The sequence below is a fragment of the Solanum lycopersicum genome, chromosome 5, assembly GCF_036512215.1.
Source record: "Solanum lycopersicum chromosome 5, SLM_r2.1".
NCBI lineage: Eukaryota > Viridiplantae > Streptophyta > Magnoliopsida > Solanales > Solanaceae > Solanum > Solanum lycopersicum.
In genome coordinates this window covers 65,356,381-65,479,427 of record NC_090804.1, presented here as the reverse complement: position 1 = coordinate 65,479,427, position 123,047 = coordinate 65,356,381, and the positions used below count along the sequence as shown (strand labels likewise).

Sequence of the window (123,047 nt, the reverse complement as noted above, 5' to 3'; positions counted from 1 at the left end):
GTGTATGATTATATTGTATTATGTTTTGTATACTATGTATATGAATTATGTATTATGTTTTGTATACTATGTGTATGAATATGTGTATGATTAATGTATTTAATTTTTACAATTTTTTTAGGAGAAGAAGACACAAACATATCTGTCTTCATGTATTAACATGAATGTGTTTGCGGATTTGTTGACATTTTTAGGTCAAGATAAGTTTCAACAATTCCTAGATGAAACACCTTTTGAATTTTTTTATAATTTGCATCACATTAAAATCCAATGTCAATTGTTGAGACACTTATTTATGATGGGAGGATCTGTTCATTCAAGAAAAGTCAAAGAAGCCGTTGATAAGCTTGCAACCATGATTCCTTTATTTCTGACGAGCACAGGGTTTTATGGCAAAAGGCTTGATTTGTATGCGAATAATCTCCCTGATTATCAACAGAAGTCTCACTCTGAACCTCTAAGCATCAAGAATGTTACACATGTTCCTCAACAAGAAGAAAGTTCAAAGTATGTATATTTCTTACATTATTTTTTATTCATTTTAAATTGAAATTGCTATATATTCATTATTAATTTTTTTTTCAATTTGATTACAGTGATTGTGGTTTATACACATCTCTATTTGCCGAATACATGAGCAATGGTGTTTTTGATATGTCACATATTGATATTGATTCAACATATTATCGTCAAAGATATGCGACATTACTTTGGCATTATGGAAAATCAAAGAATGATGAAGGTGCAATCAGTGAAAGTGAAGTTACAGGAACAGTTGCTAGTAATAAGGGTGGACCTCGAACTCATAAAGAACAAGTTATGGACACCCACCAATTATCCTACTCCAAAATTTCGTATCAGGAAGTAGAAATCTTCATGGCACATAGTACTTTTTTTTTAACTTATGAACAATTTATGTATTTTCCCAGTTTTTTTATTATGAATACTCTGATGGTTTTATATAAATTATTACAGATTATTACTAAATGTGTCTCAATTTAACATATATGAATATGAAAATCATATAAATTATGAATGTCATATGAAAATTTGATATATAGTACATAGTAATGTTGAAATTTGTTTTGCTTGAATACTATACACTTTCAAAATACAAACAGAAACATATATTAATTATATTACTGGTATGAATACTGTATGAAAAATGTATGAATTATATCATACAATTATACATTAATAAATGTGTATCACCATCTTGCATACATCATTCATACCAGTATATACATACAATTTGTTTCTGTTTGTATTTTTATTATGACTACTGATGGTTTTATATAAATTATTACTGATTATTACTAAATGTGTATCAATTTAACATATATGAAACTGTATGAATCATGTATGAAAATCATATGAATTATGAATGTCATATTAAAATTTGATATATAGTACATAGTAATGTTAAATTATTCCATAAATTTGTTTTGCATGAATACTATATACTTTCAAATACAAACAGAAACAGATATTAATTATATTACAGGTATGAATACTGTATGAAAAAATATATGAATTATGACAAATTATAAAATATATTTTTCAAAATATAAACAGAAACAAATTTATGTATATTACTGGTATGAATAATGTATGAAAACTGTATGAATACTGTATGACATTTGTATGAATAGTAATATTATTCAATAAAAAACATTTTATAACAATGTAATGCCTCAAAAACACAGATTTAACATTACGACATCATTGTTTTTGTACAGGATAATTTGAACAAGTCTTCCTATTGTGTCCAATCTGATGGCATCTACTGCATGTGCTTTTTGTCTTCCTATTGTGTCCAACCTGATGGCATCACATCGACGTATTTCCCTGTTTCACAACATTAAAATTACATTCAGTGCATCCCATAATAAAATTAAAAATATATTCGTACATAATTAACACACATTTCATACACAATTTATATACAAGTCACTATTTACCACCCAATTCATACACTTCTCACAAAAATAATACACACTTCATACAAAATTAATACACAAATCATACACTTTTTACCACACATTTCATACAGTTTGTACAAAAAATAATACACACTTTATACATATTTTAATACACAATTACCACACTGTTTATACACTATTTTAATTAATACACAATTAATACATTGTTTACTACAAAAATCAATACACAAATCACACAAAATTATATACAAGTCACTTATATATACAATAACAGAATTTTAAATTAATACAAAATTAAAACAATTTTTATACATACTGCATACTACACAACTAAATACTACATACAATCTAAAATAAAATTTCATACTCAATTTATCCAATTTAATATAAAAAATAATATACAGTTAATTCATTTTTTATATAGAATTTATATATATATATATTACAAATCAATAATAGCTACGTACAACTATAAACATTGATTTTCGTATATATTGTTCATACACTATTTATATACATTAGAATACAAAATGTATACATTATTAATACAAAATGTCAGATATTTGTTCTAATGTTTCAAAAACAAAAAATTTGCTAAATTTATCAAAAACTTTAAAATTTTAACTAGTAATCACATTTACCATCATTCTTCGTTTTAATTACACATGAAAATACATTTAATATTACGAAATTTTTATTAGTAGAAACACTGAATTAATGTTTCAAAAAAAATTATATCAATTTAACATATGCAATATAACAAGGGGAAAAAAACATTACGAAAATATTAAAAAAAACTAACCTGATGAATTCCATTTGCCACCATGTTTAATTAAAATTGACACAATTTTCTCCATCAAATCAAATATAAACCTTTTCAACCTTCAATTTTAATTGTTTTTTCAAAAAAAAAATGATACAATATGACAGAATTCGAATATATGAATATAGTCCAATTTCTGGGGAAAAAAAATGAAACACGTTTATGGAAAGATAGATAACAGAATAGAATTTTTTTAGGATAAAAAATCAATAAAAATTACCATTAAAAACTGATTGAGATAATTAAGGAGCATATCTATAATTAATATATTTTAAATTCCCTTAAAAGGTGCACATTTGGTTATCACTTAAAAACAGTAACTACATTCACGGATTATCCAATTTTAATTACTCACTTTTAAATTCTTTTTTTCTTCCTAATTTAACTGAATAAATATTTACAATATTTTTAATTAAAAGAAATGCTATAAGTTGATATATTATATGTTATATAATGAAAATCAAAATCTTGTGCCATAACTTGAGAATATGACTACATAATATGCTATATACCTAATTTACACTAAATTATATGAACCTTAGCACAAGGTAGTTTTATTGATTAAGAAAAATCAAATGGATGGAGTAGTTTTATTGATTAAGAAAAGAGAAAGGACATAAAGTAACATCTGAAGTTGTCCCTAATTTTTAAAAGGGAAAATTGTATATAATAGCAAACTAATAATCTAAAATAAATGGAGTAGTTAGTGTTTGATTTAATTGTGCTCCATAGCAAACATTAGCCAAAGTTTGTCAGGCGTCTCTCTCCCAAAAATCTTGCTCGCCACTCTCACATTCTCGCTCGCCACTCTCCCTCTGCTTGCCTCTCTCGCTTTATACACAGAAGTGTATAAATTCTGTTTCTGTTTTGTATAAAGCGAGAGAAAATTGTATATACACATGCAAAAACATATATCTTCGTGTTATACACTTAATTATACAATTTACAAACATTTTACTTCAATTCAATTGTAGACAAATGCAAATTTTATACAAATATTGCAGAGAAAAAGGCCAACGAATTATACAATTACAGTGAAATACAATTTTCTCTAGCTTTATACAACAGAAGTGTATATATTGTGTTTCTGTTTTTGTATAAAGCGAGAGAAAAACATATATCTTCTTGCTATACACTTATAATTATGCAATATACATACATTTTAATTCGATTCAATTGTATGCAAAGCAAATTTAATAAAAATATTGCAGCGAAATAGGCAGCGAATTATACAATTGCAGTGAAATAGGATAGTGAATTATACAATTGCAGCGAAATAGGCCAGCGAATTATACAATTGTATATGTATAGCGAATTATATAGTTTTATGTTTGCTATGGAGCGCAATTATACAAACTTTACTATAGCATACAAATATGAATTTTTTGTTTGCTATATGTGAAAGTTACCCTTTTTAGAATCTCCAAAATTCAGATATATAAAGTGCAGCCGAGAGAAAAAAAATTAGATAATTTCTTCTAATTAACTCATGATATGTCGGACAAATATCTGTGGTAAAATAATTGAGGTGCGTTCGACTGTGATAGCCGATAGGTTGATACCATCATTATCCAATATAATGGATGAGTAGTGTTCAACATTCACATACGAAATTATTGGGATAAAATCATATATATGAGCCTCAATAAATCATTAATTGTTTTTTCTCATATCACAAATCTTAATTAGAAGATTTCAATAGCCATAGTTTCTACATAATTATGAGGGAAAATTATGCGGTTAAACAAATTTAAACTACTTAATTACTCATCATAGCTATAGTTTGGTATTACCACTTACGACTAACATTTTACATTAATTATGTGGGCTGACTTCGAGTTTGTATAATTAGTCATATTTGTATATGTATAATTCGCCAGAATATACAAATACATATGTATAATACCCACTCTCTGCTCTCTCTCGATCGCCTCTCTCCTCCTTGTCCCAACCTTGATCGCATCTCTCCTCTCTCTCCCAATCTCGCTTGTCATATATACAAATATATATGTATAATATATGTTGGAATTCTGACCCCCAAATTCGCCTTAGGAACAGGTTTATTCTATATGTTCCTTTGAGAAATTACAACAATTACATTTTGTGAAGTAAATAAAATAATGACACAATATTTTATCGCGGAAAACCCCAACTCACAAAGCTAAAAACCACGACCTGCACCTCTGTAGGATTTAACTCCACTTTATTAAATTTCACGTCTCAACAAAAGTTTACAAAGCGATGTAACCTAAGGAATTATAAACTCTGATTCCTAGCTAAGAAATTATAAACTCTAATTTCTAGCTACCCAAAGACACAAAACCCCCGGTTTTATATCTTCCAATGTTCTTCAAGTTCTACAACTTGTCGAACAACTCCTACTCACAAAACTCAGATTGTAAACAAGACTCTTGAATACAATTTTACAATTCTTTCTCACAAATTGCTACACTCTCAATAAATCTCAAAACTCTTTCAAACTTCTTGATCGTGTTTTGATCTTCTCTCTATGTAAGTGCACAATTTTTTTGATGCAAATAGCTCCCTATTTATAGATCAAAACTTCAATAAATCCTTGTATAATTCAACTTGTATTTGCCTTCTACAAATCCTTGTTGACTTCTACTTGGACTCCTTTTCTACAGAATTTCCTTAATAAATAAGAAAACACAATTTCCTTAAATAGGAATTAGTTTTCCTTCTTTCACTTGGTTTTGAACTCCTTTATAAAAGGAAACTTTTTGTACTTGTTGCTTGTCGAAAAAATAATAATTCCACAGCTTTATAACTTCTAATTCACGTGGTTGACGTTCTCCTTATTCAAGTCGAATTCGTTCTGTAAGGAACACCTCTGTACAACCTGTTTCTTTCATCTTTTTCTGTATTTGTCAATTATCAAAATCTTTATCATTCTAACAAATTCCCCCTTTTTGATGATGACAATTATACATTTCGAACTCACCAAATAAGACACACATCTTCCTTCTTTTGCCATGTTACTACTACAACTCCTTAACTTTGCCATACTTCAAAACAACAATACTTTAACAAATTTCCCCTTTTTGACTATGGCAAATTTTATCTGCTTGCATTGAATAGGTACACATAACTCATATGCAGCTGCTTCCCCCTTTTGACATTAGGCAAATTCGATACTCATGGCCACTGGGCTATCACTTACACAAATACTTAAAAATCAAGAACCCAATGAGCTAAAACAAAGCATTAGCATAAACATAGGAGATAGAAAGTAACCTGAAACTCAAACCCAACATTAGCATTAATCAAAAAGCATATACACCACAAATGTAATCAAAATTAAACATAGAATCAAGCACTTGTGATGAAAAAAAATTTGGAAGTCAAAGGCTAGAGTGGTTAGGTAATATCAAAAGATGAGTGGATAAATAAAAGTCATTTTCAGCAGCAAAAATATCTTTTGGATTAACAAAATTAGCAGCCTTCTCAATTTCAAAGTTAACCTTGGTCTATGCACGCTCAATCCTTTTTTTTCACTTTTAAGGAACTTGTTCAATCACTCATGTTCTTTCTGCGGAAACAATAGTTCACTCATCTTTAATTTCAATAGAGTCAGTAAGAGGAACAAATTTTCTTGAATATCACTTGTAAAGGAACACGTTCTCTCAATCTGTTCCTTGGACGTGTACTATCAACTGCAACACCAACTATAAATTTTATTTATATCAATTCGAAATCCCAGTTTATATGGTTCCCAATAGAAGAACTAGGTTCGACAGATGTATCTCTCATCGATTCCCTTTTACTAGATGCACCAAAGTTGATCCTAACAAGTGAACTTTGTTTAGGTATAGAGTCTCCAAAATATTCACCCTCACAATGTAAATCCTCCAAGACTTTACTCAATACAAAATATTCCCCCTAAGAACCAGCACACTCTACTTTCTTAATCTGTATTTATAAGGCCCCAAGTAGGGGTGTCCTCCATCAAATTCATCTCAACCACAGACCATCACATTGGGATAAGGCTTTTTAAGAAGATATTTGTTTTGGTAGTATTTAGGGCATGAATATCTTTTGGGACAAGTGGAAGAAATAGGTTCAAGTGCATTGACTTTATATTTAATCATGAATAATTGTAGTGCACATACCTTAGATCTCTGGATAATGCTGGATTTTGCTTCAATTTCACCAAGTCTCTCTCCTATGCTAGATGCAAATACAATGTTATAGGGCATGAGTAGCATGACTTTAAAAGTGGTATAGAGACTTACAACTTAATGTACAAAACTAAGCATAGAATTCAATATTAGAGGGCAATATGCGCAATGCTCATTAGTCATTTTTGGATACTTATGCAACCTTAATCATCCCAAGTTTCAAATTGTTCCTTTTGAAAGTGTTTTCCTTGGCTGATCATATTTTTGATTGATTGATCATCTTAATGCGCATAATTGTTAGATACTGCATAGGTTGAACCTGTTTCGTTCAACATGCTTCTTCAGTCTTTCTCCATTTTTTTCAACCAATTTTTTTCAATTTTTTTCCGTTAATGTTATTCATCCATTCTTCTTCCCTTTTTTTTTCAAGTGAGAGAATTTTTTTTAAAGTTACAATCATGCATCTGAAACAACATGTTCAATTGGTGAATGTTGTCTGCTTCCTCTCACTTTTCCTGCTAATTCAAATGTTAGATTTAGGAATTCAGACTAGCTTGGGTCCTTTGTATTGACAAAAAGGATGAATAAGATCTCTATAAGCCCACTTGGGCAGATTATTTTTCCTTTGAGTATACATGTTCCTTTGAACAGTTTTATAAGTTCCTCTTGCATTATTTTCTGCACTAGCTTTGTATTTAGGACAATATTATTTAGAGTGACCTGAGATACCACAAATAATACAAAACATAGGATTCCCATTTATGGATTGTTCATACCCTATTCCAGTTTTAATGTTTCTATTATTGCTACCTAGATGGGTTACTATCATGGAGGATTTTGTCCACTTATTTGCCCTTTCCAGATCACTTCTCATCCTAGTTAATTCAAGATTTATTCTTCTAGAGTTTTCCTTTTCTAGTTTTAAAATATTTTTGAGTTTGTCGACCTCAAGTGTTTGGTCAGGCAGTTCACTCCCTTTTTCTTTACCAAGAACTTTTAATTGTAGATTCTCAGTTCTTAGTTCCAGATTGTGAGATTCAAGTTTCTTGATTTTCCCTTGAAGGTCATGTTTGTTCTTATTAAGATCAATGTGCACAAACTTTAAGCTAGATAAGGAAGCAAGTAGTTGGCTCTTGGTGTTAACAAGTTCTTGAATTGTGTCTATGGAAGCAAGTAATAAGAATGAAAGTTTTTTCTTAGAGAACTTTACTAGTTTATCTTTTAAGTTAAGAAGATTTACCTCAGTTTCTTCAGAGTCTGATTCAGGTTCAACATCTGATTCTTCTATCGTCATCAAAGCAATGTCCTCATCATCTTCTTCATACATGTCTGAAGAACCTGTTCCCCAAGCTGCATACATTGCTTGTTCTTTTTCTTTGTTTTTTCTTTTTATTAAAGAGTTCCTTCCTTTCTTTTTCAGCTTTTTCCTTTTTCCATTCTAATTCCCACATTGGGCAATCCTTGATCTGATGATCTGTCTCACCACACTTGAAGCAGCCTCCGCTCTGTAGTCTCTTAAAATTTCTTTCTTTTTGGGGTGGTGATTTCTTGCTAGCGTTTAATCCCCCTTTTAAGAGTTTCTTGAAGTTCTTACTTATCAGATCAAGATCATCATCATCTATGTCAGATTCATCACTTTCAGTTGCTTTAAACCCAAGATTTTTCTCTTTTTTTCTTTCACCTCTTTTGTCAACATTCATCTCATAAGTTTTGAGATTTCCTACTAATTCATCCAAAGTCATATTCGTTAGATCTTTGGCTTCTCTGATTGCAGTAACTTTTATTTCCCATGATCTAGGCAGAGTCCTTAGTACTTTGTCTACCTGTTCTTCAGTGGTGTATACTTTGCCCAAGGATATTAACTCATTTACAACAGTGGTAAATCTGGTGATCATATCTTGAAGTGATTCTCCGGGTTTCATCTTGAAAGCTTCATATTCAGAACAAAGTTTGGCAATTCTGAATTTACGAACTTGAGTTGTACCTTCGTGAGCATTTTTTAAAGTGTCCCATATTTGTTTTGCAGAGGTACAACTAGAGATGCGGTTAAACTCATCAGGTCCTAATCCACATACCAGAATGCATTTAGCTTTTACATTCTTTCCTAACATCTTGTAATCGGCTTCTCCTTACTTTTCTATAGGTTTAGGTACCTTATTCCCTTCACTATCAGTAATAGTAGGAATTAATGGTCCATTAGTAATTCTAACCCATAGTTCGTAATCTTCAGCTTGAATGAAATCTTCCATTCTTGTCTTCCACCAAGAGTAGTATTCTCCATTAAATAATGGTGGTCTGTTGATGTGTTGCCCTTGACCATGCCCAAGAGGAGGTGCAGAATTCATTATGATCTTATCTTGAGTTGTTAGACTCTTTAAAGATAACCCGCTCTGATACCAATTGTTGGAATTCTGACCCCCAAATTCGCCTTAGGAACAGGTTTATTCTATATGTTCCTTTGAGAAATTACAACAATTACGTTTTGTGAAGTAAATAAAATAATGACACAATATTTTATCGCGGAAAACCCCAACTCACAAAGCTAAAAACCACGACCTGCACCTCTGTAGGATTTAACTCCACTTTATTAAATTTCACGTCTCAACAAAAGTTTACAAAGCGATGTAACCTAAGGAATTATAAACTCTGATTCCTAGCTAAGAAATTATAAACTCTAATTTCTAGCTACCCAAAGACACAAAACCCCCGGTTTTATATCTTCCAATGTTCTTCAAGTTCTACAACTTGTCGAACAACTCCTACTCACAAAACTCAGATTGTAAACAAGACTCTTGAATACAATTTTACAATTCTTTCTCACAAATTGCTACACTCTCAATAAATCTCAAAACTCTTTCAAACTTCTTGATCGTGTTTTGATCTTCTCTCTATGTAAGTGCACAATTTTTTTGATGCAAATAGCTCCCTATTTATAGATCAAAACTTCAATAAATCCTTGTATAATTCAACTTGTATTTGCCTTCTACAAATCCTTGTTGACTTCTACTTGGACTCCTTTTCTACAGAATTTCCTTAATAAATAAGAAAACACAATTTCCTTAAATAGATTTCCTTAAATAGGAATTAGTTTTCCTTCTTTCACTTGGTTTTGAACTCCTTTATAAAAGGAAACTTTTTGTACTTGTTGCTTGTCGAAAAAATAATAATTCCACAGCTTTATAACTTCTAATTCACGTGGTTGACGTTCTCCTTATCCAAGTCGAATTCGTTCTGTAAGGAACACCTCTGTACAACCTGTTTCTTTCATCTTTTTCTGTATTTGTCAATTATCAAAATCTTTATCACTCTAACAATATAGAATTATCTAATCAATATACATATACAATTCACCTCTCTCCCACTTTTTGCTCTCTCTCGCCTTTCTACTCTCTCACATAGCCCACTCGTCTCTCTCCTCCTTATAACATGTAGCTAGAAATTGTAATTATTAAACTATAGTTATGGAAAGTAATTAAGCTAATTTTTAGTGACTATATGTGGAAGTTTCCCTTATTATAACTCTCGACATTAAATTTACTCTCTTGTTGAATTAATTATCAAGTCACAAAATAGATTGTTTTTTTTTGTACAAAATAGATGAGATACATGATACATGATTTGAAATTTCTCTTTGCTCTTAGATATTCCAAACTACAATTGTATTATTTGTAATGGAAAAAGGGTTAAAATGTCTTTAACTTATTACAAATGTTTCAAAATGTTTTCTTTCTATTAATTAGATAAAAAATATCCTTAAGGTATTAGAAATGACTCAAAAATGATCCCCTTCCACTTGAATATCGTAATAATGATGAGAGATTTTAGAAAAAAATTGGTTTAAAAAAATGATGATAGAAAAAGATCAAGATGCATCTAGCTCACAAACTTGTCAAATTTAGAGTAGGTGTGCGAATTAGAGAAGTCATTCCAAGAAAGGTTGCACCTTTGGAGATGAGAGTTGAAATTGATTGACATTGTAATGTAATCGATCACAATCATTCCTACAAATTGGTTATAACTGAGATCAAGTTAAATAACATGTGTAGTTATTTCATCAATCACATTGTACTCCATCCGATAGCAGTAATCTCTGCTCATATTCCACAACGAGATGCATGGATGGTTCATGAACTACAACGAGAGAGGACTTGTAGCGTCCCCCCACCCCCACCCCCCACTCCCACCCACCCGCACCCGCCCACCGTCCCTCCTTCCAACTCCCTTTCGTGCCTTATTTGTTTTTGAGATACGATTTTTTTAATGAAAAAATAGAAACATGATAAAAAAAGAATTAAGTAGTTCATCATAAATAGAAAACCAATTAAATTATGTCCACACATGCTAATTAATTTTTATGAAAACCAAATTAGAACACTTATATCATAAACAAACTAATAATTATTCTCTTAAGAGTTTGATTTGCTATTGCCAACTACTAAGACTAAGACAATGCTTATGTTTCTCTCTCTCAAAAATAGGGATAACTTGCACAAACTTTTTAAAAGAATTGTTAGGTAAAAAAATATATAGGAAAAACAAGATTATGTGCACATGAGGCCATTATTAGAGAAGTAAGTATAATAATACCAATTTGTGGCTACAATTAATTAATACCTCTAAGAAAGAGATTAGTATTTGCTTAATTCTTTCGGCGGATCGATAACTTTTTATTTTTATCAAAGCCCCCTTGTGGTGTGGACGGTTTGGTATCGAAGGAATTATATATTAAATTTAAATTACAGAATGAACACGATTCAAAAGTTGAGGTTATGATGACACACATCTAATATGGTGGGTAAATCGAAAGAAATAACACATATAATACTTTCACATGGAAGTCAGATCACAACCGATAAAAATCACAAAGAAGTTTCTTAAACCTGATAGCATAAATATAAAAAGCATCTAATACATTTTTAGATTCTGAATATCTCAAATTTTCGAAAGAAAATTAAAGACTATAAATGATAAATAAAGATCAATGACAATCCGAAAAGCATAATCTCACTTCTACATCTGTTATCTTTTGATGCATGTCCTAGTTAACTCCTTCTCAATCATTGTCTTTTGTTTGTTAAATAAAGAGAGAATTATTACAAACTATTTTCACCTTGCCAACATGCACACTATAACAAAAATGATTATTAGCGGCAATTAATTGCCTTAAAGATGTATTTTTAGCGATAATTGTCACTCTTTGTATATGTTTTAAAGTCTTTAGCGACATTGGTTCTAGTGACACTTAACTAATGTCGGTAAAGACTTTAGCCCTCTTTATTAATGTCAATATTTAATATCGCTAAAAATTATTTTTGTTGCGGTGATAGATTGTGGTGGTGGGAATGTTTCACCCTTAATCAGAGGTCTCGTGTTCGAGCCTTGGGTATGGAGAAAATCTCGTTGGGAATGTCAACTCGCGAATGGACCCTTCAGAGCGCAATTCAAATTTAGTTGGAGCTCCAATGTGAATTCTAAACACCAAGCGAAAAATCAAAAAAAATAAATAAACGTACTTTCCATTCTTCCTTTGCCAATTCTTGTAAAGTTTCTAAGAAGATTATTGTGAAAATTTCTTCTTTTAAAGGCATTGGATATATAACTCAGTGACAAGGTACGATTCATAGATTGTGATTTTTCGTAGTTTATATGTCAGCACGAGCCCAATACATATTACTCTTTCGGTCTTCATTTTTTTGACAAAAAAGTTATAATTTTTAATATATTATTATGTGGTTTGCTTTTCCTATGTGGCCAGTTTCAGCTCTTTAAATACGTGTGTTGAATTAATGATTCGTTAAAAATTAATGGAAAACAAATACTTGATTGGTGAATGTAATTTTCTTAATAAATTAATTTAATCTTTCTTTAGTTTCCATAAAATACAACATAAAGCTTACTCAAACTTTTTAACATTAATATTAATAATAATACTAAATAGAGTGCAGTTATCACTAAGTAGATTTATCATTTAAACAGAAACATGCAAGTTGGTAATAGCTAGAGATATTATTAATTAATTTCTCGAACATTTTAGGAAATAGAGATGCTTTAGGTTGACCTTCAAGATTAAATATTCATTAATTTAATTATTTACGACCCACAAGACAATTAGACAAGCATAAACTATATTTATAACTTAATCTTGTTGTATAAAGGTACAATTTACCATAGTGGAGATATATTAATTATATACTTAATTTGGATTATTTTTTTTTTTAAAAAATAAGGTGTAGTTTTCATTGGTTTGAGAACTATTTGGTCATGTACTAATTAATTTATGGCTCTATTCTTGGAGCCAATAATAAATGTGTGTTTAAACTCATACAAATTATTTACATGTTTGAAAACTAGGTAAGAATTATAACATAATACTTTAAACTAAATAATTATTTGAATTATGCATCATTTCATTATGTATATATTGTGTGTTAATTAATTAAGTTGTTTAACTTCTAATTAGAGAAGGTTGACAGCTAAGTACTCCACTAACATATAACTTTGCTAATAGTGGTTAATTAAACCGCCTAATTAATAAAACATAACAACTTTATCCTCCCTTAAGTGTAACTTCCACTTCCATAAATGTCTTTAATTTGTTCTAAACCGTCCTAATTGAATAATTTTATAACCTAAGAGTCACCACTAGCTAATTAATCCATACACACACAAAAAAATAAAAATTAATAATTATTGCTTGGTTACAAATGCAACGAGTTTCCTCTATAAATTCTCTTGTATTCTATGGCAAGTACACATATCAAATACTACGCAATATTAATTTTTTTCTCCTACGATAAACACTTCAAGTTATTTATGGCATCTATGGGAGTAAACTACGCATTTCTCCAGGAACAACAAAAACGCCTTAAAGAGAAATCAAAGAAAATGACGAAGGAGGAAAATGTCCGAAGTAGTAATAATGAGGGTGGTGCGGTGAAAAAATTAACTATGAATGGTAAACATAGTAAGGGTAAGAAAATTTACCCCGGTGGATTTGGTTCTAATGAGAACTTAGGTGAAAATAAAGTGTAGTAATTTTGGACTATGTACAATGTATAGAAAGGGGGTATGTTAATAATGTACAAGTATAATTTCTAATGTTCCTTTTTTTTTTTATTTCGCATCGATGTCCGGAACTCACAAGCTTTGATTGAATTTGGATCGCGCATTGCAGGATCAAATCCATTTGAAAATGACGCTCACAAATGAATTTTCTCCATTCTAGTGTTCTTTCGCCCTCTTCTAATTTCTCTTCTTTTTTTTAAAGCTTGTTGTAAAGTTTGTTGTTGAAGCATTCACCTAAATTGTGGATGTTTATGCATGGTATTTTTACACTATATGAATCTTTTATCGATTTTTTTTATAAAAGTTAAATCACTTTCATATTATATGGCCATATTATAAAATAGTCTCGCGTTAAAATTACGTTTCAAGCTCGAAATAATATTTGTGCAATTTATATACAAGTGTCTATGTAAATTTTCGTTGAAAATCTAATAATATTATTAGGTGATTTCTTCCGATCATTCTAAATTTTGTTGGACAAGTATGTCCGATAATATTATCAAAATGCATTCATAGAACACATCATTATCCAAATATAAACAAAAATATAGAGTGTAGCCAATATTGAATTTCGAATTGATTTACTTTTAAAACAATATAGTTAAATTTGTAAACGTGGTTAAAAGACTAAAATTGAGATGGTCAAAAAATGTGATTTGTATACCATGACATTGCTTATTTAATGTGGACAAGATTAAAAAAACAATGACTATGAAATTTGAATCAAAAGAGTAAAGTAAAAGAATAGGGATGAGGAATGCAAAGTTAAACAATTGAGATTCATTTAGTTTTGTTTTTAAGAGTGTAATAATTAGAGTTACAAAAAAAAAAGTAAAAATATAGGGATGAGGCACAAATATATCCTCTATTATGATCGTAACTTCAAAAACACACCTTAATTAAAGACACATCTTAATTAAATTAAGATTGTATTACTGATGAATTTATTTTTTTTATAATTTGTATATCTTTTTGACTTACGTAACATCCAAACATCTCTCACACGCCTTAACTACGTAGAGTAATCCCAAAAGTATAATATAAAAAGCTAAATAAAGTGAAAGATATTTTTTAAAAATATTATTAATATAACAAATTAAACAATCAATAAAAAATAATCTCGCATTAACTAATTTCAAAAAATTAATCACAAAATAATCAACCGCAACATGATTAATCTCTTATCATAACTTATCTTCGAACGAAATCAAACTTTAACTATTCTAACAACTTTTACTAGAGACTTCCCAATCTAAGAAATTAACTATCAAGTTAGGCCAATAACTACTAGTAATAGTTACACACACATTAAGAACGAATTAATTAACTACAAGCTTTGGATATCATGAAGACCAAACTACAGCACTTACATGAAATAGAAAATAATTTTCTTCTCTATTGAGATAGAATAAATTGTGTAAATCAATAATAATTAATAAAAGTAAGCACACTCCACAATTAATTAATAGTATAATAATAACCTGTGGCTAAATAATTATGGTCAGTTGCTCCACTTAACTAAATTGCTAGAGTTAGTGGCTTACTAACACAAAATTAGTTAAACAATCAAGTTGACAGTTTATTAACAAGATATAATATGTTATTTGAGGCAAGAGTTTGTTCTTTCACTATTCTATCCAAAAGAAAACCTAATGAATTTTATCAGTGTCTGCTAGGGAAATTTCGTAGCTCTATTGGTCAGTTACCTCAAATTTTTATTTTATTGATGAGAGTATAATTTCTGGTACTATTAACTAATAATAAAAGGCATAAGGCATAAGTACTTTTCTGATTATGACCGTCATTTCAGAAACACACTATAACTAAACTAAGGAATTATTAGCCTCGAATTCATTTTATTTTTATATTTTTATACACCTTTTGAGACGCGTAAAAGATGTTTGGATGTCACGTAGGCCAAAAATGTGTATAAATTTTTTTAACAAAATAGGTTGGGGTTAATAGGACTTAAGTAATTTAGTTAAGATCAGTGTTTTCAAAAACGTTTTTGGGACGAGTTTCACGGTGAGTTTCGGGCGGGACGTATCAAAAACGCTTTGGGGCATAAATTAAAGACGTAGATATATAAGGCTTGAATCCTAAAGTTTGAGGCGTAAGCCCGTTAGTCCTAGATGTCAAAACGTACGCCCGAGCGTTTTTAATTATTTTTTAAAATCTTCTTTGCTTTACATCATATTTTTATTATTGGTGTAATGTTATTTCTCAAATAGTAATTATAATACTTTTTTTCCATTATTGATTATTAATACTTATCTCAAATAAAAATCATAAATCATTAAATGGTTTACTTTTGCTTATTTTATTAGTAATAAAACTATAAAACTAAATATACATGAGTACGCCCCGTAAATCTATGAAGTTACGTGTCTCAGAGCTTACATCTCCCCTTGTACCGTATAAAACGCTTTGCCTCACGCTCCCATCTTTTAAAATACTGATTAAAATGTGTCTCTAAAATTGCGATCATAGTCTTGAAGTGGTTGTGTTTAATCCATGATAAAATTTATTAATATTTATGTATATAGACACTCGTGTGTGTATCATCTTACTATAAAAGTGTAAATTAACTAATTAATGACCACAATATCCATTACCAAAAATATATTCAGAAAATGTAATGCAATTTGCTTTTCCTATGTGGCCAGCTTAAGCTCTTGATAAGTGTTAATGATTCGTTAACAACTAACGGTATAAATACTTAGAAGAAGAAAAAAATAGTTTAGTAAGTGGAAGACTTTTTGCTTTCATTAATTAAGTCTTTTTTTTATTGATAGCAAATTAATCACAATGGATTCATCACTAGTTATAACATTTGCTTTACATAATTTTTTAAAATGTTATTTGAAGTGAGCATTTATCAAAAGTATTTTTTTTTCTTCTCAAGATAAAAGTAACATTGTGTAATCAGGGCGGCTCAATGTAATTGAGGGTCTAAAGCAAAATTTTAATTCATGGTCTAAAATATAAATGCATTTCATATACATATTTATTAAATAAAAAAATTACACTATATAGATAAAAGTTACTATTACATAATATTGTTTTTTCAATACTAGTTTTAGGTAAGATTTTGTCAACTCAATATTGAAAAATATCCTTTAGTTGAAATAATTATTATATGTACTGTTAATATAATGATATAAGTACCATAGAATTTGACTAAAAAAGTTCACGACTTGATATACTTCATTTTAATATGCTTAGAGTAATGCTTGAAATTAAAATTTAAAATAAATAAAAAAGAATCTATAATTCATCACTTTGTTCAACACTTTTACTGTTATTTCTTATTTTTAACAAAGTACAAAAAAAATTTAAGTGGATAACATAATTTATTTTTTAAAAAACTATTTTTTATTATAAATAATTATTTTTTCTATAAAAATTTTAACACATAATTTATTCTTGTCAAGAATTTGAGGCCCCTGAAATTTGGGGGTCTAAGACAAATAAATACCTTAATTTTAAAAAGGTAGAGCTGACCTTGTGTGTAATATATACTATTCTCTTTAAACTCCACTTATCAGATTATAATATATAAGTTATATAGTTATTGATATACGTTGGACATTTCTAGAAAAATAAAATTAATAAACAAGGATTAAATTTAGGTTGTTGACCTTCATGATTAAAAAAGTTAATCAACTTATACATCACTAACTTTTACAGCCACAAGACAATTAGGAAGGCATAAATTATTATTTAATGATTATTGTTGTTGTATGAAGGGACATTTTATCTTAGTGGAGACATATAATTATACTTATCCAAGTTAAATCAATAAAATGTAGCTTTCATTATTAAGGAGACTTCTAAAACTAGGAAATTGAACTTAACGAGTGGGAAGTGTATCTAGGCTTTTCTCATTTGTTAAAAAGAAAAAGAGACAATTTAGGGAGATTTTTAGCTTATTATTTGATAATCGAAGTGTTATTCATGCGCCTCTGGACTAAGGGCACGTGTCGTTGGCTAACCCATTATTGCAGAAGAATGACAGAATGACTATCTTGAAGTATGTTTTTTATCGAGTTAGAATTTTTTACAGATAATTTAAATACATGATAGGGTATTAATTATAAGTGATAAAATAGTTTTACTGTCACGATTGAGATCCATCCCTTGTCATCTAGATTCTTTTAATAAAAAGGGAAGGAAAGACAAATTTCCTTGATATGACCAGACTATAGATGTAAAAATTAACTTATACCTATCTGATTCATTCAGACCATTTAAGTTATAATAAATTTGGATCAGAGTAATTTTGAGTCGAAGGGTAATATTTATGTACATTATACACTTTTCAAGCTCCCACTTGAGATTACACCAAGCTCCCGTTTGATCATAAATTTTGAAGTTAAAACTTGAAACTTCAAAAAAAAAATTAGTTTCTAATAAAAATAAAGCCTATCCTCATCACTTGAGTTTTTCTCTTCTTCTTATACTTCCAACTTTTTTTCTTTAAACAGTCTGTTTTATTGGAGGGAATTCTTAAGCATTATCTAAATTGTTAAATTAGTTGTTAGAGAAGGCTGACAGCTAATTCCATTAAAGTTAAAAGCTAAATGCACCATTAGCATTCTCTTCATTATCATAATTCCTTCTTTTGTTAATAATTAGTGGTTAAGCCACCTTAATAATTAAAGATAACCCTTTATATATATATATATGCATGTAACCCTCCACTTCATGTGTTGTAAATCAAACCGTCATGTTTAATTAATTATATATTATACCCTAATGATGACCTTTAGCCACCCAAAAAAAAAAAATTGCATAGCTTGCTTACAAAGGCTAGAAATTCCCTCTATAAATTCCCTAGTGTATGGTTATCTCAAACATCAAGCAATTAAGCAATCACACAATATTTCAAACACTTAGCAATTTAATTTCTCTTAGTATAAAAAAAATAATTTAAATTATGGCATCTATGGGAGTAAACTATGCTAATCTTCACGTACAACAAAAACGCCTAAAAGAGAAGTCAAAGAAAATGGAGGAGGAAAATGCTCGAAACAGTAATAATCAAGGTTCAACGGTGAAAAAATTAACCGTGGATGGTAAACATAGTAAGGGTAAGAAAATTTACCCTGGTGGATTTGCTTCATTCGAGTCTAATGAGAACTTAGGTGAAAATTGAGAATAGCAATTTGGGTTCGATATTTAAATACACAATAAAGGATAGTATTTTTGACATACGGTACCATCATATGTCAAAAATAAAGTGCTAGTTCACCTAGCTTGTACACTTTCTTTTAGTCATGTTTCTCTTTATTTCCTTGTAAAAATGTTTCACTAGTAATGTTTTTAAATCTTCTTTTGTTTCAATTTATGTTAAAAGTTTTAGTTATATTGTTTTCTCTTTTATATTGCCAAGTTTCCTCTAATTGAAGAAGGTTCTATAAAATAAATAAAAATAAAAAACATCATGGGAATTTTACTACATTTAGTAGGAAAATGGAAGAGCTAATCCATTATTATATATATATGTGTGTGTGTTTAGTTAGTAAGCAAACAAAATATAATATCTCATTAGTCACTAAAAGAGTAAAAAGATGAACCCTCTGAGTGGAATTAAACAAAGTTCATACCTAGCCACTTAAAAATAATGTATTACTCTTTATAGTAATAGTTTGATAATTATGATTTTTAGCTACATGTTATATGGAGGAGAGAGGGGGGGGGGAGGGAAGAGAGAGCAGAGAGTGGGAGAGAGGTGAATTGTATATAATTGTATATTATACATATGCATTTGTATGGTAAGCGAGATACGGAGAGGGAGGAGAGAGACGAGCGAGAGTGAGAGAGAGGTGAATTGTATATGTATATAGGTTAAATAATTTACATATGTACTTATATATTCTGGTGAATTATACATATATAAATGTGACTAATTATACAAATGTGACTAATTATAGAAATTCGAAGTCAACCCACGTAATTAATATATAATGTAAGTTGCGAGTGATAATTATAGCAAATCATAGTTATGAGGAATAATAAAATAGTATAAATCTGTTTAACCGCGTAATTTTCTCCTTAAATAAACAAAAAAAAATGATTTATATATATATATATATATATATATATATATGCGCGCGCGCTATCAGCGCCAAATTTGTAGCCTAGACAATGAGACACATTATCTTTCTCTAAAATTAAATATTTTAAGTATATATTTTTTAAAAGTGATATAATATTATATGAAATGTCCAATTCTTTTTTACTTCACTATCCAATGGCCTCAATTTATGTAAGAAAATTTCAATCAAACGACTTCAAGTATACTAGTACGCGCTAATTCATATGTTAGGTCAAAAGTATTATTCGATTCTAGTTTATATGATATATTTTCTATTTTATTTGGTTTGAAAAAGAATGATATATTTATATATTAAGTAATTATATAAATTTAAAATGAGTATTTTATATTTGATAAAGTGATTTATAATTATAAATATTTATTATTTATTTTAGATCATAAATTTTAAATATTTTTTTCGTATTTTCTTAAATTTACGAGTGTAATCATCACGAATATTAGAGGATCATTATTACAATGCTCCAGGTTGAAATCAACCATTAAATCTTCACGTTCATATCTTTTTTCAAAATGGCAAATATTTTTGCCCGGTATAATTTTATCTTATCACATTACATATAAAGACATTTCAAATAGATAAATTAGTTATGCTATCACGCCCTCCACATATAATTAAGAAACTTAATTGCAACTAATTCCATTGGATCCAAATAAAAGGTTGTATTAGCACTTAGAATCATAGAATCACACATAAAAAATGAACCACAAGCTTTGCATGATAACCAAACTGGACCATTTATTTAAAAGAAAAAAGTAGGCTTTTTTTACCTGATAGACACATTAGAATTTAATTATTTTAAATTTGCACCATACATTAAAGTTTGATTATTTTGAATTTGCACCACGTAGGTTCTATTCAAGAGAAGCGCTCCCTACAAATGATTTTCCCTACGAATGATTTTTCCATATTTAAGGTTTGAACTAAAGACTTATGATCAAGGAAGAAGTAACACTATCTATGATAGCATGTTTTTTCGTTGAAAATTCAGAAAAAAAAAGGTTATCTCTATTTTAAGTTTCTACACATTTATGTTATCTTACCATAAAAGATAGGACAGCTAAGATGCATTACCATAAATAAATTTGAGACAACTAATGTAGTGCAATTTGCTTTTCCAATATGGTCATTATCAAGTACTTGACAAGTGTTAATGATTCGTTGATAACTAATGGTTGTATACACTTAGCTAGGAAAAAAAAAAGTTTAGTGATTAATTAATTAATCTTTCATGGATTCCATGAAAGACAACATGTATATTTTACTTACAATTGACCATGGAATAAAGTATTAATGATTAACATATTAACTTCTTAGAAGGAACACATACGTTGGTGCAGACATCGTCACTAACATAAATTAATGGTAAAACTTTTTAGAAAAGTTTTAGGATATTACTTGTCTATAAAAATATACGTAGCAAATAAGTTGTCAATTTGTATAATTATGATATAATTAATTACTTTTTTCATTATTTTTACCTCAAAGTAGTTTTTTTTTTAATATGTAAATATTGTAAGTTCCTTAAAAAAACTCTTCATCGTTAATCTTGATATTAATTGATAAGACATATAAATAAAGTGTATTTAAAAAAAGTTAAAGAGTAAATTAATAAAATTATTAGTTGTAATTCTAATTTCTTAAAAAGCATACATAAAAAGAAAAATGGATAATTGATATGATATTAGACAATGCACAAAGAATGTTTTCATATATAAATGTTGTTATTTGAAGGGACATTTTGTCTTAGTGGAGATATAATTATCTGCCCTTTCTGGATAAAAATTGGGAGCTTCTATTGGGGCAAAATAAGAATAATAATAATAATAATAATAATAATAATAATAATAATAAAAAATAAATAAATAAATAAAATTGTATTGTGGGGCCTTATATATTTCTCTCTCTAAAACTTCTTATTCTTCGAGTGATCCTAGGATCATCAAGTGATCAAGTATGTAATCTTATATATTTATACGAAGTTTTCAATAGCACCAATAAAATGTAAAATATAAATTAAAGTTATGGCATTCATTGTTATATTGCGAGAATTTCTGGAGCATTATCATTAAGCAATTACGATTGAAAAGTATACTATTTGAAATAGAGTAAAACAAACTCAAAATTTCCATAGCTAATCACCTATTCGGTTGATATGCATACCTTTTCTTAAAATTAGAATTCAAAACATATAAACTTCAAATTTTAATTACTTGCCTCTGTTGACGCCTATACGATTCTGATCTTGCATATAATTACCTCTTTATCTTTGGATATATGAATTTTTTTTTAAAAAAAATATAATACTTTGTTATATTTAGTAACAATTAAATTTTTAAAATTTTCATTTTATCCTTAATCAGATATTAAGACGATGTTATAGTCATTATACATTTTTAAGATTTAACTTAAATCACACGTTCAAGAGTCTTTATTTTATTTATTAACACTTTCTATATTTAATATCATCACATAAATAGAGATAAGAAAAAGACAATTAATTAGTTAGAGCCTTAGAAGCTCATACACTTAAACAAGAAAATTTAATTAATATTATATGGAGGAGATTTCTCATCTTTCTAAGCAAGCAATGTAATGTTTTTTTTCTTCTTTTTGATGGCTAATGGTTACTTAACATATAAAGTGGTTATCTTTATTAAGGTGGCTTAACCACTAATATTAACAAAAAAAAAGGAATTAAGATAATGAAGAGAATGCTAATGGTGCATTTAGCTTTGGACAATAATGGAGTTAGCTGTCAGCCTTCTCTAGCAACTAAATTAATTTACCAATTTAGAATATGTGAGACATATACATATATATCCACTAAGAGAAAATGTCCCTTCAAAAAGCAGAGTCCGAAACTCAAAGGGTAGAAAATATTAACAAAAATTCTAAAACGGTATATAAAATTTTATATAAACTAAAACGGTAAAATCGCTGCCGACGCAGCGATTTACTTCAACTGAAAAAGTAAAATCGCTGCTGAGGCAGCGATTTTGCCAAAAAAATTTAATAAAAAAATTAAATCGCTGCTCAAGCAGCGATTTCAAAATTTTCCCACGTGTCAAGTTGAATATAAATAAATGAATGCAGCCTCAACCAGAGAGATCAACCTGCGCCTTTGAGTTGAGGCCGCTGGCGGCGCAGAACGAACTAATCCGCGACCAGCAAGTTTTCCGAAAGCGGACATTATTTTTTAATCTTCTTTTTTTAAAAAAAAATAAGGTATATCGCTGCTCTGGCAGCGATTTATGAAGAAAATTTTTTTAAAAAAAAAAATCGCTGCCAGTGCAGCGATTTATAAAAAAAAAATTTAATATAAATCGCTGTTTTTTTTGTAAATCGCTGCTCTAGCAGCGATTTATATTGGAAAATATTATTTTTTTTTATAAATCGCTGCACTGGCAGCGATTTTTTTTTAAAAAAAATTCTTCATAAATCGCTGCCAGAGCAGCGATATACCTTATTTTTTAAAAAAAAAAAAATTAAAAAATAATGTCAAATCGCTGCCCTGGCAGCGATTTGTATGAAGAAAAATTTTGAAATCGCTGCTTGAGCAGCGATTTCATTTTTTTATTAAAAAAAAATTTTTGGCAAAATCTAGCAGCGATTTTACCGTTTTGATTTATATAAATTTTTATATACCGTTTTAGAATTTTTATTAATATTTTCTACCCTTTGAGTTTCGGACTATCAAAAAGCAACATTATAACATACTTTATGTTTGTTTAGTTGTCTTGTGGTAGTAAAAACTAGATATAAATATATATATATATACCATACAAATTCATAAATATTTTAATAGGTCAACCTAAAGTATACTTTTGGATTGATATGTCTAATAAAATGCATGTTTTCCTAATTTGAACAATTAATCTTTTTAATTAGTGATAGGTGCATTCTGTTATTTTTTTAGGGATAAATAATCATTATGTTGTCTTTGATGGAATGAATGAGATTAAGACTAATTAAATGAAAAAGGCAAGTCTCCACTACTTCACTTAATTATTTTGTTCAAGGTAATGAGTTGGATTAATATTTTGAAAAAATTATACAAAATGTTTATTGAGTCAATTTTTTTTATATTCAAAATAACTCAATTATCACTTATTTTTTTTCATTTGAAGTGCATTTGTTCTCATCCAATTGGCCATTAATGGTTGCTTCCTTTCTTCCTTCCTCTTTGTTCTTAGATCTTCAAAGCTTATTCAAAATTCGACTTTAAAAAATTGACGTGCTTCAGTGATATTTTTTAGTGAATAATATATTAAAATATTAAGAGAAACTCATATTTAAATTTTGAAACTATTTGGAGGAAATTTGTGCTAGTTGGGATTAAGAAAAATAATAATATGCGGTGTATAAATATTGTATAAACAATATATATCGATGAATATATATATTTGATTTATAGTTATACATCATTTTATAAACTATTATATATTATTTATACAATAAAAAAATTACATATACATATGATCATTTTTGTTAAACATAATTTTGGTTGCCGGTACATACTAATTATAGATAATCATAATCTTTAATTAACGAATCATTGAAAAGTTATCCATCTACGTTCTATTACCCTTAATAATAATAAAAGTAAATTGAAATTTAAGTGATAAATGAGTTCTTTTTTTAGATTAAATTAGAAAACATTTAATTTTAATATAATAAAGAAGTAAAAATAGACGAAATATGTGACCCACAACACAATAAGACAATACCATAAAGAAAGCTTAATTAAATCTAAAATGTTGTTAATTGAAGAGACATTTTGTCTTAGTGGGGATATAATTATCTTTATTTTGTGGATAAAAAGATGTCCAAAAATTAAATTATTTTAAAACTTAATCATACTTCTTAGAAAAAATTAATTAAAAAATATGTCACACAAACTAAAACACAAAAATTATATATGAGAACAATCACCACACAAAAGGTTCAAACTATAATATTAACAATACCATATATATTACAAATACATAACAAGTGAAACTTTTTTACAAGATAATAAAGAGAAATATGACTTGGGTTGGGGGTGGGGGTGGGGTACATGTTTTTACATATATACCCCTTGCAATATTATTTCAGAGTCCAAATTACTATTAATTTTTACCTAAGTTCTCGTTAGACTCAAATGAAACAAAGCCATCCGGGTAAATTTTCTTACTTTTACTATATTTACTATCCGCAGTTAATCTTTCTACCGTATTACCCTCATTATTACTACTTCGAGCATTTTCCTCTTCCATTTTCTTCAACTTCTCTTTCAGACGTTTTTGTTGTACCTGAAGATATGCATAGTCTACTCCCATGGAAGCCATAATTTGAAACTTTATGGTAAGAGAAATATATTCTTTTAAGTGTTTGAAATGTTTGTATGTTTAATTGCTTGATGTTTGAGAAAACCATAAACTAGGGGATTTATAGAAGGAATTTCAAGCCTTTGTAAGCAAGCAATATATATATATATAATTAATTCTTCTTTTGTATTTATTTTTGGGTTGTGAATGGTGACCATTAGGATATAATATTAATTTTAAACAGGACGGTTTAGTTAAACAATGTCAAAGACAAGAAAGTGGAGGGCTACTTAACACACACACACATATATATATATAATAAAGTGGTTAATTGTAACCACTAGTATTAACAAAATAATTATGTCATTAATGCTAATGGTGCATATAGTTGGACAAATGAACATTATCGGAGTTATATTCTAGTCGAGATATCAAATGAGCAGATTGAATTGAATGAATATGAATGAGCATAAATAAGTTGAGTTAATAAGTAAGTGGTCAAAAGCTATTTGGATCGTAAAGGACTAAACATTTGATTATAGTTCAACTTGTCCAATTTTGATCATTAACTCGTCTAAACTAGAATAGAATAGACATGATATTTTTATAAGCTAATTTTTACCCCTTAATTCCTCCTCTTTTCATCTCCTATATACTCTCTTTATCTTGATTGGTGGTTTTATCATATATATTTTTTAGTCTGTTTAAGAAAAAATATTTTAACTTTCTACATGATATGTATAAAGTTACAAAATTAAATTACATATTGACATACTATATATTTTCTTGTTAAAGACCACAATATTGAAAAAAGATTTTTTTTTATTTTCTTGAACTTCATATTGAATTAAAATTAGACAAATTAATTAAAATAGAGGGGCATTTTAATTTGGATTGATCAAATAACTATAACGAATGATGGATTTGTTCATCTCCAGCTTTGTACACCTTTGTCTCTATTTACTTGACACACCTATTAAGAAATTTTTTTTTTTTTGTATAATGAGTTTACCATTTTATCATTGTTAAATTGATAGAATTTCAAAATCAATTTACTCATCAAAGAGGTTCTATTTTTTTAAAAAAAAAAAATCTAAACAAATTGAAAATATGATAAACAAAAACAGTCTTTTTTTTTTATTTATTAAAAATAACAAGTAAAAGATTAGAACTAAACAAATAAGAACGAACGGAGGAAGTATTTAAATTATAAAGATCTAGTCCCCTCTAGGTATCTTTTGACTTGTTAGTAATAATATATCAATATTATTTTCTTCATTTTTTTTAATTGTCATATCTATATAAAATACTTGTTTCAATATTATAGTCAACTTAAATCATTAAAAAAATGATTATTATTTTCATTTTTACCCCTAACAACTAATATATTAGTCAATATAATTTTAATTAATTTTTTTCTTTTAGGTCGTGCAAACCTCTATTATAATAATTAAAAAATGTACATGAGTATATACTTTCACGTGGCTCTTTGACTTTAGAATATATTTATGACTATTAATGTTGATGACTAACTACCAAATTTTCTTTATTAAAAGTAAAAATAAAGTTAACCACGACCAATTTTGGTAACCTTTTTCTTTGTCTTTATGATCACTAATCTAAATTTAAAATATAAAAAACGAAATAGCTTTGTAGTTTGACTTTGAATTTTGATTTAAAAATCGACGCATCTCAAAAAAAATTGAGTAAATAATATTTTAAAATATTTAGAGGAGTTCATATTTAAATTTTGAAACTATTTAGAAGAGATTTAGTTAATTGGGATTGAGAAATAAAAATGAATCTGCAGTATATAAATATTGTATAATTAGTGTATATAGACATATATACATATTTGATATATAGTGTCTATACATCATTTATAATCTGTTATACATTATTTATACAATATTAAACATTGCATATACATATGATATTTTTGTAAAAAAGGACTTTTGTTACCAACGGTACATATTGATAAATAATCATAGTCTTAACCCCAAGGATATTACTTGTAACCCCAAAAAATAAAAGAGCAAGTTATAATATACTATTGGAAATGACTATAGTTACATTAATAATAATAATGGTAAACTAAAAATTAAGTGATTAGTCTATTTCTTTTAATTATATTTTGAATTGAAGAAATAAAAATAAATATTTAATTTTAATATATTGAAAGAAGTAAAAATAGACGGTATATGTAACCCGCAACACAATAAGACAATAGCATAAAATAAACTTTAATTAAATCTAAAATGTTGTTATTTGAAGGGACATGCATTTAGTGGATAAAAAGATGTTCGAAAATTAAATTATTTTAAAGTTTAATCATTCTTCTAAAAAAATTAATAAAAGAATATGTTACATAAAATAAAACACAAAAATTATTAATTAGAACAACCACCATACAAAAGGTTCAAACTATAATATTAACAATACCATATATAAGTGAAACTTTTTTTACAAGAAAATATAGAGAAATATGACTTGGGTGGAGAGGGTGGGGGTGGGGGGGGGTTACATGTTTTTACATATATACCCCTTGCTATATTATTTCAGAGTCCAAATTACTATTAATTTTCACCTAAGTTCTCGTTAGACTCAAATGAAACAAAGCCACTCGGGTAAATTTTTTTACCCTTACTATGTTTACTATCCACGGTAAATTTTTTCACCGTGCTACCCTTAGTATTACTACTTCGAGCATTTTCCTCTTCTATTTTCTTCAACTTCTCTTTAAGACGTTTTTGTTGTACCTGAAGATATGCATAGTCTACTCCCATGGAAGCCATAATTTGAAACTTTATGGTAAGAGATATATATTCTTTTTAAGTGTTTGAAATGTTTGTATGCTTAATTGCTTGATGTTTGAGAAAACCATAAATTTAGGGAATTTATAGAAGGAATGTAAGCAAGTAATATAATTTATTCTTTTTTGTATTTATATTTGGATGGGATGACCATTAGGATATAATATTAATATTAATTAAACAGGACGGTTTAGTTAACAATCTCAAAGACAAGAAAGTGGAGGGCTACTTAACATATATATATATATATATATATATATATATATATATATAATAAAGTGGTTAATTATAACCACTAGTATTAACAAAATAATTGTGTCATTAATGCTAATGGTGCATATAGTTGGACAAATGAACATTATCAGAGTTACATTCCAATGGAGATATCAAATAAGCAGATTGAATTGAATGAATTTGAACGAGCTAAAGTAAATTGAGTTAATGAAGAAGTGATCAAAAGTTATTTAAGTCGTAATGAACCAAACATTTGATTGTAATTCAATTTGTCGAATTTTTATCATTAACTCGTCTAAACTTGAATAGGTTATTTATATGATATTTTATGAGCTAATTTTTACCCCTTAATTCCCTCCTCTTTTCATCTCCTATATACTCCTTATGTCGCGATTAATGATTTTCCCTTCTTTTTTTTTTTTACTTCGGTTGATAAAAAAAATCTATCTTTTTATTTTTAGAAAAAATATTAACTTTCTACATGATATATTTAAAACTATAAAATTAAAAGACATTTTGACATATTATATATTTTCTAGTTAAAGACCATAATATTGAATTTTATTAAATTTCTTGAACTTCATATTGAATTAAAATCAGACAAATTAATTAAAACAGATTGGCATTTTAATTTGGATCAATGAAGTAACTATAATGAATGATAAATTTGTTCATTTCTAGATTTGTACACATTTTGTCTCTATTTACTTGTACATTTTTTACTTGACTCAACTATTAAGGTAGAATTTCAAAATCAATTTATTTATTAAAGAGGTTCTACCTCTTTAATATAATAAATAAAAAATATTATTATTTCTTGATTTGATAAAGATAATAAGTAAAAAATTAAAATTAGACAAATAAAAAAAATCCAATTGTAAAGTAATAAACTAATAATATGGTAATATTATTTTCTCCGGTTCTTTCAAATTGTCGTGTATATATAAAATAAAATACTTATTTCAATATAATAGTCAACTTAAATTATTAAAAAAATTATTATTTTCAATTTTGCCTCTAATAACCTATATATTAGTCAAAATTATAATTTTAATTATTTTTCATTAACCAATATATTAGTCAAACTTATAATTTCAATTAATTTTTTTCAAAGTCGTGCAAACCTCTATTATCATGATAATTAAAAATGTACATGAGTATATACTTTCACGTGGCCCTTTGACTTTAGATTATATTTATGACTATTGATGTTGATGACTAACTACCAAATTTTCTTTATTAAAAGTAAAAATAAAGTTAATAACGACTAATTTTGGTAACCTTTTTCTATGTCTTTATGATCACTAATTTTAGTATGCTAAATTTAAAATACAAATAATAGAATAACTTTCTAGTTGGATTTGAATTTTGATTTCGAGTGTGATCTTTCTGTTTTATACTATCAATATAAGAGCAGTTTTATATTTTCTATAGATGCACTATTAATTATGTTCTAATATATTCACGTAAAAGAATTTAAGTCAACAAATACATGTACACTCCGAGTAATAAAGGTGGGTCCGCTTTATAAAATATTGGCCTTATTACCTAAGGATATGGAAGTCATCCAAAAGTCAAGAACAAAAAGACCATTGGCTCTTAGTTGCTCAAAAAGCCAGTTTCAATGAAGAGCTCTTTTTTTTTTTTATGATAAGATTATATATATAATATTTAGAACATTACATTATTTTGAGACCTATTGGTCTCTACATTTTCACCATAATTTGCTAATACAACTAGATTCTCAAAACATGCTAACTTATTACAAGTAGTCCTCAAAACTATTCTAGTAGTTATAACACCTTGCTGATCCTCCTTGTGTAGGTTCAGTGCTTGCGTTGAAGGTGTAGATAATATCTTAACATAGTTGGACGTTGTTAGCTTGGTACCTAGCTTTGACAAAAAAAGTTTCAATTTAATTTGTTGATTCTAAAATTTCAAATTGACAACCTCTAGTGGTGAAATCAAAATTTTAATTGATAGATTTAACTTTTAATTTTTCCTATTAAACTCATCAAACTTTTCAAATGATTATGTATAGGATCAATTGCAATATTTTTTTAAAATCTTAGTGATCTTTCACATATATCTTAAAAAGAATTGATTTTCTATAGAACCCTCAATAGTCAACGCTACAAATAACAATCCTCCAAGGGAAAATTACGCAATAAAGCAAATTTATATTATTTAATTATTCATTATAACTATAGTTTACTATAATTATCACTCGCGACTAACATTATACATTAATTACGTATGTTGACTTCGAGTTTGTATAATTAGTCACGTTTGTATATGTATAATTCGCCAGAATATACTGATACATATGTATAATATACAATTATTTAACATATATACATATACAATTCACCTCTCTCGCTCGCCTCTCTCCTCCATCTCCCTATCTTGCTTGCCTATATACAAATGCATATGCATAATATACAATTATATACATATACAATTCATCTCTCTCCCATTCTCTGCCCTCTCTCGCTAGCCTGTCTCCTCTCTTTCCCAGTCTTGATCGCCTCTCTCCTCCCTCTCCCAGTCTCTCTCGCCTATATCCTCCCTCTCCCATTCTCCCTAGCCATATATACAATTACATATGTATATATACAATTATCTAACTGATATACATATATACAATTCACCTTTATCCCACTCATTTCCCCCTCTCTCTCCCAGTATCGCTCACCTCTCTACTCCATATAACATGTAGCTACAAATTGTAATTATCAAACTATAGCTATGGAGAGTCATTATTTTTAAGTGTCTATATGTGAAAGTTTCTCCTCATCTAATAACTTTATAATTGGGGTTTTTGTGGCCCATAATAGTTAAGGAATGAATAAAATGTTTTTAGGCCCATTTAATAGTGTCGTAATTCTTTCAGGCCCATTCGGAAGACTTGGGCACGAGGCCCATTTGTACCAATAGGATTTTTCAGTGTCATTATTTAAAAATTATTTAATTGTGTTCACAAATCTTTAATTTTCAAAAAATCAAAGATTTCTTTTTGCTTTTTCATCTTCTTTGTCACGATTTACATACAAATTTTGGGGGGAAAAAAATTACATTCTTACAATTCATACAAAGTTAAAATAAGTCAAACAAATTAAAACAGAAGAAGTTAATATACATTTGCATATCATATATCATATAATAAACAAAAATACAAACATTCTAGCAGAAAATTTCTCCTTGAACACTAGGACTTTCGTAATTTTTCTAATAAAAGTAGTTCCTAATTTACAAAAGCTCCACTTGTGCCAAGAAGTACATATTTCACTTGGTGCTCGAATTTTGAACTTTCGATTCACATTTTTCTTTAGATGCAACGATTATCGGGTGAATTTTCTTCGCCCCGTTACCATTTTCGTTGCTTTTCGATTTTTTGTTGTCCATCTTTTTCTGCTTCTCTTTTTGACGATTTTGCTGCACGTAGAGATGGCCATAGCTAAACCCTAATGAAGACATAGTTGCAAAATTCTAAAAATAAAATATATAAATGTTATCTCAATTGGTTCAATTTGCAAAAGTGCCAAACCCCATGTGAGAATTTATAGCAAAATAGCAAGGTGTCCCACCACCCACCCCTCCTTTTTTTTTTTTAATAAAATAATAAAGTAGATTTAAAATGGTCCCTTAAATATTCCTATCAATTTTGATCTTTTAAAGTGTTTCATAGATATTATTTTTGGTTTCAATGAATTGCTTAAATAATTGAGAAAACTAGATATACATTCAATAATATATACTAGTTTTATAATTATGTATTTTATCACTAAGTACTAAGTGTTTTTTTATTATATATCGAGGAAGATATATCTAATATATATTTTTGCTATCAGATGAAGAAAAATAGGAAAAAGGGAAAGCAAGATGGTAAAGGGAGCGAGCCACATAGTCATGTATATTCCTAATACATATGAATCACACTAAATACATGTATTTATGTATTTACATATTTCCGATGCGATTTATATCAGATACATGGCTGAGTGGCGATAGTGATGAAAGAGGGACAAATTAGATTTGTTATATATTTTCGATATTTACGAATCCACTTGAATATAGTATATTTAAAACAAATTTTATTTAACTCATCTCATTTATCGTAAAAATATATATATCTAGATGTATCATAATTTATAATATTACAAATCACTGTATCTAAATAATGAATTTCTAAACTTAATAAATTTGATGTAATTCTATAAACTAAGAAGAAAAAGAAGAAGAAAAAAGGTTGTAGAAGCAAAAAGATAAAATTATATTTATTGGTGGGGTAGGTTAGAGAAAAATTTGTAATTGGATTTATTTGTCTGCTGTATGTGCTACATGTAACATGCCTTTTTCTCAGTTGGATCTGTCTTTTTATCTCTGTGGGTCTAAACAGGAAAAAATCCACAGAATCAAAAATAATTAAGAATTTTTCAACATTAATAAAATAAATAAAATAACATAAACAATTTACTCAGGATAATATATATTATACAATATAAATATATGCCTTGCAATTAAGGGAAGGAGGTGAAATATTTAATTTTTAAATACAACTCTCGAGTGATGTATCTAAACTTAGTTTATATTACTACATGGGTTAGCAGCAATAAATATATGTACTAATAAAATATATTTAACAATAATTAAGATATTATTATCAATTAATTATTGTCAAAAAATATATTTGATTTAGTGCATCGAAGTTAAATTCTTAGGGTAGTATTACTAAAGGCTCATTCAGTACTAGGGTAAGAAAGAACTAATTTGAAATTTTTTATGATGAGTTTATTTCAGAATAATTCACAGAATATTATTTTAAATAATTATCTCGAGAATATAATATTATTATCTCATATTCAAGATAAAATAATAATTTTTAAATAATTAACTTTAAATTAATTTATCTCAAAATAATTTATTTCTCGATAAAAATAATTTTTATAATAAATAAAAAGAAGTAGTGCGTGAAACTCCGCTAAAGAAGTGCATGAAACACGGAATATGGCAATCAAATACCGTTTGAGAAGTATATGCTTAAATATACCTTTTCGATGCCATGTAGTATAATAAGTGATTATTTTTCTTTTAAAGTATTAAAATATTATAAAAATATTGTATTGGTTTTTATTTTTTATATTTTATTTAATTTTTAATTATCAAAAACCTATGTTACCCTTCTTCTTCCTATTTGATTTCATATGCTATAATATTTTTTAATTTATTTTTTAATTAAACAAATAATTAAATTTCTTTTTTAATCTTTAAAATGATATATATTAGCCACATCAGTTTAAAAAATCCACATGTAGTGCGTGAACAACAGATTTTTGTATTGTATATGAACGAGGAAAGTGTATTTAAGTTTAATTCGTTGAATATAAAGGTGTTTTAAATCTGTTAATAATTTAGAGACGAAAATTAATATTTTGCATCAAATTTAAAGGTATTTTTAATATTTATTTCTTTATATAATCAACATTATATTATTATAACTTTCGGTTTTTAGTTATCATTTCGTTATGTTATCTGTGTTTCAATTGTCACTTTATTTTATTATCATTATTGTTCTTTATTTATATATTTGTGTAATATTTTTTATTTCCTATTATTTCATTATTAATGTACTATTTTCTTTTTCAAATTTTCTAATTAATTCATTTCAAATGCTTCCGACTGATTTAACACTTTTTTTTTGTTTAAATTCGATTGGAAAAGAGAAATGTGAAAGGAGATTAAAAATTAAATTAACATCAGATAAATTAATTAAACTATCAAAATTTCCTAGACTAATTTAAATACATTTTTTTATAAACTTCGAAATTTTCGAAATAGGCTAATTAAACTACTAAAATTTAACTTTTAACACATCAAGTCTACTAATTCCTATTATAACTTTGAAATTTCTTCTTTAAACATAAATAAATACTTCTTATAATCACACTTTAATCCTGCGAATTAATAATTAAAAAGACATCACGAACAAGAGATTGTACAATATTGTGTGTATTATATAAACACAATTTATCATCAAAAATAAAAAAAAATGAAGATTAACAATTCAAATAAAAAGCACACGTTTACGCTTAACAGATAATAAGTATCATAAACTTGAATAATAATAATAAAATTCACGATTCTATTACAACTTAACTACATAAAAATTTCACCAAACAAAAATTTTGAAAAAGTAAAAACAGACAAAAATACTCAAAACAAATAAAAATAATTATCCAAAATTGTTGATTTATTTTTTCAAGCAGAAAATAAACCATTAATTGCTGCTAGACCAATTTCAGTTTGAGGTACAAAAACATTTTTTTCATTTTCTCCAAATCTCATTTTAATATTTGATGAAGACCCCTTAATCTCTTGAACCAAAATAGAAAAAGATGAAAATAATTCAATTTTTTCTTCATTCCCAAATTTTCTTGAATTCTTGATCCTCCTTTCATATTCTTCAGCAACCAACATAGCAATATCAGCCATAATAAAAATAATAATTAAAATATAAAATTTGAGTAGTAATTAATTGGAGAGTATTTTTGTAATTGGGAAATTTCAAGTTGATATTTTGTGCCTTATTGGTTTGGATTATATATATAGGGAAAGACCAATTCAAAAAGTGCATTTAGGGTGTGTTTGGTAGTGAAAATAGAAAATGTTTTTAATTTCTTTTTGTTTAGTTATTCAAAATTGTTGAAAAATATTCCTATTTTTTAAATAGACGATATGTTTCTCGAAAAATAGAAAAAATAACTTTACGTGAAAATAGAAAAATCAGAAATTCACTAATTTTATTATTCTGATTATCCAACACACCTGATCTTCACCTCCTTTTGATAGCCTGCATTACCATCGAGAATTTCCCTTACCCTCTCGTTTCAAGCTAATTTGGAGGTGAATTATGTAAGTATTAAATATAATTATTATATATAGTAGTTAATCAGGAGTAATATATTATGTTATTTACGTTGTTTTTTGATTCATTTATTTGTTTTAACTTTTTAATCTATTCTAAAAAGAATATATCTTTTTTAATTTCAATTTGTCACGTGATATATTTAAATAATTATAACTTTAGAAGGTATAAAATTAATAAAAGTATATGATTTAAATCAAATATTCACATAACTACTATTATGTATAATTATGAAAGAACTTATTTACAATTTTACGCTAGAGATAAAATGTAAAATAACTAACACGACACGGAAAATTACACCTGTATTACTAATACTTACATATATGCAAATTCTCATAATTAATTCTTTCATTACTTAATATTAATTAGTGAAATAATTTTAATCACCTACCAAATCGTTGATTCTAGTAATTATCAATTATATACAAATATTTAAATATTATTTTTTACCTACTTACAAATATAAAGATAAATCGATTTTTTTTAATACCAAACACACCCTAATAGTACAAAGGATTATGGATAAGGATAAAGTTGAATGATACACAAATAAAGGAGTTAATATTATTTATTATATATGATGGTCTTGTTGGGTGAGGTTGTATTATTATAAACGTGTCAATATTTTTGTGGTTACAATTTGAAAATTGAAACTTTCAGATAGGGAATCTACCAACTTGACAAATATTCTCCATTTTTTAAAAAATAAAAATTGTTTGAGTTTGGATATTAAAAAATAGGTAGAATTAAAAAACGTTTATTGATACAGTGAATGAGATTATTTTTTTTCTTAATTAGAAGTTTCATATTCAATTTTGAATATGAAAATATTCTCAATGAAGAGTGTAGCACACTCCGAAAACCCTTCAATGTATATTCTTAATAGAAAACAGTATATCGAATGAAAGTCTTATGCAATTTGAATTTAAAATAATCAAATTTCAATATAAAAACGAAAAATAAAAATAAATAAAGAAATGTTCAAAATTTAGGTCGGTTAAAAGGAATTTTATATTGTTTCAACCGCCCTAAATCATAATTGGTGAGCATGGTCGGTTTGATGAAGCATTAAATTTAATTATTTTATTAAGTGTTAAAAGTTCAAAAATCTTATCGTTCAATTAAATTAAACTAAAATAGGATAAATATACTTTTCAAACTATCATAAATTATATGCATGTATTTTTCGTGGTGTTCTTGCCGTTTAAAAATTAGAATATATTATTTTAACGGACATATATGTGTCAAAACCTTATTCTGATCCGATATTTATTAAATATCATATTGACGGATAAGTTGTGCCACGTATTCCTATTTAATCATCTATTAGAATGAAGGACACATATGCTCTTATTTTTAGACAACAGAAACATCAATGCATACCATCTATGATAGTTTGAAATTATTTTTCCTTATATTAAAGGCAAATAGATTCTCGTACTTGTATCGAATTATATTATGGACTCTTCTACTTAGCTTTTTGTCATCTGGACTCTTGAATTTATCAAAAATGGGATTTTTAAATCCCTCTAACCATGTATGTATCTAAATAAAACACGATCAATATAGAGTGGTCAGTATATATTTTCCGTTAGCTTATTATTAGCCTTCATTTCAAATCTGAAAGTTAAAATAAAATGATTAAAATGAGGCAAAATTACTTGAACTTTAATTGATAACATGCACATGAACTTCAAATATATAAAACTTACAGATATACACAATATCTGAAGCTAAACTTTATTAGTATTTTGTTTGAAGTAATTTCAAAATGGATACATACATTTAAAAAAAAATTATCAGTTTTTTTTTCAATAATTACATTTATGTGAATTATGATCATTTATAAACTATGCACATATCACATATGTGTAAAAAAATTATTTTCAAAGAAATTTTTTCTGTTATAAACAAGAATTGCCCCATAGTAGTAATCCATCTTATGTTTCCTTTGTTAACTCCTTCAAGTTTTATACAAGTCCAAGTGATTCCAGCTTCTGAACATGCTGTTGTGGCAATGGTGGCGGTGACCAATCGTTACATGCCACCTCGCCAACGTCCTCCACAACATATTCCTATACAAGAATGAGCGTACATAAGACGTGTGACAATAGCAGAGACGAATTTAGGATTTTCACTTTATGAGTTTCTAGGTTTTAAGACAGGACAACGACTACAGTCCAGATAGATAGTTATACATAACAACAACAACATACCCAGTGATATCCCATAAGTAAGGTATGGGGAGGGTGGAATGTATGCTGACTTTACTACTACCTCGTGGAGGTAGAGAGGTTGTTTCTAAAAGACCCTCGGAGATGTTTATACATATTAAGTGGATTTCTTAACGAAGATATAGAGTTTGATCCATAGCTCTTGTGGTGTAGATCCGCCCCTAGACAAGGGCAATCAAATTGGAAAAAAAAAACGAGGGTGTCGATTTACCTTTGTCAGCATTCTTTTCTCGAGTATGTGGTAGTGTCGCTGCCAAATTCTCTGTACGACCATTGTAGCAACCAAAACACTGTAAAACATGCCAAGTAGGGCGAATAGTCCTAGCACGATTACAGCTACAACTAACAATACCGGTATCCCAGATTGATCACCATCGCCTCCTAAGCAACTCCCACATTCACAGTCCGTGCAAGAATGATTCTCGGAGCAACATTCACATGTCGAGTTTGAACAATTGTCAAAGCATATGTTAGTATCAATGCAAATATAAGTTGTACCTGTATGAGGTCTACGCGTATGACAGTCTGCACACAAGCTGCAAAGATATGAAAAATTGATCAGATACTATGGTCTCGAAGTACATAATGTGAATCAAAAGGAACATAAAACACATTATTTGTACCTTGCGCAAGAGCAACAAGACAATGCATTCTGGCAAGGCTGACTCAAATCATCGCGCACACTTTCGTCAAAGCAAGTTAAGAAACAGCCAGATATGCCCACCAACGCGAAAAATAACAGTGCTCCTATGATTATCAAAATTGAAATTTCTAAGTTAGCTCTTCCACCAGTTCAAAACTCGGGAGAGCGTGAGTATACCCCTCAACCATTCTCCCAATTCAAAACCATAATTTAGTTAGTAATTGAGTTTAAACTCGTCATGTGCACTTAACCCACACTAATGTGTTGCATCCTCACCACTAAACCAAACTGCTGGGGTATCTTTCTGTTGGTTCTTCCATGAGTGAAGGTGGTAATTCGCCTTATCACAGTTGAAGGAATGAATAATTGCACAACACAATAGCACCTACTCTTCAAAAGTTCCGTCACACAAGGAAAAGCCTTCTTACGACATTTGAACTTTGGAATTACTAAGTAAATATTGTTTATCTCAAATTCATCCACCACTCGTCAACCAAATCTCATTTAGCAAGCAACTAAAATAAGATATAGAATCCCAAAACAAGCAGGAAAATCAGGTCTCGGGGACTATTGGTACTGAAGCTACATGTCAACATGGATAGGTAACAACTAACAACTGTATCTGGCATGTGGACATTTAGTGTATTTATCTAGATTGGTCATCCAGTCGGACAAAAGAATATTACGAGACAAAACAACAGTTCGACATACATACATACACACGCAAATAAATGTTGATAACTACTGCAAATGAATATGTTTTACCGCATATGTAATAGAAGCCTAGTTCGCTACCAAATCCCCAATGCAGACGAAGCCAAAACTTCTGATGTGCATCAATCACATATACTAAATATCCCAGTGCAGCTATAACCTGCAAAACAGAAGGTGAGTGATTCTATGAAGATATTGTTCACAGCACTACTAACGGTAATATCTAGAAATGAATAAGAAAACTGTAGGCAGGGTCATCAACGTACAAGCTGAACTGCGAGAAAGATGAACAAGATGTCTGTAGTCACAAAGAACCGAAATTTTATGGTTCGCCATTTTCTATGAAGATCGTTAACTCTCAAGTAAAATGGAGCCTTGCAAGTCGTACAATGAGAAAATGCAAATCCTTCCTGTAAAAAGACAGACTTTAGGGAACACGTATATACTCAATTTTGATGATTAAAGCTTACGAGTATTTAGTAGTAATTTGCCAGCAGTTGAAGCCTTTGTCTGTAATGACGCAAAAGCCAATAACTAATTGAATACTTGTCTAGTTCTGGACACAGTAAACAAATACAACAAACAACAGCTTTTAACCATGCCAATCTGAAAGCTACTCATGAAAGATACAAGTACAAATGAATACAATTTGATTCCTCGTTATACTCTTTAAAGTATCGAAGCATGTCTAATAAATTCCAAGTTAGCTACGATCTGAATACATACCTTCACAGCACGCCATTGATCAAGGCATTCTCGGTGAACATACTTTGATGAACCCTTGCATTTACAAGGGGCAATAAAATCCTCACCTAAATAAATAAAAGTTAAAATAATCACGGAAGAATTCAACACGAAGCACTCAATAAAAGAAAGTAACAAACTAACAACTCCTCTTTGTCAAAATGTTTCTTTCTTTCTCAGTCATTTGAGTTGAATGATTCAAATCCATCAATCAACTATGCCTCGATCGCAAATCTGCTATGCTTGTTTTCCCAATACATAACCCAAATTAGCTTAATCTATACTTCTATTATAATTTCACCAACTTTTTATGAACCTCAACCAACAGCAACCCTCTTTGTTCAACTTCTATTGTTGTTGTTGTTACTACTTATGTATCCATAAATATAGCTGAGGATCTATCGAAAACAGTCTCTCTACCTGCCAACCTCTCTACCTCTCAAGATAGGGATAATGTTTGTATACGCTCTACCCTCCTTAAATCGGGACTAGACAAGGTATGTTGTACTTATTTATATTTTGAATCTCCTTAGCAAAAATCCGAACCTCAGCACTACCTCCCACATGTAAATTTTCATTATTTTGGGCTATAATGTTTTAGGCTTTCATCTGACAAAAGGGGCAAAAACCCATTACTAACTCAAAAAGCTGACTCAGACATCACGATTATCTGAACCATATTTGAAAGATGTACAAATCACCCCAAAAACACATTTAATTCAGAAATCATTGAACACCCAATTCACAAAGCAACTTACTAACACATTTAATTCAGAAATCATTGAACACCCAATTCACAAAGCAACTTACTTTACAAATTACACTTAAAAATAGAAAAAACAGAATCATAATAAAACACATATAAACTAACTAAAAATTTCAAGATTTATACAAAACCAATGAATAAAAGTAAAAGGATCATCAAAAACACTCACCATCATTTTCAAGGCAAATTCTACACTGAACTTGGTCAATGTTTCCAGCTTCAAGGTCAACTTTACTGGGTTTATCAATCAGGGGAGGAACTAAAGAAGAAGAAGAATCATAATAAGACATTTTTATTTTGGTTTTCCTCTCCAATTAGCAAAATAAATTGTGCTTAGTTAACTTTAAGTTCATAATTTGTTGGAAAATTATCAAATTGATATTCTAATTCTTATTTAAATATGAATTATTTGCCTATTTGGAGTTAAAAAAACTCCCTCCGTTTAAAAAAGCAGAACCTATTTCAGTTTTATTAGTCTATTTTAAAAAAAAAGATTCTTTTTTTATAATATTTTAACTTTAATTTTTCACGTGACATGTTCAAAATCATAATATTAAAAGACTTTTTGATATGTTTGACATAATTTTATTTCAGAACTATAAGATTAATTATTTTTTTAAACCTGTTCTAAGTTAAATCGGATCATTCTTTTTTAAAACGGAGGGAGTATTATTTATATAGAGAGATATTACTAACTATTTCAAAAAAGAGAAGTATTGAAACAGCTCTAAATTCAGAATAAAGTAATACTTACAACTTACAGCTTTAAAAATGATTTTTAGCTTGACTAATTAAACTTAAACACACTTCAATTTTGCAGCATAAGTGATATACCTTCCTAAATCCTCGCTAAGTTTATCGATATTCTCAACACCTTTTATTAAAAATCACATATTTTTTCTAGAATTTGAAATTACTTGTTATATTATATGACAAATTAAAATTTATTTAAAATTTAATTTAACTAATCAAATAAAAACTATTTATAAAACAATGTATAACTCATAAATAAGATTAATAATTTATGTTAAAATTTCAAACATTTTCAATACTTCTATCTTGCAAAAAAATTATTTGGACCAAAATAAGAAGTCTTGGAAGGTCTATAAAATAGTGTTGAATAAACCATGACCAAGTGGGACAAATAATATTACGATAAAGTCAATGGTAAGCGTTCATACTATATAACATTTTGGTACTACTATAATATTATATATGTTTATTTAAGTTTTTTTAAATTTTTAATATTATATTATCACTGAAGCGGAGTTAGGTGGAGTTTCATGAATTTGAACAAATTTAGTAGCTTTTCAAAAACTCTATATTTATACTAAAAAATTAATTTTTATATATATATATATATATATATATATATATATAAATTTGTTATATAGCAATTTTAACATAATAAAATCTTATAACAAAGAAGTATTTATTTATTCGTACTTTGTATTCACGTCAAATATTCAAATCTATATGCGTTTATACATATGGACTTTTAGCACTTAATCATAATTACTTGTCGTGAGTTTTTAACTCACTGATTCACTAAACTATAGGAAAATTACATGTTGATCATACCATATTAAGACATAATATATAAATATGTTATTTAACTTGATATTTATGCCGTCCTTCAATTTTGAGTGTGCACAAGTAGACACTTACACTGTTATAAAGTTGAACAAATAGACAAAGGCATTGTGACAAATCTCATACAATTTGCTATGTTATGTAAAACATATATTTACTTGTTCAACTTTATGATAACTGAAGCGCCTACTTGAAAGGCATAAATGTCTTAATTATTTATGTTTGACACTAGGTTTGAAGAGAGAATGAAAAGAGAAAGAAGCCCAAGTAAGTAAATACTTCCGATGACCCGCAAGAGGCATGCTAATAGGTTTAGCACTCTCCATGTTTAAGCATTCTATTACGCGTTCAATGTACTTCTCTTGAGATAGCTACAACTTTCTTTTTGTTCGTTCTCGAACAATTTTCATCCCGAGAATTTATTGTGTCGGGGGGCCCAAGTCCTTCATGCCAAATGACTTGAACAAATCTCTCTACGACTTGGCAATCAACTCTTGACTTGTCCTACAATTAATATGTCATTTACATACAACAACAAAATAATAAAACTCTTGTCAGAAAATCTTTTGAAATATACACATGGATCAGAATAGGTTTTTGTATACTTTGACTTTTCATGAAAGAGTCAAACTTTTTGTATCATTGTTTTGGTGTCTGTTTCAACACATAAAAGATTCTTATTCAATTTACACACCCTGTATTTCTTTTCAGATACTTCAAATTCCTCTGGTTGCTTCATATAAATCTCATTTTTCCAAATAATTGTGAAGGAATGCAATTTTCACGTCCAATTGCTCTACTTCAAGATCTAGGCAAGATGCTAGGCTCAAAATAATTCGAATAAAAGTCATTTTGACAACAGGTGAAAAGATTTCATCAAAATCAATACATTTCTTTTGTTCAAAGCCTTTTACACATAATCAAGCTTTGTACTTGTCCAACTAGTCGTTTTCATCTTTCTTGAGTTTAAAGATCCACTTGCACTCAAGCAATGTTTTGTCTTTTGGAAGTTCAACTAGCTTGTACATGCCATTTTTCTTTTGTAAAAATTTCATCTCTTCTTACATGGCTTTCATCCATTTGCTCTTTTTTTGGATGAGACAACATCTCTTTCAAACTTTCTAGATCCCCTTCATCATTCATGGGGGCATACTCTGAGGATGGGTACTTAGATAACTCTACACTTTGTCTTTTCTAATCTCCTCAGAGATTGAGGTTATTCATCTTCTGGATACTTCGATAAAAATACCTCTGAAGTATGATACATTTGTTTTTTTTAACATCTTTTTTATAAGGTCTAATCCATCGGTGGTCCTTTAAAATTGACAGTAATTTTTACTTAGACACTCTAAATAACTTTATTCATTTTAGGCACCTCAAGTAAGATTTCGATGAGTCATTTTGACACGTTTTGCTTACGTGATATTGAGATTGTGATACACTCGTTTATTGCGCGTGAAAAGTTTATCAATCAATTTTTAATTAGTTTTTTTTTCTTTTTTCTTCCTTTTCTTTTCAGCCACCATTTTTCAAGCTTAAATACATCCATGGTGAATGTTTTAAAGTTTTTAGGAATTGACCTATTTCAAAATTTAAATAATCAGGAAATTCTTCCACAGAGGAATTTATTGTTATATGGAGGTGAATTTGATTTTTCACTCCTCTTCCTTCCCATCCTCCAAACTCTGCTTTATTGTAAATGTTTTTTTTTTTTTAAATTTTCTAAGTTAATTTTGATTATTTCAATTCAATTGCTTTGTTATTGATTTATAAGAATTTGAATCCAGAGACTTTTTTTAAATCAAATGTGGAACAAACCCTTTATCGAATCAAAAGTAAGCAAAATACAAAAAAGGCCCCACCGATCTGAATCCATGACTTAGTTGGCTACTTAATGTTTTTTCCCTCAAAAATCACTATGTAAGAGTATTTTCAGCATAAATAACAAACGTCGTCATTTACGCGTCGTTTCGCGAGAGAAAAGTGTCAAAATGATACAATAAAATCTTACATAAAGTGTTGAAAATGAATGAAGTCTAGTTAAGGCGTCTGAGTGAAAGTTAATTTCAACTTTAAGGAGTCACCGATGGGCTTGACCTTTTTATAATATTTGGTTTCAAATTTCATGTCTTTTGAGTAGAAAAATTATTCTTATATAGCTTAAAATTGATGTTTTAACAGCATGATCAAGTCATATTAAGCTAGCGTTTGGCCATAGATTTCCAAATATTCTTGGCAAATATTATTTGAGTGAAAATTTGGGTGAAATTTCACCATGTGTTTGGCCATAAAATTTGGAAAATATATTTCACCTTTTTAGAAAAATATGATTTATACACACAAGTTTTAAAAACTATCAAAACTAACTAAAAGTTTGTATTACAAGTCAATTGAATGTTAGTTACAACAATAACAAATAATGTCCATGACACTGAAGCAATGTGGTAATTTGGAGTGAGTGCAACAAGAATTATTCCATACATCGTGAAGTAGATAAAGTACATGACTTTGTTACCTAAAGCCAATTTTTAATAATTTTCATCAACAATCATATCATTATTTAATATTCACTAAATATTTCATCACTATTTTAGTGTTCACGTAAAAAATAATATAATACAACGCAAGCAACTACTAGAAAGGGTGTTTTTGTAAAAGATAAAAGATTAGTTTTAATTTTTAAAATATCCCAAATATTGATATTTGGCCCAAATACTAGAAAAAACAAGTATTTGAAAATTTGGGATATTTGCCAAATAATGACAAATTGTATGGACAAACATTATTTGCCAAATTTTTCCCAAATATTATTTGGAAAATTTATGGCCAAACGGGCCCTAAGTCTTCAAAATCTTTTCAATACACTAAAGTATAAAGTTCGATAACCATAATTAAAGCTTCGAAACTATAGGCAACTCAATATACTCGAAAACCAAATATAACATATGAAAGCATACAATTTTATGTATGCAAATGATTCAAACATAACACAAGAGACTCAATATAGTCAAAAGCACTAGGAAAAGCAGCAGTAGCCACCAGCCAGAGAGAAAATGAAAAGGCAAAGTTAACAGATCGAAAGATAGTTATCGGTCCAAGAACACAAGGCATCCCTGGTTTTACATAGCAAAGAAGATTAGACAAAATACAAGGTCTTCGAGATTCTCAATCGCTCTTTTTAGGAGGCGTTGGAAGCAAATAACAAACAGTTACATTACATGACCACTCTCTCAACTTCTTACATTTCAGCTGATGAAGACATTAAAAACTAGTTCAAACCACATAACGATAAGTAATATAACGGCCTGCAGTCTCACTTGGTCTAATAATTTTCACGACCTGGCCACGTTTTAGCCCGTAGTATCTAGCAATTGGGTCAGTGATCTGAATCCGAGGAAGCTGTTTCAGCAGAAGAAAATATTAGGCATTCAACTAGATAGAAATTTGATGATAGTTATCAATGGTGCCTATGTAAACAGCTCAAGTAAAAACAATGGCAGGGTAAATCAAGATGAACAATGGCTGTTTTTTTGCAAGTGCAATAAAATTACAGAAGACGAACCTGTGTTTCTTTCACAGTGTATCTTTCCAACAAGGTCTTCTTTTCTTCAGGAGAAAGTAGCTGGTGCTCAGGAATTAGAACATGATTTTTTATGTTTACCAACATTTCTGCCTCCTGAAACATTAATACATACATCTCGATGATTAAGCATCCTAAGATAATAGATGATTATCAATCACGTAAAGCAACTAAATGTGCATATTAGAAGCCAAGCGAGATCCCCGATTTGCCAAACCAAACAAATAACATAAGTGTCGCCCATAGAGGAATACCAAATAACCCTTTATATGAGTGAAAATGCTAGCAGAATCATTCACCATCAAAATACATACCATCTTCGGATAACATAAAGTTACAGAATACTTCCCAATAGATAATTTTTTTCAAACATGTGAAGTCATTCTGAATAGAACGTTGATTTGTTCATATAATGTACAATAGTGTTAAGTCATTGTCTTGTGGCTTATGAAGTCAGATACAGGTTGTCTAGGCTAGTATAGTCCATAATGGCATATAAGCTAGTTATTTTCTTCATATACTTGAAAGAGCGCTTTGGATTCTATTATCATTAAGCTTTGAGTTAGAATTTGCTAAATGAGTCATCGAATGAGGGGGGTTAGACAGCTCTTAGCAGTATGAGCTCATCCCTGAACTACCTCACCCATTTCACTGGCACAGACTTGTCAGCCCCATATGGCTTCTAGGAAGTTGGAGACTAATATCTAGAAGTATCTTTTATAAAAATATACGAAAAACCCGCTGTGATCAGCTAGAAGCTCGGTGGTATAGACATCAATATACCCCTCCACACTTTTGAAAAGTTACTCTTATTTGATACATTGGTCCTAACTCCTAAGCAATATCTGGCAAGTGATTAGACAAACTCTATTAAGAGTTAGTCACAAAAGCATTTTGTTTTGACACAGATCTTCATCTGATGAAACTCCAACTATCAATGTTTGAAGAAGGGTATCTTATAGATATAAAAGTTTCTAATTCTAAATTATATAACATAATCTGATCCTACATTCTACTCATATTAATCATTCACAGTCTCAATGATATTTTTATCATAATGATCATCCACAACTTTTAGCATAAAAGACCACAGATTTCAATTGAAAAGCCACTACCCATGCAACAAAACAGCAAATTGGAAGCCTGATGAATTCAAACACTTCTCCAAAGGAAACAAATGATGTGCCCCACCCCCCCCCCCACCCACCCCCCACACACACTGCCACCCCAAAGAATAAGAATGACATAAATCACTTGAACCCAGAGACAAGCTTCTCGTTCAGAACACATATCTAGGGTAACGTGAAGTGGCATCACCACTATGCAATTTTGCTACAAAAATACACTTATCAAAATGTAAATGGAATCTAAACAGCATACTATGTCTCAATATGAAATGGTATCGTACCAACATACTTGAGGAGTGTCAGGTGCTAAAACAAAAAGTAGTCGGACCAAAATCGAAGAAACTAAATAACAAAGGTACCAAACATAAAATGATCACAAAACTAGGAGTTAAGTAAGATCCTCAGCTATTTCATAACAATTTCAATCCTTCATTCAAGTAGTAAAAACAAGCTAATAGTAGAAATAGTACAGTAGTCACCTGAAAAACCTCCAAGTGGAACTTTGTAGATATTTCACTTATGCAGGTACGAGCAAAGGGAGTCAGATTTTGTTGTACAATCAGAATTGCTTGGAACACATCTTCTTTTTTCATGCGCTCTGTATAAGTTTTCATTGTCTTAACACCAACCTTTGGCTCCTCTGGAAAGAAGACATATATCTGGAACAAATAAACCAAGGAAATGGCTGAGATATAGGTAGCAAATAATTATGAAATCCTCAGCTATACACTGAATTGATGAAGTGACATACTTTACTGACATACAAGTAAAAACAAGGAGTAACTTACGCCATAAAACCTGGAAAGTAAAACCTTTTTTTTTCTGGAGAGTAAAACAAACACAGAATACCTCATCGATTCAAGTAAAGATCTTTTTCATTATCAGACGTCAAATTCAGGAAATAATAAAATGCTTAGACAAGAAAGCAGTGCAAATGAACTTACAGTCACCATAATCAAATTATGCAAGAAAGGAAACTGAAAGAACACACCTGATCAGAACTGTTGTTACGTTTGGCTTTTTGAATTACAAGGTCTTCTCTCTTCATGTTCTCACCATACTTCTGAAGGAACTGATGTTTTGACATATTTATCTCAAAATCTCCAACAAGATAGCCCCTATCGGACAACATTTCCATCAGTGTCTTACGAACTCTAAAAAGTTTTGAGAGTTCCTCCTCTGATAGAGCCATCTTTGTGCTACAAGATTCAAAAATTCAAAAAAGAAGTTAATATGGTAAAGAACAGTGTTTTGGACGGCGAAAGGCGATAAAAGACGACAAGGGCCTGCCTCGCCACAAGACGAGGCAAACGGCGAGCGGTCGAGGCACTTGCCTTTTTGAAGTGCGGCACCATTTAATACCAAAATATATAATTGCATATGTAAATAATCAAACAATAACATATTAGCAATTTTTTCAATTCAAAAACTAAAAATAGAAAGTACATACTAAAAGTGTACAACTTGAATGAGAAAAAAAAAAAGAACAGAAGTCGAAACAAAGGTAGAATTGACTCAAGTCTGAAGAAAAAAAGAAGAAATATGTATTGGTTAGACTTTGGAGTCACCGGAAAAGCCTGGCTAGTTGTCGGAGCCCGAAGGAGTCGAGCCGAAAATCCAAAAAATTACCTTTTTACTTTTAAAACCCTAAATTGGTTGCCTTTTTTTAAGAAAATAAAAAGGTGACACCTTTCTAGCCTTTCTCCCCTCTTGCCTCTAGCCTTTTGTCGTCATGGCGTTGCCTTTTGAAGATCACCTAGCCACAAAGCTAAAAGGCGATGAAGGGTCGCCTCGCCTCTTGCCATTGGCGATGAGGTGATTGCCTTTCACACCACTGGTAAAAAATTTGGTAGAAATCCTATTTACAGCTAATATTCTGAACACTGGACGCATCAGACAAGAATTTCAATGTCATTTTTGTAACAAGAAACTTTGCCTAAGCTAAACTCCCGCCCCTCTAGCTCGGTGGTTACAAAGTTCTTAAAAAAAACTATCACTACATAATGCATGGACAAGACGGACAGAAAAACTATGTTTAAGACACACAAAAAACTTCTCTAGCAAAACCTGTTTTCTCTATTCAATAACTTCTGTTGCAAATAAAAACACTAATGAAAAGAAAAGACACGTTCAACGGCAATGGAATATAATGTCAAATATATAGCATATCTGACACCACAAATTTCTTTCTCGAAATTCTCAACCTATATCCAATAAAAAGATGCTGATTCTTCATCATGGAGAATACAAGGCCATGTTGTTTTGCTGGTCACTAGATCAAATAAATAAAAAACGTAAAATCCCATATAATTGGGATTGGATACAAATTTCCCTTGTAAAGGGATGCAAGTTTCGTAACTTTCCTTTATAACAATCATATCATTCTATCAATTTGTACAATGCAAAGTGTTGTCCAGTTAAATCAAGAACTATCCTACTCAAACGAGGATAGATAAAAGATTAGGAACGAAGATATTCCGGATAAGGGCGTGAGTGAGATGATTCGGGCATGTGAAGAGGAGACAAAGATAAAAACATTATTTTACACTAATAATTCTATTAACATAAAACAAACAAATCATTCAATTAAAATCATAACTTAAGCACAACTTCCCATCTAAATTTGGGCATTCAAAATAAAGTTGACAAGCACATTCACTTACAGTTAAAGATAGTCAATACCCATACAAACCCTACACAGAAACTTCCCAAAAAATCCCGAATCGGAGCAAAAACTAAACACCAATTCAGCTTTTTTCTATTATGTATCAGCACAAGAAAATCAAAAATAAAAACTAAAAATCAACTCAACTAATTGAACGTAACATCTAAGAACAACTCAAATTACAAGATGCAGAGGGGATAAGTTACATGTATCAACGGCGGAGGTAGCGATAGTGGCGGTGGCGACACGGCAGTGGCGGCGCGGTGTGGTTCAGAAGGAAGAAACCCGATAAACGCTGGCGCCCTTTCAAGGGTTTTTGTCTGTTCGGTTCACTTCCCCTTCTTTTTTTTGGTGAAAAGAAGAAAGAACAATTTATTTTGAATTTATAAAAAATAAATGAAAATAAAAAAAGAAGGCATATTAAGTTTGCCCAAGTATACATTCCAATTTTAAAAATTTAGAATTAGAAATTTTAATTTTAAATGGCAACCAAACACACTTTAGAGAAATCACATATTTTTAAGGTAAAGTTATAATTTATCATTTAAAAGTTTATAACTATAAAAATTCCTCAAAACGAATACAATAATATAAGCGCTGATACATTAATATAATGCACGAGATACATTAATTTGATGTGCGAGATACACTAATCTAATGCGCGAGACACACAAATTTGATGCACGAGGTACATTTTATACATAATACACTAATTTAATACGCCGAGATACATTTTATACATAATACACTAATTTAATACGTCGAGATACATTTTATACATGATACATTAATCTGATGCGCGAGATACATTAATGTGATGCTCAAAAATGAGGGATTTTTGAAATTTGTAAAACTTATAGGAAATAATGGTAATAAGTAAAGTAAAATGTGGGATTTCGTAATTAATCCAAAAAAAATTATGGCGGTGGATTTCATTCATAAATCAAACTAAGGGTTTGTTTGGAAAGTCACACGGTAATTGAAATTAGTGTAATTATTAGGCTAATAATTATCAACCTAGTAATTATACAGTCTAATAATTACATTGATATGTATGATTGTCATGCCACAACGACACATGTGATGTTTGGATGCACAATTGTAATCATAAAATCATATTAAATTTTAAAAATAAAACATAATTATATAAAAATTTTACTTTACAAATAAGAAATTTTATAAATTATATTAAATTAAATATTTAATAGATATATTCTTTTTTTTAAAATATGTTACTTAATAAAGATATGTTCTTAACTAATATTATGAAAAATGATTGCTCTATACTTTTTTTAAATTATAATATTTTCATTGCATTGATCATAAAAATTAAAAGTATAAAATTTCTACGAACATGGTGAAATGCATGTTTAATAAAAAGATTTATATCGAAATAATATGTCATAAATTATTAAATATTCGATAAAAAGATAATCTATCAAGTCTAATTAAAAATGACTTGCAATTAGAATTCAATATTTCTAAAACAAATGAAACTGAAAATATAACCTAACTTATAAATTCAAAACAAAAATTTAACATAATACTCTTATAGTAAATTTCATTATATAGCATACATAAATATGATTTCTTTTTAAAAGAAAGAAAACATAAGTCTATAATTATACTTAACAAAAAATGTTATATTAATTTAAAATTAAAATACTGATAAAATTATGCTAATGAGGAAATAAGCATGACATAAAGAAATACATAATAAGAAAAAAATTACATAAAAAACACGTGAAGTAAAGTTGAGAACGAGAAGAAAATGAAATATAATAATAAAAAATAAAAAATAATCTTCTAGAATTTTTAGAATAATAAAAATATAAATAGAACTCAAAATAATATAGGTGAAAATAATTAAAAACAAAAAATTAAAAAAAAATAAAAGATAATCAGCTGGTAATTCGCAACCTATAGCTTTAAATTAGAGAGTGTAATTACCCCTTGTCAATCACATCAATTACCTGCTGATATTCTATTCTACCAAACAACATAAATAATATAATTATATCAAACTCAATTATCGAAATGATAAAAGTATATCAAGAGACTAACACTGTTAATTCTATCCCTTTCAAAAAGAGATGTAGCAAAAGTGAGGGATTGTAGTAATACAATATTAAGATTTTTAAAATATCGAGTTCACATGTTTTGTTATTTGATTTGATATTCCATTAGCTTTTGTAGTAGTACAATATTAAGCTTTTTAAAATATCGAGTTCACATTTTTTGCTATTTGATTTGATATTCCATTAGCTTACATGTGTATAGTTAAGTTTACTTTTAAGTCGGTATTTACTTTTAAAAGTGTTTGATAAATATAAAAAATAATTTGAAATAAGTTAAAAATTATTTAAGATAAGTTAAGATGTGTTTGAAAAGATAAAAAAAAATTTTAAAAAAAAATAAAAAATCAATAGTAAGTCTATTCCTATCTTCTTCTTTTTTTACTTAAAATTCATTTCAGATTAACTTAATTAAAGCTATTGTTTAAAAATCCATCTAATCAATTCTTAGAACATAAAATTATTTCGTAAGCGATTTAATTTTTCTTGATTAATATTATTATTATTTTACAACAAAAAAAATAATTAAAAGAAATTAACCTACCCATTATCCCACACCCACTTCACCATTTCTCTCCACTCACACCACACCTCACTCCACTAATTCAACTCTTCGATACACACATACACACATATACATAAATATATATACATTAATAATGAGAGAAAAAAAAGAAAGAAGAAAAAAAGTGATACAAAGGAAGAGAGAAGAATTTTTTTTTCCAGAAATCCAAAGAGAAAAAAAATCAGCAAAAGGGAGGAATCAAAAAAGAAAAAAAATCAGCAAAGAGAGGAAAAGAAAACAAAAAAGAGAACTTTTCACATTTTTTTCCTAAGGAGCACACGCACAAAAAAAATTTCAAAAATAGTGAAATTCGAGCCTTCAAATTCGTGGTCCTTATTGAGGTATTTTTTTTGTGAATTAATTTTCACAAAAGGTAACACTTGATCTTTATTACATAATTTGGTTTCAGAATCATGCAAGATATGATTTCAATGATATAAAGTGTTTTCAATTTATGCATGTTTAATTTTTACATCATGATATGAAATAGATTGAGATTTTAGATTATTAAATTTAGAGTATAATTTATATAACATGTAATAATTAGATGAAATTTAGTTCTTATTTGTTAAGTTACTTTTTTCACTTTGTATATTTAATAAAACTGTATTTATTTATTTTTAAAAATGATAAAAATAAAATAAATCAAACCTACACTATCTTTACATTTCTTTTAATGCGAAACTTTTTTTTTAAAAAAAATCAATTAATTTATTCATGTTGAAAGAATAAAAAATAAAAAACTATATAAAAGGAAAAGACGTAAAAGAAATTTATAAAACATAAAAGTATAAAAATAAGAAGGAGAAAATATAAAATAAAAATAAGGTAAAGTATAAGAAGAAAGAGAAACAAAATAATAAAAAAATAGAAAAACAATATTAAAGTGATCCAAAATGTGCAAAATAAATAAATAAATAAAATTGATTTTAGTTACCGGGTTCTTTTCATTTTAATGACTAACATAAAAAAAAGTAAAAAATTTATATGAAAAGGTGTATTATTTTAATTTATTTTTATCTTATGTTCTTTATATTGTTCATTTCCTTTTAGAAAAATAAAACTAAGATACTATATAATTTAGGCTTATGATAATGATAATAAAATATTAAGATCTAAAAAAATTTTAAACTACTTTTAGTCTTTAAATACAAATAAATAAACAATTTGTGCTGAGGTTGGAAAGAGCTGCTACCAATAAATCACACACTGATAAAATATGACAATTTTACAAATTAATTTAAAATAAATCAAAGAAAGCGGGACATAAGTAAATTGTTAGGTAATAAACATAATATATTCAAAATTAATTCAAGTCATATAAAAATCAATAAAGCGACCATGCTAGAACCATGTGACTCGAGAGGTGCCTAATACCTTCCTTTCGGTCAACAGAATTCCTTACCAGAATTTCTGGTTCGCAGACCAAACAAAGAGTCATTTCCTTTTGAATACGGATTAAACAAAAAAAGGTGACTTGGAACAACGTAACTTAATTCCAAGTGGCGACTCTGAAAAAATTAAAATAATTCCTTAATTAATAACGTCACTTAAATTGGAAAAATCCTGACGCCAACTCCAACTCATCACCTCATCTTTCTGAACTACATGTGACCTGATTCTCTTATAACCTGGATATGTAGGCAGTCCAAAACAAGGACTCGATCGCATAAATTTTGATCTTTCAAATAAGAGTTCGTTCAAAACTTGTCACTTTGTCTACTTCTTTGTCTAAAAACTGTTGTTGTTATCGTCATCGGAAAAAACATCAATGGAATATATAACCAGTCAAAACACAATAAATTAAAAAGAGTTTGTTGACAAAAAAATTTATTCAAGTTGTGGAAGAGAATTTCATCAAAAACAAAAATCAAATTTGAGTTAAAAATAATTTCAGCCAAATTCCATATTTTCGACAAAACTATTACGAATATGAAATTATTTTCTTTGAAATCATGAAAGATTCATAAGGTGAAGTGAGGATGATTATCGGAGTGCACGTAATTTTGATCGATGATGATTGTGATTGTTCTGACAAAAAAAAATGGGGAAGAATGGACATCGGGGTGGGTGCGTTGTTTTGGGCATCTGCAGAGAAGAAAAGGGAAAACCTTTTTTTTCTTTTTTCTGAAAACATAGCTTTTAAGTATTTCCTAATTTACTTTTACTAATTGAATGTCATGTGTCAAATTTTCATTAGATATTATCTCACGTAAGTAGCGTGCGTGTTACATGACATCTCTAATTTTTGTTTATTGTCAAAAAAAATTTAACAGGTATTTTTTTAATTTCAATTGAAACAAACCTAAGATAAAGAATTCAAATAAAATATACGGTCAATTCTAAAAAGCCGCAAATAACTTAAGGGATAATAAAAATACCAAAAAAAAGTTAAATAAGAACAACTTTTAATTTTTAAAATTAGCCAAATAAAAATAGACGAAAAAAATATGTGATATTTGAAATTTATTAAAAGCCACGCGTGAAAGAAAGTTACAAAAAAAAAATGTTAGAATAATGGCCAGAAAAAAGTAAAGCTCATTGATTACTATAGAGTACTAAATTATCTTTCTTCCACTTTAACATCTTTTTGCTACTTTAGTTGTCAATGCAATTCTTTTTTTTTTTTTTATATCCTGTCATTTTCCCTATCATTATCATTCTCAACTAGCTAATTTTTTCGATTAACGAAATAAATTTAATGTTTAACTCAACCAAAATCAAGAGATAAAAAGGTTTGAAAAGTATTTTGATTTTGATTGAAATTGTTGTTACAAGATTAAATTTTATAGAAGATTTTTTATTCTCTGCACATCTTAAAAGTGTATCTTATATATATATATATATATATATATATATATCTAAATGAACATATTTATTATTTAAAATGATGCAATATGTATGATGTTTATGTGGACATGTATATATTTTTAAGATACATTATTAACTAGTGAAGGGGTAAAAAATCCTCGATAAAATTTAATATCGTAATAACAATTTTGATCGAAATTCAAATATAATTCAAGACTTTTTTCCCATTAAAATACATGACAACGTTCCTAACATGTCTAGATTTGGACATCTCACATGTGAATACGATAAGATGAACCTAAATAAGGAAAATTATGAATTACGATAATGTTATACCATATAAATAGGAATATATTTTAAATTTAACTTAATCTAAAAATTTAGCTCAAGAAATCAAAAAAACTATATTCGCGGAATATTTGACTGATTCTAGTAAAGTAACTTTCATTAGAAAAGCTTTTAAAACGAGTACTTTATGAGAGTAATAATTTGTATTACACTATTAATTTGGAAAATATATAGTTTTGTCAATACTAGAGCAGTGATTGGTCGAGTGTTTTAGAAAAATAAAAAATAAAATACTAATAACATGTTACAATACAAAAACATTTAATTTAATTTATTTCCTTAAAAATGGACACATCAACTCAATTTCAATTTGTCTTATTTATTATTATTATTGGTAGGTATAATTAAGTAAGTATCTAAATTCTAATAATAATATAAAATACTGAATTGGTCTAAATTCAATTTCTACCATTAGAGCAACGCTCAATTTTAGCCTTCAAGAATATTTCAAGCTCTAATAAAAGGATGAACATCACTTGTAAGTACTGTAGAATTTTTTCTCTTTTTTTTTTGTTTCATTTATTTTTCTTATCCATATAAGTTTTAAGAATATGGTTTATTAGGACCTCATTTTCATTTTTTATGAAAGAATTACCAAGAAATGAAAGAAAAAGATTTGATCTTTTCATGTGTACATGAAATTCCAACAGTAAATTATCTCAGGATTATAATGATATAATAATCTTAAATTTGATAGGATAAGGTGAAGTAAGTATTTATACCATCCACCAAATAATATAAAAAAAATAAATTCTCAATTTTAACCTTAATTGGGATATAATCCAATCTTATTCCGCGTACCAAATGATATTTTAATGTATAAATGATAGTTTGATGTACAAAGTATCATGTGTTTATATAGGGTTCGGAGAAGGGCTGCAGCATTATGGTGTAATAGAGGTAGTCTACTTTATAAAATAAAAATGTTCAATTTGTTGTAGAAATCAGGCAAAGAATGAACTCAATTTGTTTGAGTTTTCCTCTTTCTAGATTGTTGGTAGGGGCGAAGCTAGAGTTTTAATTTTAAACGTTTCGATGAATCATTCTTTATTCCCGTTAAGAAATTCACTTAATATGTATAAATAATTTACAGCTCTGTTGATGTCAAAGTGGCCTTGCTTTAGATTTCTGCTTCTGTTGGCATGTTTGTTGGCGATATCTAGAACAAGTACGAGTTTACTCTATGATAGACGCGAGGTGATAAAGGGAAATCGTGGTGTTGTTGCCACTGATGATGGACGATGCTCGAGGATAGGAAGAGATGTTCTAAGAGAAGGAGGCCACGCTGTGGATGCAGCGGTTGCTGCAGCATTTTGCTTGGGAGTTGTTAGTCCTGCGTCTAGTGGCATTGGTGGAGGTGCATTCATGCTAACAAGATCAACAGATGGAAAAGCACAAGCCTTTGATATGAGAGAAAATGCTCCCAACAAAGCCTTTAAGGTATTTGAATCTCTTGCAATTTTTTCGTCTATACATTCATGATGATATCAAATAGGAATGATCATAATCGTGTTAGTAAGTTTCGTATCTTTGTTGTCCAGAATATGTATGCTCAAAACGCTGCTCTAAAAGCTAGCGGAGTTCTTTCAATAGCAGTTCCAGGAGAAATTGCTGGCCTTTACAACGCGTGGAAACAATATGGAAAGCTTCCGTGGAGAAGGCTTGTGAGGCCAGCTGCACATTTAGCTCATAACGGGTTCAAGATTTCTCCGTATCTTCATATGCAAATGCTCAGAAGTGAATCAGATATAATGGCTGATAAGGGACTTCATGACTTGTTCACGTCAAATGGCAGCCTTTTGCGGATAGGAGATATATGTTATAACAAACAGCTAGGGAGAACACTAAGAGTACTTTCCGCGTTTGGAATTAGACCATTTTACAATGGATCGATTGGGGTCAAATTGATCAAGGATATAAGAAAATCCGGTGGCATATTAACAATGGAAGACTTGCAGCAGTATCAAGTTCGTATAAGAGAACCTATCGTTGCAGACGTGATGGGATTTCAGATAATTGGTATGCCACCTCCTTCATCAGGAGGCGCTGCAATGGTGCTAGTAAGTATATAATTAATTAAGTAAACAAAAGTATGCTCTCGGACTTTTTCCTTTAGTCGTTACTATGTCTACCTCTTACGGAGAAATGGCTTATACTTGTTGCCCTTAGATACTGAACATTCTTGCACAATATGGATTTCCAATGGAAGGTCCGAGCTCCCTTATGATTCATCGAACAATTGAAGCGTTGAAACATGCATTTGCAGTGAGGATGAACCTTGGTGATCCAGATTTTGTTAACGTTAAAAATGTCGTAAATGATATGCTGTCAACAGAATTTGCAAAACAGTTGAAGAAGACCATATATGACAACATGACTTTCAGTCCCAATCACTATGGTGGCAAGTAAGCAACTTTCAACTAGTTCCTTTCGTTTAACCTATTTCGAGCACTCTAGTTACTCATCGTGGTTTGTATGTCACTTAAAATCATTGTTCAAATGTAACGATTTTCACAATAGGTGGAATCAGATCAATGATCATGGTACTAGCCACATGTCCGTTGTGGACAGTGAACGAAATGCTGTATCGATGACAAGCACTGTAAATTCTTACTTTGGTGCTAAGTATCTCTCACCGAGTACTGGGATAGTTCTTAACAATGAAATGGATGACTTCTCCGCTCCTGCAAAACGTTCCGAGAATGTTCCACCACCAGCACCAGCAAATTTTATCCATCCAGGCAAAAGACCATTGTCATCAATGACACCTACTATTGTTCTCAAGGTAAGATTTACAATCTTTCCAAGTGTAATGAGCATGACAAAATGATACTACATTCAGTCCATATTACACGTCTTTCGATGAATTTAACAGATCCCTAGATAGAACATAAGTCTTTGGACTCGTAATGGATCTTAAGATACTATTTCTACATCTCCCTGACCAAATCCGCCTACACCAAAGGCCTCTGCCCTTCCATCCCTGGAACAGGTACAGAGGTTCCAAAGTGACTAATAGTGTCAGAGTCAGAATTTTCAATAAAAGAGTTCAAAATATGAAAAGTAAACACACAAAAAGCCGAATGAGGTTCAACATGAGCCCCCTTGGCACTACTTGGCTCCGCCCTAGACGACTAATATATAGGAACCGAGGTAGCATATTATATGTTTTGAACGTTATTTGTACTATAAACAGGGCGGACAATTGGGAGCTGTTGTTGGTGCAAGTGGAGGAGCAATGATCATTGCTGGTACAATTGAGGTTTTTCTGAATCATTTTGCAAGGGGAATGGATCCCTTCGCTTCTGTAATGGCTCCAAGATATTACCATCAGGTACCTTACTACACAACTGACGTTTTTTCCGAATCATTCTGTTACATATCGTTTCATAATGTATCATATTGCATATCTAATGACTTAAAGTAACATTCAAACAAACATTATATTCAAAGTAACGACGATACAATACTTCAGGTAACAAGTAACAACCACATCCAAACAAGCCCTAAAAGCCAATTGTCATTATCATTTAGCCTTATTGAGCCTTCATGTTGTTGCACTTTGCAGTTGATTCCGAATGAGTTACAATACGAGAATTGGACAGTCGTGACAGGTGATCACGTAGAGGCTCCAGCGAAAATAAGGGCTGACCTTCAAAAGAAGGGACATGTCCTAAAAAGTATTGCTGGAGGGACAATCTGTCAATTTGTTGTTCAAGAATTCAAGTCATCCAAGTTAGGGGAGCTTGTAGCTGTAAGTGATCCGAGGAAGGGCGGATTTCCTGCTGGCTTTTAGACGTTGAACTCAACGTCTAACAAGAAGTCGTCTTCGTTGCACAAGGACCCTAACAGAGGAAAGACATGTATGATCATTGATCAGTATCATCTGATTTAAGTGTGATTTTTATTTTATTGAATGTTTAGGAGCTCATTAAAACATATACAACTAGAACTACCATATGTGTAACTAGGTAGACACAAGGGTGGAGCTATGATTCGCGAAGGGTGGTTAGTTGAACACGATCCTCGCGTTTTAAAAGAAAAAAATATAATATAATATATAATAAATTGAGCGCATTTTACATTATTGGTCCTGGCGGGGCTCGAACCCGCGACCTTCGGCTCATAAGACCAACGCTCTAACCAACTGAGCTACAGGACCATTATACTATAATGCATATTAAAATATTATATTATTTCTCTAATTTTACTTTGATTCAAAATTTGGACAAGATGATGATTGATTTGGAAGTTTATCGGTTTGGCTTATTGGTTATCGGTTTGTAGAGATGTTAAACCGTTATCGAACCATTAAGATATTGGCTTATCGATTTTTTGATAAATATCGGTTTAACCGTTAAGATTTGACACAAAAAAAAACTTTGAAAATCACTTCGAAACAAGGTGACAGACCAAATTAACTATGCACAAGAGTTCACAAGTTACATCTTGCTTAAAAACAAATATTTTACAATGTAGAATTAATAACCAAGTGCTTGAGATAACTTATGAAACTAAACAATAAGTCAATGATTTTATATACAAAATGGTAAAAATAGAATTATTAATTTACTATAGAGTTATTGTTGACCCATTACGAAAAAACACCAAACCGTTAAGAACCAATAACCCCCCCCCCCCAAAAAAAAAAACCATTATCAAAATCGCTAAATTAATAACGAAGTACTGATAAATCAATTGAACAAACCCTAATTTACGTGCTTTGGCGTCAATGAAAAGACATATATATAGACTATAAAAGCTTTCAGCCACACGAATAATTCAATGTGCATCAACATTTAAATCTAAAAAAAGAATGAATTATATTTAATAGCAATTGACGTTGAGGTAGACTCAATATTCATCAAAATGAAATAAATACTCATTATATTGATATAGTAGTTAAATTCAAAGTATTTGAGTATTTCCTGAACATGCAAAACAAAAAATTTAGGTAAGTTTGTTATATAATATTTCTCTCATATGAATTAGTTAAATTGATATAAATTTTGAATTGAAAGTCATTAAAGTTTAGGTGATTTTTTTTTTTGTTGAGATATAGCCCACACAGTTCTTGTCATCCTATAAGTTTTTTTTTCTCTTTTTTTTTTTGAATAAACAAAATAACAAAGTTTATATCTCAAAATTTTCACTTAATGACATATTTTGGACCAAACTATTCAAACTTCTAGTCCATTATTTTATACAATAAAATAAGAAATTATAAAGCTAGTAGCTTTTAAGCATGTCTTAAGTAGATTACTCAACAATCAATATCAAATTCCTAGCATAGCCTATAATTAATTATAATAATTGTTAACCATCTACAAATTAATTAAATCATAGGATTTTAGCTTGTATTTTTAATGGTAACTTTTTTTCCAAGGGAAAAACCAGATCTACGGTCACATTTCAATGAGCGAGCCTCAACCTAGCCATCGAACTCCTAGCTCTTGAACTTATTTACTGTTGAAAAGGGTACTGTTCGTAGCTTGGCCTTTTTCGACCTTAAATATACATTTCGTTTTAAGAATGATTAACTTCTCGACGATATAAATCAATATTTGTTTATAATAACTTCGAAGAATGTTATCATAAAATGGGCAAAACAGCAAAAACATACGGAAGATTGTAAAATTGTTAGACATTGATAAACTAGTTTGACACACTCAAAATAAATATTAGTGTGAAACACTCCGACCGGGGAGTACGGTCGCAAGAACGAAACTCAAAGAAATTGACGGGGGCCTGCACAAGCGATAGATCATGTGGTTTAATTCAATACAACACGTAAAACCTTATCAACCTTGAAATATAATCAAGAAAATATTTTTTAACGGGATGATACTTGCTTTCATACGAGTGTTGCATGGCTGTCGCAAGCTCGGGCCGTGTGACGTTTGTGTTAGGTCCTATAATGAGTGAAACCCTTGTTTTGTGTTGCTGAGACATGCGCCTAAGGAGAAAGTCTTTGCAATCGAAGTGAGCCGATGAGCCGAGTGATGTGTCAGGACCTAATCGTGTTGTCAGTAAGAAGGTAGTCAGCACCTTTCAAAGCACTTTCTTTTTCTAGTTAGCGTTGTTATTTTTATTGCAGCTAGCGCGCTTGACGAATCTTGTATGTGTTTCTAAGAAAAAGGAATTTCTCCATTTTTTCGAGATCTCAAAGGGGCGTGGAAACGCATAAGAACTCTTGAGTCGTTCAAAGCGAAAGAAGTTCCGATCACAACTTCTAAAAGAAGAGAAGAGAAGAGAGCAAGACCAGAGAAGGAGCTAAAACCGGTTAAGCTTTTTACTAAAAACATATAAAAATATTTTTTTACATACTTAAGACATGAATTCTATATGAACCAATGAATTATAACCAAAGGAAGATTTGATTGTTTGTGCAGAATTCTCAAATTTTTAAACCAACATATTTTACTCAACAAGCTATTATGACTGGTCATTTCAATTTGATATTTTCAAAGTTTGTATTAGTTAATTCGATAATCCACAATTGAAAATAAATATGATCAAATACTAAAGTTTTATTCCGTCACATAAATCAAATTCAGTTCAATAAAATTTTAATATAATAATATTCGGGATTTAGCATTCAATAGAGCAACTATTAATAATAATGTCATAACAATTGGAACATCACATAAATAAAAATAATACACTATATCATATCTCGTTTAAGACCATAACATTTCTTTTAAAAAATTATTTTTTTAAACTTCAGATCCAGTTAAACTAACACAACTGTTGAATGCCTTGAATTGGGCCCTTAATTATCTGTCAATTATGTATTTTGGGCCCAAGCCTGTTAGAGCGTAGCTTAGCACTATATATAGACACTATGACAAACCCTATTCTGTAATTCTGTTCTTGCCTCTCCGTAATAAAATTGCTCCCCTCTTCTCGTGGACGTAGCCAATTTATTGGTGAACCACGTAAATCTGTTGTCTTGTTTTTCGCGTTTATATTTTCTCGTATTATATCAAATTCCGCATAACAAATTGGTATCAGAGCCTCTCGGTTAATCGATGTTCTTGGAGAATTCGAGATGTCTGCTTTGAACGTGAAAATCGACAAATTCACAGGGAGGAACAGTTTCAGTTTATGGCAGATCAAGATGCGGACTTTGTTGAAATAGCAAGGCTTCTGGGCGCCGTTGTCGAAAGACAAGAACGTCGTCGTTACTTCTGAGATGGCGATTCTGGAGGAAAAGGCGCACTCGACGATCATGCTGTGTCTCGCAGATGACATCATCACGGAGGTCTCAGATGAAGAGACTGTTGCTGGTCTGTGGTTGAAGCTGGAGAGTTTGTACATGAAAAAATCTTTAACCAACAAGCTGCTTCTGAAACAACGTCTATTCGGTTTACGAATGGCTGAAGGTACACTACTCAGGGAACATTTAGAGCAATTGAATACTTTGTTATTAGAATTGCGTAATATCGATGTGAAGATTGAGGATGAAGATTGTACCCTAATTCTGTTAGTATCTCTCCCAATGTCGTTTGAGAATTTTGTTCAATCGTTCATTGTTGGGAAAGATACTGTGTCGCTGGAAGAAGTCAGATCGGCCCTTCATAGCAGGAAATTACGGCATAAGGCTAACGGCACAAGTACGCACATACAGCCTTCCGGTCTGTTCACCAGTAGCGAAAAGGGAAGGAAAAACAACGAAAAGAAAAAAAAGCCGATGTCGAAGGGTGCAAAACCGGATGATGTTTGTAATTACTGCAAGGAGAAGGGACATTGGAAATCTGATTGTCCGAAGAAGAAGGAGCAATCGGAAAAACAATCAGTTTCTGCTGCTGTTGCTGAAGAAGACACCAATTCTGAAGAAGACATTGCCCTAGTTGCGGATGAGCACACTCATCATTCAGATGTGTGGGTTCTCGATTCTGGGACATCCTATCACATCTGTCCTAGGAGAGAGTGGTTCACGACTTATGAGCAGGTAGACGGAGGCAGCATCTCGATGGCCAATAGTTCTGTCTGCAAGGTGGTTGGGACAGGCTCGATCAAGATAAGGACACATGACGGTAGCTTCTGCACATTGAACGAGGTCAGGCACGTTCCATTGATGACGAAAAATCTGATATCTCTCAGTCTTTTGGATAGCAAGGGATTCAGCTGGTCGGGAAAAGATGGAGTCTTGCGGGTCTGGAAGGGTTCAAATCTGATTCTGAAAGGTGTCATGCGTGGTACTTTGTATTTTCTACAAAGTTCCACGGTTACAGGTTCAGCCCATGTTGCATCGTCAGAAGTTCACCAGGAGGATATGACTAAGTTATGGCACATGAGGCTTGGTCATATGGGTGAAAGAGGGATGCAAATTCTGTCAAAGGAGGATCTTCTTGCTGGTCATAAGGTTAAGAGCCTAGAGTTTTGTGAACATTGTGTCTTTGGAAAACTACATCGCAACAAGTTTCCAAAGGCCATTCACAGAACAAAAGGCACACTTGATTATATCCATTCTGATTGCTGAGGTCCATGCCGTGTTGAGTCTTTGGGAGGCTGCAGATTTTTTGTGTCCATTATTGATGACTACTCAAGGATGACTTGGGTGTACATGATGAAGCATAAAAGTGAAGCTTTCCAGAATTTCAAGGAGTGGAAAATTTTGATGGAAAATCAAACAGGGAAGAAGATCAAGAGGTTGCGAACTGATAATGGGCTGGAATTCTGCTGGTCTGAATTTGATTAATTCTGTAAGAGTGAAGGGATTGCTCGACATCGTACAGTCAAAAATACACCACAACAGAACGGTGTAGCTGAGCGGATGAATCAAACACTTCTGGAGAGAGCAAGGTGCATGCTCTCTAATGCTGGGCTAGATAGAAGATTCTTGGCAGAAGCGGTTAGTACAGCTTGCTACTTGGTTAACCGCGGACCACATACATGCATACAGTGCAAGACACCTATGGAGATGTGGTCAGGAAAAGCTGCTGATTATTCAAATCTGAAAGCTTTTGGTTGTACGGCTTACTACCACGTCAGTGAAGGTAAGTTAGAACCAAGAGCTAAAAAGGGAGTATTTGTGGGCTACGGAGATGGAGTGAAAGGTTTCAGAATCCGGTCTCCAGCAGAAAAGAGGGTTATTATGAGCAGGAACGTTGTTTTTTTATGAAAGTTCTCTGCTTAGAACCATTGTGAAGCCCACAACTACGTCAGAAACTGGGAGTCTTGATAAACAGGTGGAGTTTCAAGTCATTCAGAACGAGAGCGATTTAAAAGAACCTGAAGAGGAGGATGAAGAGCCACAGACAGAAACTGATATCCCAGAATCTATGCCATCAGATATCCATCAGAGTATAGCTCAAAATCGGCCAAGGAGGGTTGGAGTTCGGCCACCTACGAGGTATGGTTTTGAGGACATGGTGGGTTATGCACTGCAGGTTGTTGAAGAGGTAGATACATCCGAGCCGTCTACTTACAAAGAAGCCATTTTAAGTCATGATTCTGAAAAATGGTTTGCTGCTACGGGAGATGAGATGGAGTCCCTACACAAGAATCAGGCATGGGATCTGGTCATACAGCCTTCGGGGAGAAAGATTATTACTTGCAAATGGGTTTTCAAGAAGAAGGAAGGGATATCACCAGCAGAAGGAGTCAAGTATAAAGCCAGGGTTGTTGCCAGTGTCGTTGCCAGTGTCACACCCCTTTTTCGCGCGGCGGCGTAAGGGTTTTTCCAATTCAAGTGACGTAATTAATTAGGGGATTATTTAATATTTCAGAGTCGCCACTCGGAATTGAGTTACGGTGTTTCAAATCACCTTTTTTGTTTAATCCCTAATCAAAAGGAAATGACTCTTTGTTTGGTCTGCGAACGAGTTTGGGTAAGGAATTCTGTTGACCAAGGGAAAGGTATTAGACATCCCTCGAGTCCCGTGGTTCTAGCACAGTCGTTTTATGGACATTTATGACTTAAACTAATTTATGAATATTGTATTATTAAGACGAATGCATTTACCCTTATTTTATTAATCTATGCCCTTAAATTAGAAATATATATATACGCATATAAATTTAATTAAACAAAGCAGAATAAAATAAGATATTCCTTAATTATTTTTTTTACTTTTTCTTTTGTTATTATTATATTTTTTTTATTCTATTTTTTACATTTTTCTTTTTTTTCTTTTGTTATTATTATTATTTTTAGTTTTTATTCTATTTTTTTACATTTTTTTTCCTTCTCATCTTTTGCTATTATTATTATTTTATTGTTATTATTATTTTTTATACTTTCGAGGTTTTATTTGTTTTTTTTTATTTCAACCTAATCTTTTTTTTTGTTTGGACAAAGAAACTTTCAAAAAAAATAAAATTCTTTCCTCTTCAATTGAATTTTTTTATATTATTTTTATACTTCTTTTCTATTATTTTTTTTGTTTTCTCTTTTCCCTCTTTATTATTATTATTATTATATTTTTTCATTTTTTATTTTTTTATTCGATTTTTTTTTACTTCACTAACATTAAATAAAAATTCTACTAACTAAAATTAATATATTTACATAATAGCTACACATGTTATCATTATAAACTAAATATTAAAAATTACATGACTTGGACAATAATTTTACTTAAATATAAAATAAACTATGGGTTATTTAAATATAAAATAAATCATGGTTTGATATAATAATTTCACACTAAATATAATTATACCAAGGATCTAAACATAAAACTGATATGAACGTTTTAACATACTTCATACAATAACATGAATAAATATTAATGGTTTAAACATACGCGAAATTTAACAACTTTAATATATATTGCAATTCGTTCTCGCATTATCATGACATAAAACTAATACAAAATTAAATTAGTATTACCTCTTGTTGAAATTATTTCACCAAAAGAAAACAATGTGAATAAGGAACCGCGAAAGTAAACCTCAACTTCAACCTTTGATTTCTTTGTGCGTGTGTTCTTCCGGAAAAAAAATTCTTTGTTGTTTCTTCTCCTTTTTTTTTTTACTTACAGAATTTTTTCCCTCTTTTTCTTCTTTCTCTTCTTATTTTTTTTGTCGTGTTTTCTGATTTCTCCTCCCCCTTCTCGTGTCTTTTTTTTTCTAACCTTTTTTTTCCCTTTTTTTTCAATGTCTGAGTGTATGTGTAAAGGTGTTGTGTGTGAGTTGAGTGGGGTCATGGGATCGTGGGGAGGGTTGGAGGTTCTTTTTCTTTTTAAATATTAAATATATATATGAAAAATGATAATTATATTAATTGCTAATTGTTTTGAGTAAATAAATAAGTAAAGCTAAATGGGTAATTAAAACAAAATTAAGACATAATTAAGAAATATTAGTTTATTTAAATAATATATATAATATATATATATTATTATTATTATTATTAATATTAATATTAATATTAATATTTTTTTTAACAATCAAAATAAACTTATCTAATAAAAATTATGTTTGTTGTTTATTCTTATATCTTTTAAATAAACTTAATGAAAATAATAAATAAATAAAAAATTTAAAATATATTCAATTTAGATTGATAAAATTATTTATGCTCTAAAAATTGGTGTCAAATTTAAATTCGATCAAAATTACGTGTCTACAGCCAGAGGTTTCAACCAAAGAGAGGGAGTGGACTATAATGAGATCTTTTCACCAGTGGTCAGACATACTTCCATCCGAGTGTTACTAGCGATAGTTACACATCAGAATCTGGAGCTTGAACAACTTGATGTGAAGACAGCGTTTCTACATGGAGAGTTGGAGGAAGAGATATACATGACTCAGCCGGATGGTTTCCAGGTTCCAGGGAAGGAAAATCACGTCTGCAAGTTGAAGAAGTCCTTATATGGACTTAAGCAGTCTCCAAGGCAGTGGTACAAAAGGTTTGACAGCTATATGGTGAAGTTGGGCTATACTCGGAGCTCATATGATTGTTGTGTCTACTACAATAGGCTCAAGGATGATTCATTCATCTATCTGGTGCTTTATGTAGATGATATGCTGATAGCTGCAAAGAAGAAGTTACTTAATGCTGAGTTTGAGATGAAGGATCTGGGAGCCGCTCGGAAGATTCTAGGGATGGAGATCATTAGAGACAGAGAGAGAAGGAAACTTTTCTTGTCACAGAGAAGCTACATTCAGAAGGTCTTGGCGAGGTTTGACATGTCTTCATCTAAGCCTATTGATACCCCCAGTGTTGCCAATATCCATCTCACGGCCATGTTCGCTCCACAGTCAGAAGAAAAGAAGGAGTATATGTCACGAGTCCCTTATGCCAGTGCCGTAGGAAGTTTGATGTATGCTATGGTCTGTACAAGGCCAGATTTAGCACATGCAGTCAGTGTAGTGAGCAGATTCATGGGATAACCAGGGAAAGAACATTGGCAGGCTGTGAAGAGAATTTTCCGGTACCTTAGATGTACATCTGACGTTGGTCTCATTTATGGAGGTGATACTCAGTGCTTGGTTACTGGCTATTCTGATTCTGACTATGCTGGAGATGTTGACACAAGAAGATCGATGACTGGCTATGTGTTTACCCTTGGAGGATCTGTCGTCAGTTGGAAGGCAACTTTGCAACCTACAGTGACTTTGTCTACTACGGAAGCGGAGTACATGACCTTGACAGAGGCTGCAAAAGAAGGGATTTGGCTGAAAGGGCTGGTTAGTGATCGTGGTCTGCATCATGATCAGGCTACGATGTATTGTGACAGTTTGAGCGCAATTTGTCTAGCCAAGGATCAAGTCCATCATGAGAGAACCAAGCATATTGACGTGAGGTATCATTTTCTGAGAAGTGAGAAGAGAATCAAGGTGAAGAAAGTAAGAACTGCTGATAATCTTGCTGATATGTTCACAAAGCCGGTTCCACAGAGCAAGTTTCAACATTGTTTGGACTTGCTCAACATCAGAAGCTGTTAATTGTCCTGCGGGGCAATTCTGAGGAAGAGGGGGAGGCCTGGCACTATCATAGTGCGTCTGAAGAATCTGTTTGGAGAATTCAAGTCAAGGTGGAGATTTGTTGAATACCTTGAATTGGGCCCTTAATTATCTGTCAATTATGTATTTTGGGCCCAAGCCTGTTAGGGCGTAGCTTAGCACTATATATAGACGCTATGACAAACCTATTCTGTAATTCTGTTCTTGCCTCTCCGTAATAAAACTGCTCCCCCTCTTCTCGTGGACGTAGCCAATTTATTGGTGAACCACGTAAATCTGTTATCTTGTTTTTCGCGTTTATATTTTCTCGTATTATATCAAATTCCGCATAACAACAACTAAATTGAAAAACATTGAATATCTAAGATTGTGATTTGCATGAACAAAATACACTGCATAATTGCATATGTTTGTACCCTTTTTTTTTCTCTCTTTTTTATTTGAATTACTTCCATTTGCTTCATTTTTCTTCTTGTTTCTCTTATGGTTAGTGCCAAATAAGTGGTTATTGAAATTAGTCAAAGCAACCATCATTAAGATGATTAATTAACATTAATTCAAATTTAGCGGTATTGTAAAATTGATTTAGTAAAACACTTTCTACTAAGCCATTTTCACAAGACCATTAATTTAACATTAATATTAATCCTCTCAATAATGATTTTTTGGTTATTTTAGAAATCACATATGTTACACTTGCCATAAGAGTTGCAAAAAGAGAAATGTATGTATGTGAAGCAACTCAACAAGAAGAGAAAAAAAGTATTTAATTTGTTCAAACTATTAGTTGTAGATTTTGAATACTCAAATTGGAAAAAAAAAAGTTAGAACTATTAGTTGTAGATTTTGTTTTAGTTTGCATTCTAGAAAAACTAAATTATATCTCTTTATTCATGATTGAATTAGTCACTTAATCTAAGGTTGGAAAACTTTTTAAATGTAAAAAGATAATTCAATTTTAAAGATTTTATACAAATTATTGCCGTTTCTCATCTAATCTTCCATTATCGCTCATCAAATATACAAATACATGAATATAATATATAATTATCTAACCAATATACATACAATTCATTTCTCTCTCACTCTCTATTCATTCAACTCGACTCTCTCCTCCCTCTTTCTCAATCTGGCTCGCTATTTTCTTCCCTTTAATAAGCTACGAACTATAATTAAAAACATTATAAATATAAATCATAATTAAACTATTTTTGACTTGCATCTTATTTTTTATAAAAAATTTGAGACGAGACGAGGCAACTGACAAATGTTGAGTGTACTGAAGTTGCAGCCATCGTCGCCGTTGTTCGACAACAAATTCGATCAACTAACCGCCGGGAACTTGGTTTACGGCCGGAGGTTTAGTATCAGATTGCGTCAACGTCAATTGGCATCTCTTTCGGTTCAATCGGAAACCGCTTCGTCGTCATCTGAGCCGTTGGTTATCTCTAATTTGAATTCCACCGTCGGATCTTCGTCGGCGCCTCAACTCTCCCAGTGGACCCTCACTCATCGCCATATTCATATCCTCAATTTCATTGCTTGCGTGGTACATACTCTTTTTTTTTTTTCACTCTCTTAGATACAAGCGCATTTTTACTGATGTTCTCATTTAGGAAGAGTTTTGCTATTGTGAATTTGAGAGATTTGTTATACATAAATTGGAGCTTTTGCTAATATATAGCCAACTGCTTCATAAGCTACTAAGAGTTACATTTAGTTTGTACAGTTTGCATATTTATCCTTGTGTGAGATAACTGTATTAGAGTTAATATTTCATGAATTGTTCATTTGCGAAGCTTTTTCAGTATATTTCGTGGCAATTTAGTTTGCTGCTTATGGATAACTTGACTAGATTAGTTGCAGGGAAACTACTCAAAGGATTTGAATGGTCTTGTACTTGGCTTTTGCTTTCCTTTCGTGTTTGTGATAAACTGAACTTATGTGAGTTTTGCAGCCGACTTTTGCTTTCCTTTCGTGTTTGTGATAAACTGAACTTATGTGAGTTTTGCAGCCGATGTAAGATTTATATTGTCGAATCGAGATTTACACTGTCGGCTCCTTTCCTAAATAGGAGTAGGATTGCTATGGTTAGTATACTAGCCAAATTATGGTGAAATCTAGTTTTAGAGAATTCACAGTTGCCTTTTAAGAGAGAAAATTTTGGAATAAAATCGGTTAAAAGAGGGTTGAATGGATATATGAAAAGACATTTTTTTTTCTTTATCAAAAGAAATATATGCAATCTCAACTATTTTGGGATTGATGCGTTGTTGTTCGTTTTGTATGCTGTAGAGGTAGCCGCTGGATAGACTTTTGCTTTCTCACCATTCTTTCTTCTGTTAGTGAGGACTGATGCGATAAGAAAAGGAGTATGAGTTCTGAAACTGATTTTTGTTAAATTCTACTTCAACTAAGCAAATGCCTTACTCAAGTTTTGAGAAATTTAATTTATGTAGTTCTTGTAGAGTGATGGAAATGTGACGGGAATCATCTGTGATGGTATGACAGCTACTAGCTTTATTATGAATGAGTAGCTTGGGAAGTTAATTCCTGATCTCTTGCATTAGAATTGATATGTTATGCAAGATCTGTATGATGTTACAATGTCATTTACCGTGTTTGAAATTGATCATATGACTTAAGTTTTCTACCTACACCGCTTCCTTTAATATGCATAATGATAACTCATCATAAGTGCAACCTTTTTTTCATTTCCCTTTCGTGAAAGCACAATAAGATAAAAGTGGTGATCTAAAAAAACTGTGGATAAATCTGATTGAGATTACAATTTCAACTTACAAGATATGAAGGAATGCTTTTTCTTGGTAAGCAATAATGAGCAAAAGGAAAGAAAAGTAGAGTCATTTGCTCCAAACACCCTCATAATATGGGTTATGGATATTTGTATATTTGAAAATTTGATATCTTATAAAGGCAGTGTTTGAAATATATAGCCAACAGCTTCATATTACAAGCTATTAAGAGTAATTTACCCAGGAAAAAAAAAGGAGTTTGATATGTTGACTTGTGGAAATTGTGATTTTTGGATATGAAAAACATGTAAATACTCGTGTGTGCACACTCATATTTATCTCTGTGTATGTGTGGGGATAACTATATGAGAGTTAAGATTTCAAAAGCTGTTCATTGGCGAAGCTTTCTGTAAATTCCTTCGCAATCTAGTTCTCTATTGTCTTATGGATAACTCGACCAGAACAAGTTGTAGGGGAAGGAGTCGAGGATTTCATAGGTTTTATACTTGGTTTTTGTTTCCCTTTTGTGTTCAGGATAAACCGTGCCTATGTGAGTTTTGCATCTGATGTAAGATTCACACTGTCACTCTATCAGCCTCTATTCCAGAGAGGAGTAGGATTACTAAGCTGTATGGCTGGTGTTCACTAGTCAATTATGATGACATTTAGTACTGGAGAATTCCTAATTTGCCTTTAATGGACAAATTATTGAATTTTTGGATGAAATGGGTCAAAAATAGTGTAGAATGAATATGGAAGGTCCATATAGACAATCCCAACTATTTTGGGTATAGGTGTTGTTGTTTTTGTTTGCTGTATGGGTTGTTTGCTGGAAAGTACTATTGCTTTGCACCTTTCTATCTTTCTTCCATTCGTGGAGAAGTGACTCACTAAGAAAAAGAGTATGAATTTTGGAACTGATTTAAGTTACAATTTTGTTTCTACTAAACAAATGCCTTGCTCGAGTTTTCATAAACTTAATTTATGTTGTTCTTGCAGTAGCGATGGAAATGTGACTGGCTTGTCTGTGATGGTTTGGTTATGCAGTTTGTACTTTGGTTTTTAAAGCTACTAGCTGAGCAGCTAGTTGGTCGCTTTATTATGAATGAGTAGCTTGGGGAGTTGATTCCTAATCTTTTGCATTATAATTAATATGTTGTGCAGTATCTGTGTGATGTTAAATTGGCATTTACAGTGTTTGAAATACATCATATGATATCCTAAATTTGTTACCTACCTGTAATTTACATAATGATAGCTCATCATTGGTACAAACATTTTTCATTTTTCTTCCTTCCATGGAGGTCTAATGAGATAGAAGGTGGTGTTCTAAAAGAAAAAGAGGATGAATCTGATTCCCATCACAATTTTTACTTACTAAAATTGAATGCTACACGCAGGAAGATTCAGACAGTGTTTTTTACTTATTTTTATTTTGTGATTAATTGGTCTATGATGGTCTTATAAGTAGTGATACTACATGAGTTGGGTCTCTTGTAAGCCTGTAATTGCAGATTTGGTTCCGAATGTTGTTAGTGATGCCACCATTAATGGCTTTATTGTGAATATACCTAATTTTTTGAGCCGAGAAAGAGAGGGTAGTTTTATTACATTTTACCTCACTTGAACAAATGAAATGCTTAATATTGACTGAGTTCTTGTAAAATGCTTGGATGAGGGTTGCAGGTGTTGTGGTTTGGGGGGGGGGGGGTTAGGTAGGCAGTTGCAAGGTTGGGTAGAGAGGTTGTGTACGGGATACAGTGGGGTTCAGTGAGGGCTTAGGGGTTTTTAGTGCTATCTGCTAATGGAGACATGAAAGGGATGGATGATTTACTGTAGGAAGACTCTACAAAAGAGACTTCTGCCACAACCTGGGGGCATTGCTGGTCCTTGAAAACAAGGTTGGAGATGTAATATTTCAGGCTCCAGCCAAGGTGAACTGCTTCCCATGGTTGGTCTGTAGAAGAGCATGTTTAACTCAGGAAAAGCTGAAAAGGAGGAGATTCCAGATTGTTTCTAGATGCTTTTTCTACAATGAGAAGAAGGAAACAAACAGCCGCCATCTCTTTCTCTATTGCAGTCACTGTCCGTATATTACACATGTTTCGCAGACTTATCCATGGATCCTGGGTGATGCCCGAGCATACTGCATATTTTTTATGTTATTAGATGAGGAACGGGGAAGTAGGTCGCAGAAAAAATGGCAAAGTATAATCTCTTCCTGCATATGATGGTCCATGTAGATGGAAGGAAACAACAGATGTTTTGACAATATTACTAACCCAATGCAGAAAGTTGAAGGAACTGCATCAACACAATGTATTTTTTGGTGTAAAGAAGAGGGTATAGAAGAAGTAGAAGAGTTGAGTAGATATCCTAGGCTCTCTGTATTAAGATTACCTGCTTTTGTAATTTTTGAAGGTTGCCAGCACACCATTATTGCTGGAGAGTACAACTTTACCTTACTAGAAAAAAAGTATTAAAAGAGTAATGTAAATGAAAACAAATGAAGTGTTATTTTTACGTGTTTATGAAATAGAATTTGTATATAAAAACAAATGATTTGAGTAAGTAAAATGAGTACACTCTGAGACAGGATGTGCTCAAGTGTCTCTAAAGAAGCATTTGGTTCTATTGTTGATGAGATGAAACATATAAGGTATTAGTGTAATGATCAAGTTACTGTTAACTTAGATTAAACCGGATAGTTGTTTTACTATTGTTGAAAGCAAGCAGTAAGAAATGATTTCCCCATCCCCATGCCACTTTTGACTAAGAACAATAAAATTTTGCTTAGATTTTCATTCACCATACCATTATTTAATATCTGAGTTTTATATTCCTTGACAGGCTGCAATTTCTGCAACCTGGCTGTTCTTTTCTGCAATTCCAACTCTTCTGGTATGTGTCAATAAATTCTTCTTCTTCTTCATAATATTTTGTCCAATACTTATTTCTGCGCTTGCATAAAAGTAGATGCAGTAGAACTCTGGAAACAGATAAAGGTTGTTGTGAATTTCTTGCCTTTCTAGGACAAAGAAATGTTTACTCCACTCCTGAAGCAGAAGAAAGTGTGATTTTATTTGCAAAGAATCTTATTCCTATGCGGTGCACGTTTCTATATCTCAATAACTTAATGATCAATTTTGACTCTAGGCTTTTAGGCGAGCTGCAGAGTCACTAGAGAAGCTAATGGATGTTACTAGAGAGGAGCTTCCTGACACTATGGCTGCAGTTCGACTCTCTGGTATGGAGATCAGCGACCTAACTATGGAGCTCAGTGACATTGGGTTAGTACAAAACATATGAACTTATTCAGTTCTATGTCATAGAATTATTCTTGGACATGATGCTAATGTTATAGTCCTTATCTTCCCAGCCAAGGATTAACACAAGGTGTTAGAAGCTCAACTCGAGCTGTCCGTTTAGCAGAGGAAAGATTACGACAGTTTTCAAGCATGCCTCAATCAGGTTACTCGAGCTTTACCTGTCATTGCTCATTTATTGATTATTGAAATGGTTCGAGTGATGAATTTGGCTTCATCTTTACTTCATTAGCAACCGCGCAGGGTCTTCTAGTCCCAATGGAGACCAGGACAGCCGGACCAGCTTTAGCAAAAAAGGTGAGGGACCTAAGGGAGGGGATAGTTAAAGGCCGTCAAGTTTTACAAATGCTTTTCACCCTCACCCGGTATTCCAGAACAGTCTTCAGTTTCTTCAAATCCAGGGAAAAGACATAGATCCAAGAAAATCAAATCTGTCTCTTAAGTTGCACAAGTCCATGTGCTAGGCTGTCTGTTACTTTGTTCATATACATCAGACTTTTGCATGGATTTGGTAGTCTGAACTCTGATCCATGATGTAGTTCAGTTAGGTCATATGGAAAATGAATAATTTTGACATTGTTTTGCATGAACTTTGAAACTGTTTGAATAGGTTTTGATAATCCATCCTATATCAACACTAATGGTCCAAGGTTGTGTTTTTCTCTGTTATTTACGGACCGTGGAGCATGTCTAGTTCAACAAGGGGAAAAACTTATCCGCACTTGATGTTTATACCAATACAATAACTATATAACATAAGTTCTTACATGCACTCTTATCATTTAATCAAAATTCTAATCTCAAATTTATAATTTAACTATGAGAAATTAAGTAGTTTGGTGCAAAAGTAGGTGAGTGTGTCCCTTTTCCATTTCACCTACTATTTATAACAAGTCCAAATTATTTTCGATAGATCTTCGACCCAAGAAAATATCAAACAAAAAAATATCTGAATAGATTAATTCTTATGCATTGTTTCTTTTAATACGCCTCCACGGCAAGAAAGAAGAGTGTTTGAGTCGGAGGTATTAGCTAATTTTGAACATCTTCTTTCTCATATCTAAGTCTCCTTTCTCCTTGAGTGCTCATTGTTGTTCGGATCTTAACCTGGTTCGAGCTTCTCAAGCTCTATGCTTTTGGGAAACTCTGCTAGTGTTTAATTGACTATAGTTGAGTCTTTGGAGTTCTTTAGAATTATATCTCGTGCAGAAGATTTGTGCTTGTGAGTTGGGGTGAATATAGGGTATTTGGTGGTCGATAATCGTTTCGACCTGGTAAAAGTTATCGTTACACCTGTTGTATGATATATGACTTATCGAGATTATTCACCATTTGTATTAAAATGAAGAGAACATTATCTCATACAGAATGTGAGATAAAATAATCTCATAAAATATCCTTACTTATCTCATTTTTCATACCAAACGACTCTAAATTCTCAGCTTAAATAGCTTTCAAGAGAAAATTCACATAATTGCAACTTCATAGTTGTATTGACCTGTCAGATTTTTTTTTTAATTACATATTTTATTCAGAGAGAAAGTAGCAAAAAATGAATTTGGAAAATTGAGAAAAAAACACTACAAAAATGGATCCAATTATTGAATCGGGGGAATTGAACCCGACGTGAATCGAACACGCAACCTTCTGATCTGGAGTCAGACGCGCTACCATTGCGCCACGGATCCTAAGATGTGACATTTATGTAATAAATTTTACATATAAAATAAAATAAGTGTACTATTGATCTTTTAATAAATTTTTTTCTAAGAAAAATATTACACAAATTCAACTTCCCATGATATACTATATTAAGAATTCCAGTTGTATCCAAGGAATTAAAAATTCTATTTTTCCGGACTCTCTATCAGGACAACTTATGGTGTAAACTCACAAGCGGGATTTGAAGAAGTCATAGGACGTAACATAGACTTTACTTTTATCATCGTAGGGCAGAAAATTTGTGTCTTGAAGGAAAGGAATGTTATAGGATCAAAAATGCAAGAAAACCCCTACCTCCCACATAAATCAGAATAAACACTTGATTATATATTGACCTTCTATCTTAATTCTCGATATGCGTATATTTTTATCTAGAGTCACATTCTCAATAAATTGAAGTCGTGTCAAGTCTTATCTATCACCTTTTCTCAATCTTTTCGGCCTATCACTGCCTCTCCTAACTCATGTTACAACTAAGCTCTCATACCTTCTAACTTGCCCGTGCATCCTTGTACACTTCCTTCGCATGTTCGAACTCCACCTCCCAAATATGAGTGTTCTTGACTAGATACCACTCTACTCATACAAATATTATATAACTATATCACTCTGTAGAACTTACATCAATTATATGCATATTGGTCTTTAATAAAGAATGTAGTTCTTTACTATTTGAATAAATTTAAATGATCAAAGATGATTTCAAATATATTTTTTATGTACACAAATAAATATCTTGTATTGAAGAGATTTCATACGATCAACTTAAAAATAAATTTATAAAGAGTTACAAACTTAGTTGATTCGATTATCATAAAATGTCTCCTTTTTTTTAATATAAATTTTTTTAAATAATTAAGTAGGTAATTATATTATTATTTAATTAGTTCCACAAATTCAGGTTCCGAAATCTATGGTACCAAATTCCAACCAAAGAAAATTAAACAAAATAATATCATTTTCCAAACACACCTACACCAAGAAACCAAAATACAATTAATCAACTACCTACCCCCCACCCCGCCCCACCCTCCTTCTATCTCCATCTTCATTTGCATGCATTTGCATGCAAATTCAACATCCTTAATTTTTTTGTGTATTCTTCCTCCTTTTTTTTTCCGAGTAATTTTTCCTCATCCATTGCTGGTTACCCTATAAACGGATACTAGCAATGGATCAGGCCGAACCACCACAACCACAACCATCATCAACACCAAGAACGAGCGTATCATCATCGTCTTCTTCTTCAATACCGGCTCCAACAACAACAACAACTCCGCCATCATCCCTTCTTGAACCGGTTAACTCAACCAAGAAAAAAAACCGGACTAGGGTTTTTCGAGTTTTTCGTAATGTTTTTCGATCGTTCCCGATTATAACACCGGCATGCAGACTCCCTTCCCTACCCGGTGGTCGCTTACCGGATAGTAACAGCCGGATAATAGCCGGTTCAAGAATCACCGGAACGTTGTTCGGATATCGAAAAGGACGTGTTAGTCTTTCCATTCAAGAAAACCCTAGGAATTTTCCTACCGTTGTTGTTGAACTTGCTTTGCAAACAAATGTTTTGCAAAAGGAAATGAATCTAGGCATGGTAAGGTCTTTTTATTCTCTTTAATATCGTTTTCTCTGTCTCAATTTATGTGAAACGGTTCGAAAACCAAATATCGAAATATTTTTCATTTGAATGTATATGTTTTAGGGTAATTAAAGAAACGTTATATATAGTGTTTTCCATTTGTTTGGAAACATTTTCATATTCCTTAAAATTTTAGCTCTAAATTTTGGAAAAAAAAATTATATATTTGAAAACAAGACGTAAAGTACTACCCATACGTTAGCAAAAATATTGTTAATTAATTAAAAATGTTTAGGAAGTATTTTTAAAAGAGAAAAAGAATGTTTGACTTTTGAAAGAGTAATAGTATTACATATTACATAAATTATGATAAAAAGATGTCTTATATATATATTGACATACTATATGTTTGGTTAATCCGAAATAACCTCTTTTATCCACGTCCTCCTTAAACCCTACTTATAACACTACATTTTTGTTATATTTGACTCAAATTGTTTCGTGTGTTTACTTATTTATATGTTTGATTTTAATAAAAATGCTGATTCCTTCACTGATTGAGTCACGACTTCTATTATTGATTAGGTAAGGATTGCATTAGAATGTGAGAAAAGGGATAAAAGGGAGAAGATAAATCTTCTTGAAGAACCATTATGGACCATGTATTGTAATGGTAAAAAAAATGGTTATGGTGTTAAAAGAGAAGCCACAGAAGAAGATCTTAGTGTGATGGAGATTCTTAAGCCGGTGTCGATGGGCGCCGGAGTTTTGCCCGGAAAATCTGACGTGGAAGGGCCGGACGGTGAGATGACATACATGAGGGCACATTTTGAACGTGTGGTTAAATCAAAGGATGCTGAAACCCTATATATGTTGAGCCCAGATGCAAATGATGGACCTGAATTGAGTATTTTCTTTGTAAGAATATAATTGATTAATCATAAAATTATACAATGATATTTGGGTCTTTTTATTGGTATTATTATTACTAATTAGTTGGATGGATCCCTCTAATATATTATTAGGGAGGGAAATTTAATGTAGAGTTTAACTTATATATACATATTGTTTGTGTAATTTTTTATACAATCAAGTCATTTGGGGCAGTGGACGGAACAGAGATGTATGTTTGCTTATAATCAGAGGCGAATCTAGCATTTCAAGAAGATCTGTGCACCATTATCAGGGTCCTAGGTGTAGGGGTTAGGAAAATTAAACTCTTTTTAATAAAAGTTAAAATCTTATGTGTATATATATATATATATATATATATCGAACCAATTGAAAGCCGACAATTATTGATGGCTCGGAAAGAAAGCCGAGTCAGGTCTTCTTCCCTTATCTTTTCTCGAGTTCTCAAATATTTGTTTTTGTCTCTCTTTATTCTATTATTAGTTCTATTGCTTCGATCCAATCATATTTCAGGAAATCAAAACCGAAGTCAATTCATTCAACAAAATCTGTTTGGATCAGATCTACCAGCGACCGATTTATGGAACAAGGAGTTAAGCAAAGACCAAAATATTGATTAAAATCTGGCCGAAATTAGTTTTGTGTTCAATTTGGCGCGATTGAAAGGATTTCTTTCTGCCATCTTTCTTTCCTTTCTCTCTCTCTTCTCTTAGCAAAGGTAGGTGAAAGTGAAGGTACCTTTGGCTTGAAGGTTCACTGAAAGCTTTTGCTTCTTCTTACTAATTACGAAAGGCTTGAAGGTTCACTGAAAGCTTTTGCTTCTTCTTACTAATTACGATGGTTAAAGTAAGAAGTTTGGACAAGTCTCTCTTAGAACTAGCTTTTTGGTTGTGAGTTAAATGCAACTCCTAATTTTACATAATATCATAGTAGGACTAATCTTATCCGTTATGAAACCCCTAAATTAAATTTTTCATATTCTAAATATTCAAAAAGTAAGGTGTTAATCAATGGTTAAAATTAATTCTTATCTCGATATAGTGAGATATATGATCTCTTTAATTTTTAAAATTTGAACAATCCTCCTTTTTTTAGAAAACGCATTTGTCACATGGTGGATATATGAATCATCGATGAAAAAGTACTCGTTGATGAAATTAATTAGCATATAAGGAATTAATTCCGTGCAATAATGTAAATAGTTATCATCACACGTAAGATATGCAATTTTTGTGTGGTCCTAATTGTACCAAAAAAAAGTTATGTGGTCATAATTGTACATAAAGAAAAGTTATGTGGTCCTAATTTCACCCAAAAAAAGTTGTGTGGTCCTAATTAATTGCTTCTTTTTTTGCATTATTACAAGTTTTCTGACTCAAAAATAATTCTTTTTTACGAACTGTCAAAATCCTCTCTTACTTTACCATCTTATCTTGATAGAGAGTAAAAAGGTGTATTTTTTGTGTATCAATATAATATGATTTGATATAGAAATTTTTTCATGATATAATATGATTTTATTAGAAATTTTAAAATTAAATAGAAATATAATATTCTTAATGAGACAGATTAAAAAGAGAATTAAATATATATTACATAAATTAAGATAAAAGAATAACGTTTATAACAAACTAAAATTTCCTTTAAGAATTAAATTAGTTTCATCCATTGATTTGATAAAAATATTTATATAATTAGGTTTCAAATAAAATAATTACAAGTATTAATAACCTTTTTGGTTTTTAGGTTAATTATTTGAAATTTTTTATCCTTTAACCAATTTAGATCTATTGTTTCCTCAATGATGGTAGTATCAAGTAATTTCTGTCAAACTCTAATATGATTCGATTTATAAGTATTTTTCATAAAATATGAGCAAAATCTTAAATTCTTTAACAATCAAATCAGTGGTTTAAAATACGTTTTTTGGGCGAGTCTTGCAGCGGAGCTTACAAAAAACGCTCTGAGGCGTAAATAAAAGACGTAGATCCATAAAGTGTAAGTCCTAAAGTTTGAGGTTTAAGCCTCGAGAATAAAAACATAAGTCCTGGACGTAAAAATGTACATCGAACGTTTTTACTTTATTTTTCAAAACTTATTTTGCTTTAAATCATATTTTTACTATTGGTGTATGATATTTCTCAAATAGTAATCATAATTTTTTTTTTCTTCATTATTGATTATTAATACTTATCTCAAATTAAAATCATAAATCATTGAAATATTTACTTTTGCTTATTCTATTAGTAATAAAACTATAAAATTGAATATACATAAAACTACGCCTCATAGATCCACCGGACTTACGCCCCATGTCTCAGGGCTTATGCCTCGCCCTGTACTGTATAAAACGTCTCGCCTCACGCTCCCGCCTTTTAAAACACTGGCTCAAATCTTCATTTAGAAGGAAGCTGATGATTAGAACATGTCAAAGGAACAAGTCTAACGAAACTGATTGACAGTTTAATCCTTGTGTGACTCTAACTCTACAACAACGTTGTAAGCACGTCAGTCAATTTTGTTGGATTTGTTCCTCGAACATGTTCCAATCACCAGCTTCCTTCATCTTCAACATTTCCCTATAGACACGTCAATCAATTTTGTTGGACATGATTCTTTGACATGTCATTCATCAGCTTCTTTCTTCTTCAACATTTTCTAAACGGATTCCTCCTCTATTTGGCTCTTCCTCTAAAGGATAGTTGTACAACAAGTGCATAATATCCATAAATTTTATCATCCACTTGATGAATTGATTTCAAGATATAAACTTTTTTTATTACAATGGGTTGTTCAAAAAGTGTTTTCCATCTTTCATTTTTATACAAATTTTTTCTTAAAAAATTGCATTAAGATCGTCTCATTTTAAACGTGGAAAGGATATTATTTCCAACTCATAAAAGTTAGAGAGTAAAGTAAAATATAGTCAAAATTTGATTATGATATACACATCGACTTTCCACATTGAAGTTGGACCCATTAAAATTGATATACAATTTCACCAGCAAAACAAATTTCTACGCGATAGGAACAAAAATAGGAAAAGGGTCAGATATATTCGTAATTTTCTTATTTTTGAATTGATATATTTTTCGTCACAAAAGTGGAATATATAACTTAAGTGTCATACAAATAACTTATATATATCATTTTTCTCATCCTTCTCACGTGTATTCTTTTGAGCTTCTTTGATTTTAATGTTAATTTAAATTTATTATTTTGATGGTCAAATCATTTATCACTAATTTTCTTGTAAAAATTTTCATGTATGCCCTATTTTTAAAAAAACCTTTTTAAAGATGCAAAAAATAAATAACAATATAGCCAGAAAGAATAGGTTAAAATTTTTGGTTACTTTTTTATTTCTCTTTTTTCTATTCATATTCTTTTTTTCTTATTTCTCATATATTTACATTAAAGAATATTGCGAGTTTGAGTCACTAAGAAAGCAAAACGGATAAGACCTCCTGAGAAGGAGTAACAAAAAGCAATGAAAGAGAAAATAAAATAAGAACAAAAGACTCAATAATGATAATCAACTTAAAGAAGTAAAAAAAAAATTCATAAGGAATTTATTTAACATTAAAAATAAAAAAATTAAAATTAATTTTTTACTTCAAATGTTAGATAAGAAGTTATATGTGAGCCATTTTTATAATAAATATAGTACATGTGAGTTATTTTTATAATGATAAAGGTAAATATAAATCTCTTTTATAATAAGGAGTATATCAAATCTAAACAACAAAATTGAAAAATATATCAGTTCATTTTTCCATAAATATATTTAATCATATATCCAGGGGCGAACCCACATGGTGTCCGCCGGGTGCTCGAGCACCCATTAACTTTGTTACAAAATATATATATCTATGTAGAAATCGATAGATATTTGTATAAAATTAACATAGAGCGCCCAATGAATAAATCATATAGTTGATCCAATGATTCTAGGATGGATACTTAAAACTTTTTTAGTATTGCTGTACCAAGGTCGAATCTTATTGTTAACACATATTTTTTACAGAGCACCCACAACCTTAAAATAATGCAACGACCAAAATTGTGATTATGCCTGATTTAGTATTAATATGATTCAAATGATTACTTCATTCGTCCACTTTTATTTGCCATACATTTTTTAAAAATTAATTTGACTAATTTTTAAAGTTAAATTAAATTACATTAACTCATATTTTAAACAAAAGAATTAGATATCCAAAAACTATATGAAAAGTACTATAGATTACAATTTTTTACATATAATATAAAGAAAAAATGCATCTTAAAATATTAGTCAAAGTTCTTATAACTTAATTATAAAAATAGAAATTGTGACAAACAATAATTAAAGAAGAAAGTTCGAATTTACTCTCAAACTTTATAATTCCAATATAATATACATTAATTTTTATTAAACTAATATATGTAACTTAAGTAATATGTCGTGTAAGTATAAGAAACTCTCCCAAATAGGATTTACATGTAAATTCAGATTAGTTAAATTTTAATGTGAATATATATTTCACGTGAAATAATAAATCAAAAAAACAAAAAGAATGTCAACTTTTTAAAATTAAATTTGATATTTGGTTTAACTCGATTTTCCATGAACACCCTTAGTGATGAGTATATAAAGCTCAGCTCATGAAGAGTTGAAATAAACTAAGAAAACCATGGGAACTCCTTCATATGATATCAAAAACAAAGGTATCATTTCTTTATATGCCTAAGTATATATTTATTTATATATTTTGTAACTAAAATTTTATATTAAAATCAACAAGTGAGAGTTTAACAAAAATCATATTAAAGAAAAAAAATATATTAATTTTTAATCATGGTATTATCCTCCAGGAGATGACATGCAAGAAGAACCAAAGGTGAAACTTCACCATGAGAAGGTAACTTTAGTTTCTCCTTTTTCTTTTTTCAACTTCTTTATATATTATTTTTGTAAATTTTTTTATATTATAATGTTCAAATGGTCTCATTTTCTAATTAATAATGTGTCTGAATCGCCATGTTATTTATGTTAGATTTAATACATTAATAACATTGTTAGTAAATGTTAGAATACTGACTCCCAAATTCGCTTAAGGAACAAGTATATTTCATGTGTTTCTTTGCAGATAACAATAATTATGTTTTGTAAAGCAAATAAAATAATAACATAATATTTTATCGTAGAAAACTCCAACTCATTATTTAGATATTTAGATTATGATTTGCTTTAATTATACTTTTTTAAACATGATAAATTATTTCTGTTAGACATTTTCGATTCATTTTTTTTTTTACAAAAATTGTATTTGCTCTCAAACGTTTACTAGTTAGTTAAGTTAACTATACAAAATATGTCATCTCATTTGATTATATACATCAGGCTCAATTAAAACATATTGGAGATATGGAGATTTTACGATTCATTAACACTAATGTGTATAGTTAGAAAATGTGAAATATTTCAAATGGTTAACTTTTCTGTATAATTGACATTTGAAACTATATGTTTAATTATAACAAACCGTAATCAAATGTTCAAATAAAATTGAATGACAATAGGTATAAGGAGCTATCAATATATTAGCTCTTCTTGATTCAACTTATTTACCGTTATAATTAAATAATGACTCGTTAATTGATTTAATTTTTTTACTCACGTGAAATGATTTAATCAACTCATTTATCACCCTTATTTACGACTCATGTAGAATAATGTTCTTTATACTTGTATACAATTTACTCGGATATTTTTTTTAAATTTTTTTTTATGTTTAATTAAATACTATTAAAATGAAGAAATATTATTTATAATTGAAGAATATTGAATTTTTTTTCCATCAAAATTTACAGGGAGGAGATGAAAAGGAAAAAATAATTGAAAAAGAGACTCCATCCCAAGATATCAACAACAAAGATACCATCTCTTCATATGTTTTAAGTATTTAATTTTTTTCAATCTTTTTTTTTTCTCATCTTCTTATTTTAATCATCTAAAAGAAATTATTATTATGTTTTTTTTTAACTTTAATTATAATATTATCCAGCAGGAGATGATACACAAGAAATACCAAAGATGGAACATGAGGAGGTAACTATATATTTCAATTTATTTACTAATTTATAAATAATGACTTATTCATTGATTCAATTTATTTTAATTCGTTTGAAATCAAACTAAGGTTACCATATTATCACCCCACTCCCTCCACTACTCATTTAAAATGATGGTTTGATACTTTGCATGCAATTTTGTTTATTCATAAGTCATTTATTTTTCAAAAATTTTATGTTCAGTTAAACGTTTGCATACAATTTTGTTTATACATAATTCATCTATTTCTTTTAAAATTTTATGTTCAGTTAAACGATTGCATACAATTTTGTTCATACATAAGTCATCTATTTTTTTAAAAAAAAATTATGTTCAGTTAACGTTTGCATACAATTTTGTTCATACATAATTCATCTATTTTTTTAAAATTTTATGATCAGTTAAACTTTTATATACAATTTTGCTCGTACATAAGTCATCTATTTTTTTAAAATTTTATGTTCAGTTAAACGTAATAAATAAAATTAGACAGAGGAAATATTATTTATTATTAAAGGATATTACAGGGAGGATATGTAAAGGAGAAAATTGTTGAAAAGGAGACTATATCCCAATATATCATCAAGATTGAAGGTATAATCTATTTATATGTGTCTAAATATTTAATTTTATTTTTATTTTTCAGATTTTTTAGTAAGGGATTTTTTTATTTTTTTTCAAAAAATGTGAATCATTTTCAAGAAGTTAATATTATTTTTGGTAACTTTAATCTTGATATATTATTCTCCAGGAGATGATGATGCACAAGAAAAACTAAAGGTTGAGTATGAGGAGGTAACTTTAATTTCTTCTTTGACTTTTTATTTATTATTTTTGTATATTTTACTGTCTATTTATTTCATATTCACAAATTATATTTATCACATATATATTGCTTTATTTTCTTCAAAATTACAGGAAGAATATGAAAAAGAGAAAATAGTTGAAAAAGAGACTCCATCCCAAGATATCAACAACAAAGGTATATATCATATCTTCATATGCCTAAGATTTTATTTTCTTCTTATTTTTCATATTATTTTTATTTAACTAAATTTAGTATGAAACCTTTTTTTTTTTAAAAAAATCATCTTAAATAAAATATTATTTTTGGGTGACTCAAATCATTGACCTTATATATTCTCCAGGAGATGATGCACAAGAAAAACCAAAGGTGGAACATGAGGTAACTACTTATATTTTTCTCTCTCTTTATTACATAAAATCACATTAGTTATATGATAATTGGCTATGCTAATAATAAAAAAACAATTAATATATTTATAGGAATTTAAACAGGGTGGAGTGTCCATGATCTTTATTTTTATCTTGTAAAGTTACTAAGACTATTTCCAAATAGACCTTTAGTTTGAGCAAAATCTATCAGAAAATACGATAATAAAGAAGTCACGCTGAAAATAAAATATTAATTTTGTGACGTGAAAGCAATATCAAGAGCCCCGTCAATTTGTTGTATTATGTCAGATGCAACATCCTTCTTTCTTCTCGTGAAGTATAGGAGCGCTTAGCACACATCTCAACATAATGCGCGATAATAACGTTTTAATGGTGAATCTATCGGTATCATAACAATAGTATACAACTTTAAACCTAATGATCGTCTAGCTAGTAATCTTTCAAAATGAGGGACCCTAATTACTGACAAAATTTGTGTCTAACATAACTTATGTACCATAACAATAATATATCTTGTGTAATTTATGAGTGAAGGTAGGGTTTGAAATTAAACATAATCAATAAAATTGGACAAAGAAGATATTATTTATTAATTGAAAGATATTAATAGTTTTTTTCTTCAAAATTACAGGAAGGAGATGACAAAGAGACTCCATCACAAGATATCATCAAGATGGAAGGTATCAATCTATTTATATTTTTTATAAGTATTTTTTTCTTACAATTTTTTTATTTCCTTTGGTATATATGAAACTATTTTTTTTAACCATCTTTAAAAAAAAATAATACTTATGTATAACTATAATCATGATATTATCATCCAGGGGAGGGTGCACTAGAAATAACAAAGGTGGTATGTGAGGTAACTAAATTTCTTCTTCCAATTTTTCTATACATTATGTTTGTATTTTTTTTTTTTGGATTCATTCGAACTTTCTTCGATAGAAAGTCTTGCTATCTATATACGATTAAAATTATATTGAGTTTACGATAAAAATATATTTAAACAATTCTTTTTTTAATTTCATATCTAAACTATTGAAAATGTGTCTGCCCTCGTAACCTCGGTACAAAGCCAACTAGAACCACATTTTAAATGATTAAAAAAATCTTTTGAAAGTGTGAGAAATACGCTGAAACTATCGCTTATTATTTTATTTTTACGTATATGCAATAGACAATATTGAATCCTCTTCTATTTATTCGTATGTTTACTTCCTCACATATCAAATCTCTTAGTAAAAATTCTGACTTCACCACTGTATATATCTTTTATTTTGATTTTTGATTGCATTTCATTTGTTTAGTTATAATAACTAATAAGGGTCTTTTATTTTATTTATAGCATGATGCTACTATTTTTTGGACACTACAAGGAGCATACAATTCAAATCTCAAACTTTTTTATATTTTTTTTCTATATTTTTTATTATAAAAGGATATTAATTTCTTTTTTCTTTCAAATACAGAAAATTATAGTACGAGAAGATCTTGCTGTTCAATCAAAACCTCCATCAAAGCGTGATCCTCCCAAAATGCAAACAGACAATAATAAACTCTAGAAACATCCAAAAAAAATTAATAAATAAAAAATTATAATTCAGAACGATAAAGTAAAAATTCTGAATTTGTCTCCCGTTAGAAAAGTAACTTCAAATAAATATTTGTCTTTCTTTGTATTTTCAAAGTGTAATTTGGTTATTGTACTTTGAGAAGCTTTCTTTAGATTGTTATGTACTTGTATTGCTTCCTTTCTTTTGGCTTATTTATATAATATAAATAAAAAATAAATAAATATCTAATGATAATTACTTTCTTTCCTTTTATTTATGGGAAAATGGTCTGCTATACCCCTCAACTTTGTCATTTAGAGTTGATATACCCCTCGTTATAAAAGTGGCTCATACATACCCCTACTTGTAAACAAATGGCTCACATATACCCTTTTCCTCTAACGGAAATGAAAAAAATAATAATTTTAATCTAAATTTTTATTATTTTTTTCTAAAAAATATAATCCCATATGAGTAAATTTAATCCTTGTCAAACATATTTTTTTGATTCTTTTTTGTTTTAATGACTAATTTATAATTATTATTTTGATAATCAAATTTATTTATGTTTCACTAATATTCTTGTAAAACTTATTATAGATGACCAAATTTTTTCTTCGAATACGAAATTAAATTACAATACACACAAAAAAATAGTTTAAATTTTTTTCTTTAAACTAAGGAATGAAAGAAAAAACAAAATAAGAATAAGAAACTCAAATAATTATAATAAAAGAAGTCAAAAAATAATTTATGTATGAAAAAAATTAAAATATACCTTGAACTTTGATAAAAGAATCATATATACCACTAAATAATTTTTTTTTAAAAATTAGAAGTAACAAATATAAATTTAAAATTAATTTTTTAATTTCCGTTAAATGAAGGGTATATGTGAGCCATTTTGTAACGGTAGGGGTATGTGTGAGTCGTTTATATAACGGTAAGGACATATATGAGCCACTTTTATAACGAGGGGTATATCAGCTCTAAATGACAAAGTTAAAGGGTATATAAGACCCTTTTCCCTTTATTTATTAGGGAGATTTAAGTGTTTTAGATAACAAATTTACATTATTTTAATTTTTGAATTTTGTATTTAAATTATAGTATGTTTAGAATCAACCAAAAAATTAAATAAATAAATAAATATATATATTATCATTATGTATATATAGATATCGCTAAAGGCTAAACATTAACTCAACAACCCCAATATTTTTGGCCCTTTTTCATAAAAGAGAAATTTAATAAAAAACACACTTTCTTTAATTTTATTTGTTTGTTTTATTTTAACTTGATAAAAATATTAAATAGTCAAAAATATTATTTCATTAAAATTAAAAATATATTAATAAAATATTTTTTAATTTAATGATCTTTAATATATTACGTGTAAAAAATAAAAATAAAAAATCACTTATCTAAAACAATTTTAATAAATATAGATCAAACAAATTTCGAAGAGACAACAAGTAGTGGTAGTCAAGTAGCAAATAATCAAAACTTGAATTAAAAAAAATGAATAACCGTGCAAAAAAGTAAAATAAAAATTGTCAAAAGCTGAAATTATTTTATTTTCGTGCTTTTGTCATCATTAATATTTGTCGTGATCTTCTATGAGAATCAAACTTTAGATCTATTATTGTGAAAAAAAAAATATCTTATTGATATTACAATATTAATTAAAACTTTAGGGTAAATAATTGATGTGTATATATAAAGCTCATAACTGATATTATCCATTCAAATCAAATAAAATCAAAAAAATCTATGGCAACTGCTTTATTTATCCAAGATATCAAGAACAAATTTCTAGATCTAATTAAATTCCTTATTTCATTTGGTAAAGGTATTTATTTTCTTCTTCTTTTTTAATCTTTAGTAAAGAAATAGAAAATCTTTTATCTTAAAGGAGTTTATTTTTGTAAAACTTTGATCATGATATTATTTCCAGGAAATGATGGGAATGAAAATTTAAACATTGAAAATGAGAAGGTAATTTTAATTTTTTCTTGTTAATTTTTTTTTCAATATTAGCAATTGAAATCTTTGTAGTATTTAATATTTTGTTTTGTTTTTCTCCTTTCATTGAATTCCTTAACACTTTATTTACTTCTACTTCAATCTTTTTGCTTGTGAGTGGAAAATATATTTATATTGAAAGTTAATAATGAATTAGCATATAAGAAGGTATTAAGATTAAAATTTTTAGTATTGACAATTAATTTCAGAAATTTTTAGTGATTTAGGAATTAAGTACTTAGATATATTTTAATTTGTAATATTATATATTTTATCAGATTTTGGTGCGATCAAATATGAAATATTCATATCTCAGAATATACGAAATCGAAATTGTTCTAGATAATTGCATTCGGTGGATTCACATTTATCTTAATTAGATGCATAACAAATCTCACTCACCTGTCAGCTTCTCTCTCATCTCGTAGCTGCTCTCCTATATACCCAGATATCGAATCACACCTAGATATATAATTTGCGTATTTAGTGTTATTCATATGTATCTGAGATATATAGCAACATCTTGCTTACCTCTCTTTCTATTTTAGTATATATAGTAACAAAAATACATGTATATTGTATTTAAGTGTAGTATTTTTAATTTATGATAGAAAACTCTTAATTAGTAATAAAATACATAACATTTTAATACTATAATTATAATAATAATATATGATAATTAAGAATATTTTATTATATAGTTTTATCTCCTTTAAAATATAATTATGATATTTGATAAAACATAGGGGTATTTTCTTAAATTATGACTTCTGTTCTATCAGTTTTATTTTCATTTTGGATCATTCAAGGAGATACTTTTTGTGTTTATTTTTTCGTATTTATCAGTAAAGAATAATTTTAATTATTTCAAATTAATTACAGGGAATAAATGAAGAAGAAAAAGGAGCTTTTATAATGTCAACAATAGCAAGACGTTCAACACGTCCAGGAAAACGTAAACCTCCTCGTTTTCAGACTGGAAATAATATTTCTTAGCTGTAAAAATAATAATTAAATTTGTAGATTTTGAAAATATTTCAATTTTTATGGTTTTTTAAATGTAATTTGACGAGTAAAGTTTATTTTAGTGGTGAAACACCTCTACTATCAATTAATAAATTAAAGGTTCAGGTTACAACTTTTTAATTTTCTATTGAACTCTACTCAGTAGAGGTACTCGATTAAATTGGAATAATAATCGATTTTTAGGTTTCATCGTAAGTCTTTATGTAAATCAATAATTCAAATCGCCCCAAAGGTAGAACAATTTTCCATTTTGATAATTCTAGACCTATAGAATGCAAAATATATTTTTTCTCACTATATTCGATGCAAAATATATTTTTTCTCACTATATTCATAGTGTATGATATAAATATGTTCCTCATTTCGAAGGCAGCCTGAGTAAGGGATTTTATCATAATTTTTATATTCATAATTTTACTTTTATTTTTTTTTCTGTCTTATTTTTTAAGATTACAAATTTCAAAAGATTTTTCTAATTTTGGAAGCTTTTATCTAACAAATAAGATGAATCAATATATATGATCAAGTGAGAAATTAAGTACCTGATTTTGTTTTTTTTTAAACCCCAACTATTTTAGATTATTATTTTTCAAGTGTTGGTTACATCATTATAATCTAGAGGTTTCGAGTTCGAGCTCTTTTGGTTATGAAGTCGTCTTTGTTAGGAAGTGCTTTATTCTCCTCTCCAACACAAATCCAAATTTAATGAGACTCTAATATAGATATCAGACACAAAATTAAAAAAAAATCCACTTAAATAAAGTCAAGTTTTTTTACTTATTTTTAGTTTCAATGGATATATACCACTATATTCTAACTTAGCCGAGCTACCCAGAATTATATTTTTTTTAAAAAAAAAAAACTTGATCCTTAACATTAAATTATTGTGGAAAATTAAGAAGCATATAATTGATCAAAATTTTAAAAAAAATTAATAAAAGATATATTAAATAAATCACCTCTTGATTATTTTTTCTTTAAAGATTACACAACCACACCACAAAAATTAGAAATAAATATTTAAAGGAAGAGACTAGTATGAAGTGAGTACAATAGTAGTGTTTGACCAAAAAAATAAAAGAAATCAATAATGCATTTGCTCTTTGAAGGAGTCAAAACTGTCATTCCTGTTTTTAAATAAATTAATATCAATTTTGAGCCAGAAATAAATTAATATCAATTTTAAATGATAATAGCATATTTATTGTGATTACTAAATGATAATAGCATACTTATTGTGATGCTCGCTGAATATAAGTAATTTATCTAAATAGAAAGAGTAAGGTCAAATCCTAGCGTCTCAACCATACCATTATTCTTATTTTTCGTCTGCAAATTGCACTCTCTCCCTCTTTTTCTCGGTTCATAGGTTTGTATCTCATCGATATCTATTTTAAAAGAAAGACGTATTAAAAATATAATTAAAAAAATATAAGTGTATTTTAATTTTTATTTAACAAACATTTACTCCAGCACTTTCATTATTTATGTATTCTATTTTATAAACCTAATTAGAAAACTCAACCTCTTCCCCGCAATATATAAAAGAAAATAAGAACATGTTGAATAATGCACTTCCATATAACGAGGAATAACTTTTGCAAGATCTATATTAGAAAAAAGTATTAGTAATGCAACAATAATATAAAAGTTTTGTCTAAAAATAATAATAATATAGAAGTTACTAAAATAAAACATATATATATATAAATGAACCTTATTATTATGTACTAATACATCAAAATAGGAAATGTGAGACTTGTAACCGCTACAATGAAAGGTTTCAAAATCTAAACATGTTAGCTAGCTAGTAAATTTTGATCTTTATAATTCATTAACTTATTTGTATATTCACTTTTTATATATATATATATATATATTGAATTTTTCTTAGTGAAAATTTCTGGTTACGTCCTTGACTACTTTGTTAGCTATTAAATTGATCTCTATATCCAAATAGCATTAGCCTTTAGAAGCAATTTTTTAAGCTTGCCTCTAACATTAAGACTTATAATCTCATTTGAACCACCAACAAACTCTTCTCCAATAAACACTGCTGGCACACTTGATTTACACCCTAGTAATTCAATCAATGCCTTCTCCATTTCCTTCCCATTTGAAAGTTTATCGAGCTCGTAAACCATAGGGTTTGCTCCAAAACCTCGAATTAGGGTTTCGATGCTGTGAGAGATGCAACAAGTGCTCTTGCTAAGAATCACCACTGGACTCTCTGATCCCAACTTCATCACCATATCCATGATAACTTAGACCTTGATTAAAATTTTTTATATGGTTTTACTATAAGCTATATGTATATAGAAAGTTAGTGTGTGTGAATATGTTTTAAGTGAAAAAATAAAAAGAAGTTTTGTAGCTTGTAGTGAGTTTGAGACTTTAAATTTGTTATGAGGAACATGAAGTTGTAGAAGGGTATATATAAGGTTTAATATATATATTAAATTGATGAAAAAAGGACAAAATAATAAAGGATTGCAAAAAGGAGAAGACGGTGGATATGCAAATTATATATTCCTTGAGCATATATGTCAAGGGAATATCGTAGATCGTACCCTATAATATAAAGTAAATCGAGGTGTGTTTGTTTTAGATGAGATGATCATACAAATTAGTGTAAATTATATAAATCTCATAGTTTTAAGAAAAAATTATATGAATTGGTACATTTTAATAAATAATTATTGATTTTAGCGATATTTTTTTATTTATTATTAGTTATAACAATACTATGTTAAATCTGTAAATATGTATTAAAAATGAATTATGTATGTAATATATATGAATTATAATTGTTTTTTGAAATATATTATGTTTGTTTGGTAAAAAATTGACACATTGTATTATAAGTGTATTAAAATGTGTTATAAACGTATTATCCATCATTAAAATTCGTATTATATGTGAATAATAAATTATTTTTTATAATATATATTAAATTTGTATTATAAATAACTAAAAAAATGATCAACTTAAAAAAATTATTACTATAAATAATAAATATATTTTTTTTATTACAGTATATTAATGTAAGTTTGTGTTATTATGATGTTAGAGCAAAGAGATACATACATGTGATTCAAGTGGCATAACCACCTATTTGAAGAGACTTTTCACGTATATTTAATTTTATCTAAAAAATATAATTAGGTTCACACATAAAAAATAATCATATTTGAAGAAAAAATTTAAAAACATTATGATTGGATTACAAAAAAATAGATATAACGGAAATGAACACACTTGTAAGTATTATACAAAGATTCTTTAATTTTTTGGTCTTAAAATCGAATATTATTGTATTATTCTTTTTCAATCCTATAGAATATATAGGCATTTTAATTTTGATATGGGAAAATAGAAGCAGAGATATCGATGATCGTGCCGAAAGGTAGGACGATAAGAACGATTGATAAGCGAGATCTCGAGTAAGCGATTACATAATTTTTTTTTGTCCAAAGAAATGATTCATCGAAATAATGAGTCATCATTGATATCAACACATCTGAGATCGCCAAATGCTTGGGAGTTCCTCTTTCAATCCTTTTCCTTCTTTCTTGTTGTTGAATATTTCGTTCGTACACATCTTCTCTTTGTTTTCCGGACCTCTAGTGAGTTACATACAAACATAGTTCAAAAACGAATCCCACATTTAAAAAAACCTAATGAAAAGTGAAAGAGTTTTTAATAAATATAACATAAAATTACTTCGATAATAACGTAAATCATAAAACTTATTGAGCTAAAGCGAATAATACATGACATGAAATTGAATTACGAACAATATCCTAAAATAAAATATACTTTTGCATGAAGTCCATAATATTATACGTACTAGTGAATAGGTATCTAGATAACTTTCCATCTTTATAATTGACTTTGCTTTAGTTATTAGCTGTATATAATTGGAATAAATTCTTATCAAATATTCCAAACATTAAATCACATGATCGATTTCCTTATCGTAAAAGTGAAATTAATTTGGTCCTTGAGCTAGGGAAATAAAAAGGGTCGATTGCAACTTCGAAAGGCCATATATTATGTTGTTGATACACAATTATCTTTTTTCTACATGTTTTATATTGGTCGAAGGGTTTGAACTGTAATTATCCGTTGATCAATCTACCTTGCCCCTCCTTTTGTTGTTCATAAAGTGTTAAAAGGCAAATAAATGGGTAACTTAGGAATTTTCACTAGTCTAAACGCTAATTATTTAAATATAGGCTAATTTACAATATTACGAATTTTATCAAATTTTTGTGCTTTCAAATATATATAAATCCAGATACAATTTTGCAAACTGTTCTACTTACTGTTAAAATGGGCTTATTATGTATGGGCTAGGTTCATTTAGGCTTACTTGATGGGTCTTTACTTTGACCCATTATTACTACTAGAATATTACTCTCTCCGTCCGGTATTATTTGTCATAATTTTTATTTTTACCGTTAAACTTATAAAAATTTTGATTAACATTTTAAGATGTATTTTTTAATCATATTAATATGCAAAATATTGTAATTTATAGTACTTTACATATAGTTTTAGAATAACTAATTTTTTTGTTTAAAATATCGAATTAATGTGATGATCCAATTACCTTTCAAAATTAGTCAAATTGACTTTCAATAAGCACAACATGACAAATAATTCCATACGGAGAGAGTATTATTTTTCTACCGAAATTTCTCACCGAAAAATATTTAATAACAATTTTGGCGAATATTTTGGTTGAATATATGAGAAAGAAAATATATTGATTTTTAATACAAAAAAATTAAGAAAATTCCTACTATTTCAGTGAGAAATTTGATTTCTGCCATTCATTTTTTTCAGTGAGTTTGTTTGATAAAAAATGAGTTGAAAAAATCACGTCCTCTATAGCACAAATTTCCTATTAATTAGTTTGCTATGATTTTTAGTAACTTGCTCCATCGTAATTGATTTATTTATTTTCATCCATTATTTCTTTGAAAAATTCTTCAAATATCGCTTGTCAGAGGTATGAGGTTCGAGAAAAAGGTAAAGTTGGGTCGGAGATTCTATCACACCTTCTACATATCACTATTATTAAGCGAAATTTTTTACTTTATCACTTTATCTAGCACAAAAGAATTCATATTCATCTACTAATATTCTTTGTACATGGTTGAAATTCCACTAAAATTTAGGTGAGACACGATCATAATTAGTCTATTTTTAGATAGGGACATAATTCAGATCTATGTAACATCTTTTTTGATAAAAATTTGATGCTACTTTATAAGAAATATTTTTGTGCATATTAAAGTTTAACGAGATCGATTCCTAGCGTCCTTGTATGCCTTTATTTTATGCTCCAAAAATAAACAGTTAAGTACCAAAAGGGACTGCCATTGATATAATCGGAGACAGAATTATTAGTAGGGATATATATGGTCGCGTTGATTCAGGTTTTTAAATATTGAGTTAAATTATTTGCGTCGGATTTTTGAATTTATAAACCAAATCAAATCAATAAAATTCAGATTTTCAACTTCGGATTTTGTCGGATTTTTCAGGTTTTTCTGAATTTTTGGTTTTTTCGATAAAGTATTCATACAAACATATAATTTACTTGTACTTCAAATGTTTCTTTAGTCCTAACAAAATGCAACTATCTAAGTTATTTCTCAAGAAAATAACAAAAAAAATATGACATGATTAATGACACTAAAATATCCATCAAAAGATTATAATAAAATAGCGTAAAACAAATATTGCAAATTAATAAGTCAACGAAATTGATTATAATTTAAAGTACTAAATCATGCTAAAATAAGTTTAGTAAGTATGAGTTACATGACTAAATATTAAAAGAAAGTAAAATTAGATCATGTATTTTAATTGTCTAAATCTATGTAAAACTAAAAAATAAATATTCAATATTATTGTCATTCTTAGTGTTGAATTGATTTTCTTTTGGAAAAATTGTATATAATGACAAACTAGCTAATAAATCAAATTAATTGCTATAACCACCCTTTGATTTAATGTGTCTTGTAACAAACTGTTTGTCAGTCACCTCTCCCCCTCAAACTCTCGCTCGCCACTCTCCTCTCTCGCTCCATCTCTCGCTCACTTCCTCTCACTTTTATACAAACACAAGTGTATAAAATTTTGTTTCTATTTGTATAAAGCATAGGAAATTGTATAAATACATATATTTTTGTTCCCCTCTTCCAGATCTCGCTACCACTCTCCCTAATCTCGCTCACCACCCTCGTCTCTCTCGCTTATACAAAAAAAAAATGTATAAATTGCATTTCTGTTTGTATAAAGCTAGAGAAAATTGTATATACACATGCAAATACATATATTTTTGTCCTATACACTTATAATTATACAATAAAAATACTCCCTTGTCCAGTTTCTTTTGCCTTTTTCTCTTTCTCATTTTATACAAATTCATATTGTATATAATTTCTCTCCTTCTCGTTTTATACAACTCGATTCAATTGTATATTCCCCGTCCAAGTCTCTTTGCCTTTCACTCTTTCTCATTTTATACAAATTCAAATTGTATATAATCGTTCTATACACTTTTATTTATACAATTCGTTTTATAAACTTTGTTTTAATATAATTCTCTGTCCAAGTTTCTTTTCTCTTTCTCGTTTTATACACTTTTATACAATTCGCTTCAATTGTACATGTATAGCGAATTATACATTTATATGTTTGCTATGGAGTGCAATTATGCAAACTTTGCTATAGTATACAAATTATTATGTTTGCTATATGTAAAAGTTGCATTTTCTTTTTGCATTAGTATTAATTTGATTTTTTATTTAAACATGTATCGTCTATAATCTTTATTAGATGATTAAGAATTCTAACTTTCAAACATGAAATAAATATGTTAAAAGATAAAAACTATGAAAAAGTATAAGAGATATTTAAAAATTAAATCAAAGTAAATTTTTTTACGTACAAAATAAATTTTAAAATTATATATATAGAGTGTGTTTGGTATGAAGGAAATGTTTTCCAATTTTCTCAATGTTTGACTGGGACAAAAGTTTGGAAAATGTTTTCCAAATCAACTTATTTTCCTCAAAATTAAGGAAAATAAATCCCTTCAAAAATTAAGGAAAACATTTTTCCAAAACTCTCCTCCAATTTCAAATACAATTTTTTTTGGGAAAAACATCAATTTCAAAAAGATACTTACAATTTCAAAATTTTATTTTTTCACCCGATCCCTGACCCCTTCCCCCACCCACCACAAGCCAGCCCCCCCTAACCCCAATCCGAACCCCTCCTCAAAAAATTTATTTTGTTTTTTAAAAATATTCAAACTCCAAATTTTTATTTTAAACTCCATGGGAAAACATTTTCCACCATACCAAACACACCCATAATGTTGAGTTGGTTTGATTTCGGGTTATTTTTTAAAATTGAAACAAAACCAACCCAAATATAATCGAATTTTTTTTTCAACACCAAACAAAGTCAAACCAAATCACTATTCGAATTTTTTTTTTTCCGATTTGATTCGATATACGATTTGGTTCGATTTTTAATTTGATTTTGTACACCCCTAATTATTAGTTTATGAGCTCTAAATTACACTATAAAATTTCTGCCAAATGGGGAGATTGAGAGATATAAAACAAGGGTGGCGGCAGGAGGATTCACACAAACTATAAAGATGGTGAATTCAAATCTTTCGTTAAGGATATTCAAGTATTGATATATACGCACAAAAAATAATTTATAACATATATATTTTATTATAATTTTTTATATATCGCAATGCAATTTTTTAACGAATAATGCTCAAATAACCATCAATGTATGTGGCTACGCTACTCAGGGGTGACTCTCACTTACAAAATTAAGGCAATATGCATGTCTTAGCCTCTTAGGCTTCTAATTTTTGGTCGACCTTAAATTTTTTTCAAGAATAAATTATGTGTTATTTTATAGGATAAATTCATTATTTGTGATAAAAAATATTTTTGAAAAAAATATGATATTGTTTTATTCTCCTCAATCCGTTTCAAATAGAAGAAATTAAGAAAATGTTATTTTTGCCTTCTTTCATTCTTTTCGCTAACACTCATATTATTTATCTTTATAAATAAACTCTTTTTGTACTTTCTTTCTTCAAATCTTTGATAAGCTAGAGTAATTACTTTTCAAAAATATGAATCAATAATCGAAAAGTGTTGAACAAAATAAATTTAATTTTTTTTATTTCTTTTTAAATTTTCAAGCGTTATCCTAAACATATTAAGATAAGGAATACCAAGGCATCAATTTCTTGAATTCAACTATTATCTTTATTTAAAGTTTGTCAACTTTTACTTATTGAATTACGCCAACCATTTATATAATAATTGCCTCAGTAAAATGATATTTTTCAAACTTTTGAATTGATAAATCTCACTTAAAAACTAATAATTAAAAAGGATGTTCAAAGAAATCATCATGTATAAAAGAAACATTAAGTACTAATTTGCATCTAAAAGATAGAAAAATAAATTATAAATAAGTACATTTAAAGTTTATTTTAATTTTAGTCCTCTAACTCAATTTTCGCTTTAAGCCTTCTATTACGTTGAGCTGCCTTTGACGCTACTGCAAAAGTCATTCTAAGTCTATTATTTAAACTTTTTAAATTCTTGAATATATTATTTATTGGAGGTAATTTATCATATTTGTTTAGCCACAATGTGCTAGCTACATCAATTTATAACACGAAAAGTACTCATAAATATTGCAAGATCTACTTTATAATAAGCCTTAGAGGTGCACCAAGTGTAGTAATAATTAATTACCCTGAGTTTTATTATATAAGTACATAAAAGGAACATCAAAGACATACATAATAGCTAACTAGTAATTAATTGATTTATATATTTAATTTACTTCAACTTATTCATGTAGTTACTTTTATATTATATATATTTTGAGAAAAAAAATTATCGAAAATTTTGCTTCCGCCATGATAATTTTTATATCCAAATAGCATTTGCCTTTAGAAGCAATTGTTTGAGCTTGCCTCTAACATTAAGACTCATAATCTCATTAGAACCACCAACGAACTCTTCTCCGATGAACACTGCTGGCACGCTAGTTGATTTACACCCTAGTAATTCAACCAATGCCTTCTCCATTTCACCATTCGAAACTAATTTATCGAGCTCATAAACCTTAGGGTTTGCTCCGAAACTTCGAATTAGGGTTTCAATACTGTGAGATATGCAACAAGTGCTCTTAGTGAAAATCACCACTGGACTCTCTGCTCCCAACTTCATCACCATATCCATTTTGAGACCTAACAAAAATTGTTTTTGGCTAAAATAACTTAAATTTTGTGATTGAAATTAAGAGAAATTGTGAAGGTTTAATTTGTAGAGAGAAAAAAGGTTATATCTATGTTAATTTTTTTGAGGCTTAACTTGCTATGAGAAAATTGAACTTTTAGAAAGTTATATAAGATTTAAAGTGGTGGGATTAATGTGAAACAATAACTATCTTGAATAAATACATTAACTAAGTACATGAGGTATTTATAATATGTAAATATGATTAAAAAGACTAAATTATCCTTCTAGCTAGACATATAAATTTATCATAATGAATAGAAAAAAAGATTACACAATTCAAAAAGAACAAAAAGATTACACAATTTCAAAAGAACAATGCAAAGTTAGTGGATATATATGCAAATTATTCCTTGATCATTTGATGATTCACAAAGCCTTATTTCACTTGTTGCTTCAAGTCATAATATTTCCGTACGTACCAAGAGAAATAAAAAAACTATTAAGAGTGTGTTTGGTACAATAGAAAATATCTTTCAGATCGAATATATTTTTTTCTAAAAAAATAAATTTCTTAAAAATGATATGTAAAATCTTACATTAATTAATTAATTATTTTCTCTACAATTCAACGTAACCCCCCCCCCCCCCCCGCGTAGCCCCCATCTCCACAACCTCCCACACCCCTAGTACTCCAAACCCTAATTTCATAGAGTTTAAATAGAATATACACTATGTTTGTGAAATATTAATTTTTATTTACTTATCAAAAATTAAAAAATAAATAAGAAATTAAATTACTTATCTTGCTAGAAAATATTTTTAGCAAAAATTTTCATTCCTATCAAATACACCGTAAGAAACATTTTTTTTAATTTAATCATACCTGACTAATAAAAAAGATCAATAAATGTCACCTTCATAAACGGTCATATAAATATCATTTCATGTTGATTGTCTCCTCATCCCTTAATACTCCGATTACTCATCCCCATACCCCCACCCCAACCCACCCACCCATCCCCCACATTGTCACCACATAATTTTATAATTATATATGTGCGAAATAATATTTTTGTGTATTTATTAAATAAAAGAAAATCACTTTTTTTTAACAAAAATATATTTTTATAGAAAAACATTTCTCTCGTACCAAACATGCCCCAAGGAGAAATCTAGATAAATCTCCAAACTTTTATTTTGATGATAAATTTACTTTACTTTAGGTGGATATTAGAATAAATGCTTTTCAAATATTCCACACAGCAAATCACATAACTATGAAGGGAAAAAAAAGAGTACTACTACTAATTAGTGTATGTACTTATCATCAAGCAAGAAGAGAAAATAGTCGGTTTGCTACTTCGAAAGGCCATATATGATCTCATCTAATTTTTTACTCCGTTCGTTTCAATTTGTTTGTCTTATTTTTTTTATAATCTATTTAAAAAATTATTTTTTATTTTTTGTTATAACTCTATTCTAATTTTTCATATGACATATCTAAAATTACAAAATTAATTAAAATATCGTATCAAGTTAAAATTAGATAAATTAATAGAAATAAAAGAAATATAAAATCTAGTCATTTTGCTCATCTGTATTTATATCGAATATCCAGAGCATTCATTTATGCTCCTAAAATTTCATTACATTAATTCTCTCGTCAGTCGTCGATGATTTATCAAAAATAATTTATTATTTTTAAAATTCTCAAATAATAGTAATATTTAAGTACACATTACCTCTGCAAAAGAGAAAAAAGATTTTTTTTTTAAAAAAAAACAAGAAATACACAAATCAAAGTATAGAGAGAGCAAGTAGAAGTGGCCATATGTGTGTTTAATTGTGTGCACCAAAGGTACAACACACTTCTCTTTGTGTTTTAGATGAGTTTGATGTGATCTTTTAAATTATAGACCAATCTTGTTATAATAGTAGTTTGATTTTATTCGGAATTGATTTTCTATGTTATATTTTACTTCTATATAATAATATCTTATTTATAATAGTAATAACATTCGTTATAACGATTAAAGTATCTATGATAATCATTATTAATGTGTGTGTGGTATTTATGGAGGAGAATGTTCTCTTGAAAATAAGTGATTTTCTTAGTTATAATCAAAAGTCGAGTATAGAAATATATCATGTATCTAAATAAAATATTAAAATATTTATGATAATTATCGATTTTGATTTTTCATAACAAACCGTAAAAAAATTATTGTTGAGAGTGGGATTTGAACCCACGCCCTTTCGGACCAGAACCTTAATCTGGCGCCTTGGACCAACTCGGCCATCTCAACACATGTTATCCAAAATAGCAAATTACTTATTAATTTTATTAATAATCATCTCTACAAAATCATCTTAAATAGCTACTAATAAATTCAATTTATTTACTTGTTATTTTTCACTCATCATCTCACTTAAAAGGTCCTAGATCATATTTCATTCAGCACAATATATCCAATATGCAATAAAAATACTCGATGAAATAGTAAAATACATCCAAATTTATCCTGAACATTATCGTTATTAAAAAATAAAATGTAGGATAAAATTTTGGACAATACGCAACAATCATCAACACTTGATTTCTTTAACACACAATTATTGTTGATCATCTAAATGTGAGAAAAACAAGAATATTAATTTCCTATTTCTAACAACTTCAAAATGTGGGGAATGAGATCAACTTATATAAATATTGGTTCATTTATCATTACATAGAACACCAAAATCAATCACAAGAATCTTCAAGCTTTCACACAGCAATTGAAGCAACTGAAAATGCTTTTCCTTGTCTGCCAAAAAAGGAAAAAATAGAATTAAAAAATGATTGTAAAAAACAAAAAATAAATTTTCACCATGAAGAAGCAACAACTCAATTAAGTGAAAATATATATAGCATTAAGCGCAGTGTTAAAATCCTACTATATGCTTATCTTCCTTTATTTTCTTTCGGTATAACTATTTGTCATTTGAATCTCACTTGCTCGATTAATGTATATCAGGAGGACACGTCAAAATTAGAGGCAGATGTATTTTATATAAGTTGTTCATCCTATACACTAATGGACTAATTCACCCTCCAACACACCTCATATTCACTCTCACCCCCGTAACACCCATCTCCCACCACCCCACTTCCCTAGTTCTAACCTTGATCTCCATCTCACGTAGTATTTATCTAGATTATAATACAAATATTTTTAGAATAAAATATTTTATTTACTTATATATCGAAATTACACGAAAAAAAATTCCACTTATTCTTAATGATAAAAACATTTTCCTATCATACCAAACACATTTAAATGCTGATAGAACCACATTTTTTCATCACATAAGTCAGACACTACCTAACTTAAGTAATAGCAATATAATTGCATGTGCCTTGCTAAAATTACAACACTTGCTCAAACAATTTTTCTGGACAAGAAAAGTTGCTTACCCAATAAGGCATTGCAAACATCACTTTCTTCCAACTTGTGTTGTATACAGATATCATGTGATATTGTACTTATGCAATGACCACATGATCAACATCATTTTGAGAGGAGACAATATAGTTTCACAAGTGGATCAGGATTGGATAAAATAAACGTAAATCTTAGTCTTATGACAAATTCAGAATTTTAACTAAAAGGGGTCAAACAAATTCATGATTACATAATTAATGAATCTCAAAGGCATGGGTAAAAGAGAATCACAATAAATATTTTGTGACGGAGGAAATACTAATCTATGTTGCTTTGACACACACAAAATGTTGTTGCATTCGTATCAATCCCCCCAAAGTCTACTGCTTCTGAAGAATAACAAATATACATGATACACTATGACAAAAACAACTTTTAGCAGCAAAAAATATTAACAATAATAAAGAGAGCTAAGATCTTTGTCGGCATTAGCTAAGTGCCGTTAGAATCAGTGTCGCTAAAGGCTTTATGGACATGTACAAGAATGCTAATTGCCGCTAATGATCATAGTTGATGTAGTGATTATATTTTCGCAGAGTCCAAACAACATAGGTACCAATAACTATATGAACATTCAAATAAAAAAAAAGAGGCTACACAAGCCTAGGCAAAAAGAAGAATATATAAGTGAATTAATGTAACAAAATCTTACATGAGTTGTAGAGTGTTTATGATGGTAAGTTTGATCTTTGTTTTGGGTTGAATGACTTGTATTATTCACATTATTATTACTTGTATTTGATATGGAATTGAAATCCTCCTCATTTCCAAGACTAGCTCTTGACTTGTTTTGTTTCCTATTCTCTCTTATTTTTGAGAAATCCATTGAGTAGTCTGGTAATGCTCCTTTTTGATCCCAATCCCCAAATTGTGGCACTGATAGCCATGGTGCTGCCTTCTGCTAAAATTTTGACAAAATGTATGATCAATCAATTGCATATCAACAAAATTATTGCTCGGATGGTAAGTATCCTCACAATAAAAAAAGAGATATTTTACTGGTAATAGATTTTTCTTTTAGTAGTATTATTTGTTGCCACAAAACTAATTAGCTTTATTTGAGTTAATTGTCATTGCGTTCAGAGTCGCTAAAGCTTTCATTTTAGTAATATTTATGTAGGGTACTGATTAGAAATACTCATATATATTATTACGTTAAATAAAAGATTTTATGTTAATTATTTAACATAGTAATAATTGTTTCATCGCGAATATTGAAATTGTGAATTCGAGTCACTCAAAAAAGTAAAAAGCCAAAAGCTCTTAAGAGGTAAAAAGAAAAAAAATAATTTACTGAATTCGTTTCAAAATATTTAATTTTTTTTTTTAAAAAAAAATTGAAATTCTTCAGAATATTATGTTCAAGATACCATATTTTTTCAGAAGGTCCAACTTAAGTATTCAAATTTATTACGCCAAAGTGATTAGAGCAAGTCATATATATTACTCCATTATTCTTTTAGCTTATCACATCACTAATAAATTTATTAATTACTAGAAAAATATTGACAAAAAAAATAATATGTGAATTGCATATGGTCCAGCTGGAACAGCTAGAACATATATATTTTTCCTTAAATTCTATTGACATTTGCATTTTCAAATTTTTGTGTTGATTTAGCTTTACAATTCAAAGCCAAATTTGACTAAACGTGAGCCACAAAAAACTTATTTTTTAAAAGAAAAAATTAGATAGAAGAAAAGAAATAGGAAATTATAGTCATGACACCCATAACTTTTTCAGACAACCCAAAAAAAAAAAATTATTGCAATATTAAATAAGTAAACACACAAAAAAGTTATGTTTACCAATTTATATATATTAAAAAAGTTAATTTTAATTATATATAAATAAAGTAATTTTTTTTGTCGAACCCTTTTAACCTTATCTAACTGCATCTTGAAATATCAAAAAAAAAATCTTGAATAATTAGAAATTACACGTACAATTATACTCTAGAAGATTTGAATTCGTAATATAAATTAAATTCTTGAATACTTAGGTAAAAGATAAGGGAAGAAAAAAAAAGGAAGTTGAAAGAAACCTAATTAAAGAATTAAAAGAGCTATAGATGGAGTTAGGAGGTACAAGAGGATCGATGAAAAATTATATTGATTTATATGAGCTTGATATTTTCTTTTTGATGTATATATAAAATATATAAAGAAAAGAGTAGGAAAAGAGTAAATAATATAAATATAACAAAAGATAGATTTATTAATTTACTTTTTACCTCTTTATGATCTTCCATTGCAAGCCAAATAATTAGAAAATATTGTGAAGTTTAATTTATATGGGAAAAAAAGGCAAAAAAAGAATTGATTAATATTGGTGTAGAGAAGTTGACAAAAGAAAAAAAAAAAAGGAGAAAGAGAAGGGGACTTTGGTGTGTTCTGTTGGTTATGAAGAAGAAGAATGAAATAAAAATGAAATGGAAGAAAATAAGGAGAGGGCCTTTGGTTATGTATAAATACTAACAAAAAGGGTGTATTTGGTATTTAAAAAAAATTGCATAAAAAATATTTTTTTAAAAATAACTGGATTTTTTTTATTAATTATTTTTGTAGTTTATATATTAAAATTATCATTTCAAAAATATATATGTATATTCTGAATAATTACTACGAGGGAGATATTCAAAATGTTGAATCAAAGAAGTTTAAATGAGAAAAATTAAATATATAAAAAATTAGCTATATTTCTAGATGATTTTTTTAAAAATCAAAATCGAAATTAATTTTTTCACTTGCATCTGAGGAAAAGAGTATATGTGAATGATTTTTGTACGATACGAGCATATTTTGTAACAAATATATATATATATATATATATATATTCTAAATCACAAAATGGACTTGTATATTGAGCCCTTTTCAAAGATTTAATATTTTTCTTTAAAAAAATTACTCCGTGTGTCTCAATTTATGTTACACATTTTATTTTTTTGATAGTCAAACCATTTAAGTTTGACTTGGAACTTGTGCATAAAATTTTCAAATATTTTTTAAATGAAATTTATATATTTATAAGAGACACGAGTCTGAAAATACTCTAATTTTGATCGAAATTACTATTATGATACCAAACTTTATAAAGGACATTTTTTTTTCTTACTCTATTTAATACTTTATTTTAAAGATATATATTTGCTCATTGACACATTACTATTTATAATTATACAATATTTTTTATGTACATGTGGATATATATATACGTTTAAAATACTATATAAAAGTGCATGAGAGTAAAACGACCTTTCTCAATTCCGTTTCGTTACAATAATTTCAGTTAAAAATTAACTATAATTAAGACCTTTTTCTCTATTTATAAACTACATAAAAGTATTATAAATAACAATAATTAATAATTCAAAATATTTAAAAAAATATATAAAAACAAATTATAATAAAAAATAAGCTTTTGATATACAAAATATCTCCCCTTACACACATTAAAATATAGACCTCAAAAAATAAAATTGACAAAAATGATCACAATTCAACTAGCACGTATGTATAAGCCATAAATAAATTATAGAACTGAAAATTAAAAAAAAATAAAAAAATTATCAATTGTGTGATTTGCAGGTAACAATGGCGTTCTCTGCAACTCTTCGATGTTCATCTTCTCTACACCGCCCTTCGAAGAATTCAACAATTTCAAGCGTTTTGCCTCAATCATCTTCTTCAATCTCCTTTCGATCTTCGCCTTCGTTTTTTAATCGCAAAAAATCATTGTCTATTCGATCTGCTACACTTGAAGGTAATCGTTTACCTACTTCAATTTTGGTTCAATGAATTGAAACGAAATCAAAATTTCTTAGGATTTGATGATTTTTCAGTTTGTTTAATTCATGTTTGATTTAGATTTTTAGATTTGTAGTTAAAATTATACGGGGATAGGTTTTCTAGTTTCTGTTAGAGTAGGTATTGAGCTATTTTTTGTATCGAAGAAGAGTAGAGAGAAAAATTGTAGTGATGAGTAAATTATTTACCTTCTCTCAAAGCCGAGTAAGGATTTAAAGTTTATGAGTTTGGGATTCTAGTGAGTTCTAAATTTATAATTTGTACATATTTAATGAATTTTGTAGGGAAAAAAAGGTTGTACTTTGCGGAACCTGTATGACTTGCTCTAGCTCCACCCATGCCTTCGCTATTTATTTGGGTTTTGCTAAGTATAATTGATTGGAAGGATAGAGGAGGAGATTTGTGGTGTGTTTATGCTTAGAGTTGAATTAGTTAAGATTAGTTAAATTGTGGTATATTATCTGAATAGTGAATGATATAGGAGATTTGTATTGGCTATCTTGGGTTTGAGGAGTAGTTGATTTGTTGATTATAGTAAATACGAAGGATATAAGCTGTAATTCTTTGATTGATTATGCTTGAAGGAAGAAGGAAGAGGACTTTTGTAAGCTATGAAGAGCAGCTGAGCTTTGTCTGTTGCTAGTAGCGAATACGTTGTAAATTTCTATTGAATTAAAATCTCACCCTTGAACGGTGTGATTTGTCCCAAAATAAGCCTTGGAAATGATAGTTGTTGTGTGAAAACTTGGGTTTAAGACATTGTCCTGACAGTAATATACTGCAATAGCTGAAATTGGATGACATTAGTTTTTTTTTCTTGCTTTAGAGGTCATTTGTGAAAGTATTTTCCTAGATGGACTGTACGTGATGGCTCTTTTCGTCACTTGATTGGTTACTAGCTAACATAAACATTACCCTTTTGGAAAGAGAAAAAACAAGTACCTAGGTTTGATAGTGTTTGGACATTTTAAAGTGAATCTGTGCCTGTAAACAGTCTGGAATTCAGGAGAGATTGTTTGGCTGATTTTTGAGTAGTCCGAGTCAAACTTCTCAGCGAGATACTTTGATATTTTTCCTGGTGAAGAACACTAATTTTTACATAACATTTAGAAATAGATCAAAAATTGAAAATTTAAAATATAAAATATATAGATGAAAATTGAATATAATAGAAAAGATGCACAAATATTGTTTTAACTATCTAGTCAGATTAATACGTGCACATTATGTAAGAACTCTTTGGAAAAGTAACTGTTCAAGGTACTTTGAGGGAGGTCTATTACCTGTTTCCAGATTAACCAAACTTTTTGAATACTGTAGCACATGCTTGGGAGAATTTGAATGTTTCGCTTCATAAACGTGTATCAGGATGATTCAGATGACATGCTTTCTTTTCACTTTCCATCATTTAAGATAAGAAGCTGTTTAAAGAAGGTTAAGTGCATTTGGGAAGAATTGATCAGCTATGATCACCTTGTTTGAATTTACCTGGTTTTTCTGTTACCTCAATTCTAAAATAAGAAAATTGGATTTTGGGTCAATGAAGTGATGAGGAAGTTGATATGAAACGGCTGGTAGCAGAATGTCTCACTAAAACCATCATAAAGGAGGTCAAGGGCCTCAAGGCTTGTATTTGTCTGTTTATATCTTCTGTGCTTAAAGCAAGGATGATTTTACTGCGTTTGTACCTTTCATTCATTGAAAGAAAACCATGTGGTGCTTTTCAGGGCACTTAACTTTAACAGCAGGGGATATAAACAGTCTAATAATAATATCAAGAAACTTTGGGATTTGGGAGTAGAGCCTGAATGGAACATTCTCATTTGTCAAATGAACTTTTAATAAATTACTGCAGCCTCTTTTGACACAAGATAACCTTTGGAAATATTCATGGCTTACGACTATAAAATGTATATACTATATGAGAAATATTTTTAGGCATTATGTTTACATTTTGTGAAGCATAAACAGAACTCTACTTCTGTCCAAATTATAATTGCTCTTACTTTAACAAAGGATGCATTTTAGTTATAATCTTCTTTCAGGGTTTTACGCCTTCTATAATTATAGGTAACTTGTTATGAGCCATAAGACTTTAAATATGACCTTTTGAACTCTAACTTAGTTTATCTAGAATAACTAAATCACTTTTTTTTTTCAAAGTGAGAAATAGTAAAAGTGACTTTCAAGAAACAAACCGTGCCACCTTTAGTTAGGCTGAAGTAATAGTTAAAGCACGACGTTGACGTTATTATAGGCGATCTCTCTTGGCTCTGATAAGTTGCTTTGGTTCTGATATATGCAGCAGCACCTGCATCTGGAGGAGTAGCACCTGCAATTTCCTTAACTGACAATGCATTAATGCACTTGAATAAAATGAGGAGTGATCGGAATGAGGACTTGTGTCTTAGAATTGGCGTCAAACAAGGGGGATGCTCGGGAATGTCATACACTATGGAGTTTGAAAAGCGAGAAAATGCTAGACCAGACGATTCAATCATCGAGTACAATGGATTTGTTATTGGTATGTGTGGATTTAATTTCTCATTTTCTAACATGACAGTCTTGGTTTCTTTTGCTAGAGAATGAGCATCGTTTCACACCAAATTTAGAGCAAATTTGCAGTTAATCTCCGTTGGATCTGTGTTATTCTGCAAACCTTAACTCCTTAGCATGGAAGAAAAATAAATTCAGTGAAACAACCATACTTGTGTTAATCATGATACTCAACCTTCACTTTAGTTGATGAGATAAGTTAGTCGTGTTCATTTAATGAAAAGACAGTAAGATAAGTAAAAGGAAGTATGGATTGAGTGATCAGTTGGCCTGATAGATAAAAGAGGTGATAGATGCATTAGCAATTTAATGTGATGACCTCCATATAAATTAAAGTTCAAAGAGTTTACAGGTTTTAACAGTCTTGTGGGGAAATAGATAGTGGAAATCACTGCTCAATGAAGTACAACTTTGCTATATAAACAACTTACGGAGTTTCACTTCACATCTCCATTGAAATTTTCACCGAGCCTGTGCATAACGGGAGCTTAGTGCACTGGGCTGCCTTTTCTTTTCCGTTGAAGTTCTACTCTCAGGGATCTATCTACGCTTCATACCTCGAAACTTGTGTGCTCTGTAAAGTTCGCTTCATTGATTAACTGATGCCGCTTGTGGTATAAAAATTACCTATATTTAGCTCTTGTATGCTTCTAAAGCTAGCAGTCATACCCATCTACTTAGATAATTTAGTTCACCTTGAGACGAATTTTAATACCCTTGATTCAGTAAGTTCCCCTTGCCAATTGTGTGGCGTTTTTTACTCATGAAGTAGTTAAAGCTTATAGTGTTGGGTCCATACAAGAAACCAGTACTATTTCGCTCTTATATTTGTAAGTTATGCGTGCTAGCTACTTGTTTCTGTTTTCTTTTCGAGTGATTATTGACATTTAAATAAGAGATTTTTGTTGCATCAACCCTTTCTTTCAGTTTGTGATCCAAAAAGCCTTCTCTTCATCTTCGGAATGCAACTGGACTACAGCGATGCATTGATAGGCGGGGGCTTCTCTTTCAAAAATCCAAACGCTACGCAAACTTGTGGTTGTGGAAAATCGTTTACTGCTGAGATGTAAGAGCATGCAGTCTTAGAAAAAGTACTACAAAATTAACATACTAGAACACCAACTGTGGTTTGCTTGGTTCTCTGAATATAGACAGAGACAGTAATGAAGATCTGTTAACTCATATTATGTGCATAAGGGACTGTAACGTTTAAATATGTGTAACTGGGAATGCATTTTATTCTTCCTGCACAAAATACAAAACATCTATGCCATGTCGATTTATGCTTCGTGAGGCAGAGTCGCAATGTAACATGTGGGTTCACGTAAACTCAATAGTTTTGTGTTGGATCTTGTATATGCATTTTTAAAATATTATTAAATTTATGAAAGATTGTGAACTCAGTTATTATTATATATTAACTTGATCTCATTACGAAATCAATTTATTCGATTGAATAAGGACATGACACGTGATTTTTTAAAGCTGAAAATGGAGTTTTAATGGTTGAAGATAAATACAATTAATTTTAACGGGTAAAAGATAAATATAGCTCTGAAGTATGATAATATATAATATGTTTATTGGGAAAGTATATAAATGACAAATAAAATATAACTTATTTTCAATTTATAAGGGTAAATACAACCTTTCTCCGGAAATAGAAAAGTATTATTCTTGGGACTAATTAACAAATAAAGTATGTTACATAAAATGACGATTAATTATAACTATTTTTATGATACGATATTCTTTAATGATATTAACATGATAAATTTGTTCAATTATTTCAATTTGTTTTTTACTTTAAATCTATTTCATTAAAACAATGTCCTTTCTTGGTTTGATAACTCATATATTTTAGCATTTATATATTTATGATCACAAGATTATAATTTATTTTACTATATTCTACGTAATAAGAAAAAAAATTTCTTTATTTTTTTTAAATATCGAATTTGATCAAATAAAGACAAACCAATCAAAACGAAAGATATATACAACACATAAAACTTAAGAGACGATATTAATTTATTTTAAAGTTATCTTCCCGAGATCATAGTATCTAAACTAATTTATCTCATTCAGAAGTGAAATAAAATAATCTTAAATCAAATGAGTTATAATTAAATTTAAAAATCACATTTATACTATAGATAATCAAATAACATCATTTATATCGTCAGTTAATCACAATATAAAGTTAAAGTTAATTTTGAAATATAACATCTTATACCGCACACCAAGCAATTGGGGATAGATCATGGACGTGTCGTATATAAATAAAGACGAACTAATCGAAACAAATAAAGTATATAATACAGTATGTGATACATAAAACTTAAGAAGCGCCCTTGAATCTTGATATCTAAATTACATTAATTCAAAATTATTTAACCGCTAGTTAAATATAATTTCAAATTTAATTTTAAAATATCTCACCTCCTTATCTCGCGTATCAAAAAAACTCACCACGAAGTATAGCTTAAAAGGAAACAAAAGCCCTCAGTTCTCGGAGGCAATCTACGATTTCTTCGTTTAAATAAAAACAGCCAACATTTTTCTATATATGAGCAGTTACTATATTGAGTACCTCATTTGACCGGCGGCACTCTCAGTTCACAAATTTCCGGTCAATTACGATGAACAATTTTCAAATTTTACTTGATTTACTGTGTTTTGTTGTTGTTGTTAATGATTTTGATTTGTTGATTAATTGTTTGTTAGCAGATTGAAATGGAAGAAGGAGGAATTCAGTCAAAGTATGTGAAATTAACAAAAGATCAAGCACCACTTGAAGAAGACATTAAGCCTGGAGAGCTGAATCAACCGATTCATGTCCCTCAGGTATTTATCTCTCTGATCTGTTTTTAATTTGTTTTCGTAGAGGCGAATTTAAGATTTGAACCTTTTTTTTAATGGGGTTGTGGGGTTGCATTTGCTTTTATGTTTTTTTTTGGTAGATCTGCCTGTGATTGCTGAGGGGTATGGGATGAAATGTTGTAGTTCAATTTATCTTATTGGATTATTGTGTATGAGTGTAAAAAATTGGATCTTTTTTTAGGATTTAGAAGTATTTTGGATTAATCTTGTGTGAAAAAATGTAGGGATGTTAGCTTCTTGATTTGTTGCTAGACATAAACTTTGTACATTTCCTAATAGGTGTGATTATAAGATCATGTATCTGTTTTGGATACATTTCTTTTGGGACGAGGATCCATTGGAAGCAATCTCTCAATCCTACATAGATAGATGTAAGGTCTGGTATGTCCTACCTTCTTCAGACTCCACTTGTGGAATTACTGTGTTGTTGTTTTGTGTTCCGCCCAATACTTGTGCTGGTGAGATGTTATGATCAGCTTTGGCCCAATGTCGCGCTACCTACTCGGATGTCACACAACTAATTATTGGGCCGAGGCTGGGTCCCAAATCAACCTTTGTGAAAGCTTTCCATTTATGTTGCTTCTTCTCGGCCCAATAATTACTTGTGCGATATTGGAGTAGGTAGCGCCGTTGGGCTAAGGCTGATATATAACATGAGAGTGGTAGATTCGGGTTGTGTAAGTAAAGAGGGTAGGATATAATTGAATTCGCTTCGTCGAAAAGTTATAGTATCAGTAAAGGATAAGTACAAAATTGTTTGTTATATGAGCCGTCGAATTCCCTTATATGAGTACGAGTTCAAATTCCTATCATGACAATAGTATTTCTTTTTTAGTGTGAATACCTCAAAATCCCCCTGAACTATTCAGTGTAATACTTAAAGTGGCCTCATTCTCTTTGTAATGAGTGAGAGACAGAAAATAGGCCAAAAAAGAGCATTCATGTGGGACTTCCATTCTTTTTTCATTTTTTCTGATTTTTTTGGATTCCCATTTTCTTTTTTATTTACTTTTTTTTCTCTCTAGTTCTGGTATACTCAGTTAGAAAGACATAATCCACAAACGTTCACAACATTATTTTTGGGGCGGCCTAGTGGTTTGGTCTTGGGACTTCAATCTTGGAGGTCTCAAGTTCGAAACCCCTAGCTGCTTTTCCTTTTGGGTTGAACTCGTCGTATCTCACTTGCCTAGTGCTCCTATGTGGTTTGCGAGTTATTGCATAGGAGTGTGAGTTTCATCCTTTGCGCACCCAAAGGAAAAAAGAGTACTGTTTTAATATTCAAACTTCCAATAGGGTTTATTCTTATTGAGTAAATTTTATCCTGATTTGCAATTAGGGTTACTGGTATTGACTTCTTTTTTTTTTTTTGGCTTTTAGTTTAATGCTATGAGTTTTCAATTGAATTTAATTTTAGAAATTTCTTTTATTAGATATTGAAGAAGAAGAAAAAGAAATTACTCAATTTAGATAAGTCGAGAAGAAATTATAAATAGGGAAAATATTGTTTTACGCTACAGAAATTCTAGACTGATGCTTATATTTCATAAACTAGTTTTGAATCGGTTTGGTTAAAAAAAAAAGGTGTCACATGCTAAAATCCTTATTCTGTAGGTTTAATGAACTCTTTTTGAGTAATACAGTTGCATATCACCAAGGCTTACTTGTACATCAATAACTATAAGATATGTCAAAAATATCAATCTAATAACGTACTGTTGATAGTACTGAAGCTGGTACAGAACAATATCACAGTAAGAAAGGATAATGATTAATGAGAAGTAAACTTTAAAGCCTTCGCAGTAAATTCATTATCCATCATCTCCAATATTAAGTCGAATGTGGTCCTGTCTTGGAGTTGATGCTACAAAATAAATTGAAGATTATGAAGGATAGTACGTAGCGCACAAGAATCACTAGATTTATTGTTGAATTATAAGATACAGATCTGACTCACTCACTTTATAGATATTGTCATAAGAAACATTTAGTCAAGGGCTAGTATCTAACTGCATGATTGCACACTAACAACTATCCTACAAATAATATAAAATTACTGAATGGATTTTGTCATAAGAAACATATAATCAAGGGCTTGTTCTGAAATGTATCACTGCACACTGACGACAACTATTCTATAAAGAGTGTATAAATTCCAAGATTATGCTGCAAGCAGTCACATGTTTAACAAAATGAAGTTCTTGAAGAATCCAAACAAACATTTCCTTTGTAGGAACTTTTATTTGTCAGTCATTACATGGTGTAGCGTTTCGCGAACTTTATTAATTGAAATTGCAAAAAAGTATATTACTTTGATTCCTCCAATATATCTGTCAGATATTAGTATGTTCTTGATTGGTTTTACTTTTGTTCTAGATTTGGTTGTTCTCTAACTTCTCTTCTAATACAAATTTCATGTCTAATTGAGCAGCTAGTCGTTCACAAGTGCAACGAATGTGGACAAGTTTTACCTGAAAGTTTTGAGCCTCCTGCAGATGAGCCTTGGACAAGTGGGATTTTTGGATGTGCAGAGGACAAAGATAGCTGTAAGTGTTCTTTTTTACATTATGTAGATAATGCCTGTGCCCTGTAATGACTTGCATATGTTCCTCATTATCTATATGCTACCAGTGTTCTTGGAAACAACACATAAAATACTTAACAAAATCTATCCATTTTTCTCTTTCACCTCTTTTGATGAAAGAAACTCTCTATTCACACTATCATTTTGGAAATACAGGATAAACTGATTAAGTGATCATTTATATACATTATGTAAAAGGGACTGACGTCTGCTTGTCTAAATTACAAATTTAATACTGCTCTTTGTCATTTTCGTAATTTCGTTAACGCTTAACCTGTGGTGGCAGAAAGCACTTGAACTATGAGAATAGTATCTTGTAGCTTTTGCATAGAAAATGAAACCTTTAGTCTCTCTGTTACCATTTAGACCTCTTTTGATCTTCAGACCAACCAAGCGGAGGATTTGGTCATTACAGTCTTGGTTAAGTAACAAGATTCTGCCGAAACCAATGGGAGGTGATAAAAACATTGTGTAACCGGCATCTCATGTTTCTAACACTTATGAGGGGAAATAGATTAGTCTTGGTTGTGGTTTAGTATTCTGCAAGAGCGAATAGAAAGATCTTTCCAAAAATGTAGGTGCTGGAAGAATAAGCCCTCTGGACATCAACTATATTGATAATCAACAAATATTCGCTCCTTATTCAATTTGTGGAAAAAAACCAACATCTGTCACTATGTTAGGTTTTTATTACTCTGGTTCGATTTTTGGGATCCTTCCATCTCAGCAAAGAATCTCCTTATCATATTCTTGCATGTGGTCTGTGTGCAGCTGTTGATTCTTCTTTTAACACCTCTGGTTTTTATATCTTACTTTCTGTAGGCTGGACAGGACTTTTCTGCCCGTGTGTCTTGTTTGGGCGTAATGTCGAGAGGCTGAGAGATGATACTCCTTGGACTACCCCTTGTGTTTGTCATGCCATTTTTGTTGAGGGTGGCATTGCTCTTGCAGCTGCAACAGCTGTATGTCATGGTATTGATCCAGGTACATCGTTCCTCATTGGCGAAGGCTTACTATTTGGTTGGTGGATGTGTGGAATATATACGGGTCTTTTCCGGCAGTCGCTGCAGAAGAAGTATCATCTCAAGGTAACATCATCTTTATATGTTTATGTGTTTTATTTATGCTTAATAAGGATCAAACCCTTTGTCCTTGATCAATTTTATTCACGGTTTTCTTGCAAGTCCTGCAATTCGTAATGATCAATTTTATTCATGGTTTTCTAGCAAGTCCTGCTATTCGTAACGGTTTAAAAATTTCTTAGCTTAGACTTCTCATCATCATTAGGACGGAGATCATCTTAAACATTCTAGTTGCAAGAAAGTGTCTTTCTGATGTTACTGTAACCAAAAGAATAAAGGGTAACAAAACGTTGAAGTACATTTTCATCATTAGCTGAAGTCGGCGTGCTTTTCATTTTTTAACCTATTTTTAATTGTTAATATTTGCGGGAGAGGAGCTTCTGAGCAACGATAAAGTTGTCTCCATGGTTTAAGCTATGGAATTAGCCTGATGGTTGATGGTTGATGGTTGTTTCAGGGTAGGCTGCCTACATCACACCCTCGTAGGGTCTGGCCCTCCCCCCTGCATGAATGCGGGATATTTAGCGCACATATTTCCCTTGTTTTTCAATAAAGAAAGTTTACATTCTCTTTTTGTACAATGCAATGTTGCCTCTGTCATCTATGTGGTTTCTCGAAAGTTAACTGCTGGGAGATGAGAGTGAGACTTGTCATCATAGCAGTGAAAGAAACTTGAATGAACCATTGGAGACCAGTGTGTTCAAATCTTAGTAGACGCGAAAAAAACGCTTGGTGATTTCATCATCTATATGTCTTTTAAGTCTTGTCGAAAAGAGTTTCTCAACATCTACGCTGGTGGAGGTAACATGTACCCGGTGGATTAGTTAAGGTGTACACAAAACTGAGAGGTTATTAGAATGGGACTTCAGTCTTCATTTTTTACATTTAATATTGCATTTGTTCTTTACCAGATTGTACCTTATGGTTGTATACACCTTTCGAAAATGATGCAGAATTCGCCCTGTGACCCTTGCCTAGCACATTGCTGCTTGCACTGGTGTGCCTTGTGCCAGGAGCATAGAGAGATGAAGAATCGTCTGTCAGATAATTCTGCCCTGCCGATGACAATAGTCAATCCTCCACCGATTCAGGAGATGAATGCTGCTGCAAGCGACAACCGCGAATATGTACCTTCCTCAGCAAATAACTCTGAACAAACCAACCTCGAGATGCAAGCTCTATGAAAACTCTCTCTATTTAGCATATACTTTTCAATTCATTATATCACATAACCAGTTTATACAGTACGTTGCTGGCACAGTCAACCTTGGAACTAAGTTATACAGGAACAAAAAATTAAAGCACAGGTTAGGCCCTTGAAAAATAATGCCTCAAAATTATTCAAATGGTACTCTCTCGGTTCACTTTTACTCGTCATAGTTTGACTTGACGATAAATTATTGATGTAGGTATTTTTTTTCAAATTATCTCCTATACTGTCTTTTTTTTTTTATATGTTAAAAGTGAAGGTAAAAATGAAAATTTATTTTAGAAACAAGTTGCAAGTAAAAGTGAAATGAGGGAGTAACATATACAACTATAAATAATTATGTATATATTGTAAGTATTAATTGAAGTAATTCTTAAAGCAATTAAATTTGCACTGAATGCAATTAAAATTTGCACTTACTGTTGCCGCAGATACGTATAGCAATCGTCGCTAAAAGTGAGTTTTAAAGTCAACTTAGCCATAGCGAAGCATACATTAACCATTACTAGAAGTGCGTTTAGTGTCAACTTAGTCGCCACAAATACATATACTAATCGTCGCTGAAAAGTGAGTTTTAGTGTTAACTTAGTCGCCACAAATACATATACTAATCGTCGCTGAAAAATGAGTTTTAGTGTTAACTTAGTCGCCGCAAATAAATGTACTAATTGTCACTAAAAGTTAGTTTTAACGTCAACTTAGTTGCTGTTAAAAGTGAGTTATGGAGTCAACTCAGTTGCCGCAAATTCATATAATAATCATCGCTAATGAGTTTTAGTGTCAACTTAGTCGCTGCAATATAGTAATCGTCGCTAAAAGTTAGTTTTATTGTCAACAGAGTCTCCGCAAATACGTATAATAATCGTCGCTAAAAGTGAATTATAGCATCAACTATAAGTCGCTGTAAATTCATATAATAATCGTCGCTAAAATGAGTTATGGTGTCAACTTAGTTGCCGCAAATTTTCATATGATATTCGTCGCTAAAAGTGAGTTTTATGTCAATATAGTCGCAGCAAATACATATAGTAATCGTCGCTAAAAGTGAGTTTTAGTGTCAATATAATCGCCGCAAATTCATATAATAATAGTCGTTAAAAGCTAGTTTTAGTGTCTACTCAGTTGCTGCAAATTCACACTCGTCCCTAAAAGTGAGTTTTACTGTCAACTTAGTCGCAGCAAATTCATATGTTAATCGTAAATTAAAAATTTAGTTCTAGTGTCAACATAGTCGCCACAAATACACATAGTAATCTTCGCTAAAAGTGAGTTTTAGTATCAACTTAGTCGCCGCAAATTCATATATTAATTGTCGCTAAAAGTGTACTTTAGTGTCAACTTAGTCGCCGCAAATTTATATAATAATAATCCCTAAAAAAAAAATTTAAATACATAACTGCCCAATAATATTAGAAATTATCCATTACCAAGCCTAATATATTTCTCAACTAAAGAAAAATATTGTTCCATAATAATTGTCTCAAATTGATTCTCATTTTAAAAGTTCAAGACAATTACTTCTTTTCCTTTTTATCAATATCAGTAGTTGTTCTACAAACGAGAAATTATTTAATGAATATATTATATCTCTACAAATAAATTAAGGTACAATATTATTTTTAAAAAATGACATGTGTTGTTATGTTTTTCTTTAAAGTTGTGTTATAGTATTTTTAGTGATCCAGAATTTCGACGTCATTTTTATTAAAATTTCTCATGGACGTCAGTTAAGACCATAATTATGGACTCCGTTGGCTCTGACGACCAAAACAACTCATTTTCAAGGTCAAATGAGCCACAAAGCAGGCAAACCCCTAATTTTTGCTGATTTTTGTGTGTTATCTTTCATGAATTTTTGGTGATCCGGAATTCGGATGTCATTTTTGCCAAAATTTTTCATGGACGTCCATCAAGACCTTAGATATGGATCTAGTTGACTCTGATGGCCAAAACGACCCATTTTCAAGGTCAAACGAGCCCTGGAGCAGGTAAACCCCTCATATTTGCCGATTTTTTGTGCTAGTCCATGGATTTTTGTTGATCCAAAATTCTGACACCTTTTTTTGCTGAAATTTTTCATGGACGTCCATTAAGACCTCAGATATGTACCAAGTTGGTTTATACGGTCAAAACGACCTATTTTCAAGGTCAAACGAGCCCCGGAGCACTCCAATTTTACCAATTTTCATGTGTTAGTTCATGAATTTTTGGTGATTTGTAATTCCAATGTCATTTCGCCAAAATTTTTTATAGACATTCGTTAAGACCTTAGTTCTGGACCCATTTAGCCCTAATGGCCAAAATGATCCATTTTCGAGGTCAAACAAGCCTCGGAGTAGGTGAACCCCTTGTTTTACCGATTTACCTGCTCTAAGGCTCGATTGACCTTCAAATGAGTCGTTTTGGTCGTCAGAGCCAACTAGATCCATAGCTAACGACTTAATGGACGTCCACAAAGAATTGAGGCAAAAAAGAAGTCAAAATTCCGAATCACCAAAAAAATCATGGACTATAGCACACGAAAAGCGACAAAATAAGGGGTTTCCCTGCTCCGTGGCTCGTTTCACCTTCACAGTATATCGTTTTGGCCGTCTCAGACAACTAAATCCATAGATAATGTCTTAACGAACGTCAATAAAAGATTTGGGTAAAACAGACGTCAAAATTCCAAATTATTAAATGTCCATGGATAGTACACGAAAATCGGTAAAATGATGTTCACCTTCTTCGGGGATCCTTTGGCCTTTAAAATGGGCTATTTTGGTTTTCAGGGCCAACTGACTCCATTGTTAACGTCTTAATGGACGTCCACGAAAAAATTGGGTGAAAAAGACGTCAAAATTCTGGATCACCAAAAATTCATGGACTATAACACATGAAAATTGACAAAATAGGGTTTTTTTTGTTCCAACACTCGTTTGACCTTCAAAATGGGTTGTTTTGTGCCGTCAGGGCCAAGTAGATACATATGTAATGTCTTAACAGGTGTTCACAACAAATTTGGGTAAAAAATACGTCAGAATTCTGGATCACCGAAAAAGATCTTTGACTATAGCAAATGAAAATCGGCAAAATGAGGGGTTTAATGCTCTGGGCTCGTTTGAACTTCATCCTAGGCTGTTTTTGCCGTCAGGACCAATTGTCTCCATAGAGAACGTTTGAACAGACTTTCACGAATAATTTGGTTAAAAAAGACATAGAAATTCCTGATCACCAAAAATCCATGGACTATAGTACACAAAAATCGACAAAATGGGGTTTACTTTCTTCAGGGCTCGTTTTACTTGAAAATGGACTATTTTGGCCGTCACGGTTGACTGACTCCATAGGAAACATATTATTGGACATCCACATAAAATTTGAGCAAAAATGACGTCGAAATTCTGGATCACCAAAAATTTTAATGGACAATAAAACACGAAAATTGACAAAATGGGGGATTTACCTACTCTGGTGCTCGATTGACCTTTAAAATGGATCATTTTGGTCGTCAGTGCCAACAGGATCCATATCTAACGTGTTAATGGACGTCCACAAAAAATTCGGAAAACAACCACGTCAGAATTCTAGATCACCAAAAAAGATCGTGGACTATAGCACATGAAAATCGATAAAATAAGGGGTTTACATGCTTCATGGCTCGTTTGACTTTCAAAATGGGTCGTTTTTGTCATAAGGGACGATTGGATCCATAAATAAAGTCTTAACGTACGTCCGCGAAATTTTTTGGCAAAATAGACGTCAGAATTTTGAATCACTAAAAATCCATAGACTTAGTACATGAAAATTGGCAAAATAGGTTTACCTTCTCCAGGGCTCGTTCAACCTTTAAAATTGATCGTTTTGATAGTAAGGGACAACTAGCTCCATTGATAACTTCTTTTCGGACATCCATGAAAAAATTGGACAAAAAATATGTTAGAATTCTGGATCATCAAAAATCTATGGACTATAACACATGAAAATTGACAAAATAGGGGGGTTTACCTACTCTGAGGCTCGTTTGACCTTCAAAGTGGATCGTTTTGACGGTCAGAGCCAACTGTATCCTTAGCTAACACCTTAATGGACATCCACAAAAAATTTGAATCGAAAAATGTCAAAATTTTGGATTACCAAAATAGATCGTGGACAATTACATATGAAAATTGGTAAAATATGGGGTTTACTTGCTTCGGGGCTTGTTTCACCTTAAAATGGACTGTTTTGGTTATTAGGGCCAACTGACTCCATACACAACGTCTTAACGGACGTTGACAAAAAATATAGGCAAAAAAGATGCCGGAATTCTGAATCAGCAAGAATCCATGAACTTATAGTACACGAAAATCAGCAAAATAGAATTTACCAGCATCGGGCACGTTTGACCTTGAAATTGGTCATTTTAGCCATTAGGGACAACATGCTCCATAGTTAATGTCTTAACGGATATCAACAAAAAATTTGGGGGGAAAAACTCACTATAAATCCATGGACTATAGCGCACAAAAATTATTGGCAAAATGATGAGCTTACCTGCTCCAGGGCTTATTCGACCTTAAAAATGAACCATTTTGGCCGTCAAGGCTGACTGGATCCATAGCTAACATCTTCACGAACGTCCACAAAAAATTTGGGAAAAAAGAACGTTGAAATTCTTGATCACCAAAAAAAATCGTGGACTATTATACACGAAAATTGGTAAAATGAGGGGTTTACCTACTTCAGGGCTCGTTTGACTTTCAAAATTGGTCTTTTTGACAGTTAGAGCCAATTGGTTCCATAAATAATGTCTTAAGGGACGTCAAATAACAATTTGGGGATAAAAGATGCCGGAATTCTAGTACACGAAATAGCAAAATGGGGTTTACTTCCTTTGGGGCTCAGTAGACCATAAAAATGGTTGTTTTGGCCATCAGGGGTCAACTGGCTCCATATCTAACATTTTAATGGACTTCCACAAAAAATTAGGACAAAAAATACATCAAAATTCTGGATCACCAAAAATTCATAGATTATAGCAAATGAAAATTGATAAAATGGGGTTTTACTTGCTCTAGGATTCGTTTGACCTTTAAAATGGGCCATTTTGGCCGTCGTGACCAACTCGATCTATAGCTAATGTCTTAACGTACATCCACAAAAAATTAGGGCAAAAATGACGTTGAAGTTTTGGATCACCAAAACTCTTTGTGGACTATAGCACATGAAAATCGGTAAAAATGAGTGGTTTACCTACCTCGAGGCTTATTTGACCTTCAAAATGGGTTGTTTTGTCGTCATGGACAACTCGCTCCATAAATAGCATCTTAACAGACGTCCATTAAAAATTTGGGCAAAAAAGACATTGAAAATCTAGATCACCAATAATCAATGGACTAGTACACAAAAATGGGCTGAATTCGTTTAACCTAGAAAATGGGTTGATTTGGTCGTCAAGGCCAACTCGCTCCATAACCAACTCTTAATAGAAATCCACAAAAAAATTTGGCAAAAAAGACGTTGGATTTTTAAATCACCAAAAAATTCATGGACTAAAGCACACAAAATCAACAAAATGAAGGGTTTACCTGCTCCGAAGCTCGTTTGACCTTCAAAATTGATTGTTTTGGTTGTCAGAGTCAACTGGAAACATAAATATCGACTTAACGAATGTCCATAAAATTTTGGGCAAACAGTCTTCGTAATTATGGATCATTAACAAAGATCGTGGACTATTGCACATGAAACTCCGAAAAATGAGGGTTTTTTTTTGCTGTGGAACTCGTTTGACCTTCAAAATGGATCGTTTTGATTGTCAGGGT

At 29.9% G+C, this 123,047-nt stretch overlaps 11 protein-coding genes, 1 long non-coding RNA gene and 3 other non-coding genes across 20 annotated transcripts; 7 read left to right on the top strand and 8 right to left on the bottom strand.

Annotated features, from left to right (window-relative positions):
* Positions 1–37,071: 37,071 nt before the first annotated feature.
* On the bottom strand, positions 37,072–40,928 carry LOC101249644 (uncharacterized). Its single transcript, XM_004239950.5, has 7 exons — positions 40,644–40,928; positions 39,691–39,776; positions 39,231–39,374; positions 39,016–39,124; positions 38,231–38,354; positions 37,819–38,143; positions 37,072–37,448 (listed from the first exon to the last, which is right to left on the bottom strand). Exons 1-7 carry the CDS (start codon positions 40,762–40,764, stop codon positions 37,344–37,346), a joined length of 1,014 nt encoding a protein of 337 aa, XP_004239998.1. The 5' UTR covers positions 40,765–40,928; the 3' UTR covers positions 37,072–37,343.
* Positions 40,929–44,989: 4,061 nt separating this feature from the next.
* On the bottom strand, positions 44,990–49,851 carry LOC101249921 (DNA-directed RNA polymerases II and IV subunit 5A). Its single transcript, XM_004239951.5, has 5 exons — positions 49,646–49,851; positions 47,766–47,973; positions 47,254–47,433; positions 45,630–45,743; positions 44,990–45,466 (listed from the first exon to the last, which is right to left on the bottom strand). Exons 2-5 carry the CDS (start codon positions 47,964–47,966, stop codon positions 45,341–45,343), a joined length of 621 nt encoding a protein of 206 aa, XP_004239999.1. The 5' UTR covers positions 47,967–47,973; positions 49,646–49,851; the 3' UTR covers positions 44,990–45,340.
* Positions 49,852–55,526: 5,675 nt separating this feature from the next.
* Positions 55,527–59,322, top strand: LOC101250409 (glutathione hydrolase 1-like). Of its 2 annotated transcripts, XM_010323168.4 has the most exons (8): positions 55,551–55,716; positions 56,101–56,138; positions 56,332–56,678; positions 56,780–57,298; positions 57,408–57,643; positions 57,759–58,023; positions 58,435–58,572; positions 58,807–59,322. In XM_010323168.4, the coding sequence occupies exons 3-8, from the start codon at positions 56,340–56,342 to the stop codon at positions 59,032–59,034; spliced, it is 1,725 nt and encodes a 574-aa protein (XP_010321470.1). In that variant the 5' UTR covers positions 55,551–55,716; positions 56,101–56,138; positions 56,332–56,339; the 3' UTR covers positions 59,035–59,322. The 2 variants fall into 2 exon arrangements, with proteins under 2 accessions (XP_004240001.1, XP_010321470.1); XM_004239953.5 differs by lacking the exon at positions 56,101–56,138 and having other exon boundaries at positions 55,527–55,716.
* A 4-nt stretch (positions 59,323–59,326) lies between these two features.
* Positions 59,327–59,400, bottom strand: TRNAI-UAU (transfer RNA isoleucine (anticodon UAU)). The gene has a single exon. It is a non-coding gene; the product is annotated as a tRNA-Ile (tRNA).
* A 9,881-nt stretch (positions 59,401–69,281) lies between these two features.
* On the top strand, positions 69,282–74,907 carry LOC101250695 (uncharacterized). Of its 2 annotated transcripts, none has more exons than XM_010323169.3 (5): positions 69,282–69,705; positions 73,763–73,813; positions 74,069–74,202; positions 74,292–74,383; positions 74,482–74,907. In XM_010323169.3, exons 1-5 carry the CDS (start codon positions 69,424–69,426, stop codon positions 74,562–74,564), a joined length of 642 nt encoding a protein of 213 aa, XP_010321471.1. In that variant the 5' UTR covers positions 69,282–69,423; the 3' UTR covers positions 74,565–74,907. The 2 variants fall into 2 exon arrangements, with proteins under 2 accessions (XP_010321471.1, XP_004240002.1); XM_004239954.4 differs by having other exon boundaries at positions 74,471–74,907.
* Positions 74,908–75,854: 947 nt separating this feature from the next.
* Positions 75,855–75,926, bottom strand: TRNAW-CCA (transfer RNA tryptophan (anticodon CCA)). Its single transcript has one exon. It is a non-coding gene; the product is annotated as a tRNA-Trp (tRNA).
* A 1,040-nt stretch (positions 75,927–76,966) lies between these two features.
* LOC101250992 (protein MIZU-KUSSEI 1-like) lies at positions 76,967–78,655 on the top strand. The gene is made up of 2 exons (XM_069298295.1): positions 76,967–77,559; positions 78,130–78,655. Exons 1-2 carry the CDS (start codon positions 77,132–77,134, stop codon positions 78,467–78,469), a joined length of 768 nt encoding a protein of 255 aa, XP_069154396.1. The 5' UTR covers positions 76,967–77,131; the 3' UTR covers positions 78,470–78,655.
* Positions 78,656–83,023: 4,368 nt separating this feature from the next.
* LOC543989 (systemin) lies at positions 83,024–87,547 on the top strand. Of its 2 annotated transcripts, none has more exons than NM_001309167.1 (11): positions 83,024–83,161; positions 83,309–83,355; positions 84,308–84,395; positions 84,505–84,545; positions 85,076–85,142; positions 85,300–85,343; positions 85,467–85,530; positions 85,697–85,734; positions 86,377–86,425; positions 86,570–86,607; positions 87,215–87,547. In NM_001309167.1, the coding sequence occupies exons 1-11, from the start codon at positions 83,128–83,130 to the stop codon at positions 87,305–87,307; spliced, it is 603 nt and encodes a 200-aa protein (NP_001296096.1). In that variant the 5' UTR covers positions 83,024–83,127; the 3' UTR covers positions 87,308–87,547. The 2 variants fall into 2 exon arrangements, with proteins under 2 accessions (NP_001296096.1, NP_001296103.1); NM_001309174.1 differs by having other exon boundaries at positions 83,051–83,161; positions 84,502–84,545; positions 87,215–87,499.
* Positions 87,548–88,970: 1,423 nt separating this feature from the next.
* On the top strand, positions 88,971–90,469 carry LOC138348719 (uncharacterized). Its single transcript, XR_011221428.1, has 3 exons — positions 88,971–89,150; positions 89,256–89,296; positions 90,206–90,469. It is a non-coding gene; the product is annotated as an uncharacterized lncRNA (long non-coding RNA).
* A 1,696-nt stretch (positions 90,470–92,165) lies between these two features.
* LOC101251885 (monothiol glutaredoxin-S6-like) lies at positions 92,166–92,736 on the bottom strand. The gene has a single exon (XM_004239957.5). It carries the CDS (start codon positions 92,605–92,607, stop codon positions 92,296–92,298), a length of 312 nt encoding a protein of 103 aa, XP_004240005.1. The 5' UTR covers positions 92,608–92,736; the 3' UTR covers positions 92,166–92,295.
* Positions 92,737–99,154: 6,418 nt separating this feature from the next.
* Positions 99,155–99,857, bottom strand: LOC101252183 (monothiol glutaredoxin-S1-like). Its single transcript, XM_004239958.4, has one exon. The coding sequence runs from the start codon at positions 99,658–99,660 to the stop codon at positions 99,346–99,348; it is 315 nt and encodes a 104-aa protein (XP_004240006.1). The 5' UTR covers positions 99,661–99,857; the 3' UTR covers positions 99,155–99,345.
* Positions 99,858–101,885: 2,028 nt separating this feature from the next.
* TRNAL-AAG (transfer RNA leucine (anticodon AAG)) lies at positions 101,886–101,966 on the bottom strand. Its single transcript has one exon. It is a non-coding gene; the product is annotated as a tRNA-Leu (tRNA).
* Positions 101,967–102,223: 257 nt separating this feature from the next.
* Positions 102,224–105,579, bottom strand: LOC101252490 (uncharacterized). Of its 2 annotated transcripts, none has more exons than XM_069298290.1 (3): positions 105,380–105,579; positions 103,798–104,046; positions 102,224–102,467 (listed from the first exon to the last, which is right to left on the bottom strand). In XM_069298290.1, exons 1-3 carry the CDS (start codon positions 105,395–105,397, stop codon positions 102,420–102,422), a joined length of 315 nt encoding a protein of 104 aa, XP_069154391.1. In that variant the 5' UTR covers positions 105,398–105,579; the 3' UTR covers positions 102,224–102,419. The 2 variants fall into 2 exon arrangements, with proteins under 2 accessions (XP_069154391.1, XP_069154392.1); XM_069298291.1 differs by having other exon boundaries at positions 103,798–104,043.
* Positions 105,580–106,568: 989 nt separating this feature from the next.
* LOC101252988 (iron-sulfur assembly protein IscA, chloroplastic) lies at positions 106,569–110,923 on the top strand. 2 transcript variants are annotated; one of them, XM_010323172.4, is made up of 3 exons: positions 106,569–106,908; positions 109,261–109,476; positions 110,436–110,923. In XM_010323172.4, exons 1-3 carry the CDS (start codon positions 106,740–106,742, stop codon positions 110,576–110,578), a joined length of 528 nt encoding a protein of 175 aa, XP_010321474.1. In that variant the 5' UTR covers positions 106,569–106,739; the 3' UTR covers positions 110,579–110,923. The 2 variants fall into 2 exon arrangements, with proteins under 2 accessions (XP_010321474.1, XP_004240009.1); XM_004239961.5 differs by having other exon boundaries at positions 106,572–106,908; positions 109,258–109,476.
* Positions 110,924–111,979: 1,056 nt separating this feature from the next.
* On the top strand, positions 111,980–117,424 carry LOC101253287 (cell number regulator 6-like). The gene is made up of 5 exons (XM_004239962.5): positions 111,980–112,140; positions 112,239–112,355; positions 114,820–114,934; positions 115,795–116,060; positions 117,008–117,424. The coding sequence occupies exons 2-5, from the start codon at positions 112,245–112,247 to the stop codon at positions 117,236–117,238; spliced, it is 723 nt and encodes a 240-aa protein (XP_004240010.1). The 5' UTR covers positions 111,980–112,140; positions 112,239–112,244; the 3' UTR covers positions 117,239–117,424.
* Positions 117,425–123,047: the final 5,623 nt, after the last annotated feature.

What these genes read in the sequence shown, in the direction of transcription:
- LOC101249921 (XM_004239951.5), bottom strand. Translation starts at nt 47,966, where the DNA reads ATGGCTCTATCAGAGGAGGAACTCTCAAAACTTTTTAGAGTTCGTAAG. An exon ending in GTAACAACAGTTCTGATCAG is followed by an intron (nt 47,434 to 47,765) that starts GTGTGTTCTTTC and finishes TATTTGTTCCAG; the next exon opens with ATATATGTCTTCTTTCCAGA. An exon ending in TCCACTTGGAGGTTTTTCAG is followed by an intron (nt 45,744 to 47,253) that starts GTGACTACTGTA and finishes TTAATGTTTCAG; the next exon opens with GAGGCAGAAATGTTGGTAAA.
- LOC101251885 (XM_004239957.5), bottom strand. Translation starts at nt 92,607, where the DNA reads ATGGATATGGTGATGAAGTTGGGATCAGAGAGTCCAGTGGTGATTCTT.
- LOC543989 (NM_001309174.1), top strand. Translation starts at nt 83,128, where the DNA reads ATGGGAACTCCTTCATATGATATCAAAAACAAAG. An exon ending in AACCAAAGGTGGAACATGAG is followed by an intron (nt 85,735 to 86,376) that starts GTAACTACTTAT and finishes TCAAAATTACAG; the next exon opens with GAAGGAGATGACAAAGAGAC. An exon ending in AGATATCATCAAGATGGAAG is followed by an intron (nt 86,426 to 86,569) that starts GTATCAATCTAT and finishes ATTATCATCCAG; the next exon opens with GGGAGGGTGCACTAGAAATA.
- LOC101252490 (XM_069298290.1), bottom strand. An exon ending in ATAAACACTCTACAACTCAT is followed by an intron (nt 102,468 to 103,797) that starts GTAAGATTTTGT and finishes CTTTTTTGGCAG; the next exon opens with ACAAGGAAAAGCATTTTCAG.
- LOC101250409 (XM_004239953.5), top strand. An exon ending in GAGGCGCTGCAATGGTGCTA is followed by an intron (nt 57,299 to 57,407) that starts GTAAGTATATAA and finishes TGTTGCCCTTAG; the next exon opens with ATACTGAACATTCTTGCACA. An exon ending in CCCAATCACTATGGTGGCAA is followed by an intron (nt 57,644 to 57,758) that starts GTAAGCAACTTT and finishes TTTTCACAATAG; the next exon opens with GTGGAATCAGATCAATGATC.
- LOC101253287 (XM_004239962.5), top strand. Translation starts at nt 112,245, where the DNA reads ATGGAAGAAGGAGGAATTCAGTCAAAGTATGTGAAATTAACAAAAGAT. An exon ending in TGCAGAGGACAAAGATAGCT is followed by an intron (nt 114,935 to 115,794) that starts GTAAGTGTTCTT and finishes TACTTTCTGTAG; the next exon opens with GCTGGACAGGACTTTTCTGC. An exon ending in AGAAGAAGTATCATCTCAAG is followed by an intron (nt 116,061 to 117,007) that starts GTAACATCATCT and finishes AAAATGATGCAG; the next exon opens with AATTCGCCCTGTGACCCTTG.
- LOC101250992 (XM_069298295.1), top strand. Translation starts at nt 77,132, where the DNA reads ATGGATCAGGCCGAACCACCACAACCACAACCATCATCAACACCAAGA. An exon ending in ATGAATCTAGGCATGGTAAG is followed by an intron (nt 77,560 to 78,129) that starts GTCTTTTTATTC and finishes TGATTAGGTAAG; the next exon opens with GATTGCATTAGAATGTGAGA.
- LOC101252988 (XM_004239961.5), top strand. Translation starts at nt 106,740, where the DNA reads ATGGCGTTCTCTGCAACTCTTCGATGTTCATCTTCTCTACACCGCCCT. An exon ending in TCGATCTGCTACACTTGAAG is followed by an intron (nt 106,909 to 109,257) that starts GTAATCGTTTAC and finishes TGATATATGCAG; the next exon opens with CAGCACCTGCATCTGGAGGA. An exon ending in GTACAATGGATTTGTTATTG is followed by an intron (nt 109,477 to 110,435) that starts GTATGTGTGGAT and finishes CCTTTCTTTCAG; the next exon opens with TTTGTGATCCAAAAAGCCTT.
- LOC101252183 (XM_004239958.4), bottom strand. Translation starts at nt 99,660, where the DNA reads ATGGATATGGTGATGAAGTTGGGAGCAGAGAGTCCAGTGGTGATTTTC.
- LOC101249644 (XM_004239950.5), bottom strand. Translation starts at nt 40,764, where the DNA reads ATGTCTTATTATGATTCTTCTTCTTCTTTAGTTCCTCCCCTGATTGAT. An exon ending in TCTTTCTCGCAGTTCAGCTT is followed by an intron (nt 39,125 to 39,230) that starts GTACGTTGATGA and finishes TCTGTTTTGCAG; the next exon opens with GTTATAGCTGCACTGGGATA. An exon ending in AGAAAAGAATGCTGACAAAG is followed by an intron (nt 37,449 to 37,818) that starts GTAAATCGACAC and finishes ATTCTTGTATAG; the next exon opens with GAATATGTTGTGGAGGACGT.
- LOC101250695 (XM_004239954.4), top strand. Translation starts at nt 69,424, where the DNA reads ATGTTGAGTGTACTGAAGTTGCAGCCATCGTCGCCGTTGTTCGACAAC. An exon ending in TCAATTTCATTGCTTGCGTG is followed by an intron (nt 69,706 to 73,762) that starts GTACATACTCTT and finishes ATTCCTTGACAG; the next exon opens with GCTGCAATTTCTGCAACCTG. An exon ending in CTGCAATTCCAACTCTTCTG is followed by an intron (nt 73,814 to 74,068) that starts GTATGTGTCAAT and finishes TTTTGACTCTAG; the next exon opens with GCTTTTAGGCGAGCTGCAGA.